We start from the raw sequence: 144179 nt of genomic DNA on the forward strand, positions 1-144179 counted from the left end.
TTTCTTAAGTTTTAATCCAAGTGATAGACACTGTTTTAAGTTTCGATAGTGAATCACATATTTCTCTTTATCATATAGAGTTGTTAATAGCTTTGATTGTTTTGAACCAGGTGGACATATATTTTGAGGAGCTAACGGATAATCTTTGTGATAGTCATGTAACTCTTTTGAATATTCAAGATCAACTTGTAATATGTAACCAGTATTACAATTATCAGGTATGCTTGCGAAATCGGTTTCATTTATCTCTTCTTCACTCAACCATCTAAATTCCTTATACGGTAGATACTGATTCATAGCCCATCCATATAGATTGTTTGCGTCTAAGTACATTAGGTAAGAATCATTTTTGTTCTCATTATATTCTTCCATGTATTTATTATTTGCTTTTACATATCTTTTGGAACATAGACTAATACCACCTCTTATACCTTTCTCTATCATCAATACCATATCATAATCAGTTAGTAACTCTAGTTTTATATTTGTCATCTTTAACATTGCATCCCAAGCTAAACCTGGTGCTGTCATATACCATGCTGGATCAAGACCATAAGCCTTAAGACATGTCCCTCTAAAGTTTTCAAACACATCTGCTAATAACAAGACATCAGTTTTTAGATATAGATCATGGTATTGTCCAAGGTTATTAATTTTAAATGTCTCCCATACTTTCTTTGCATGCTCATAATCCTCATCACTAATATGTGTGTTAGTTAGCTTGTTGAAGAATGCTTCCTTTGATGGTAACTTTCTCTGTCTAAACTTATTCCAGTCATTAACATAATCATACGGGTAAACACCTTTTCTTATTACAAGTCTGAATTGTTCTTCGCTAGTGTAGAAGTGTTGTGTATGAATCATTTGTTCTCTTGTTAGGTTTGACGATAGTTTATCTAAACTGCAAGCCATAAATCTAAATGAGTCTATGAATTTTAATTTGATGGTTCCAACATTTTTACTGAATGATATATATCGTTCTTCGTTATTAGGAATTAAATCTATTTGCTCTTTATTACATCCTAGCTCTTTAATAAAAAAAATGGGAATCATATCCTGTTAGATTATGTATAATCACTGGTACAAACTTAGGTACTTTCACTTTTAGATTACAATTATTAAATAATGCAGCTACAAACTTTCCAGTTATGTGATCGTGATGTTTAACTTTATGATTATTTGTAGTATACATTATTTTACAGTAAGAACAGTGTGTAGACTTATTGAATTCTTTTCTCTCCTTACTTGTTAAAGGTACTTCGTTATTCTGTTTATATATATTCGATATCTTTTTGGCTTCTTTCTTTAACATACTTATGAACTTCTTAGCTGCATCTTTACCTCTATACACAACAGGATTTGTTTTAGTTCCATCGCTCTTTACAATATAGTAACAGAATCCAGATGGTTTATGTTCTTGATATTTCTTAGTATATGATTTATTTTGTGGATAGCATTCATTACAACCCATAACCTTGTGTAGTAGACACTCAAAGTCAGCATAAATCACAAATGGCATCTTCATCGTATATTGGTAGTTCTTAAATTCAACGTATGTATTTTTTGGTGGCATTTCTATTTTAACAGCTTCATGACTAGAACAATCTTTCTCATGTCTATCTAATGCACCTTGTGAGTAGAAATATAACAAACATCTATCACATAAATATTTTCGGGCTCTCCACTTAGTCATTTGACTGCTAACTAACCTACTCAAGTCTTTTATCCAACAGTAGTGTGTTTTATTTTCTTCTTTTACATATAATAAATTAACATGTGTTTCTATTTTGTTTTGAGTGTGATACAAAATGTAGACTATGTATTGCTCGTTGTAGGTATAAACGTTAATGGATATATCAAGTAATCTTTCAATTTTTGGAATATCACTTAGTTTTACTGGAAAATGAATATCTTTTAGTTTAGATTCTAAATCTATGAACACGTGCTTATAATTTGATGGTCTTTGGGGGTCTTTCTCAACAGGATGTAATGCAGAAGAAATCGCATATAAGAAACATTTTTCATCCATGTTCTTTACATTGATAACAGGTTTTTTCGTTTTAATTGTATCTGGTAGTTCTATGTATGATGATCCTTTATATGGTGTGTATTTATTAAGTGCTAATTCTAAAAAGTTAATATTGATAAGAGCCCAACCAGAACCCCTAGCTTGGAACTCATCCATTCTTGTTCTTAATATTTGTTTTGCAGTAGTTATAAATTCTTTTAAGTTGGTTGATTGATGCACTTCTCTATTATTGGTGTTGAAATAGAAGGTCTGTATTTCTTTTCCTTTCTTATATTCACAGTTTATCAAAAGATTAACTTTCAATGAATTATGTTTCTCTAAGCTGATGTTTATTCTATTTATTAAAGCTTTCGATGTTGAGGTGATATATTGTTCTAGAGGATTGTGTTCTTTATAAGTTGTTATAAATCTCCATGTTTCTAGTCTTGATTTGAATGCTGTGCTTTTAAGTTTTACATCGATTGGTACTGATTCAACTTTGATTCTTGGTTCTTCAATTACTTCTTGTTTAAATGGGAATATATCTCTAATCTGTCTCCTGCTTTGTTCATCGTCATATTGTTTAAGAAGGTCTATCAGTTCTGCTTTTCTTAATCGGGAATATCTTCTGATTCCCCTCTCTTTACATTGGCGTCTTAACTCTACTACAGTAAATTTACTATAATTACTTATCTTATTTATACTATAGAAAATCTTTATACTCTTCAATTTTTACCTACACCAAAATTTTTTACTTCATTTTCGTCCATTTTTTTTAACACGTCGTTCAAACATCTGCATGTTCCTACATATGTTTAAACTGCGTGTTAGTCTAGAACTTTCATGGGAAGACCCATCAAAGTTACTTATACACATTTAAAACTGAATCATTTTTGTAAACTTACTCATCATCATCATCATCATCATAATCATCACTACCATATTTATATTCATCATCACTACTCAAATCAGATGTTTTTTGTTGCATTATTAATAATTCTTTTTCCTTCAACAGCATTTGCTTCTCTAGTAGTGCTGCTAAAAGTTTAAGATCTTCATGAATAAGGTTAAGTCTATCATGTAATAAATCAAATTCTTTCTCCATATTTATTATATAGAAAACCAACAAAAAAATGAAATAAATTTAAAATCTAAGAATAAAAACAAACATGACTAGTGCTAAGGAAATATTATCTTACAAACCTGTATTTGATTGTGTATGTAAATATTTAGATATTGGTGGTTATAATGATGAAGACAAAATAAATTTTAGCGTGTCCATAGGTATGTTAGATCATTTGTTCAAGAAAGCCACTAAAGAAAACAACTCATTTCTTACACAAAACATTCTCTATGCAAACGTTATGGACTTGTCTGATGAGATATTAGATTCACTGACTGATGAACAATGGTTATCTATAGGTTATGATGATTATGAGGAGGAATATAACTATGATCACATTACAGAAGACTTCATACGCAAATATCTGCATAAAGTTAATTTGAGCGAAATATGTTTATGGAAAAATTTGTCGGAAGAGTTTATAAGAGAATTAGCTGATCAAGTTGATTGGGGGATTATTTCAGGAAGCCAAGACCTATCAGAAGACTTTATAAGAGAATTTGCAGATAAAGTTGATTGGAAAGAAGTATCGTATAATCAAAACCTATCTGAAGAATTTATTAGTGAGTTTATAGATAAAGTTGATTTTGATGCTATATCTTATGGAAACAAACTCTCTGAAGCCTTTATACGAGAACATGCAGATAAAGTTTCTTGGAGGTGCTTATCTGAAACTCAACAATTATCAGAAGACTTTATAAGAGATTACGCTGACAAAGTAGATTGGGAAGCAATTTCATTGTTTCAAAATTTAACAGAAGGATTTATTGCAGAGTTCAAAGACAGAGTTCATTGGCATAACATTTCAATTTATCAACACCTCTCTGTAGACTTTATATATTTATTTAGACATTACGTAGATTGGAGAGCTATAATAAGAAAATATCATAATAATCCCGATTTAGGTAGTATATTGAATTTAGCATTCGGTGTTATAACAGAGGGTAATGTATAACACTTAAATTGTACTTTGATGGGTTTACCCATAAAAGCAATGGTATATTTAGTTTCTCGTTTTTATGCTTAAATGTCTCTTAACTGAATAAACCTGTCAACAAGATCTATATCACTTAAATCTGTGTTCATATGCGAACCGTGCCAAGTTATTCTATCATCATATCTTTCTTTAGCTCTGTTGTATAAGTTGATAGAGTTTGGATCGTCGACGTTAAGCAGAATACTCATACTTGGATACTTAAGTTTGAGTTGTTTAATCCTACTTTCGCAATTGCATGTTTGTACTCTTCCAACCCAATACTTATATCGTTCTATTCTTTCTTTTTGATCTCGTTCTTCTTCGTCATAGTAAAAAAGTATATTTTCAAGTTGTTCTTTAGTAAGGTTTTTCTTGATAATGAATAGCATATGTATCTTTCCTGGATCTTCTGTATATGGTGCTGCAACTGTTTTAAGATAATCAACTTTGCTTTCTAGATCTTGATTGTACAATCGTAATTGCTCCATTTGGTGTTCTATCTCTTCTACTCTTGTTTGAAGCTGATCGTTGCTAGTAAGGTATAGCTGTTGAAAGTCTTTAACGAAGTAGTTAATAATGATTTGATTACATTTAAGATAAAACTCTGGAGATAACCACCGTGATATATCTAGAATCAATTCTTTACAAACATATGTTCCTCTTATTTCATTCCATGCTTCACCTTTACCTCCTGCTACTTTTTTGATAATTTCTACAGCTGGAATTCCAGCGCTGGAAATGTATGCTATTAGTTCTTTAGATTCTTTATTTTGAAACCAATTTTTAAACTCTTTACTACCATCTTGACAGAACTTAGTAGCATTGAAGTATCCTGTACTCTTATCTATAATCAACTTGAAATCACCAAAAATACCATACTTCCGGGACCTTGATTTGTTTGTTATTAACTTTGTTTTGGAGCGACCCCTAGAATTCTAGGAGTCGCTTATTTTTTGATAATTTCCACAGTCGGAATACTGACCCTGGAAATATGCTATGAGGGGTAACGTTTCGTTACCCCCTTATCTCGTTCAAACTATCCTTTTATGGCTATTATACCATAAAAGTTGTAACCTTTACAAATATCTAAACACACAACTTATTGTTAATTGTCTCTTATACTCAAAAACAAGTCAACAATAAACTCGTCGTCTTCTTCTTCAATATCTACATGGCAACCATACGAAACAACACAGCTGTATTTTTCTTTTACTTTGTTTAGGAGGTTGACCGAGTTTGGATCTTTGGTTTCTGATAACACTGACATGCTTGGGTACTTTTCTTGCTTTGATGTTTCGCTGCTGGACCCTTCCAACCCAATATTTGTATGACTCGTAACACCTAACCTGATCGTGTTCGTCTGTCTCGTACTTGTCTACTATGTCTTTAAGCTGACCAGCCGTGAGGTTCTTTTTAACAATAAATAGTTTGCGTACTTTCCCCGGATCATCTGTATGTTCGGCTGCTATGGTCTTGAGCTTTGTTATCTCCTTTGTTTGTTCTTCGTTGTGTATTTTGAGGTCAGCCATTAACTGTTCTACTTCTTCAACTCTTGCTTCTAGGGCGGTTGTGTTTTGATGGAGATGTTTAAAGTCTTGAATAAAAAAATCTTCAATAATAACACTGCATTTATCGTAAAAGTCAAACGACAACCATGAAGCAATGCTAAGGAAAATTCTCTTGTGTACATAAGTTCCGGATATAAGATTGGTGAGTTTGGATCTTCCTACGGGTTGAATGTAATAAGAAGGCTTTAGCTCCCCGACTCCCTGGGAAGCAAACTTTGTACTGTAATACTCAATAAGCTCCTTAGAGTGTTTGTTTTCTAACCAATGATCGAACCTCTTACCACCACTCTGACACAACTTAGTAGCATTGAAGTATCCTGTACTCTTATCTATAATCAACTTGAAGTCACCGAAGATACCATACCAATAGTTATCTTTGATCTGTTCATAGCAAATATCATTTAAACTAAGAGGACTATCCATAGTACCCATATTTATTATATAGAAAATCTTTATTTTTAACTTCATTTTCGTTACCAGCTAGTTTTACTGAGTAAGACGAGTTTCTTAAATTCCTAGCTTCGGAGGAACTTATTTTCCCATGTGCAAAATCCCACACAGCGAAACCAAACTTCTTTATACAAACACAAAACAAAAGAAGCAAGCAGATGGTACTAAATTTCAGAAAATTTTTAGCCCCTCTGTATTCGGAGGTCCAAAATGTCAAGTATTTTCTCGCTGAAAATTGTATGAGGTTGTATGTTTGAAAGGGGTCCAGTGCTGGTGGCCCCCTTGTTGTAACCTTAATTATCAGATAATAATCTATCATACAAGCGATCTACACTGTTAATCAATTCTTCTTCTGATAGTGATGTCCAAAACTCATTACCCTTACCTTTTTACACCTATTCATCTTTTAACTCCAATCCTTTTAATTTTTCGATTACTTCATCATCTCGAATTTCTTCTATAACTTCTTTGATTGTGTTGAGTTCACACTTGAAAAATTCACCTTTATATTTAAATTAATCTAATTGTTCATGCACAAGTGACTCTAACTTTTTAGCATCATTTGTCTTATACGTTTCTTCATAATAAAATAACTCGAAGTCAAGTCTACACTCATTAAACTGACTTAGGCGTTGTTCAAGGTTTTTTGTATAACCCACTTTATATATACTCTTCTCTTGGTGCTGTTTGGTAGTTGCTATATAAACAAAACCTGACTTATCATTATCTTTTTTCAATTGAGATCATCTTTTTATTTCTTGGAACAAGTCTGGATGAACATATGTACCCGTGATTATCCTTGGTCTTCCTCCTAAAATCATGTAATATATTTTTTTAGACTGATACTTTTCTTCTAATTTTTTATCAACTCCTTTGATTCTTTGTTCCTTAACCAGTGATCAAACCTTTTACCACCACTCTGACACAGTTTAGTAGCGTTAAAATATCCAGTGCTCTTATCTATAATCAACTTGAAATCACCAAAAATATCATACCAATAATTGTCTTTAATTTGTTCGTAGAAAATATCGTTTAAACTAGGAGAATTATCCATAGTACTCATATTTATTATATAGAAAATTTTTATTTTTAACTTCATTTTCGTATATTCCTATTAACTTCATATTTGTTTCTTGATTGTGTACATAGAGCGGTTGGTAGAATCGTCCCCACTTCTTGTTCTATGTTATCTTAAACCAACCTTTTATGGCATAATAACCATAAAAGACAAACATTTATATTTACACTACAACATTACTCTTATCTATCCAACTATTATGTGAATCATCAAACCCTAGCCATTTGACATATACTTTATCACCTTTCTTTCTCAACACCTTTTCTACCAAGTATTCATCTTTATGCCTCGTCTTTAATAGTTCTGGTTCGTAAAATCTACCTTGCACATTCTCTTCTTCTAAATCTTTAATTCTATATGTAGGCGGATTAGATGGAATAACTTCACTAATAACAAATACTTCTGTTGACCAATTAGGTGTATATCCTTTCTCAAATAACCCTTTCGACTTACTTATACGAACATGATCACCTAACTTGTACTTGGGCTTAACACGCTTATATTCTTTTTGATACACTTTCTCCAATATTGTTTGCTCATTCTTCTTATTAACTTCTATAGGCTTTAAACCAATTGTTCTATGAATTTGATGATTATACTCTTTAACTAGTGTTGGTAATATCTCTATCCATTTATAATTCCCTTGTGTTGTGAACCTTTTCCACATGTTCTGCTTAAGTGTTCGATTAAATCTCTCAACAACAGAAGCTTTCTTACCACTATAGGTTGAGTAGTGATTAATCTGATTTTCCTCCATTAACTTCTTAAACTCTTTATTGTAAAACTCTTTACCTTGATCTGTTTGTAAGTTACTAGGTTTTCTCGTTCTTAATATGGATTCGAATGCTTCTGTAACATTCTTCCCACTCTTATCTTTAACAGGAACAGCAAACGCATATTTCGAGAATACATCTATAATCGTTAGCAAATATTTATAACCTTTATTGATTTTGGAAACGCCTTTTAATACTCCACTATCCATTTCTACAAGATCAGCTTGCCAAAGATCATCGATACCTTTTATAACTACACTTAATCTGTCAAAGTTTTTTCTAGATGGTTTGTGAATTTCTTCTATAATGTCTTCTCTAACACCTTTACCTTCTTCTAGTCAATCAGGCTTTTTAACGAATTGAGTTTTAGTAACACCACATACAGAACAAATACCTTTCTTTAGATATCTTCCATTCTTTGTTCAATTCTAATGGTATCTTTCTTCGTATCTGTCGATTTCTTACACTTAACACAATACATCCTGTTTATTATATAGAAAATCAATAACTATCGCTGTTTAATATTATGCTATCAACATTCTCATCATCATCATCACTATCTTCGTCTTCTCTTTCTACATGCATATTAAGCAATAATAATTTGCCATGTTTCAGATCAGAATCTTTAGATGGTCTAAGTGTCAATTTATCAATTGTATTAAAGTGCAATGGAAAAGTTTCAACTAGAGAACCATTTAAATATATATCTATATAATACGTATTGTAAGATGACTCTATATGCATTATCCTACCTTTATAAAGAAATTTGTATGCGATAGATAGATTATGTATTAAAAAGAACGGAGTTTCAACATTTTCTGATATCAATCGACTATGAAGCTCTATAACATAACTCCGTTTGATGAAGTTAAGCTCTTCTTTCAACATAGCAATATCTTTTCTCACAACTGTATTATCTAACTCGGATGTCATTTTAACATTACCAAAGATATCCATATTTATTATATAGCAAACGTCTTTAGGAAAGCTCTCTTTCTATGTACATTACAACAAACAATAATTGTCCTTCTTGTATAGCAGAATTTTTATTTGGTTTAATCGTAATTATATCGTTCTTCTTAAAGTCAAAAGGTATCTCTTTAATCAAAGTATCACCCAAATATATATCTAGAAAGTATTTATCCAAACTTAAGTCCATGTGCATTATTTTCCCATTATAGAGAAATTTGTAACCGTTAGAGAGGTTAAATATTCTAAAGATTGGCTCCTTAACGTCTTTAGCTCTTAATCGATATAGTAGAGGCATGGTTTCTTTCTGCATAACCAATTTAGTAGTATCCATCCTAATCTTTTGAAAATCTTCTTTCTTTATGTATGTGTCTTGTAACGTTTCTAATGCATCTTCAAATCGTTTTCTATCGTTCTCTAATTGAGCTTCTATTGATCTAAGTTGACTTACGCTAACAAGATCATTTAAATTCTCCAACAATTTTAATTTTTCTTCACTAATATCAACATCACCTTTTCTATCTTTAACATTACCAAATATATCCATACTCATTTATTATACAGAAAATGCCCATCCTAGTTTTTCAAAACATTTCTCTAACATCTCTATTTGTCTAGGTGAGTGTTTAAAATCAATATCAACATGAACATCATGCTTTTTCAACAGATAGTACAATACACATTTCAAGTTAATAAACAATACTCTTTTCGGATACAGTTCTTTAAAGACCTCGTGTAAGTTTTCGAACTCATTTATAAGTGTTTCCTCCATATGTTGTAATCTTAATGGTTTTTGATCGGTAAGGTGATGGTGTATTAAATAGACATCATCATAATATTTTGTATATTTGTTTTTCTTTAGTACTTCTAGAACATCTTTTGTTGATATTAAATCTCTTGGTATATCTCTAAGTTCATCATTTAACACCTTGAGCACCTCTTCGGGAATAATTCTATCCTGTAAAGCTTGCAAACGAGATAACTGTAACTTCAATCTTTTTGTAGTATCGTACCATGGTTTTCTCGCACAAGCAGCTCTCATTCCTTCATTAGTATCGTAAACCCAACCACTCTCTACAAAACAATCGTCACAAATGTATCTACTCATACCTTTTGTTAATGACTTACTACCACAATTACTGCATTCTAATGGTCTAGAGCTATAATTCGACAACAACTCCTTTAACGTAATTATTGGACGTAACTTTTCCAACTCTTCTTCCTTGTACAAAAATTTTGGTATTAACCTTTTCCATAGATCAATAACATTATATACGTTGTTTTTATCTTTTAACTTCATCTCATTAACATCCTGAAAATACTGATAAAAATTATATCTATCTAGTGCATCTAGTTCATCTTCATGCTTCTCAAAATAATCTAAAAATCTATTGTGTATAGCTTCCATATTTATCTTAAACAAAACTTTTATGGATACAAACCATAAAAGCGCTTAATCATTTTTAATCATATACATAACGTCGCTAAAAGAATACCCTTTATTTAGAAGATTTAAAACCTTAACACAAAGATGACCACATATAACTGAGTTAAAGTCTTGTATTCGTTCGTCATTGTAAAGTAAGTTTTCGGTACCAAGATATTGTACTAGTTGTTTAGGAGGAACACCACCATAAGAATCGAACACGTACTTTATGTTGTTATCTTTCCAATAGCATATCCAATGAGTACCAATGTTTTCTGATTTATCGAAGTTAACTACACCACACTCATGTACATAGGGTTTTTGTGGAAGTTCATCACTCATAAATACACCTCTAAATCGTTTTATCTTTAATTCTTTAACCAACCTCTCTATATCGAAGTTAGTCAATGGTTTTAGTTTTTTGACTTCTTTGGTTTACCTGCTCCCTGGTTTTCTTCCATAGCCATATTGTGTCTTTTTTGTTCTTCAAGTTCTTGTTTATTCTTCTTAGCATCAAGTACAGTTTTAGTAATCGCTGCTGCACCACCTGCTAATGAGCCAACTGCCCCTAAAGCTGCTAAAATGGCTGGAATTGTAAAGATAAAACCGCCAATATGCTCTTTCTTAATCTTTTTCATTTGTGCAGTAGTTAAAGTTAAATCCATTCCTTTACCTTCTTTAATTTTCTTGGCTTTATCGTTAAGTTGTTTCTTTGTTAATACATGATAAATATTTAAATCCTTTAGTTCGTTATAAGGAACACTAAACATACAACCTTTAATAGAACACATCTTCCTATTTATGTAAGAGAAAATCTTAGTTTGTAAAAGTACAGTTGTTGTAGCTCCATCAAAATCAATTAAGGAATCATTCTCATCTGTTATCCTTATCTCAAAATTGTCAACCTTGTCTTTGGATATAGGGAAAAATAATGGATAAGTAGACTCATATATAATACTATGTTTGAAGTCGGTATCTGTTTTGAATGATGCTATGATCCCTGTTTCTCTATGTGTGTATTCTGTATCTTTAACAAACATGCCATCTGCTATATTACAGTGAACATTTATAGTATCAAACGGATGAAACTTTGGCAACTTACTTCCAATATGTGTTTTGTTCTTTTCTAAAACTTCAAAAACATTAAACCCGAGGACAGTGCCTATACTCCCAATTGTAACATCATTACTATCAGTTTCAATTTTAACTCTATTTCTTAAATGATCTTCTGATAATGTTATGTTGATGGATTGAGATTTTAAATACTCATTAAGACTGTTTAAGCTGTATTGCCCTTCTGGTATAAAAACTTGTCTATCACCATATGAGAAACTGTTTTTTGTTGTTGTTATGTTTGGAGTTAGATATGTACTGTAAAACCCAACTAGTCCTATACTTAAATAGTTGTTCCTGTTGTCTAATTCGTAATGGAGTTTCTTCTTTAAAACAGAAGTATCACTCGTTAGCTTAAATACCTTAGCCATTTATTATATAATAAATGAATGAGTTTGATTTATCTAGAGATATTCCAAGAGAGAAAGTAATCAAGTTAATAGAAGATGTCATTCAAAAGTTAGAATACAGTTTAAAGAAGAAAAAGAGAAAACTACGAATTGTTAAATATGCATACTACACTTTGATCGCGTTGTCGGTTATACTTTCTGCAACAACTGGGTTTATTAATATTTTTATACCTGTAACAATTTACTCGATATTAACAACGTCTCTTGCAACTGGAAGTGCTATAATAACAGGTTTGTCTTCGAAGTTAAACATAAGCAAAAGAAAAGACGAATATAAAACCATTGTCACTTGTATTAACTCATTTAAAGAACAGTTAGAGATGATAATAACATTGAATGGTGAAATGGATAGCGAATATATAAAAGATACGTTGCTTAAGATCAGAGAACAACTTAAAGATATAAGATCATAAAAGAGACGAGTAGATTTGAAGACCTGGAAACTACAAATGGCGTCCGCATTACGGACACCCTTCCAAATGAACAACCTCACACAAATTTCATCAACGAACCGGGTCTGTACTAGTACTATGAGCAGAAAATTAATCATCGGATTTTTAAAGGTGAGCAAAACGCTCACCCCCTGATTTTCTCTATAATAAATGAGTAAGAAAACTATTAATTGGGATGTAAAAGAGATGATAAAAGAAACAACAGCTAAGAAAAGAAATGGAGAACTTATACCTGATGATGTTCGATGTCTTATCGTGGGTCCGTCGGCGTGTGGAAAACTTTTTTGCTATTTAACTTCTTATTACAGCCAGGTTGGTTAAACAATAATTACTTCTACATATATTCTAAAAGCATGAATCAACCAAAGTATGAGCAGTTAAAAGATCGATTTGAAAAGGCAGAACTAAAGTTCAATAAACAAATAGCAACGTTCTTAAGCGGTAATGATTCTATTGTACCTATTGATGAATGTGAAAAATACTCTGTTGTTGTGTTTGACGATTACATTTTGGAGAATCAAGATACTGTTAGAAATTACTTTACAAGAGGTAGGCATAGACATTTAGACTGTTTCTATCTTGCACAAACATATTCAAAAGTACCTAAACAGCTTATAAGAGATAACGTCAACTTCCTATGCATATTCAGACAAGATGATACTAATCTTAAACATGTGTATAATGAGTTTGTTGGGGGAGATATGTCTTATGATAAATTTAAAGAGATATGTTCAAAATGTTGGCAAGAAGATTATGGTTTTATAGTAATTGATATGACAAGGAAGGTAAACAATGGTAAGTATAGGAACAAGATAAAACACTTCTTGAACGTTTGATGTTTATTGACGTTTTACGTTTTAACGTTTGACGTTCTTTGACGTTTATTGACGTTTGTTCGTTTTCTATACAATAAATGGATGAGAAAGAAATTGATAAGAATATTAAGTTGAAGGAGTTCTTGATAAAGGGCTTCAAATCTTGGAAGAAAGAAAGAGCAGGTATATACGATAAATTTAAAACACAAGAGCAACCTGTAATTGATGCTATTCAAAACTTGGGAAGTGAAATCAAAGAAGTAGCAGAACAAAATAAAAATCTAATAACTGAACTTGTTCCAGTTGCACATAAGACGGCTTCAATAGATCCTAGTCTACTAGAAACACCTAAAAAGATAGCTTATGATAGTTCCCCAAGTAGTAGTGATACGCCTATAACGGGAGAAATAAAATAAATGAGGAAACAAATTAAAGACAAAGTGGAAGGAGTAGAACCTTTAACAACAGCACAGTCATTTGGTAAGATTGCAACGAAATATTATAGTAAAAGAAATGATACTGTGTTTGGGATAAGAACTGTAGAAGAAGATGGAAAAATAATAAACAAGATAGGAAATTTGGAAGTTAAAGTGAATGGTGATGATTTGATAATTAATGGTAAAACTTATAAAGGAACAGAAGGTCTATGGGAATTGTTAACGACGAATACTAGTAAAACCATTGAAGATTATGATGATGTTGATGTTGAACAGTACAAGGAAATAATAATAGACTCAGATGCTGCCTTCCAAAAATATAATCGAGAGAAAAAGGTAGCATCTAGTAGAGGTTCAAAGTACATTAATATTATCAAGCCTATTTGGGATAATTATATTAAACCAACTTTACCCCCAACTCCTAAAAAGAACACGACACCTAAAAGGACTGGTGAAGGAATTAAACAATATACAGAGATACCTAAAGAATATATATGGATGGATGATGTGAGAAAGTTAATTGATCGGTTAATAGTTATAAATGGAGAATAAAAGGCTGGAAATGATAACTTTTACAATGAGAAAGTAGGTATAGTGAGTATGATTAATAATAAGCTTTCACAACTTATTCCTAATGATCCAAAAGGTATAGGTTATTTGATTAAGATCTTAAATACATTACCACCACGATTCTGGAATGATAAGAAGCTTGGAAAAGGATTAGTAAATGATTTGATTAATAAACTCCCATTTGAATTACATATTCCAGGATTTCAATATTGTGGTCCGGGTACAAAACTTCAAGAAAGATTAGAAAGAGGTGATAAAGGTATTAATCCATTAGATGAGGCTTGTAAAGAACATGATATATACTATAGGGATAATAAAGATACAGAGTCAAGACATATTGCAGATAAGGAACTAGAAACTAAAGCATGGAAAAGAGCATTTAGTAGTGATGCGTCAATTGGTGAACGATTAGCTGCTTTTGGGGTTGGTACTGCTATGAATGCTAAGGTTAAGTTAGGATGGGGATTATAAGTTTTTTTAATTGTTATTATGTATGATTCTTTTATGGGTATGTCCCATAAAAGCGTTGTTACGGCAACGGGTTCATGAACCAACTAAACTTTGTAAAGATAGGGGGAAGGATTATTTAACTGGAAAAAATTACAAGATGCGAAGGAAACAGTTGAAACGTTTACAAGACTTTCAGGCCCTTCACATGTGAAGGGCCAAGGATTAGAGTTCTTTAACAAATCAAAAGGCACAAACATGTATATTTTTTGGTAGCACCGATCGGAGCTCCCTATCTGTTAAGTATTTTCTCACATCTAAAGGCACAAATCCATCAGACCTCTTAATCTCAAAAGCGTTGTTTCAAGATTTTCTTTATAATAAATGGATAGTGTTGAGAGTTACGAGTTACAGAGTTTTAAAGCTAACACAAGAACATTTAATAATTTGAATGAAGCTAGCAAAGATATTGAGTTTGATTTCAATGTGGTTGATATGTTCATACATCCACACAAAGCAGATTGTCATATGACTTTTGAAGTTGTTGGTGCATCAGTTGAAGGAACATTTGGTGCAAATGGTACTATAAAACTTGTAGATAACTTCTTCCCATTCTTCTTTTCTCAAATTGAGGTTAGAAAGCATGGAGATGTTATAGATAAGATTGAACTACCTGGAATAACATCTACAGCTGCCGGAACATTAAAGATTTCCACACCAGAAGTTGAACATCTAAAACAAGCAGGATTTGAAACGGATGATAAACTTGGTCTAAGAAAGGACTTTAGCGTTTTGTACCCATTAAGATTAATTCCGGGCTTCTTAAGTGATTATAAAGAGGTTATGTGGAAAGGTGGATTGAAAATAACATTTACAAAAGCTAACAACAATAACGATGTTTTGTACAAATGGACTGGATCGGGAGCAGCCCCTCATGATGGAAAAATAACAATAAAAAGTATGGAGATAAGAATGCCTATTGTTGAATACGAATCTAATTATGAAAACAAGTTAAAGTTGAATATTCTTAAAGAGCCTAAAATCATGTTTTCATTCCATACTTATCAATGTGTTCAGAAGACTGTTGTAGGTTCTTTCTTGGAGTTTGATGTTACTACTCAATTTAATTCTAGACAATTTGATATGCCTGATTTCGTAGTTGTAATGTTCCAAACTGATAGAAGTGGCAAACAAACAGCAGATGCAAGTAAGTTTGATCATTGTAAGGTAAAGAATATCTATCTTAAGAATGGAAGGAATGAGGTATTTCCAAAAGAATCAAGAAACTTAGATATTGCTAACAAGGATTATTTTAAGATGTACGAAGACTATACTGCATTTAAGAGAATAACATGTGGTAACACTGAAATGTACTATGACCCTAAAGAGTTTATAGATAACAGACCAATGTATGTGATTAATTGTAGTAAGAGGAAGAATGTATCGGTAAATGAGAGAACAAACATAAAGATCGTGGTAGACTTTGCAGAAGCTGTTGCTGCTAATACTATATGCTATGCGATTTTAATTGGGCGAAAGAACTTTACATATGATCCCAAGAATGAGAAAGTGGTAGAAGAGTTTTAGAAAGTTAACAAAATATCAAAAACAATTCAAGGATCTAAGGGCCAGTATCACTGGCCTTTTATCAGTTAGCCATAGGCGACTTTAAAGGGTATCGAAAAGATACCCTTGCATCCTCAAACTGTTTTCATTAACGATTGTTTTATGGAAGTTTTCCCATAAAACGAAATTGACAAAAATGATTAATTTTTTTTGGTGAGGATAAAAATTGAAGAGTGTTCATTGATTTTCTATATAATAAATACGATGGCAAAACACGTTGATTTTTTAAACAAGCTTGGAAGTCTTGAACAAAAACAGGTTATTGGATTAAGAGAATTAGAATTAAATACAGAATATAAGATTGTGAAAATGGAAAAGATTAAAACTAAGTTTGGAAAGAGCATATTAGTTGAGTGTGAGAAGTTCAAGGTTTTTCTTCCACCTAGATTTACAAAACAATTAACAGATAAAATGATTGATGAGATCGTTAAAGATGGAATAAAAATCAAATACACTGGTCTAAAAGGTAACTATCCAACTGTTGAGTTCTGTATGTAAATTTCAAATGATGATCGGTTTTGCGAATACAAAAAAATAACAAAAATGAACAAAAATATGTCGTCAGAAGTAAAAAAATGGAATGGTTAGAAATGGATCCCCAAAAGAAGTTCATTCTTACTAATAATTTCAATGTAATTGTGAAAAATGTGCAGACCGAAGTTCAAGTTGTTTTTGATATTAACGGTTGTCTATTCAGCTTGAATTATGATCAGTGAACAGAGTTTAAGAAGTCATTGTTTCCTATTGAGAACGAGGTTAGCAGAAGATTCCATTATCAATATCCGAACTTGTAATTTTAAGTATCTTCTAAGTGTTTTATGGTTATAAATCCATAAAACTGAGATCTTTAAACATACACAATGCATAAGGAGAAGCAGTACTTTTGAATGTCATTCGAATTTTAAATATCCATACATAAATAAGAGATTTATTTGAGTTTTTAAATAATATCCTTAAAGTTATGCAACCTACAATACATTCAAAAAATTTAAATTTATTTCTTTATTGATTGACGTTTGAATTTTGAAAATCGGTTAATATTTGACGATGTTATAGCCCATTCAAAATTTCGGGAATTTTTTACGGGTTTATTTTTGAGTTTTCGGGAAAATGTTATTCTTTAAGAAAGTCTTAGAATTTTATGTAGATTATGCTAGTATTTTTTATTTTTCAAATTTATGAATTTTTTTTGCAGTGTTGCAAACTTAGAATCGAATTTGTTACTAAACTTAGTGATTTTTTAATTTTATAGGTTGGCAACACTTATGGACCGGCTAGGGACTAATTGCCAAAAATTAAATATCAGCCCTCTATCTCTTATAGGAACCAAGATATCTACTATTTTCATATTTTTTGTTTTGAATTTGCCGGCTAGTGAACATATTCAAGCAGTTACTCACCTACTCAATAGATAGCATTACTTACATACCATTTAGTTTATCACTTTGCTAAAAGATGGCGTTACTTGTAGAAGTATTTGTTCATATATAAGGACCGATTTTCTCTCCTATATACAGCGTTAACCCGTAGCTCAGTTGGTTAGCGCGCAGTTCCATAAAGCTTGTGGTTTGTAAACTGATAACGTAGGTTCGAATCCTCGCCATGGAATTGCAAATTTATATCTACGGCCGGGGTATAAATTTGTAATTTCTCAAGGAACTGTAAAGTGAACTGAGCTATACGGTTGTCTTTCATCACAGATGGCTACAGTGTCCTCACCTCTGACTCATGTGTGGGATAAGGCTGGGCGTCTCTGTTACTTGGGACAGCAAAAAGGGAAGGGGAAGGGAGGGGAACCTGGCGCCAGGAATGGGACGGGATGGATGCAATAAGATTGTGAGCTGTGTGGGTGAATGTTGTGACTCGTATTCAGATAGGTAGCTATACTGAGGCTGGGTGGAAAGCCACAAGTTCGCTTACAGACCTCAAAGGAAGGAAGGAAAGAAAGAAAGAAGAAAGGCATATAGAAATTGAACAAAAAATCCTAGGATCTATCTGGGGGGAAAACAACAACAACATCAGCGCTGACCTCTCAGATGGATCCTAGGATTTCTGCGACGGCAGTTTTGCTGAAATAAACTCTGATTTTTTTTAAACATATTTCTTATGATCTCGTGTTGTGGTGTTCCAATGTTAGAACTAGAATCGTTCAAAATGAATCAGTGACAGATCACCTGTTCCGGAGCTGTATGTATTCCTTCTCATTGAGTTTTTAAAGCTAATTATTAACGGATTTTCATGATTCAAGTGTCAAATGAATGCTTATAAACTGGAGATTAAGATGCGATAAATAGGATTGTAGGATTGTAAGTTTTTATGATTTTAAATGTCATAAAAGCATATTCAATCTCACTTTGGGTTATCCCTCTTTGTTAAAGTGCACAGTGGCGGCTTCATAGTTTTTGTTAGTTAGGAGGCGGAGGGGAAATGCGCTAGAAGTTAGGTATACATACTACTCACCTATACATACATCCAAGTCTGAATAAAATCGATGGAGCCATTCTTGAGAAACAAATTAATCCCACTTTTCCGATTTTGCACCATTTCTCATGAACCAATGAGAGTTGAGGATTGAAAAGTGAGGGATTAATGCATCTTGGAGGTAACTACATACCACCCACTTCTCGTCCCAAGATTCATAAGGGGCCGTTTCACTAATCCAGCCATGCCCTTTTGCTGAAATTTCCAAAAAATCTTTATTACTTGGTAGTCTTGGCCCCTCCCGAAATAAAATCCTGGTCTGCCCCACTGTCAGTAATGAACGCAACACAACACAACACACAATGACATTTGATAAGCTCATGGCCCGAAGCAAAATTCCACCGCGAATAAAGACTTAGACTTAGGCTATTTAAGAAAGCGTTACCCCCTGTAGCGAACGCGGCCAAGGTGGCTATTCACTAATTTTACTTTCACCAGAGTTGTAAATCATACTGTGAGCCAGTCAGGGTTTCCGTGTGTTTTTGCCAGGTCCAGGTCTAATAGCAGAGTTCCAATACTCTTCACATACCATCTTCCAAACAGCTGATTCTTGCTACAATCCCTTTGCCTGCCAACACGTCTTTCCTTTTTTTCCTTCCTTTTGAAATCTTTTAAACAGCAGGCGGTCTATTGTTCCGAAATGCACCAAATACGCTCGAGCTGACGTTTTCTCCGCGTCTTTATTGCTTTCGCGTTTGTGATTAGCCATCTACATTTAAATACAGGGTCAGTGTATTCCAAACGTACGCATGAGCAATAAATACGCTTTGCGATTGCCTCAAATAGTCGGGTATTTTCTGCCGGGTAATGCATTTTTCTCCCGGCCAGTACGGGTTGCCAGCAATTATTTTTTATTTTTATTTTATTATTTATTTATTTTTGCAAAAAATCCATTTATTATTTTATTGATAAATCACATTGTCCAAAATGTGCGAGGATGATTTACACCTGTTCTATTTCTTTTGCTCGAACATTGTTGTATGTTGTTATTTTTAAAATGTGTTCTTTTTCTGAATACGTAAAAATAGCCTTTACGACTGTCAACGCTGAAAACCAACATGTAGTTTTTGCCCTTTCTGATAAATATTGATGCGTACTAAACATTTACATTAAGAATTACCGCGATTAATTATTTTTCTGTTCCTCTCCATTGATTATAAGCAATTTGCAATTAAAAAAATACTTCCAGTTATTTAAACAATTGTGTGAACTTACAAGTACTAGGAATGTCCTCAAGTAAGTGTAATATGCGTCATATGTATAAAAAATTTACATGAGTAAAATAAAGTAATATTACCTTGTCATTATATTTACGTTCTCCTCAATCGTATAACAAGAATTTTCTAATAGAAATGATTTTAACTTTTGTCTGAACCTTTTCATATTTTCTTCATACTTTATATCAATAGGCAACATGTTGTACAACTTAACACCACCATAACTTACACATTTTTGATACATTGCTGAGCGGTGATTACACAAATGAAAATCATTCTTATTTCGCGTATTATGATTCTGTACATCCTTATTTGCTACGAATGCCGATAAGTGTTCTTTCAAATACAAAAAGAGACGATACAAATATAAACTATCCAGAGGAAGTATATTGACCTCCTTAAACAAATGTCTACAAGAAAAATTCGGCTTCTTATTACAAAGTATTCTTATGGCTTTCTTCTGAATTTTGAAAACATTAAATCTCTGACTTGAATTTCCCCAGAACATGATACCATATTGCAAGATAGAGTTAAAACACGAATGGCTCATTTTAAATTTACCTTCTTTCTAATAATCCTTAGTGGATAACATATTTTATTTAATTTATTAATAACTGACTCTGTATGAAATTCCCATGTCAGGTTATGATTTATAGTGAGACCTAAAAACAAACAGTGTGTTGTATAGTTAATTTTTTTTTTTTGGTTCAGATATAGGTTAGGGTATATTGGTTTACTGCACTTGTTATGAAAATTTATAGCAATGGATTTTTCAACATTAACAAAAATATTATTGTTCTTCATCCAAAGAGATACTTCATTTAGTGTTTGCCTAGTACTCTGTTCCAATAATTTTTCATTTTTTCCACTCACTAGCAGAGTGGTATCGTCAGCGAAAAGGGTAAGATCTGCCGAAGATGTGCTTTTTTCAAAATCATTAATATATAAAAGGAAGAGCAATGGCCCTAGAATAGATCCTTGTGGAATTCCGTGTTTTATATATAATTCATCTGATAAATAGCTTTCTACAATGGTATTATTCTTATGCATTATTTCTACGACCTGCCTACGATTTTTTAAGTACGAATCAAACCAGTCCCTTGCTTTACCATGTGTTCCACAGTTCTCCAGTTTGTTCAAAAGTAAACTGTGTTACACTGTATCGAAAGCTTTAAAGAAATCAAGAAAGATTCCTATACAGTTTTCTTTCTTATCTACAATATTTCTTACTTACTTAATGATATTAAATATCGCCGTGTTTGCAGATCGACCTTTAAGGAAGCCATGTTGTTTTGTTGAAATAACATTTTCTTTCAATAAAAAGTTAATTACCCTGTTATACATATTTTTTTCCAAAACTTTTCGAACGACAGGTAGGAGAGATATTGGTCTGTAGTTATTTATGTTTTGTTTTTCACCTTTTTTAAACAAGGGGTTAACTTTCGCAATTTTTAACTTTTCTGGATACTCGCCATTTGTAAGCGATATATTTGCTAAATGACAAAGTGGCTTTCCTACCTGATTGAAACATCTTTTCAATAAATTATCTGAGATTTCATCAATTCCAACTGTATTTTTGTTTTTGAGAGATTTTATTATATTTGCTATTTCCTCTTCTGACATTGGCTGTAGAAAGATTGTTTTTTCACATTTATTTGAACTTTGTTTAAAATTATTTACAGTAACTACTTTGTAGCCATTATGTTTACATTTATTTACTTTATCACCATCCATAATTTTTGCGACAACATTTATAAAAAAAATATTAAATATTTTTGCTTTTTCCCTTGGGTTTGTTACATTGTTCCCTTCATATATTATTGTATCTACATATGATGTCTCTTTGCCACCATTTAGTTCTTCATTTATAATGTTCCATATATTTTTTAAGATGTTATTCCCCAATGTGGATTTTGTATAGAATCTTGCAACTACCTTAGAAAAACAATTGAGTACTTAACAGCAATAATTTTGTGTCGGTGCAGTTCACTCCCCCTCCACAGATATAACTAAAAGGATCAAATGAAAAAAATCCTTAAGTTGAATAATCAACTAATTTTATTGTAAAGTCAGCTCCATTTATTCTATTCATTAGCTTTCCCCGCCTTCATCCAATTGGCCCTTGCAGCGTAGTGTGTTGCCATTCTCTTTCAAGCAGAGAGTGTCCCATAATGCCACTCTTTCGTTGAGAAGTCCCCCGCACTCAACTTTTATCTTCGGCCCGATGTTCAGATAGCATCGACCTTCTGCTGTGTAATCAGGCCAATCTGCCGCTGGTTTCCTAACAAAAATGAAATGCAGTCATCATTAATTAATAGACCTGAAAATATAGCAAAGCAATCTGTAAAGAACAATATAAGAAACAGGACTGACTATATTTATAGATGAACGTGCAAAAGGCACCATCACATTTGAGCACTTTCCTCGATTGCAGCGACGCCATCTTCATACATTATAAAATCCCATTTTACCTCTGAATTTCCCACGTTATATATTGATTACGAATATGATATAATATGAAAAATGAAACTTTTGTCTGCTGCTCACTTTTTACAATATCACAGTGAAACATCCGTAAATTTTTATCTTTTATCTTTTTATAATAGTTTATGAAGACACAGGGCCGGATCCAGGATTTCTTGAAGGAGGTGCACCAATACATATCACTACATTTGATTTAAATTTTTTAGTTTTAAAATACCTTTAGGCATCTGTGGTGTGAATAAGGAACAACTTTCTTTTAAGCCTCAAACGGACACATGACAGCAGAAAGTTTCGGAAAATGTTGCTTTTTCACTGCTAGGTTCTCATCTTAGTGTATATTTACAGTGAAAAGGGGTGCATGTGCTCCGGTGCATCTCCCTAAATCCGGCTTAATCCCAAACCAATATATTTTGAAGTTAGGAATACAGTGTTATATCATGACTTCGTGCCATCACCTTGTGTTTGAGAGTAACGATACTGAAATAAAATAAAAAATTAAAATTAAAAAAAGAAACTTATTTTTCCACATATTTTGTGTAAAACGTCTTGAAACTTGTTTCTCGTTTGCTATTTAACTTTCTTCTTCCATCCATTCTCTTTTATTTTTCATTTCTTAAATATCCAAGCCTTAGCTGGTGATTCCGACAACTAATTGCGTTCCTTGGCGCTGAGCAAAGGAAAAACTTCAAGTTTAAGAATCAACATTGATTCCTCGTTTATTGATGATTCATTACACCTAATTCCCGTCCATAGCGAATTTTGTTAATGTCGATTCTATGTGTATGCATATCTGAAAATTCTCAAGTAGGCTATCTTACCCTTTATCCGTTATCGAAAACTTAACAAAAAAAGAAGAAGAAGAAGAAGAAAGAAAAAAGAAAAGAAAGAAAAGAAAAGGAAAAAGAAATCATGAATTAGATTTTTTTACCACACCTTGGCATCACTGCGATTGAGAAGTAAGCGTTGTTTTCACGGGTCGTGAGCACTGTTGCCAGATTTGATGATTAAAAAGTAGCGAGGTTGAGCTCGAAAAGTAACGGATTTGAATTGCTTGTAGCCCAAACATAAAAATAACTATTAGTATATACTTTTACTAATTATTAACACACAGAGTAAGTAGAGTAAGTAGAATAAAAAACTTATAAAATTAATGGCTCGCGGATAAAGAATTGCAGAAGTAAGAAATAACAGTGAAAAAGCGATTTGTAAACTTTGTAAAGTATGGCTCAGAGCCCACAAAACTGATTTAGGCACACATGCATCTCTTCGGAAATCAGAAAGGTCGCCATTTTACGCTATCACCGTCAACTCAATTCACTGCACACTACAAATTTACTACTCCTCACATAGAATAGAGTTTGCCCTAACACACCACCGCTGTGCTTGGTGCCTGAACGTTGCCACCCAGGTGTCTGGTGTATTCCAACTGTGATCTTAGAATACTTGTCTTTCACAGCTGGCTGTAACAAGTTGCCTGAGCAAATTTGGCTCAATGAACTGTCTGGTGGGGTATTTCTGACGCACTTCTCATGGTAGTTTCTTTCTAATACATCTGTGTTCACGAAAATTGTATCTTATGCCACAAAATAAGGTATCTAACCAGTATTTTATTTTAGGATAGTTGATTCTTGACTATAGTTACATTTCAAAATATATAGATGCCTGTTTCAAAATTCCAAATTTAACTGGCTTAGATGAAATTGTACCTATTGTTGCAAAAAGTACAACATTCTTTCTTCAAACCCATGCAAAAGATAATACATTAGAGGGAATTCTTGAATTTCTACGTTTGAAGTGGACAAAATGGCATTTAAGGTCTCTCTAATGAGAGGTGGTGTTTTTAAGGAAATAACACTTCAACCACTTATCCATATATATGGATTTTCTGGAATCAATCATGAACTTTGTCATCTTTTAAAAAGGTCTTTTTAATCTGCAGTACTCGTCTGTAAACTGAATTATTACTAACTTACACAAGAAAAAAATAATAGAAATGCTCAAGATACATATACAACACAGGCGCGTATACAGGTTTCAAAACTAGTAAATTATAATCGGGAACAATTCCAACGAATTTCATGAAATAGCGTTGGATAGACACTTAGGCCTGCTAAATCCTAGGAAATATCTATGAGATAAATCCTAGGAGATCTCTTACGATTTTTCCTAGTGTCAAAATCTGAACGTGTATGACACCAGATTGCATGTCATTTCGTATATTCTGAACGATCCTATGAGATTTCTCTTGTTTAGAGCACACTCTATTTTGAAAAGAAAATTCCTAAGATTTCAATTTAAGCAACATCAGGTGAGAGAAAGTGAAAACAAAACATTGCTGTCCGAGTAATGGATGTGAAACAGAAGTTTAATCATCTTCTGCAATCGTATCTGGGTGAAAAGGCAAAAAGACTCGAGAAAATGAAGAGTGGTGCAGGGACTGATAACGTATGGTTTGTTAATTTATCTTCCGATTTTTAGTTTTATTTATTTATTTATTTATTTATTTTAGAGAGATGTGCAATTTACCGATATAGAGCTTGGTATAAATTATAGTAGGATGTGCAACGTCATTCGGTCAGATAGGAAAATTTTTCACGTGTATGGCACAAAATGGTAGGATTTCCTACGAGATATGTCTCATAACATTTTCCCTAAGATAAATCGTAAGATATTTCCTAGTATTTATCTCATAGTGTACAGCAGACCTTATTTCCTGGATGAGATTTAGTTGGGTTTCGGTTCCTGAAGAACTAAGTTAGTGACAACTTCTATAAATGAGAGTTGTAACTCTGTCAGAAGAACTCAAGAACTCTGTCTCAAGAAGAACTCTGTTGTCCAGTTAATAGAAAACCAGTAAAAGCACATACCCAGTTCTTCCAAAACTTGTCCAGAGATCCAGCATTACGTCTACCATTTTGTCATCATGCGATCCAGGCTCAGCAGGTGGGAAAATCTCAGGAGAGGTAAACAAATACAGAAGGTCATCTTGATGGCACACCCCTGAAATATACGAAACCAAAGTATCTCTGGTTAGATAATTTTCATTAGAATTGAAATTCTGGATACTTGCTTTCTTTATATTTGCTACGAGATGCGTGATTAATCTCGTATTAAAAATTGCTTATATGTTATATTAATATTTTATACGCATAAAACAAATGCATTCTTCTTACAGTGGTCATAGTGTGTTGTGGCATGACATTCAAGATTGTTACGTGCCAATTCGCTTGAAATTTTCACGGTACCTTGACGGTACTTTGATGAGACGATAGCACGTGCAGAAGAATTTGTAGTGAATCTCTACACCGACTCACAAAAATTCTCAATCAATGCTGTCTATTCTGATATGGTCAGTCACAAAAACTCAGACGAGCTTCCACCAACGAAGGATGCTCTAATGCTCAACATCAAACGAACACACCTTCAAACATATATTTGGCGGCACACCAGCGACTCGAATATTGACTTCCTTCAACTCGAACATTTTGGTTGGCAAACTACGAATGGAAAATTGGTGCCCAAATGGACCATTCAGGAATCTATGCCTAAAAGTTGCCCAGAATTGTCTTGTATATGTCAACATGTGGGACCAAAACAATTGCATGTGTGTGCGGGCTTCAGTGGAGTGCATTAGAACCTGTAGTTGTAATGGTAACAAGTGTTATAACTTACTTATAAACACTTATGTACCAGAAAATGATTCATCTGATGAGGATTCAAAAGAGTAAAGCAATGTGTAATTTTGCAAATATTTTGCGCAGATTTGATATGATAATGAAGAATATTATTATAGGTTTGCTTGTTTCCAGTAATTAGTGAGTATTTAATGAAGTTCGATGCAGGGCCGTCGCGTGGGTTGTAAGCGCCCGGGATGAGAATTGCAAGGCGCCTCTTCTCAGTGTGTTATGAGAAACAACCAGAGTTTATTCTGTACTCGTAGATTGAAATATGGAATGTAAGATAAAAGAAGATGGTATTACGTCATTTTTTAAAGTGAATGGCTTTTGTAGTTAAAACATAAAAGTTAATGAAAAAAGATTTTGAATTATTGAATCAAGTGTTATTCTTGTTTACTTTGAACTTGATACACATCAACATAGTAATAGCACAGAATACACAAATAACGATACAAATATTAAATCCCAAGATTAATAAAATCTCACAGACGGCTGGAAGAGTTCCACTTGAATAATCTTACCTGTAATTTTCAAGTTCAATACTCTATCGAGAGTCCCTCAAGGATCTAATCTAGGTCCCCTGTTATTTCTTCTTGCTATTAATGATTCCTGTGTATCAAAACTTCTTGTATTAAGTATTAATTCTGTGTATTAAGTTATTTTTGCCGCAGTCTCAAACTATATTCCTAAGTAAGTTCAGTTGATGACTGCGGGAAAGTTCAATAGGATCAACAAAGAATTTAAATATGATGTAATAAGAACAAATTAGTCCTTAATGTGTCCAAATGTAAAGCTGTATGTTTAACGAGGAAAGAAAATCCAATTAACTTTACCTGTACAATAAGTGGTACTTCCTTGTCTATCCCAAATACTATCAAAGATCTAAGAATTATATTTGATAGCAAATTAACCTTTGCCCAACACGTTGACGCAATAACGAGTACTGCATATAGAAACCTAGGTTTATATATTTTCGTATGTGAGGTCAAAATTAGAATTCTGTTGTACTGTTTGGACACCACACGTAACTAAATACTCTGATGCAATAGAAAATATATAGTTTATTTTTTTTAATGCTTGCATACAATAAAACCGGTCCAAACCGGTTTCTACCCAAATTATGTCCCCTACGAAGACATAGTAACGAATTTTAGTTTCCAAACATTAGAAAAAAGGAGTTGGGTGTTTAATCTGTTGTTCTTACATAAATTATTAAACGCTAAAATTGACTGTTCAGAATTAGTTTCAGAAGTTACGTGTCCCAATAAGTAAGACTAGAACAGCAAACACTGTGACATTTTATTGTAGAAAAGCAAGAACTAACATGTTACATAAGTCTCCTCTGTGGAGAATGTGTGCTTCATATAACGAAACGATTAGATTTCATGTAGTAGATGTATTTAGTATGTCCGAAAACAAGTTCAAAACAATTATCAAGCAATAACTTCTGCATAACTAAACGACGTATAGTTGTGTTTGTATAATAGTGCATGATAGATAATTATCTACACGATACTATAACTGGGCATTAAGCCTGTTGTGTTGTCCTTATAAAGTAAATAAATAAATTTTGCTCAGCCGTGGCCTGATCATTACTAAAATATCTGATTTAACATTATTTTTTTTAAAAAAATGTATTTACCAACATAATCTGAATTCCTTGAATTTTGTTGATTTGTCGTCCCGGCGCCCACGCGACCGCCCTGGTTCTATGTAATATTCTCATAAATTATATACAAATATAGTTATTGCGATTTCTGCAAAAGAATTTTTTTAAGTGACCATTGAGAAAATACAGGCCCATTCTTGATTTTAGAAAAACTCTTCAAATGTACAACGATGCTATCAATCACCCTGTATATCACCTATAAATGGTGTTTGCCCTCACGTAAGACATCTTTACATATGTTCTTACATTATTTATATATTCTGCTTTGATAAACATTTTTGTTAAAGAAATAAGGAGTTATTTTCAACGACCGGTGGAAATACAGCTTACAAATAGAGTTGAAAAATCGGAATCACCCTGAATCACTTGTGATGTTGGAAACCCTGATGGAGTGAAGTGGTGAGCGACTTCGGCTCCATAATATTTATTAACCATAATGGAATTAAGGCTCCTAGTGAAAATTAAGTGGACTCGGGAAAAACAGTAAGTACTAGACTTGATCAGTGATATAAAACATTATATATTTCTGTAATATAAATGCTGAAATACATTATTTTTGCATAATATCTCGTTAGATAAGGAGCTATCGATGTAAACAAACAAAAGACGTTCGATAATAGAACTGTTGCCAGATACATATGTAAGGAGCATACCGAAGACGCTTTTTCTTTTTCTCCTTCTTCTTAATCTCTTGTTACAATTTTTTCCAGTGAAGTGTAATTATTTTTTTTTAGTGAACACAATTTAAAAAAAACATTGAAACTCGTGCAAAATATAAAAATAAAAATGAGCACCTGTGGAGAGTGTATGAAAAGTGTTCCGAGGCAAGATGTACTAAAGTTAAATCCGAGGACTGTAATAATTTCTGGCTTATAAAATGTGTACAATTAAAGGAAGAAGATATACAATTTCTGAAGGACTAAAATCAGATATGAAGGTGTAAAAACTGTTCGAAATCAAGGCGTAACAGTATGGCAGGTGAAAGTAGTTTAGGATATGGGGAAAATTGTCCTACTATATTAGATGTTTATAAACTCTTACAAGAATTGAAATTTGAGATCTCGGAAATAAAGAAAAAAAGTCTTGAGACTGAGCGTGAATTAGGAAAGTCACTAGACCTTGCACACGACAAACTGGAAGAGATTTCTAGATTAATAAAACAACAAGCTGATGTAATGAATGAGTGTGTTCATAAAGTAGAAGCTTTGAATGTAAAAGTGCAATTATTGGAAAAACAACTAAAGGATACTCAGTTACAACTGGACGAACTCGATCAGTATGGGCGTAGAAATACACTAGAAATTTATGGTGTTCCGGACAAATTGAATGAAGATCCGCGTGAAATTGTAAAAAATGTGGGAAAAGCGCTTGACGTTGAAGTGAAACTTGAACACATTGATGCGTGTCATAGATTAAAGAAACATCCAAACGAGACATATCCGGATATTATTGTAAAATTTGTAAATCTTGATATAAAAGACAAAATTATGCAAAGACGAAAGTTAAGAGAAATTTAAACACGAATGACATAGGATTTCAAAATAATCTCCCAGTCTATATTAATCATAGTTTAACAGCATATCGAAAGCGCTTATTTGGACGAGCCAGGAAACTACAGAAAGAAAAAAATTATGAATTTTTATGGGTAGATTACTTGGGAAATATTAAACTTAGAAAATTTGCAGAAGATAGAAAATTTTTTGTAATTAAAACAAATGAGGATATATCAACTCTGATGTAAAATGGATAGTTCTCATATTTTATCTATTTATTATCAAAATGTTAAGGGCCTAAATACGAAATGTGATGAATTTAGGGTTAATCTTATAGCTAGTTTACATGAATATGATGTAGTTATATTAACAGAAACATGGTTGAAGGATGGTGTATTTGACTCTGAACTATTTACTGCGCAATATAATGTGTATCGATGTGATAGACCTTGTATGAAAAGAGGAGGGGGAGTTATCATTGCAATAAATGCAAATATAATGTCAAAAGAGGAAAGACTTGTTGAAACGAATGACTGATCATTTATTGATAAAGTTAATAATTAATGGGAAAGTATATTGGTTTATTTGTGTATATTTTACTCCTTCGTCTAGTGTTAGTACCTATAACATTTTTTTCAGAATATTCGAAGATTTTGGTAATTTGTACCATGGCAATTTATTTATTGTAGGCGACTTCAATTTGCCGCTAATAACTAATTCAAATTATGACTTAATGAAAGGGGGTCCAAGCTATAGAGCACTGCAACACTTTATAAATTTAAACAATTTAAAATCTATAAATAATATTCAGAATTGTAACAATCGAACTCTTGACTTAATAATAACTAATTTACCATGTGTACAAGTGTCCAATGAAGAAAATTGTCTTGTTAATCCTGATGTTCATCACCCTGTTCTTCACATTAAAGTTATGAATACAATTGTTAAACAAAAATGTTAATAAAACTACAACTAGAATTTTAAATTTTAAGAAAGCTAATTTTTATGAAATTTATAAATTATTAAAAGATATTAATTGGTCAATGATAGAAAATATAGATGATGTAAACGAAGCAGTAGATTTTTTCAATACAACCATATATAATATTTTCGAAAAAGAAGTTCCAAAAAAGAATTGTAGTTCCTCAAATTTGTATCCATGCTGGTTTTCTAATGATATAATTAAGATGATAAAATTAAAGGAGTACCACAGAAAACACAAAAAGAATTCGGTCTATAACTCAAGCAAATTTAAAGAAATTAGGAAAAATTTGAAAGATATGATCTCTAAAGCATATAAAAAATTTGTAGAGAATTCAGAGATGTATATTAAAGGTGATGTTAGCACATTTTGGAACTTGATTAAATGCAATAAAAATAAAAAAATCATGCCCGCAACTTATGACTGTGAATGGAAAGGAATTAGCAGATAATAAGATAATAGCTAACGAATTTGCCAATTATTTTAAGTCTGTGTTTTCAAATGTTAAGCCTAGCTATAACTGTGATGACAATAGTAATTATATGCAAGCAAATAAGGTACTTACTTTAGAATTAATTACAGTAGATGAATACCAAGCAGCAATAAAGAAATTGAAACCAAGGAAATCCTGCGGTGTTGATGGTATTCCTCCTTATATACTTAAAGCATGTGCGGATATTCTTGGATATCCCTTATGTTACATATACAATTTGATTATTAAGAAAGAGTCATTTCCGAATATATGGAAGACATCGAGAGTTACACCCATATTTAAAAAAGGAAATGATAGGATGATTGAAAATTATAGACCTATTTCCATTATTTGTGCCCCAGCTAAAATATTGGAACATATAATATATGCAAGAATATTTAATCATGTGCAAAGTTATATAAGTGTAAATCAGCATGGTTTTATACCAGATAGGTCGACAATTACCAACCTTATAAATTTTACTCAAGATATATATGAGGCTTTAGATCTCAAAAAATGTATAGATAGCATATATTTTGATTTCACCAAAGCATTTGATAAAATAAATCATGATGTTTTATTAAACAAATTATCTAGCTTTGGACTTAATCGGTCTTTCCTACGTTTAATTGCCTCGTATCTCTCAGAAAGGAAACAATATGTTGCATATAGACAAGCTTCATCATTCTATTATAATATGAATTCAGGTGTACCGCAAGGGTCAAATTTAGGACCACTATTATTTATTATATATGTAAATGATCTTCCAGCAAAAATAAAATATTCTACATGTACAATGTATGCTGATGATATAAAATTATATAAAATAGCTTCAAAAGAAAGTGATATGAAAAATTTACAAGAAGATATAAATGCCATATTTGAATGGAGTAAAGATAATTATTTAGAACTAAATGTAAAGAAATGTCATTATGTAAGGTTTGGAACTTATAAAAACATACAGAACTACAAGTATTTTTTGAATAATGTTGAACTCGAAAAGAAACATCAAGTTAAAGACCTTGGTATTGTTTTTGATAGTAAGATGTCGTTTAATGATCATATTCAAATTATTATGGCAGAAGCATATAAAAAACTAGGTTTCGTTATTAGAAACACAAGAAACTTTACAAATTTAGAGGCTATTAAACTGTTGTATTATAATCTTCTTAGAACTAAACTGGAGTATGGGTCTATAATTTGGTCACCGAATTATACTTCTTATCAGAGACAAATAAAAAATATTCAGAAAAAAATTTTACGTTTCCTTTTTTATAACAAATATAATTTTTCATCGTATAGAATGGGAATTTCTTATAGTGAAATATTACAGGAATTTCGGTTTATCCCGTTACATAAAAGGCGCAGATTACATGAACAAATGTTTCTTTATAAACTTATGAATGGAAACATTGAAAGTAGGGACATTTTAAAACAGATTTACTTTAATGCAGGTCAATGAACTTAAGAACACGGAACTTTTTCGTAAATAAAATACCTAAGACGAACCGTTATAAAAATTCACCACTGTTCAGAATATTAAGCAACTACAATGACATGGTAAGAAATCATGATTTGGATTTCACTTTCAATGTTAACAAGTACATAGCTGCAAATTTCGAATGTATATGAAAGGTAAATATGTAAACAGTATAAATAAATATCAACTGTAAATGGATTTTAACACTATAAAAGATATCTCTACTTATCTCAAAATTTTGTGATCCTTAACGTACGGTCATATCAAGTGATAGGAGATCTAGAAATGATCATGATAGCTTAGGAGAGGTCAAGGGAGAAGGGTAATAACTGTTCTTCAAATATTGAAAAAAAATAAGCTTTTATCTCGAAAACAGAACCTTTATTGACTGACGTGAGCTGAAATTCAGTGATGCCATTCGGAGCATCAGCATTCGAATTAAAGTGTCCTTTCCTTCGAACTTATCTCGCTGTACGGCTACTTCTGAAAGTAAACCTAATAATATTGGTACCGTTGAAAAGATAATTTAATACTCTACAAATTTAATTAGAGATGTTCTTTCTATATCTCAACTCATTGGGAAGATACAGAGCAAAAAAGAAGATATGTCAGATTTTAATGTATAAGTCGGATTTTCGCAAAAAACTCGTGGGATCTATTCAAAGTATGAATGGACGAAATCATAAAGCACACCTTACAGATAAAACCGGAAAAAGAAATTCATTAATATCTTAATTAGTTTCGTAGATATGGCCTTTTATTTGAAACGCTCATTTTTTAGCTTCAGTAGAAGGGGGGGAGCGAAAGGGGAGAATTTCTGCTCGCATCAAACGACCTGTGGTCTAGAAATGATCAGGATAGTGGAATTGATGATTTAAGATCACCGGTTGCTTTTACTTTCTCGGATTGATCCAACTCCTTATTTTGGGGACTTTTCCAGATTTTGTCTATTATGGTATAAAAATATTTCACAGGTTTTTTTTCTGTAGCAATTTCTGAGAAATCAAAAAAGGTCACATTAAAGCTACGAAACATTAAAGAGAAGCAGTTTAGTTCGAGAAATTCGTCACTTGGTAACCATAATTTTATGCAAGAAGTATATAGTAGGCCTATAACATATAACTAGTGAGCTATTCAGATTACTTACCAAAGTTGTGGTCTGATTTGGAAAGTACTGTTGAGAACGAGTGTCTCCCTCTGTAGGAAAAGTAGTACAAATAAACAGGAGCTCTTCGATGGAAAACCATTGTGTTTATTGCTTCTACTAAACTAGCCAGCAACAACCTGTCTGTGTACATCTGAAATGTTAGAAAGTGTAATGCTTTTAATATTTGGGGGGGCGCGGTGGCTCAGTGGTAGAGCGTTCACCTCTGGTGCTTGGGGTCCCGGGTTCGATCCCAGCCCCCGCCAAGTGAACTTTGTGGTGGACAAACACCGTGCTCGTGGGTTTTCTCGGGGTTCTCCCGTTTCCTCCCACTTTCTTCATTCCACCATTTCACTCATCTCTCATTATCACCGTCTCCTTTAGCCTAACCGGCATAACCGTGGGACGTTAAACTTAAAGATTTCATTTCATTTTCATTTTAATATTTGGAATCACAAGTGAACGGTATGTAACTTTCTTACTTTCTACTTCATACGTTCGGAGTCTATTTGTTCTCCGTTCACATTTTTCAAAGGTTTGTCAAATTAAGAGTTTTCTACTATTTTCGTTGTGCAAGTAAACAAAACTTACTTTATTCTGAACCAAAGGTTGTTTGTTTTGAGAACAGTGAAGACCGTCGCTGGTTTAGTGGGTAGCGCGAGCGATTTTGGTGCACATGATGACGACTTAGATCTCGATGGAAGATTTTTGTCCGTATCACGCTGAATCGGGTTTCACTTTCAACTGTAGCTCCACATTTCATTTCACCTTGGTGTTGAAACGAACATCATGGTGGTATCCAGTGATTTCTGACTTTTACTTTGTATTCTTTTAAGGTGGAGTTGGTAGTTATTTGTTATTATCTTAGACTATTTGAAATAGTATTAGAACTTGTGTGTTTACTATTATATAAATCAGAAACCCTTAGTTGCAATATTGCGTTGGTTCTTTCTTTTCTTCATAGTATTATTTTTACAATCTTATAAATTTACATAAACATATATTGTATATACCCGGTTTACCATAAAGCTATACACGCCGAAAAAATCCAGACACACGATATTGTCCACCATAAACTTACTTGGCCTTGGATCGAACCATAGACCTCATGCACCAGAGGTAAGCGCTCTATCACTTTGTTCGTTCTTTTAAACAACAAATTTCTGATTCTTATTTTTCTTTCTGCCACTGAATTTGACAGGGACACGAACACACAAAGATCGAAGACAGTTGAAACTCTACAGGAGGATGGCCCCTAATCTTTAAAATTAATTTTGCAGTCACTCATAAATCGTTACTCTCAGCCAAGTCATTCTATTGGATATAATAGTCATATTCTAAATATCAAAAAAATGCTCTTATAAAATTTCCTCACTGCGTGTCCAGTGTTTCAAAGCAAACGTTTCATAATGATGGAATATCTTTTAATCACCCTTCTGAGTGGAATTTCTCAAAGTTCCGTTTCATCTTTAATCCAGGATATAACGATAACCACTCCCTTTTTTTAAATCAACTTCTTAAGTCAAACGAATTCGGAAATTTCGTGAAAAATCAAGACAACATTTAATCGCCCTCTCTACATTCTTAGTTATGATTTTTCACAAGATCTCGTCTTATCCATAATCTAAATTCAAAATTTCAATTTCCAGTGACCAGGAGATCTACAATTTCTCTAGTCTCAGAAGTCACATTCAGCAATAATTGATCTTACCTGAAGCCCAAGGGTCATGGAGAAGATTTGTATAAAATGAAAGTTTCTACGATCAATAGTTTCAGAAATCTGGTTCTGGTAAATCAGTGAATGACTAAATCAGTGGGTTCTCTTTTATGTAAGTCGAGATAAAGCAGTTCAGGTCTAATGTGAAGCGCGGCAATAAGTGACGTATCTTTCAACTCATCACTGTAAGTGTTAAATTTATGCAGGTAACGTATGTTGAAAGAAAACCTGGTTGTATTGAATTTCGTTGTAATAAGATTGAAATTTACTTACTATCAAATCTTGATACTGTCTAAATTCTTCTGGAATATCACGACCCTCGGAGTATGCAGTTTAGTTTCTGAAACGAATTTGGACTTATGTACGGGAAGATGCAATTCAGCTTCCCTCCCAAACAATTCAGAAAGATTAGGTGCCTTCGGCTTTAAAAGTACTAGATTATTAATTAATGACATCATTTGTAAACGGCGAGTAGTGTCCACAGCCTCTCTTATTTTTACAATGTGGACAGAGATTGTAACATTGTATATATATCATGTTAAATTATAAAGCCTTGTAAAATGTTAAAACCTTCTGGCCTTCCCACTTGCCCTTCCTCTCCTCATATTAAAGAATATTTTATACGAGGAAATTTCGTTTCAATTTCATCCGACTTAGCGTTCACCATCGTCGATGCAACTCTTGCTAATTTGTGAAGCAGAAATAGACCAGCAAAGTTCTTCACGATTTGGTATTGTTCATTTGGCATTATTGTATTGTGTATTGAAAGAAGTTGTCATAAGTAAAGAGGTATCTAGGTAAAGAGAGTCTAGGTAAAGTATCTGCAGCGATGCATCTAGGGAGTCCCGAACGGTTATTCCATGTCCGTCCTACACTCTATAAATCTAGTTTCTATATACATCATATCGAAAGAAGTGAACATTTTATATATCGCATGTAGCTGTGTTCCTGGCAACTTATACATCATTATACGATTTCCATATATGATGTTTACTCCCCGTACAAAATTATGTTTCTTTGTCCGCCCTTATGCGAAGGTTTCATTCAGCATTCTCAACATATTTGTCAATGATCAAAGTCCCATTTGCAAGAACTTCCCAATTTGTACCCTGAGAACATATTAACAAGCTTGAATGAGAGTGAACAATGATTTGGGACATTTTGGTCCAAACTGCAGTCCGAAGAAATCTTAACAGGTAAACGAAAAAAAAATACTTTTTCTTACTAAAACGACAACAAATGTGTTCAGCGACAGTTTTTAATTAAAAAAATGTCATTTTTATGGCTTCCTCACATAAATTTCATTGATTTCATTAACGTAAACGAATTAAGTACGAAGTCTTCTTGTTTACCTCAACCATAGGTTGGTGGGCAACATGGAAATTTTAAATCTTTTCTCTCACTTGGGAGAGCTGTTTTATACTTTGATAAGGCCTCTTCTTCGTAACTGCATCTAGATATTCTATCCTTGGTCTTCCTCTTTCTGGTTTTCCTTCTACCTTTCCCTCTATCAGCACAGTGACCCAATCGGAGTGCCGAATAAGATGGCCAAGCATGCTGTTTCTTCACTTTCCTATTATCTTCATGATCTGTCGTCCTTCATTAGCTTCCTTTAGTACGCCTTCATTCCTTTTTCTTTCTGTCCATGATATGCGCAGCATTCTGGGCCAACACTACATTTGAATATTTCAACTTTTCTCAATGTCCACGTCTCTGATCCTTACAGCGCCACGCTCCATACAAGTGTCTTAATGAATCGTTGACGAACGTCCAGCGACACCTTTCTTGATGTTAGTAGTCCTCTTTTCCTATTGAATGCTTGTTTAGCCTACGCTATTCTGGAACTTACGTCTTTTTCACTTCTTCCGTCCGAGGATATTAGACTTCCTAAATAGGGAAACTTTAACGTCTTCGATTTTCTCTCCATCTAGCCATACGTTTGCCCCTTCCTGTCCTGCTCTTGTGCACTTTATCATTTTGGTTTTCTTCTTATTTATCTTCATTTTACATGTTTTTTCCAGTTGGTCGTTCAAGTTTGAAAGTGGTTCCTGCAAGTCCTCATCGTTCTCCGTTATCAATGCTGTGTCATCAGCAAACCTTATTGTGCTGAAAACCTGACCATTTACTTTTACGCCTTTTTCGTTTATCTCAAAGAATTCTTTCATAACCTCTCCTATATAGACGTTGAACAGGAGAGGTGAAAGTCCACACTCTTGCCTCACTCCTTTACTTATTCTTGCTTCCTTCTGATCTCTTCCTATAACAGTTGTCTGGTTCCTGTAAAGTTTGTATATTATTCTTCTGTCTCTATAATCTACTCTCAGCTTTTCAACGCTCCGAACATGATATTCCAATCTACGTTGTGAAAGGCTTTCTCTATATCTACAAATGCTATCACAATTGGTTTGTTTATTCTGATGTGCTGTTCCATGATCAACCGTAGACTCAGTATTGCTTCCCTTATTTCTCTTTTCCTGAGTCCAAACTGGTCCTCCGATAACCGTTCTTCGATCTTCCCCTCTATTCGTTGTGCGATAATTTTGAACAGTATTTTTGATGCATGGGAAAGCAAACTTAACATTCTGTGTTCTTCGCATTTCCGTGCGCCTTTTCTCTTCGTGATAGTACCAATATGCTTTTCTCGAAGTCTCTTGGTATTTTTCCCGAGATGTACATTTCATTAATAAGATTAAATAGTTTCTTCTTTGTTGCTATTCCGAGATCCTTAATCACTTCCGTTGGTATTTAATCTATTCCTGGGGCTTTACCATATTGCATTTTCTCCAAAGCATTGTCAAATTCGCACTGTAAAATTGATGGTCCTAATTCATTCTTATCGACATCTTCCTTCTCTATCTCTTCTTCGTTCACTCTGTCTCGTTTGTAGTTCTTCAATGTATTCCTTCCATCTTCTTGTTATTTGCTCCTCTTCTATTAGCATTGTCCCGACCTTGTCTATGATAATGCCTGTGCGTTTCTTTTTCTCACCGAACTGTTTTCTAACCTTTCTATATGCCGTTTCTGTATTGCCTTTGACTACATTTTCCTCAATTTTTTTGCATAAATTATTTATCCAGTTTTCTCTGACCTTCTTAACTTCTCTGTTGATGTGATTTCTGCACCTTCTATTTTCCTCTTCTTTGTTTGTTACCTTGAACTGTCTTCTTTTCTCTGTCGTTTCCAAGATATTTTTGCTTTTATCCAGAGTTTATATTGGGTTTTCGATTCTCTTCCTATGTGCTCGTCGGCTGCTTTTGTAATCCCTGCTTTCATGGCTTCCCATTTTGAGTCGATGTCATCACCTGTTAAAGCTACCGTAGATGTCTCTTTGTCTGTAGCATTTGCAAATTCCCTTTTCATGTTTTCATCTCTTCTTAGCTTGATTGTGTTCCATCTTTTGTTTGGTGCTATCACTTGTTTCTTCTTTAGTCAGAGTTCGCTCTTCATCAAAACTAAATTATGATCTGAGTCAACGTCTGCTCCTGGGTAACTCGTACTGTTCTTCACATGATTTCTAAATGCTTGTCGGGCCAGTATATAGTCTATTTGATATCTTTCTTTGTCTACTGGTCTTGTCCATGTGTACCTTCCTCTTAGTGGTTGTTCGAAGAGGGTGTTTGCTACAGTCAGATTATAGCGTTTGCAGAACTCAATTGATCATGTACCTCTCGCATTCCTTTCTCCTAGGCCGAAATTCCCAGTTACATTATCTTCTTTGCCTTCGCCGACTACTGCAGTCCAGTCACCCATGATGATTAAATTGTTCTGGTCTTCAACTTTCATCAATACTTCTTGTATTTGCTCATAGATTTCTTCTACTTCCTCATCTGTAGCTTGATGTACGCATATATACTTGGATTATCGTCATATTTCTCGGTTCGGTTTCTATCTTCAACATGATTATCCTGTCATTGTATTTGCAGCTGCCTATAACTTTCTGTCCTATCTTCTTATTCAAGACAAAACCGACTCCTGCAGTACCGTTTACAGCTCCTGAGTAAATCATTCTTGTCTCCGTTCCACATGTCTCCTCCATCACGCCACCTAACTTCGCTGATTCCCAAGATCTATCTTCGTGTGTTCCATTTCTTTCTTTAGGTTTTCCAGTTTTCCACACTGTAACAGCGATCGCACATTCCAGGTTCCTATCCTGCAGGAGTACGTAGTAGGCAAGTATGTAGTAGACAATTCATAATTGAGAGTTGCAGCATACATGGAGAGTAAGTTCTAGAAAATTAAAAACTATTTTTCTTCAAAGTATTCCCCCTGCTCAATAACTTATAATTGACCACTTCACTATGACAACTACCCGTGAAAATGACGATTTCAGACTAATTACCAATATAATATGTTTAATTTATGCATGGATAAACTTTTGAAAGTAAACAGGGAGGAGTAAAATACTTACGTCAGTTAAGAGTGGCTCTGTTTTCATCGAAATAGGTAAATCCCCAAAATAAAACTCTCGAATCCTTTTACTAACTTCGTATTCGTTGATGGCCGTCTCTTCGTAGCGCAGAGTGAGTGGAGCCAGGCGGTAGTAGTAGTCGTTCAATTCTTTGAACAGCGGTGGAGTCCTCCACATAACTGAAAAAACAACACTATTTTACAAGTGGTTACGATTCTTCATTTACTCATTATCAACATTGTTATGTACGCGTGATACGTAAAGTATAGGCCTTAACAATGATTAGACTTGATACAAGTTATTTTAATCATTCAGGAACAACATTTACAATATTTCAGAGTTCTCATACATCATAAAACCGTGTCCTTTGTTATTCCTTACTTTTTGAAGTAGCTGCCTGTTCCCTCCCTACACATCCAGTTTGGTTCGATTTACTTACTGCGATTAAATACACTCTATGGTTGTAAAATGGATTTAATACATGCCTGTTCTAAGTGAAACCGAAATTTCATTGTAAATGTTTTGTATAAACTTAATAGACAGTTGTAGTTGAAGCCTGTTGACAACCAAGTTCTGTTGAGCTGTAGTTCCTTAATGATGGAGTGAGTATACTAAAATTGTAGAAAAATATCAAAGATATTTGATATGTTCCGATGTTCAACATAATATTACAAATTGAATACGGATGTTACAAATTGGGCCGAACTTCCAATGAGGGCTACGCAAAATCAAATGGCCCTCTTCAACTACGGACATCAATAATATAGAAAGGTCCCTGGCAGGGTATACTGCTTTGTATACCGCCGACTCGTACTGAAGGTGTTCCTGAACTCATTTCTATTTTAATTCACAAATCCTTCACTCATCTTTGCACTTGCGCTTGCCTTGGTAAGTTACAGCATCCACATCTGATCCTCGAATCTATATAAATCTTTCCAAATTTTTCACTTATTTATCTCTTTTATTCTTAAAAACTAATGTGGACTGGACGCAAGTCACGATTTTGAGTTACAAACTGAACTTACAATGTGTTACTACCATATCTGTAATCAGATGAACCAAATGAGAGCCGTGTCAAGACCATTGACGTAACGAAAACATTTTGCTAGGGTAGCCATGGCTAATTACTTCTGACAATTGAAGAGATCTTACCGTAGTCCACGATATTCTAGGAGGGTCTCCCTCCATATAGTTACGCCTATGGTCAGAACGTGTGACTATTTGTTCCTGAAGCTGATTATCCCTGATGTGAGGGCAATGATACGATAAAAGAACGAGAAGCCAATCTTTACAGTGGGTCGGAGAATCTTTGATCTACAAACAAAAGCACGAATGAGTAATCCCTATATTAAAGTAATGTTGATTGTATTCCTTAACTGGAAGAGGAATGTTGGTCATCCACTTCGAGTTTCGGCTACACATCTCCCGTGAATGCAGCATTTCATGTTAACCTAATGCAATATTTGCAAAAAATATAAATTGCGACACAAGAGGACAAAGAGGCGCCAGAACATGTCCTAGATATTTCATCATGATATTGCTCGTGTTCACTTTTCACTCTTTATCCGGGAGTTTTAGACGCCTCACAAGCGGCCTCTTTCATCATTTAGTGTCAGACGACTTCTTCCTATTCGCAAAGTTGAAAACAATCCACAAATTTCGCAGATTTCACATCATAGAAGAGATGCTAGAATTCTAAGTGCTACAGAATCTTCAAGCTATTGCAAAACTGCAATTTCAACAGGCATTTCGGAAATAGAAGAAACGTTGGGAGCGGTATCCACAGTAGAAGAAATTGCTTTGGAGTTTACAGGTGCAAACTGATTATGAACTTCTGCAATTTACTTCCTTTATTAAAAGTTCTGTTTATTTGTGAACGACGCTTGAAATATTCCTTTAACTTTTGTCCAATGGATAAAATGTCCATAAATATTAAGTAGATACATACATTCTATATAAGATAATTTGTAGTAAAATTAGAACTATTTAAATATCAGTCGTATAGATGTTTTCGGGGATTAACGCACATCCCTTGCAAAATCCTTAATAAAACCTTTTTTGAAGAAATAACCAAGGAAAAGACAACAAAAACGCGTTTGGAAACTGTAGACTTTATATTTGTAAATTTCAAACACACACACACTGAAAGGGGTTCAGAAATCTTGAAATAAACACGAAAGTTTATAATTAAATATTCGTCCAGGAATAATTCATTTGTATTGCTAGTAAATGAAAGTAATAAGTCGCGTTTTTATTTCTAATTTAGTGTTTCTTGATTATGCATCGCAACTAAGGGAAATGAAATAATGGCATGGGGAAGAAAGTAAGATGAAGTGAGAGGGAGACCCCAAGTAAACCTTCGCAAATGCGTACCATTTCTGTCCAACACAAAACCCACTTGGCGCGAGCTGTGATCGAATGAGGGACTCTATTCGCCAGATGTAAGCCCCCAACCACTGAACTACCACAACCCTTTATCCTCAATTTTGAAGCTATATATAACAAACCTTTTTGCACCTTTCACGTTAAAATATCATTAACAATATGTTTTAGAACTAATATTCACTAAACGTTTCTAGATTATAAGTGCTAGAAAGAATAACATTCTTTTTTTTAAATAGAAAACTATGTTATTGAAAAGGAGAAAAGTTTTGCTTTTGATAAAAGTAATTTTCAATGAATTTTTACGTTAAGTATTGACTTACTTCCAGTTCTGAAAGTTCCATCTTCAGAAGTGACTCCAGTCATCACAGGAATTTGACTGTAATTTCCACTATGAAGGATGTTGAAGGGTTCGTCTGGTAGGAAGACCTCTTGACCGTCAGCCACGTTCTTTTCAGGAGTCACCACATAGATCAGCAGAGGATCCACATCCCATGTCTGAACAAACAATTACCAAGTCATTCTTAACACTTTTTAAAACGAATATTTTAAAGGAAATTTTATACTCTTAATGAGGAGGCCGCTGTTTCTACGCTAATTACCTTAGATTCATAGTTTATATACCATTGTCTTAATACCGTACCAAGTCTCTTCAGGTTTTCGAATGGTACAACACGTATACTTCATATATAAATTTGTGGAAATCCAGGAAGATTCAGGAAATGTCTCTGGAATATTCTAAAGCCTTGGTAATAATCGATGTCTTTACTTCCTTATCTCACTAACATAACCTCTACTTTTCTCCATTGTTCTTTTCACATTTCCCTGAATGCTTTTTTATATTTATTATACCTTGGGATGTGCAATCAAACAAGAACTACAACATAGAATCTCAGTTTCTCGCTAAAGTAACATCATAATGAGGCCGGAAGTATAAATCTGTTTTCTTCCTCTGAAAAGGAAAGTATGTTATTAGATTGGCAACACTGTATCAAACAATACTCTCTTCCTGCAAACGAATGAAAATAAAATGTGTAATGAATATTTGAATAAAATATTATCTTATTATCAAATGTTAATTTTCGGCGCCACACTGTAAATGAATACGTATGTTATTTACATTATACAATAACAATATTTGAATAACTAATCAGTGCGAAGAGCAAGAGTGGACGTATCACCTATAGATACAAGTTTAAGACATGAAAATATAAAAACAGAGCAGTTGATTACTTGGAAACGACTTATAAAATACGAAGATGATTCAAGAGATGTCTGACGGGCTCCTGTTGCAATTTCTCACCAGACCGCAGCAGGTTACGTCAGATGCTCTTAAGATCAGTTGAAAAATGGCTACCCGCACGGAAAGGTGAAGAGATTTTGCGTCTAAGCAGCAGAAGTTTATGGCCAGCTTGAATTCTATGGTCTTATATCATATCAGTGAAGCAGGTGTGCTTTTGATGCTTTGAGTTCGATAACGACGGGATAGATGAGCTACAAACTGGTTGGCCAAGCATGGAAACACATTGGGCCTTATGCAGAGTCGTTTTGACTCGTGATTAATGACATACTAAAGAGTTCGACTAACATATGTTTCCTGCAGTAGTCAGGCGTTTAGTATGACTCTAATCATACATCAAAACGACTCTGCATAAGGTGGATTGTCTCTATTAGGAATGGTCATCCGACCATTTAAGAATCACATAGGTAGTAGACGATTAACAACCAATATGGAAATTCACCAAGGCGTCATGACAAGCTCTATGAAAATTAATACAGATTTTTTAAAATACTGGCATTGATGGCTAAGTCTATCGTTGTAACAAATTGTAAAACAAGCGTGGTGAGTCACTATGTTGAAATGTAACGTGTTCCGGTGTTCTTCTACTTTATAGAAGAATATCTGCCTGTAGAAAAAAGTGTTTGCATGAGAGATCTTGTCTTTCTTTTTGAATCACCCTCGGAATTGCCACCTTCACATACCGTTAAATATCTGTAGGAATCCGTGATTTCTTCAGCACTTTTGGTCCTGAGACAGTCAACGAGAGCAAAAGTATTGTGAGTGGGACATCCAACTAATTCTCCCTGCCTTTTAGCAATGCCACTGGCGTTCCTGGCGATGGCCCAAGGAGCGAGGGAGTTCCCGCTGTGAAGAATGGCACGATGAAACAGACCTAAAATGAACGAAATAGGAAGATTTCTCTGAAGTTTAAGATCATAAATAAAAGTTTTTGATTTCTGTTATGGCAATTGTCAAGCACATAATTTGGGTATCATATGACACGTTCAGTGCACAAGGCAAACCACTTTTAGCCATTTTGGACTTATTTTAACTTTAAGATTGCCACCTGGAAATCCTTTCAGATCATAAAAGATTCGTGTCTGGGTATTGTTAATGACTGTTATGATATAAGAAACAGTGTCAACGTTCCCATGCACTTCAGTATACCGTTCCTTTCTCATAATTTTGCTCTTGGACTTGATCCCCTTGTGCTCTGAACACCCTATATGTTTCCGGTGATTTTAAAGAAATGTGCTCCTTATGGTTATTTTGCATTAACTTATAAACATTATAAGGAAAAAAAGAATCTTCACCTTTGTTTAAATTTACGAAACAAAACAAAACAAACCAAAATCCAACTAACTAAAACTTTACAAAATAAATAATTAATTCAAAATTAGAGGAAACTAGATCTATTGCATGAAAATAAATGAGATTTTCTATAGAATCTGCCAATCTTTTCTTTACTTACCAATGATGTAGTATTTAGAGTCGAAAACTTAATTATTAAAACCTTGCACTTTAGTTGTCACCGGAAATGACGAAAAGATTTGACTCATTAAATTAAATGGAATATCGTTACCTTTAGAGATTGGTGACATCATATGGAAGTGAACGCTGGAAGCTCCAGAGCTTTGTCCAAAGAGAGTGATTCGGTTGGGGTCTCCTCCGAATACTTCGATATTGTCTTTCACCCAACGAAGAGCGGCCAATTGATCTTTTATTCCATAGTTTCCAGGAGACGCAGGATCTTCTGTGCTTAGAAAGCCTGGAAAAATAAATGGAATAAATCCAAAAACTCCAAATGAGTATATTCGAAAGGAATATCTAATAGGTAAAAGACACACTTAAAAACTTTGACAATACAGTACACCGTGGATGCGGATGGACTATTTTCTCATTGATTTAGAATATGATAGGACACATACAAAGTATCTTTATCAAAACTCGTCTCCTGATGCTTAAGAATTCTTGTTATATTAACGCCTCTACATTTTTACTAGGAATTTTTGCACAAGAGAATTTATTACGTGATCCTCTCGAAATTGTAGAACCTGAACAACCGGAGGCGAGCGAGTACACAGGAGGAGCAAGGGAGGACGTTGTTGCAAATTATTTGGATTTTAAAATAGTTTTGTGAAGTGAATGCATGTGTATAGTCTGTAGGGTATTGCTCTTATGAAGAATTAATGGGAACGCCATTTACATTACTTATAATATGTCTACCTTCTTAGTTTATTTATATTATGAATGTCGCATGCATACATAAGTTCTTTACACATTACTCTTTCTTACCTCAAATTGTCAATTATAGCACATAGTTTTTGATATTCTATGTTAAATGGATTGTAAGTTAAAGCAACCTGATTTTCACTCAGTGCATCTTTGATAATGGTTAAGGAGTATGCACTTCGGCAAGTAAGCTCAGACACTCCAGTGTGAAATCTTAGTTCAGTTACCTAATAGAAACTGTCAAACTATCCAAAGGTGTTACTCCGGTTTTACAATATCCCATATCAGTGTGAACAAGTAGCAGTGTCAATGTGCACCACGTAAAAGAGTTTGATTTGGGTTCTCCTTGACAAGCAAAATTTTACTAATCTTGTGCTTAAAAATAGCATTCAATCTTAAATTAAATGAAGCATACTTTAATGTGGGTTAATAGTTGAATATATAAAATATTTAAATGTTTGGATGTGTCAAGTAGAACTTGAACTTTATCCTTAACCCATAAACCTTTAGTTTCATTTTATCATTGTGTCCCATGGACACATTAGTATTTTTTTCATCCTGACCATCTATACTACCCCGCTAATCTCAACAGCACTGCGGGCTAGCCTACCAAAGAAGGATGATATTCATAATTACTTCCACAGGAACCGTTTTCTGATTACTCATATTTTGCAATCAACTGAACGAACAAACTCGATTCGTAGCTTTTGCTCTTGTACACTCTGGTCAAAATTATTGGTCCATCAACTAAGTCTTGAGATTCTGTGTCTCCCGGACGAACACAGGGACAGACACAAGTAAATATTCAACAAAAAGGTTTAGTAAACCACACTTCTTAAAAATGGCTCTGTTGATTGGCAAATAGTTGGGCAATGGAAGAGCCGAGGAACTTCTGCAAATGATGACTTTCGAAAAATTTGCCAATGCTACGATAACCAACCAACATTAGGCCAAAAAATAACCAGTGTCGGCCTCTTATACGAATAATATAGACCTTACAAGTTGGGCACAGTTATTATTATTATTATTATTATTATTATTATTATTATTATTATTATTATTATTATTATTATTAAGCTATTAAAATTACTTGACTTCCAATGATACTACTTATTGAGTCATGTAACAAAATGCAGTAACATCACTCAAGCCACTAGGTGCTAGCACTCGTAGTTTGATATCATCCACAATATCAACATTTTCTTTATTCTTTAAATTTAGTTTGTTCTAAATCATAGTAGGACGCACCCGCATTAACCCGTGATAGTAAGAATTGAGAGCATGAAATTAAATCTTTAAATCCCACGGTTATGCCGGCTAGGCTAAATGAGATGGTGATCATGAGAAATGAATGAAATGGTGGAATGAAGAAAGTGGATGGAAATGGGACAACACTAAAATAACCCTCGCATACCGTGTTTGTCCACCCTAAAGTTCAAGTGGCGCGAGTAGGGATCGAACCAGGGACACCATGCACCAGAGGTGAACGCTCTACCACTGAGCCATCGCGGCCCCAACTGAGAGCATGAGTTAGGCTCGCTACGTCGTACATCTTCTCCGTCAATCTTACATTTTTGTAGCACGTTTTATAAGGAATGGAAAAAAGTAATGGCAACATTCATATAATTCGTACCTGGCTTTATGCACAGCGGAACACCTGTTACATTCCTTCAATGTGATCATCTCGCATCTCTATCACCTTCTGCCACGCATGTGGAAGGCGTAGTGCACCGTCAGAGCGTAACCTTTGTCGATGTACCCGCAAGAATCGCCATATGGCGCAATGACGGCTTCTCTTGTGTTTATAGTACTACTCACGAAATGGTTCCTTCATTTTGGCGAAAAGGTCGTCACGAAGTACACTCATGTCCAAATGATTGTCGCATATCTGTCTTCTTGTAAGAATATAATTTGATAATGATTTTGCAGGGTAGTTTTAATACTGATACTATATGTATAATCGGTTAATGTGTATTTGTGGTAAATTTCACAAGAAAAGAATTATAAATACGGAAATTAGAATGAGTAAAACAAAATGTTGCTAAATGGACAAGAAAGTTTCATTTTTTTTAGTTCTTATTTACTGCTCTTTTGACATCAAATTTTTCACTGCCGATTATACATATACTAACATTATAAGAAATACCGGAAGAATTCGTTATCAAATTATATTCCTAGAAAAACGTATATTTAGACATGCGACAATAATTTTAGACATGAGTGTACCTAAGAAGATTGTTGTGCATTGCGTCTACTTGCAACTTCAATCTTGATCAACACACGTTCTTCGTCTTTCCGATGATGTTTCAATTTTCGTTTTCTACTTTACAGCAGTGTGCGAATTAAAAAAAATTCCCAGGGGGGGGATGAATTTCACCCATATGCACACCATCATTCCACCCATATATATATATATATATATATATATATATATATATATATATATATATATATATATATATATATATATATATATATATATATACACTAACAAGTACAAAACAGTTGAGATGTGAGATGTTTCATAAATTTTCACTCAAGCAATATTTAGGTTAGCTACGCAAAGTAAGAATTGTTCCCTCTTTCTATCTTCATGTCCATTTAAAAATACTCCAGAGGGGGGAAAAGTTATTCCTGCCATAGTAGGATTGTAGCACATTGTCAGGAGGTGCCAGTATGTCTGGAGATGTTTTTTTATTCTTGGGACAGGTATACAGGTATATACGGGCTTCTGATACTTTTTATACGGTTAGAGGGACTTTTTTACCTGTTTGTGACCCGATAATGACGTAATTTTACCCATAATTCACCTGATTTTTCATTAAATAAACACCATTCATTTTTTATTTTCCCTATTTATTTTTATTAGGCATTAGAAACCCCTATTTATTTTTATTAGCCCACAGAAAGCCCTATTCATTTTTTACCAGTCCATAAAAAACTCCTATTCGTTTTTTATCAGTCCACAGAAACACCTATTTATTTTTTATTAGACCACAGAAAGCCCTGTTCATTTTTTATCAGTCCTGTTTATTTTTATCAGTCCTCAGAAGGCCCTGTTTATTTTTACCAGCCGTGTTTATTTTTTATCAGTCAACAGAAAGTCCTGTTTATTTTTAACACTGGTTTATGTTTATACGCATTTGAAAGCTTTATTTATTTTTTTATTAAGCAATAGGAAGTTTTATTCATTTTTTAACAGTGCTCAGAAGCACTGATTGTTTTTTATTTAATTTATCACGTATGTGTGACCTTTGCGCTGGCGCCATTACCGTCGCGAGTTTCCCACCCGCCCACTTTGTATATTTGCCGCCCGGCAGCCACGGACGCTAATGGTATTTTCCTTTATAGATAACGACACACTATGTATGTTTATTTAATACTTTAACTTAAGTAAGAAGACAAAGTTCTCTTACCTTTGATAACACCTCCGCTGCTGCCTATTTCCTAGTTGCGGTTGGTGGTTCATTGATGTTGACAATTTTCTTTATGACGTAGAAGAACTTGTTGCGCGAACCGAAAGCAAACAAATATTGCGATACCGCCATTGTATTTTCGGTTTTAGGTATATTCATAACCTCGGTTGACTATTTGATTCAGGCTATTTTTGAATTTAATAAAATAATAATTAATTGGGTGAATATATAAATTTGATATTGTAATTTTATGAAAAACATAATTATTGTGCACTTATGTATTGAAGAATATTTTTAAAAAAGTACGAGAAACTATATATTATAGGAATATGGATATTGTTATGGCGCTTACACGTACACTATCCGAAACTAACTATGTTTACAAGCTACCGTGTCGGGTTAAAATCTGTAATACTCTCTGACGTCACTCATCCTAACAATAGTGGAAACATTTCAATGCTCTTTGCGGAAACATAGTAAAACACCGTATCCACTATTAAATGATGTCTTCCCCCGCCAAGTGAACTTTGTGGTGGACATCATCATGTCCGTGGGTTTTCCTGGGTACTCCCATTTCCTCGCATACTCTCATTCCACCATTTCATTCATTACTCATCATCACTGTCTCCCTTAACCCAAAGGTCATAATATGGGACGTGAAACTGAAAGATTTCATTTTAAATAATGTCTTACCTATATAGACAGACTCCTCCAAAGCTGATGCTTTTGCTGATTTCCTTCAAGACATCTTCACACCACAAGTTCCACATATTCATATAGACATCCAGCCAACACAATCAATCCATCTTCACCTTCATTACAGCCTCATATCCTTCATACTCTTCCGCAAAATAAACCTCTAATAATAAAACAAATTGATTGGTATCATTTTCATTCAAATATCATAATACAGCTGAAACATTTGTCACTATACTGAAAAGATAGGCTCAACAAACGTAACATAAACATATCTTGCAAAAAAATAAAGGAATCATTATAATGAAAACAATAATATGCAATTGTTAAAGTCAATATAGTCTCAAAACTGTCACCTAAGATGAACAAGCGCTTATAGTTACTGATAACTAAATTATTCTTTGTATGTGTTGAAATTATGAACAAATCCTGCAATGTGTTGATCCCTGATTAATACGTTTATTAAAACATTTATAAATGGACATAACATTCATCTATTCACAAACATTGTTTTGGTAGGATTTCAAACCTTCAAAGCACTTAATACTGAAAATGTCATAATCTATAATACAATTAAATTATCATGTAATTCATCAGTAGTAAAAATAGTGTATAGTTTGTGTCTATAAACAATCTGAAATAAAAAATACTTGATGTCACTATTAAACAAAAATACATAGTCTTCATAAGTAAAAATTGCTATTTTCTTATCCATCATATTCTCCTGATATATCTCCACATCATAAAGTCAGGTCTCATCGTTTTAGTTTTTTACCAATTACTTGTAAATATTCCTTATGATTCTTTAAACTTCGTGTATTTGAAAAATTTCTGTTCAATAAGAATACAGTGTTCTTCAGTACAAGAATTAGTCTATATTCATAGAAAGTTATCCTTAATATTATGCTTACTGATATACAAATATAAAACTCACAGTGTGTTTGTTCAACTTTCATAATCAACTCGTAAATCAAACCAGTATTTATTCAATATATAGGCTATAAATATATAATTTCAATTTACCTGTGTTTATACAATTATATTTATCTTATCAAATTTCTTTAACAAAGAAAATGTCTACAATAACAAGTTAATATAAGCAGCAAAATAAATTAAATATAAAGTTGTGTAAAAGAAAATATAATTCCTATCCATTAGTATTTATTAATTGAATGAATAAATATTCAAAATAATTAGTCTTTTAGTATAACAGCAAAACGTCCTAGTCTGTCATTCAAATCTAATAATTTAAATACGATGTAGTACATGGTAATGACGTATACTGAGTCGTATTTAACGTCAATATACGTTGTTACTGTACAGGCATTTAACGTCAATATACCTTGTTACTGTACAGGCAGTTTAAAAATATTTATGGTTTAATAAATGAATATTTGAAGTAAAACAATTCAATCTGACATTCATGCAATTAATAATTCAAATAAGTCAACAGATGTCGCTAGTTGTGCTACCTCCTATCTAACATGACTAATGTTGGTATTATACTAATCAATCCTTAAATGTAAACCTATTATATCTTATAATGAAAAGGAAACAAATCAAACTGGCATTCACACATTCTAATAATTCAAATAAGTTAATAAATGTCGCTAGTTGTATTGCCTTCTATCTAACATATATAAATTTCAGTATTGTAATAATCAAAATATCCAACTTTAATGTAAAACAAATACATCTTATGACAAAAGAGCAAATCACGCTAACATTCACGTATTTAATACTTCAAATAAAATAATAGCTGTCGCTAGTTGCGCTGCCTCATATCTAAAATAAGTGACTAATGCCAAAACAAAAGTGTCTCCATAAATGTAAACCAAATATATCTTATTATAAAAGCAAAACATACCCATCTGTCAATTATATTTAAATGGCTTTAAACAAAACAATAGTTGTCACTATTTGTGGGGGCCTGGCTATCTATTAATTAAATGTCAATAGTACACTCTTCAGTTAGCATTACATGTAATTGCAATGCATTTATGTTATAAAGTACTATGTGGCAATCTGTCAATTATATGTTTAGTACTTCAAGAGAATAATACTTGTCACTAGCTGTGGTGATTTGTATATAAATAAAGAAATAAATAACAATATTCCAGGAATCAATTAATTCTTATTATTAAAACAATACATATCAATATATCTCTCAAAATCATAATAATTCATAATCAAAGCATTTCTTAGTAAAAAGTATAATTCCAAGGATATAATAAGTCTCTACCGTACATTTTCACTGATATCAACTCAAAAACATTCTCCAGTGGATCTTAATATTGGTCATACTTAAGACTGTTACTTTAGTTGATTCCAGTTAAACAAATCTAAATGACATTAATAAACATACCATTAAAAAGTCGTTATCATCAATATTTATAAATAATGTACTTCTATCTGCTAATTGCAATACTAATAAATTAAAGTTATATAAATAGAGTATCTCCAATCCAGTATAATAGCTGTGACTATTGTACAAATCAATTGTCCTTGCTCTTAGAACATAGTAACCATCTACTTCTTAAAAGACTAGTAATTTCAAACCTACAAAGTATAGTCTGAACTTGTGTTCCTAGGAAACAGTAGTTAGTATATTTTATCAATAGTTCTACTTAATTTTGTGTCATATTTCAATATAAAATAAATTCTAATCCTACTGTAATATCTACAAATAGTCGTAAAAACCAATTTATCCTAAAATGTATGCAATATGTGAACAATAAAGTAGTAAATCAGTGGACACATAATTAAAGTTCTAACCAGTATAATAAGTAAATATTATTCATCGCTAAATTCAAGCATAGTTCTTTTTGTCTTCAATCTTATTTCAAATATAGTTACCAATTCTGATAAATAATTTCTAATATGGCCTAATGTGATATAACAAACTAATTTGTAGTTGTTTCTGGTAATGTTACATAAATATAATACATTAAACAGGTTTCAAGTTTAAATATTGTAATTATAATTGTAACAAATTTAAATCAACATCCATAAATAAACCAAATAACATCAAACAAAGTTCTATCTTGCAATCTGAAATTCCAAAAATCTTAATGCACACAAGTTTCCGTAAATTCTTTTCTAGAAACCATTAAGCCTTATATCTAATATCCAAACAATAAAGTATCAATCATTTTTCACCATCATACAGTAATAGCGTGTAGTTAATCTGTATCTCTATACAAAACTAATCTCCTAAAGGACCTGGTTCAGCAAAATACAAAGTGTAATCAGCCAAATCTTCATATGCTTGTTCTGTAGGGTACCACAATGCAATTCATGTCAAATTCTAATGTTATCGTGCATTGTAAATTTAAATATATCTACACTATACTAAATATCAATGTGCCATATATGCATCACATGTCAATTTGTGAATCTCTGATTCCCAACTTCAATTAAACCTATGTCAAATACTCTGTCAATAACAATATATTCTAGTCTTAGATATAATCAAATTCACATATACTCCATAAAAATATTTTTACGGTAAACAACCAAGACACTTAACATAAAATTTCAAGACAAAAAACAATTTTTACCTATAATAATTCCGTTAGTAATTTAAATATATATAAATTAAGTCAAATAAAGCACATACGTTAAAATAATGTTGTACAACATAAAAATAAATAATCAGCTAGCACATCCAAGTGTTAACCAAAAGGCTTGTGAATCAAGCCCAGTTGTGAGTACAAGATTAAATATTCGTAGTATATTTACTTCAAAGTATAATAATACACTCCTCGGCAAGCTTAAGCTAAAAAACTCCCTATAAAAGGCATCAACTATAATCTTCGCCTAAATCAATAGTCTCGGTACTGTATCCATTGTAAGTCTTAAGTCCACATAATATATAAATAGTTCTGCAACACTATCTATCACATAAATTAAATAACTTTTACCCTACAATTATCAACAATTTCCCATTAAAATCGCTTCCAACAATGGAATACCCTCTATTCTTACTTATAGTGAACACACTTCGTAGTTAGTATCGTCAATACTCTTGGTTCAATTCTGGACCATGTGTGTTTGTAATAGACAAATATCGTACATATGGAATTTTCTCGGGGTTCTCCCGTTTCCTCCTACATTCTCATTCCACCGTTTCATTTATCTTAAAAGGGAAAGTCACCACAAAGTGTTCTGATACAAGTTAGCTTAACACGCATAATCGTAGGACGATAAACTTATAATTATTTAGTGTACAATTGTAACCTCTGGAGCGTAAAATTTTTAGTTCAATTGCTCATAAGACTATCAAAAATAAAATATTTCTGTAATCATGTCTTCATTCAGTAAACAAATATTCATTTCACCTACAAAAACAACAACCATCATGCAATAAACGTATATACCATTCAAACGCTGTAACAAACTTTCTAAGTAAACTCAACTATAAAGTTTCCCGTTATAAAGAAAAAATTCTAATTTCAAAGCATAATTCAAATAAATTCAATATAAATCAAACCGTTAATGTTAATTTCATGCAAGTAAAACAGCTTAAAACCATTGTAGGTTCTAGTAAAATTAGTGTCATACGTAATAAATATAGTTTAATTAGTAAAATTCACGCTTGACTTGCCAATCCCTAATCTCACCATTATTTTGAATACAAGCTGTATTAATTAGTAATAAAATTATTAAATTCGTGTCTTATATCTTAAATGTCTATGCATTCATATTGTAAATAAAAAATGCAGCACCGTAAATAAAAAATAAGTATCTAATAAAACAATAAAATGGGTATCCTTAAAATCCACCCTCCAAATATCTAAAATACAATTTCAGTTTCAACCTATATATGGAATGACTATTCTTATGCATATATAATATGAAATTTAAACAGCGCAAAATTATGTTTGCAAACAAGACTTCTACGCATTTTTCAAATTAATTGTTCGTTGCTACCGATTACATAACTATTAAAATACACACACTAAACATTAAAATCTGAATATCACAATCCTAAAGTAAACTAAAATCATATGGTCTCCGCAATTAGTAACAAAATAATAATTCCATATCAAATAATTGTAACGTGCAATTTCACAATTAAATAATAGAAGCATGCAATAAAAACAATCGCATCTACATGTTATGTACTGTTATTTCTATATCCAATTTCATATACTAAAAACGCAATCATGTGCTTATAATAATTTCCTGCAACATACAAAACTAACTCTCTTCCAGTCATATATATCGTGACATAACAAAGTAGTAATTCAAAGAGCCCAAGTTCCAATTCTGTTTACTTACAATAATCATTATTTTCATAATTCTAATTCTAATAATAATAATAATAATAATAATAATAATAATAATAATAATAATAATAATAATAATAATAATAATAATAAACTCCAATTCAAGCTGTATTAACAATAACAAAAAAGTTGTCTATAAAGAACATGGTTCTAACTTGCAAGGTGCAACAAATATATTACAATCAAATGCTGTACCTGCAATCAGTGTCAAATAAGCCATGTTTCCGGAAAAAGGCAACATAAAAGTACCAACATACAACGTTAGCTTGTAAACATAGTTTCAGATAGTGTACGTGTAAGCGCCATAACAATATTCATATTCCTATAATATATAGTTTCTCGTACTTTTTTAAAAATATTCTTCAATACATAAGTGCACAATAATTATGTTTTTCATAAAATTACAATATCAAATTTATATATTCACCCAATTAATTATTATTTTATTAAATTCAAAAATAGCCTGAATCAAATAGTCAACCGAGGTTATAAATATACCTAAAACCGAAAATACAATGGCGGTATCGCAATATTTGTTTGCTTTCGGTTCGCGCAACAAGTTCTTCTACGTCATAAAGAAAATTGTCAACATCAATGAACCACCAACCGCAACTAGGAAATAGGCAGCAGCGGAGGTGTTATCAAAGGTAAGTGAACTTTGTCTTCTTACTTAAGTTAAAGTATTAAATAAACATACATAGTGTGTCGTTATCTATAAAGGAAAATACCATTAGCGTCCGTGGCTGCCGGGCGGCAAATATACAAAGTGGGCGGGTGGGAAACTCGCGACGGTAATGGCGCCAGCGCAAAGGTCACACATACGTGATAAATTAAATAAAAAACAATCAGTGCTTCTGAGCACTGTTAAAAAATGAATAAAACTTCCTATTGCTTAATAAAAAATAAATAAAGCTTTCAAATGCGTATAAACATAAACCAGTGTTAAAAATAAACAGGACTTTCTGTTGACTGATAAAAAATAAACACGGCTGGTAAAAAATAAACAGGGCCTTCTGAGGACTGATAAAAATAAACAGGACTGATAAAAAATGAACAGGGCTTTCTGTGGTCTAATAAAAAATAAATAGGTGTTTCTGTGGACTGATAAAAAACGAATAGGAGTTTTTATGGACTGGTAAAAAATGAATAGGGCTTTCTGTGGGCTAATAAAAATAAATAGGGGTTTCTAATGCCTAATAAAAATAAATAGGGAAAATAAAAAATGAATGGTGTTTATTTAATGAAAAATCAGGTGAATTATGGGTAAAATTACGTCATTATCGGGTCACAAACAGGTAAAAAAGTCCCTCTAACCGTATAAAAAGTATCAGAAGCCCGTATATACCTGTATACCTGTCCCAAGAATAAAAAAACATCTCCAGACATACTGGCACCTCCTGACAATGTGCTACAATCCTACTTCCCAGGGATAAAATTTTTCTTCTCCAGGGAGGGAAATCCCTGGCATCCCCCCGCCAATTCGCACCCTGCTTTACAGCACTGCAACAGAATAACATACAGTCGCTACCAATCTTCACACTTCATCGTCTCTCATTCTCTTATCAGCTACAGAATATTTGTACTGCTGAGACACAGCCCTCTGATATGAACCAGTGTTGAAACTACTCTTATCCAACACATGTATATTGAATATCAAATTCGTTTCCGTTTTTTTTTTCTTTCTCTGGAAAATCTGGCAACCCTAACACAAGTTGTCAATCATAAAATTAAATATAAATATTCGAGGACAACTTCTTGAATATAATTGGTAAGAAGCGTAAGATACTTTTCTTAAACTTCACTTCCATCATATCGAGTTTATTCAGAAACAATTGAATTTTTAGCACTTTTTTTTTGTAACGCAAGAAGCAGGTCCTTGTATGAACAATCTTAAGTTAATCAACAAACTGGAAGCTCTGTTGTTACAATTAAATGAGAACAAAGAAGTTATGAAATTTATAACTAATTAAACAGCTATACAAGAATTTCATTCAGTAATTTTCAACTCTAGTGAAAAACTTCATATAATTTTCCCTAATTCCTACCCATTAGGCCTCTCAGTTCTTAGAAATTCGTCTGCTGAAATGACAGTCCTTGTCCGAAGATCAAATTCTCTCATCACTCCCCACACACTCCGATCCCAGGCTGGACTAATCACCCTTATTGTCACATGAAGTGTTAGTATAATGTGCATAGTTTCGTGAATAACAAGCTTCCCAAAAATTTAGAACATTCTTAAGAAATATACCTAAGTTAGTGATAAAATCAGTGATTTTATTGTCTATAATAGAATACTATAATGCGTCTAGAGATCACATTCCAGTGGGACTAATTCTAGTAGTGCAAGTGTATTATTCCGCCACTTTTTCGGTACTAATAAAAATGACGTAGTGAATTTTGTGTCACTTGTGTTTGGAAGATACTGACCATATCACTCGTGCGTATAAACTATTAAACTGACAATACCTTTTGTTTATAGGAAACAAGAACTACAAGTAGTTAACTGTTGAAGTTATGATTATCAGAATCACGAAGTTGTAAAATCGAAAGTATACATTAAGTTGAATAAGTATATATAGCAATCAAATGAAATGATTGAAGATGTTATCGTAAGTTGGTGCTACTTCTGAAGCATGCAAAGTCGTCGAGATCGCTACTTTTCTCTTCTGGAATATCTTGGAAGCACAGTGGACTAGTACTTCAACAAGAATGGATACTCTTCCCCGATAATAACTAAACTTCCGTTGCGCGCGTGATATCGAATATTTTTCGCGTTGCGAAACCATCATCCCAGAATAACAAGTAGGGCCTAATCTATATATTAAAATGCTAGGTCTCCAAAGAGAAGTACATGTTTGTGTCCAATCCTTTCGAAAATGAGATCTTGAAAACCATAAACGCTAGAAACATGCCGTTTTCGCCGGCCGATTCCAAATTTTGTGTAGATCGTCCAGTTTTAATTGAATATTTAAAGAACGTGGCCATCATTTCATTATCACATTTTTAGAAGTACACTGGAAGTATTCTAATTTTAAAAAAGAAAGCGTCATATCCTACAAGTTATACATTCCAACATCACACATTTGTATACGGAGTTATATATATATATCTATATATATATATATATATATATATATATATATATATATATATATATATATGTGTGTGTGTGTGTGTGTGTGTGTGTGTGTGTGTTCGGCATTTCTTTAATGGCCAAATGATAATGAAAAACAAAAAGTAACAATTTCTCCAGTCTAAGATGAATCTTTATTCTTTAGTGTTTCGCCCAATGAGCACCATATATCACTGACATTATAATTAATTGTGTGTGTAATGTATTTCCTTATTACAAACTGCATGCAAGAAGAAAGAAAACACTGATTATACATGAATTAAAAACTCCAACCGGAAGTAAACAAATCTTGGCCGAATAAATCTTGCAAAAGTTGCGAGATATTGAAAAAATCTCCCCTTTATGATACCCTTTCCCGATTTTTATCAAGACGTCTTTCACTAGTGTCTGTAAAGGGACATGTAGAGATGTTGTGAAGAATAACAAGGAAATTCATGCTCGTATGTGAATGATGCACTGTGTAGAGAGAGAAGGTCCAGCTAGTTATTTTTTTTAATTATTTTACTTATATGAAATAAGTAATTTGTGAATTGTTGTTCTTGATTCTTTTCTTCTTTTTAACAATAAGTAAAAGCGAAATTAGAAAATAAATTCAATGTAATTTAAACTTTTTTTTTAATTTTCAAGATATAGTATCAGTATTGCTCATGTAATTTGTGTCTAGTGAAAGTATATTTTAAAGTGATTTTGATTTTTAGTTTCTAAGATGTTCTTTTGCACATTTTATTTTGTTGCAATGTCAAGATTATTTTGATTGTTCAACTAAACATCAATGCATCATATATTTTGTTTTTGTAGGTGTTATCAAAGGATATTATTTCTCCGAGAGCCCAAAGTTATTCTGAGACCACTCAAATAATCAAACCCAGCACTCACCAATATCGTTCGTTCTTTCTTTTGTCGCTGAGTGTGTATTAATAATTTCATACATCGACTAAGTGCCCGAACCTTGGCTAACAGTTCGATTTACATGCAGTATCTGTGTTCGAATACTGGAGCGAATCGTGGTAATATAATTTCTGTTTTAAAATTGCGCCTTTCTTAGTAGGGACAGTTTGGTTCGAATCTCAAACTGTTAAAAAAATAGCGGTATCGAACAGAAATAACTTAGAATCGAAACCCGAAAGATTGTAAAAATGGCGCCCGAATAGGGACAAACTAGAATCGAAACACGAAATGTTATAAAATTGGCGCCCGAGCGAGGCATGGAAGTTCGAAATTCGGAATGTTATAAAATTGTGCTCTTTTAAACAGGAACCAAAAGCGTCGAACTAAGATACTTATAAAGAGTTGCCCTCTAAGATATCGAAACCATATCTGTTATAAAATGATTCTCTATCGAGGATGGAAAACCTAGAATCAAACCATAAATTGTTATAAATCATGAAAATTACAACTTGAATCTCATTTTAAAAAATAGATATGGAAAGTAATCCACTTTAGAAAATTCAGAAGAGAATTGCGAAAATGCCGGTTTACCCATGGCATCAAACTGTCTACTAAAGTTTTGTCTCTAAAGAGCTCTGGAAATAGTTCTGTTAAGTATCGAATTTATTTAACGTATGTTAGCTAATAATATAAGTTTAATTTCCTAGTTTAACTCCTTTAATGTATCGCTATCGATTAGAAAATTTTGTTTACCCAGAGCTCCAAGACGATAGTTGATGGTGACTAAAACGATGTCTCTGTCCATGAAGTAGTGAGCGCCGAATAGTTTGCTGCTCCCCGAACCGGTCAGCAATCCTCCCCCATGGATGAAGAAAAAGACATCCTTGAGACGACTGTCTTCCTCAGGAAGCTACAACAAATAAATTGTACTTCAGTTTATCTTAACAACATAGAGTAGCTTTAGTCATAGATTGATCACTAAAAGTAGACCGTTATCCTAAGTCCGTGCAAAAGGACAAGAAATCTTTAAGTAGAGAAAACTTTTTTCTAAACACACGTCTCGTCAAATCAGAGGTTATGCGAATAAGACTCCCTTTTCACTCCAATACAGGGACAACCGAAAGATATTTTCCCCATATGTCAATTCTCCCAACAAATTATTAAGTTCATATCTAACAAAATAGGTTTTAAGTTCTTTCCGATTTAGTTAAATTGGCTTTCTTGTATCTGTAGACACTCGCTCTAACCAGATTATTCCTCTCGAGATACGATATTATTACAAGCTAAGTGCATCACGATAAATCGAAACCATCCCTTATCAGAGATACCAGGACAAAGCTCTTCCAATAGGAACAGATACACTTGGAGTGATACGAGACCTTAGTTTCTTTACGATATCTCTTGTGGATACGAGACAACTTTAATTCCAGTGTCGTAGGCAATATTGTTTATCAGAATTATAGTTTTACCTTTTTCATATATGTTAAACATACATAGAAAATGCTCTATATTCTTCAATTGGAACCATGAAGCAATTCTTTATCAAAAGAGTCACTGACCATTTTAATAACGACGCACAGATCAACTGTCAATCCAAATTGGAAACCTCTCGTTTATCGCATCAGCCAAAGAGGTCCCTGGGTAGAAATGCATCTTCCAAGGCGACCACATGCAGCTGTGTGTTCGTTCCCTGAAGCTTTACTCACAGTCACAAACTGAAAGATCTTACCAGAAGCAAATCTTGAAGTGATTAAGTTCTTTTTTAATTTAGGAATATTATGCAGCTATATTTAAAAAGTATAAATGATATCCAAAACACACATAAGTATGATGACTATGCGAGACAAGTCTTTAGTTTGATGAACATGTTCAGCGAAAGCAAACAAAAAAGTAGTGGATAATGGAACAACTTATGAAGAAACATGAATCCTCAAATACAGAAGTTGTCTAGTAGTAAAGGCGATAAATATTTGTAATCTTATCCTACACCAAACTGTAGAGTCGAAAAGTTGAGCACCGATAATTGTAGCTGATCACTTATTCAATGTATAGATATGTACTATGGCGTATTTTTTCTACAGCTTTTGCACTGTGAGCTTCCGGGACCCTACATCGTCACCACCACAAGTCACCATCTGTTTCATCGACAATTCATTAGGTGAATACATAACAAGTTCTTTAAATACCTGAACCACATCCAAAACTACGTTTTACGTGCAGTCCTGCTTTGATATGGCTTTCAAAATATTATCTTCCTTTTCTTTTTTTTCTTCGACAACTTAATCGAGCAAAGTTTGGTTGCATGCAACCAGAGATGATTTCATTAACAGCATTATCACTAAGAAGATTTCATCTAGTCTTTTCTAAAAATAAAAACACTCCCAACTATATACCATATACAAATTATAAGCAACACTGCACATATAAAGATATTAAATATTTAGGGTGCGTATTTCGAGAAAGAGAAACTGTTCTCGGAATCAAAAATGTAAAGTTTTGAGGTAAAGAAAATAAGCAATATGAAAATAAAATTACCTTTGGCGTATAGACGTTGAGAAATAAGCAGTCCTCGCTTCCCTTTGGTTGTGGATTTACTTCAAAAAATATATCAAGTTGTATGCATTGAGACTTATCATCTGTAGCTTCCAACACAGAGTCCCAAGGCTCCACAGGTACAGGTGGCTAGAAAAGAAAACGAATTCGAGTTTGTAACAAAAGTGAGTTGGTTTAAGACCTTCATTTCTATGCTATAAATTATAAACAACTTTTATACTCATAACATTAGTCATTAACCCACAACAATATTAAAATGTATTTTCAAAGAGCATTTTTTCGTATTCACTTTTACCCATGGGTCTACAATAAATTTTGTGACATTTAAGTTTTGAACCTGTATAGTGTAAACAGGTTTCTACATTTCTGGAAATGAGAGCAAGCAAGATCAGACAAATAATGGGTTTTGTTACGGAGAATGGGTATTACGTCAACAATGCCTGTGGTAGTACTTCAAGTATTGTTACCCATGGAGCCACTGCATTTAACAATTTTAAGAACAACAGCAAAATACTCGTTAAAAAGGTAGAAGCGAAAGAGCTTCAGATACTTTTACACATCACGCTGAAAGTCATGAAGACATTGAAAAATTTGTCTACAACAAACGAGACAATCTTATTGCGAAAAATCAAATAAGGCTAGAAGATTGTTTGCAATGTTTCTGAATACAAAGAAAGACTGGGCATTAATGAATATCTAACTGGGGAAGGATTATTTCAATACCTAACAGGGCATGAACCCTTAACCCTTAAATTTAAATCCACACATTATAAACTGGGATATAATTAAATGTGGATGCAATATCAGCCTCCTGAGCATCTAATATTTGAGTACAGAGAAACCATAGTCGATGAGGAAAACTCAAAGTATTCCCCCTATGCTTCAACACACTTCTTCATTCGACGCTGCCATTGTTTGTAACATCCCTGAAAGTTATCTTCTGTAAGGGTCTTTAATACGATTTCAGTTTTCCTCACCTTATTAGCAGAGGTAAAATGAGTTCTCTTTAGTAGAGATTTGATATTCGGGACAGAAAAGTCACAAGGTGAAAAAAGTCAGGATAGTATGGATAGTATGGTGGATGTTGTAACACTTCAATGTTTTTAGCCAAAAATTGCTGTATGGATAATGCCACGTGGTGGGTGCATTGCCTTGATGTAGGATCCATTCACTTACCCACAACTTGGAAATTTTAGTTTTCGAAAGTTTTAATGAAGCTTCCCTAACACCTAAAGATAACAATGTTATTTTGCAGTTGGTCCGCTAGAAACCCAATCAATCATCACAATTACATGAATGTCAAACAACACTAATAACATTGCTTTACATTTATACTTTGACATATGAGCATTTTGGGTCTAGGTTTCGGAGCTGGGACACTTCCACTGCATCGATTTGTTTCCGGGTCGTAAGTGAAAATCAGTTTCACCGACAGTTACAACCAAATTCAACAAATTTGGATCGTTGTCAAACCTTTCCAAGATGTTCATACCCAATTCCTTTCCCCCGTTTTGATCACCTGGCAACACTTTGGGAATCCCCTTCCAAACTTTTCTCCGTCTAACTGACTCCCGTGCCAAGTTCACGGCCTCAGTAATAGCTTAAACATTCAATCTGTATTCATTTCTTACAACACGACAAATGTTTTGAATGTTTGTTTCAGTCATAGAAGAACGTGGCCGACCTCGTCGTTCATTATCATTAAAATTCTCCCCAGTCTGCAGAAATATTTTGTACCTCTCGAAAACTTGTCTCCTTGGCATCACCATAAACTTCTCTCCACATTTGAAATATTTCAGTAGCAGATTTTCTAAGTTACACGATAAATTTAATACTCGTTCTTTATTCTACTTCCACATTCATTATATCCCGACAAAGCACTGACACAGTGGCACTAATCTCGCGACTAGCTGGGCCGGGTGAATCCAATTTACGGTGCTATAGCAGGGCCAAGAAGAGATAGTCTCTGACGTTTCTTACCACATGCGGAGAGACAATGCAACCACTACTTTAGTACTACTGTTACCAACCACGGTCACTCTGTCTAGTACCATTAATTAATTTGCCACTATAGATGCACCGAAAAAAGCCTTGACACGTCAGTAGTGTCAACATTACTCTGAGCTGTAAGAAACCTTCTCTTGCTGACCCTGCTATAGGGAGAACAGGTATTGCAGTTTCTCCCTGCAAAAGCAATACACATCAAGTTTATTATTTTTATAATTGAACTGTAATACGTTGTGTGTGTGTGTGTGTGTGTGTGTGTGTGTGTCACAAGTCGTATTTCGTTTAAAAATTACACACACACACACACACACACACACACACATATATATATATATATATATATATATATATATATATATATATATATATATATATATATATATATATATATATATATATATATATATATATATATATATATATATATACAGGTGAAAATAAAAAAAGAAAATAAAGTTCACAGGAGAGAAGCAAGATATAAATGTGTCAAAAATGTGTAAGAACAATTTAAAAGCTTTAAAAAATACTGTATATATGAAAAACTAGCGGATCCAGAAGGATCCTTTGGGGGAGCGGTTCGCTTCCTGGAAGATAGCATCAAGATGATCAGAATTTTAATTTGCAAGAATCGGACGCATATGAATGCGGGAGAGCTCCTTCGTGGCTAAGCGGTTAGCATACGCGCATTTGGCGCGGGAGACCCGGGTTCGATTCCCGGCGGGAGCTCAAGTGGTTCGGAGTCCACGTTAATCAGTAGGTCCCCGTCTCATATAGCCTCGCTGCTGAACGGGACATTAAACTCAAAATCATCATCATGAATGCGGTACTGGACTGGGGTGTAGCTATGGGACCCGAATTTGTAAGTTTTTTTAAAATGAAAGTGTAATCTTTCTGTAGATTTAAATAAAATACGCACTTTCATTTCGGAGCCATGATTCACTAGTCACCGCAATATATCAGATGCGCTGTCTTGCACAGTACTTGCACAAAAGAAAATATTGACGATGGCATTCATTTTAATGAAAGAGTGTACAATTTGCTCTAATCATTTATATTTTGAATAACAATTGCGGGACAGTAGTTGATAAAAAAAAGACAGACTCAGTCTACGCAAGAATAGATAACGAAAGTATACATGCATAAAGAATAATACAAAATGTCAACAAATAACAAAAGACATTATGATATTTCTATGTACATTTCTTGGTAGCTTAAAAATAATTAATTATAAAGTGATGTTTAATAGTATATGGCACAATGTTCCAAATGGGCCAAAATACAGAGTATAGGGAAGCCATCTTTACATATTGCTTTCATTTCTGTTTATATCAGGTATAGTTCAGCAAATTGAAAATTGAAAAGAAAAAATATAATATTTAAACTAAACTTTAAGGATGTTTAATGGCTCCGTGATTATTCCCCGTGGTAGTGATTGCCCGAACATGAATTTCGTCGCTTTCCCCCGGAATAAATGTTATGGTTTTCGCCTTAAAAGAACTGGCCTCCGCACTCAAGGGAATAGATCAAGTACAAGAGAATGAAATGGATACACTTTCTAATACATAATACTAATTATCACTGCATTTAAACCTTGTACTCTACTACTAACAGTAACCCAGAGCAACGGTTTGAAGTTAAACTTCAGCAGCAACTTAAAGAAATGAATTGTGAAAATAAAACCTATCTAAATATAATAAATCGCTACGAAGTTAAATGTACAATTTATTCAATAAAATACTGTACATAGTGTAATAACAAAAATATCAATACACAAACTCAACAGAAATTTTGTCGGATCTAGCACGAAATGTGTATAAATTTTACATGAATTAAAATTATATAGAATCACAACATAAGCCATTATATTGTATAACTAGTAAAAAAAACATAAAAACTCTGAAAGATTAGCAAAGCTTGCAACAAAATGAACGAAGGAAAATTAGAAATGTAAAACCAAAATGATGTTTCCGTTCACTACTGCATATAAACTATACTTCCTAAAACATACCGACTGGCGATGTTATTTGACAATATCAGATATTTTTAAAAAATGTAAATTAAAATTTAATTTTGAAAAATTCTCACTTTTAAACGAAATTACCAATGGAGAATAAAGTATCTATAACTTGTTGTTTTTCTTTCATCTCAGATATAATATGGACCCTAACATGCTTGGCTTTGGTGCGCGTGATCCCGGGTTCGATTCCCGGTTTGGATACAGTTGAACGAAAAAAGTGGTTCGGATTCCACCATAATCAGAAGGTCCAGGTCTCCTTTAAACGTTTTGGCACAAATGTGTGGGGCGCTAAACCAACAAATATCATGTGTATAATATATAACTGTTTATTAAAAATATAATATAGCCTATATACCGGTACACATTTTTTACGATAGTAGTTGTGCCCTTTTGTTTCAGTTAAAGATTTAAAAAAAGCAATTTCAAAAACTTTTTGGAGTTCGTTCATTTTTCTTTCTCTTTTTCTTTTTCTATTTAGATACATCCAAGGAGTTTAACTTTAGACTCAGACTCATTACTTTTGGGGAATACCCACGAGTTGAAAATAATTACTGGCAAAAACCACGATTGGCGGAAATCACTCAAAGACCTTAGTCAGCTGCAGTCAATCTCTGTGAAAGTTACAGCGCAAACTCAAATCTACGTCATTTCTTGTTCCTGACAAATCTGTCGATTACACGATCGTAATATACGTTTATCTCTGTGCATATATAGTAGTGCCAGGCCGCTAAGTCGATTTGCACCCATCCGGGTCCGTAGCCATGTCTTCAACATTTTTAGTGTTGAAAATTTTCTTTCGGCAGATGCTCTCTATGGGGTATTTTGTCCGAATACACCTCTTTTGCAGTGGTATAATTTAGTAGATAAAGAAAAAAAGCATTAGACCAGACTGGGAAAAGGGGATTGGAAATATTCTCTATTAGGTAATTTCTTAAATGCAGTTGTTAGAAACATAGTATAATTATAGCTATGCTTGTAACAACAATAAAATTACATTATACTAGCCTTCGCCCCCAGACCCCGAATTTGCTCTGCATACGGCCTCGCACGGTATAGCAAATGCTCCTACGTGCTACTGTGGCACAATATTTCGCGTTCTTCTTTCTGTCTCTTTCATATAGAATTGGATTGAACTAAAACTCTGTGACGAAATTCAAACACCTCGTAAGTCATTTTAGTGAACCACCCCAACCTCTTTTCCATCCCTTCTACTTTGTGGCATAAAAAAAACGCTCAAATACATGCTTAATTATTTTAAATAAAAAATTAAACTACCAACTTTCATTCTCTAACCGTAAGGGATCCCAAGATATGGGCTTCTTATAATAATAATAATAATAATAATAATAATAATAATAATAATAATAATAATAATAATAATAATAATAATAACTTTCATCGTGAACAGATCATTGGCAAAAATACAGCACTATGTTAAGACTATTATACAATCATTTAAAACAGACCAGAAAATTTGTGATATAGAATTATCCGGACCCCCCTCCAAGACCAGAATTGAAAAATTAAGCAAGGGTGGAACGAAAAGAAACGAGAAAAAAAAGAAGTAGCTTTAAAACTAAAAATCTACAGCAAACGTTTGTTTACTCTTTATTATGAGGAGCTTTGTGTGGAGGAAACGGGGGAGGGGGCCAAGTTAAAAATGGATATTGTTGTAACGGATCATTCCGAATTCCATCTAGCTCCATACCAATTCTATAAACTACAAATGATGATCGATAAACCAGTTCGATCAGATATACTCTCAGGTAGAACTTAAGAAATGTTCATAATCACCAATAATATGAGCATGGCAACGTAGATTTTAGTTACACTTGTTAAAGAAATTTTCGATTCGCGGCAAAACTAATCCATTTTATAGGATGTCTTTACTGCCGAGATCTCGTTGCTATCCTTGACGGCATTAAATAAAGATAAGAAAAAGAAGAAGAAAGAAGACAAGAAGAACCGAGTTCAAATGACCTCGGAAGACTATATTTTTCAATATTTTAAAAAATATTCTTTTACTCGAGATTTCTTCATAATTTATTATTAGAATACTTACTAACATATCCTCATTTTATTGTCTTAACCAATATGAGTATGTTGCTAGTAAAATAGATGGATCGAGTCCCTGGTGTGTAACCAGATTATTTCATGTAACCCCCCTACCCCGCCATTACGAAATCTTGGCTAAACGAACCAACATATGTTGCCAGTAAAATAGTTTAGAATGATCGAGACCCTGGTGTGATAACCACAGTATTTCGTCACGGCCCCCTTCTATTACGAAATCCTGGCTACGTGTCTGTTAGGGGTGACCGCCTCAAGGAACTAGGGACAGAAGTATTCACACTTCAAATATGTCTGTATTAAGTACTGTTAAATACCATACATTTTGATTAGTTTCTGCTAGGCTTGTCACACAGGTTGAGTTGGTCGGGAAAAAACCATATTTGTGTTTTCCAACGATAAATGCTGGAAGTAAAAAACAGACCTTTGGGGTGGTCTCCCCCCTTGGTTCCGCCAGTGATATGAACCCACTTTAAAAAGTTGCACTAAAAGATGGAAAGTAATAAAAGTGCTTAAAGGCTGAAAATAATTTATATCTGAAAGGTATTTCTGAAGTCATGTCAAACTCGAACAAATTAATTTCTTATATAAAATTATTTCCCTTGTAATTTTATGACACTAATATATCTGGACTTTCGAGAATTTTTATAGGAAATAATAATTAATATTTTCTGCTTTTAAGAGTTTTGTTATTATCGTTGTCTGCTTTTGGCAGTTTTATTATTTTCTGCTTTTAGTGCCTTTTTGAAAGTTATTTTTTAAAAAGTTTTTATTTGCTGCTTTTTAGTGCGTTTTTGAAGTCACTTATTTATCTTCTAAAATTTGTATTTAAATTTTTCATTTTTCCGTTATCCAGTAATTGAATTAGATACCTGAACTAAATTTAGGACACAAATGCCCTATAAAATTGGACTCCTATGTAGCATACGCAAAGAAATGAGCAATTATTAAATATCAAATTATGGAAAAGCTTTTTATTTAGATAACAGCCTTTCTTGAGAATCTGAGATAAACAGGAAGAAAATATCACTCATTTAAAATGTAGTTCGGTTTTCGCGAATGAGATGGCTAAGTGTACCAAATCGCAAGGTATATCAATCGCAGCGGGTCGAGCTTAACGTTATTTGACAGCTAATAGTTGAGGCTAGTAGATGTCGAAAACCTGTTGGAATTCTTAGAATCAGACATAAGGTATTGCACTGTGAAGATGAACAAACTTCCCGAAAAACTGCGCTACATTTTACAATTTTATTTCCATAAAGTTCTAAATTGTTTAAAGCGACCTTGTCTCATAGGTCACACTCAATGCTGTTGTGACGTAATATACTCCTTTCTATTCAGAAAAAAATTATCTTGGAGTCATTTCCTTACAAACTACTTAAAGAAACGAATGTTCTTCAGTGATTAATTTCTTTTCTTTCTCAGTAACTACATGCAAATGTTCATACAGTTCTTGAGTACTTTTGTTGTATGAATATGATGTGTCTATTTCCGCTATTTTATATCTCTATTTTTATTTCCTATTTTACGAATGTTTGCGTCTATGTTTCCTGTTGGAATTGCTTACACATCTGCAGCCTATTTTATACTAACAAACATGTAAGGGGTCACGAATGCACATTGGTTGAACGCTTGTATCTGGTAACAAGAGTAGAAGATTTGATCCTAGGTTATGTAAGTTCGTGGAGAACGACATTGAGGAGACAGATTCAAATCTGGAGACAGATAAGGATATATTTATATATGTAAAGACTGGAGAAACAAATCAGGATATCATCCACATTTTGCAGAAAATTGTGATTTTGAGGAGCAAAAGAACCAAACATTCTCAGTCGAACATATATAAATATCCTAGTTCCTTTTAACCGTACCTCTGGATTAACCGAGAAAGTCGAAACAAAATTGGAGACTCAGTTGCTGTAAGATATGGCACGCATACTGGCTGTCGCCAAACCAGTAAGTCACAATTCTTCGGGTTCAGTCGTCTGTCACCGTGTCTGACCTAACATTAAAGTGAGATCAAAAGATATCCCAGAAAACACTCACTAACATTTTCAAAAATATAATTTTGTACATAAAACATTGGGTTTTTATAAGTTTTAGAATACTGTAATAAACATTTTTTGTATAAAAATTGTTTTGTCATTTACAGTACGTACTAGTGGACCTCATAACAACTGATCTCCGTATTATACGAGCTATTGCGTATCCGAAGTAGGCTCATCCCAATTACTTCGGATAACCGTGAGTCTACTGCAGTAAAGATTTAAGAAATTAAGGTTTGTGGTCCTAGTTCCCACGATTATTTCTTATATGCTAAAAGAGACGTTGTTTAATAAAAATGAATGATTGTAAAACTAAATTCTTATACTCACGCAGTGGTAATCCAACCACGTATATCAAGGGCACACCAGCTAGCCTTGTACCAGCGAAGAGAGATTGTAGGAGATCGTGATTAATATGCAAATAAGATCTTTCATAAATTACAATGTTAGTTTTAGGCCCTTCTAACCCCTATACTATTTTATTAGATTCCGTATTAGGTTGGTAATTTACAAACAAGTAGTGTTTCTTCCAGACATGTTTTTTGGGGGCATTGCTCCCCCCCGAGCTCTGAGAGTGCCCCTCCGCAGGAGACCGAAATATTATGTCTATAATATGATAGTAAATAAAATACTACCAGCAGTGCCCCTCCAGAATAGGATACTAAGTGTCCCCCCCCCCAGAACATTTTGTCTGAAAGAACGACTGCTAACAAGTATACTATGTCTGGATCCCCGATTATTGGGTGAAAACGTTTACCTGTGAGGTCTTGTAGTACCTCAGACGCTTAGCTTTCTCATCTACCATGCACCTAAAATATTTTTTTCGACACAAAGTAATGCTTGTCTAAGTATTTTACAGAAATAAGTATAGGCCTATTTTTCTATTTTTTATGCTCTGAAAGTGTTGGCATTCTCGGGATAGGCGAGAAATACATAGTTCGTAAAGTAACATTCTCTGAGAGTAAATAGTTAACATCGTGCCTTCATAACAAAAGGTTTGGAGTTTGAAACCGTCTCTAAAAGCTATAATTTTTATAATTCTTTGTTCACCAGTGTTAAGATCTTTCTCTTCCTGTGCAACCATTTGAAGCTTCAAAAGTAGTTCTCAATGTTAATTCGACAACTGCGAGTGTGAAGCTCGCAAGTTAGATTGAGAAGCTTTGACTCCTATGTTTCACAAAATCGCATTTTTCCTCAGAATATCGATGTTGTCCGATCATTGGTTACTCGAATTCCAACCTTGTATAAGTGAATGTATTCTTCTGTCCCCATATTTGAATCTCCATCTGTTAACGTTGTCTGTTACGAACTCACATGGCTTAGCATCAAACCTCCAACACTTGAAATTAGAAGTAAACTCTACCAATGGGCCATAGTGAGTCCCTACAGGTTGGTTTTTAGTAGGCTGCGGATATTTAGACAATTCAAACAGGGAATATAGACATAAAAATCAGTAAAACAGTCCTGGAAATTTGGGTCTCCTAGATGCTTTTCGCACTGGGCGAACTGTCACAGAAAAAAAATGTATGATATTCTTGGAAAAGTTGAGCAAGACGGGCATGCAAACAGTACTATGATATCGCCAACGATCTAAACATCTATCACCAGCGTTAAATCACTACAAGGAAAGTATTTGGTCTCGAACCGGTGAATATGTACAGAAAGGAAAGCATGTGTAATGAGCACCCCTCAAGCAAACAATGAAGTCCGTTTTTCTGCAATATGGTGTAAACGTCCACAAGAGGAGGGCAAAGTAGAGCACGTGCCATAACTACAGGGTATCTAAAAAGTCTGGTCCCGAGCCATTTTTGAGGAAACGGTTGGGTGGATGGAAAAATGTATCCCATTATTTTAGGACCACACAATTTAAATGAAAAAGTTGTGTCCCAGAATCCCCTGAAGGGTCCCAGACAGGGTCCAAACCAAAATTGTAAAATGGTAAGGGGGTCAAGTAGGTATCCTTTGAAAGGTATTGTGAAAAGAAACAAGCTCTAACAAGTCCCGAGTCTGTATGCGCACCCTATGCAAAATGGCTATTACAGATTCTTTCATGACAAATGTGTTGACATTTTGACTCTTTATCATTTTGTACAGTGTGAGCGTAGAAACTCGGGAATTGCTTCATCTTATTACTTTTCACAACACCTTTCCAACGATATACTACTTGATCCCCTTACCATTTGAAAATTTTGGTTGGACCCTGTCTGGGTCCCTCTGGGAGACACTGGGACACAATTTTTTTCATTCACAATGTGTTCCCCTAAAATAATGGGATAGTGTTCGCCGATGGCACCCAAGCCTTTTCCGCAAAATGGCTCCTGGTCAGCTTTACAGACGCTCCATAGTTATGGCACGTGTTCTACTTTAACCTGCTCTTGCGGACATTTACACTATCTTGCAGAAAAATGGACATCATTGTTTGCTTCCGGGGTGATAGCATTACACATGTTTTCCTTTTTGTGCATATACAGCCATTCGAGCCCAAGTACTTTCCTTATGAGAGAAAGATGTCTGAAAAGGGTTCTTGCCCCGTCAATTGTATGCAGCCCGCCTTGCTTTGCTGAATTTCTGGTTGCAACATATTTTAGGATAAGATATTTTCAGATTATGCTGGAATTACTTTTAAAAATTATTATTGATTAACAGGGCCCGGATCTTGTTGACAAGTCAACTTTTTACTGTTACACATAGAACAAGGCAAGTTCAAATAAAAACGTTATCCGTCAACTCAAGCTTCTGAAAGTATATTTTTTAGAGTCAACTTTTGGTCACTTATTGCCGTTTTGAAGTTTCAGGTCATTTTTTAATACTTTAAGGTAACTTTCAAGTCATTTATGGTCTTTTTAGTCTTTTTCATCTACATAAGGAAATCGTAAAATGAACACTGTTTACAAATTTGAAAAATACAAAATTAGATTACCTCTTTTCCTGTTTCTGACTATCGAGATGGAAAACTGCATTCCTAAAAAGCTAATGAACACTAAGCTGTAGCTGGTTGACGAGGGGTAGGGGTTGGTAGGTGGCTAAACAGGTGATTTTGGGTTGTTCACCACAAAGAATGTGATCACGTGAATAACTAAAAATGGATTAGAAGAAGTACAAAAATTTTAAACAGGGTTTTTATCTATTATACTCGTGTACTGTCTACACTTGCGAAATTCTGTTCTTTAAGTGTGCTTCCTACTTTCAACTCGGGAGTGAATTGACACTTTCACAGCCGTGTGCACCAACGAAGTTTAAACGAGCGTTTACTCAAACGCGTTCAACATTAAACTTTCAAGTTTAAACGTGGTTGCAGGACTTTTGTTGCACCATTGAAAGTCGAAGTTTAAGTAAACTTTGGTCAATTTGTAAAATCGACTCTGATTGGTTGTCCCCTTTTGTCTCTAATCTTCGTTTAACAAAGTAACAAATGAAGAAAGCATACCGCGTGCCGGTCTTTTCGACTTTCGAGACTGTGTGCATATAGTTGTGTGCATAGTCTAATTTCAGTGATCGTAATTGTGATGGTAAAGTAATGAAACCACGAGCAAAACATTTTTCCGAACACGAGAAATGTATTGTAATTTTGTTAGTGGAAAAATACAAATACATTATTGAATGTAAACAGACTGACTTCGATCAAACGAAGTTTAAACCAACAAATTCGGCCGTTCTAGCTAAAACCAAGTTTATCCACCATTTGAATGAGACTTCACCTTGAACGTTGTTGGTGCATCAGACATTTTCACCAATCTTGGTTATGACTCTCGTTCAACAGTTGAACTTCGTTGGTGCACACGACCATCAGTATGTAGAATACCGTACAATGGACTGCAACTAACTGAAACAAAACTTTTGAAAATGAGTGACAAATGGTAATTAAAATCCAATAGATATTTAAAAAATGTCGATGTTTAACGAAATAAACTTTTTAAGAAAACGCAAGTTTTAAGGTCAATTTTTGTGAATTTTAGGGTCATTTTACAGGAATTTTAGTGTCATTTTATAGGTCACATTTTAGAACATTTTAGGTCAACAAGATCCGGGCCCTATTGATTAATTAATTTTTAAATACTTTAAACGTACAACCTTGCTTGGGAATTCTTATTCGAGTAGTTAAAACCGCATCGAAATTTGAGCAACATTTCTCAATATAATCGCATACAGCCTTACTAACATACATACATTTATACAGAATACATACATTAACACATACAGGGCAAACTGAGAACCTACTTTTTTAAGTCTTTTTAAAATTAGAGCAAAATCACAGTAAGGCTACGACTTTGGTGTAAAACAGGTGTAAAAAAAATTCTGGCTGCATATACTATAATTGTGTATGTTGTGTATTGATCGTGAAGATTACAAGATTCCTACATCGTGACATTCATAAATATACATGTAACTCACCAGACGCAAAAACACATAATCAAGTTGATCACGTTTCAATAGATAGAAGAAGACAGTTTAACCTATTTCAATGTTCGATCGTTCAGAGGAGCTAACACTGATTACTACCTGGTAGTAGCTATAACAAGAGAGATTATCGTTATATAAAACAAATATTGAACATCTGAAAACGGAGAGGTCTAATTTAAAGAAATTAAAACACTACACCCCAGAAAATTTTAAGTAACAAAACAAGGTATATTTATTAAGTAATAATGATAATTTATGATTAATTACTACAATTTATGTTATTGGTTATGCTATTGCTATGATATAAATTGTGCAGCAAGATAAAAGAAATGGAACTTGAAAGAAATGACAAACAAATCAGCCATTAATCCTCACATATTGCTGCCTGAGAAGACAGAATGTATGGTCACAGAGGGAGTAGTTCATAAATTAATTTTTCACAATACTTTGCATTGTGGTAAGTCATTAATTAACTGCGAGTTTCTTATTATAAATAGATTTAACACCGTGTAAGATATTCCCAGGCTATGTGCAAGTTCACTGAAATAATAATAATAATAATCTATCATCCAGTACATCTGTTTCCCAGAGAAATCAGAAATCGTACTATCTAACGTTTGCCTTAGTCGTCAAGAACTTCGCAGCATACAGGGTGTTTCAAAACAACATCGACAACGTTTGGGAGGTGATTCCTGACACCAAGATAAGACAAAAAATATAGACCCACCTGGGTACACAAATGCTTCCTTTCGGAGTTATAGGCTCCGAAATTTAAAGGTCCATAGCTCCAATTATTAGCTAACGAAATGAAATTTAAAGGTCCATAGCTCCGAAACTATGGGACCTACTGTAATCGGGTTAAGATTTCACTTAGGAACTAATATGTGCTCTATCCAAATATCCATGTTTCAGAATCCTGCGGTACTTCAAAAATTTTTATAGATGTAGGTGGTGAGTATTTCAAATTATATGTCCGTAGCCAAACTCCCTCTACAAAAATTGTTGTGGAAGTGCCTGATGATTGTGAAACTTGGATTTTAGGATAGGGCACATACTTGCTCCTAAATGAAGTTTTGACCCGACTACGGTAGACCCCATAGCTTTGGAGCTATGAACCTTTAAACTTCATTTTTTTTTCATATTTTCGGTAGCCTATAACTCCGAAAGGATGCATTTGTGCACCCAGGTTGCTCTGTACTGTTTGTCTTATCTTGGTGTCAGGAATCACCTCCCAAACGTTGTCGGTGTTGTTTTGAAACACCCTGTATAAACGAATATGTTCTCTGTTTCCTTGTGATTAACAGTTCAACATGAAAATGTTTGTTGTACACTACCACTTCCAATTTGTTTCTGATTATTTGATTGAACTATGAAACCGACCAAAATACACAATTAAAAATACATGGGAGAAAGAGAAAGCGGTCATTTCTCATCTCCCTTATAAAAAAATATTCTATCAACCCCCCTGATTCTCAGTTAAGGAATTTGAATTGTGATAATAACCTTTTGAAAAAATAAAACAGTAATTTTTTAAAAAAAAAGTTTGCTGAAATGGAGATTTTTATGGTGAAGTTGAGTGTCATTTCCTTATTAACAAAAGTTCTGAAGATACATTGAAAAGGAGATTTGTAGTGCGTTAAAATGGAGCAATGGAATTAAGACTAAAAGCATTTGGCACTCTGGGGTAACATGAAGACATAGGACTAAGACTAAAAGCATTGGAAGCTTCAGGATAAAATAAGGATATAGGACCAAGACTAAAAGCATTGGGATCTTTAAGATAAAATGAAGACATGGGACCAAGACTAAAAGCATTGGGACATTTAAGATAAAATGAAGACATAGGACCAAGACTAAAAGCATTTTGACATTTAAGATAAAATGAAGACATAGGACTAAGACTAAAAGCATTGGGACATTTAAGATAAAATGAAGACATAGGACTAAGACTAAAAGCATTGGGACATTTAAGATAAAATGAAAACATAGGACCAAGACTAAAAGCATTGGGACATTTAAGATAAAATGAAGACATAGGACCAAGACTAAAAGCATTGGGACATTTAAGATAAAATGAAGACATAGGACTAAGGCTAAAAGCATTGGGGGCTTTAGGATAAAATGAAGACATAGGACCAAGACTAAAAGCATTGGGACATTTAAGATAAAATGAAGACATAGGACTAAGACTAAAAGCATTGGGACATTTAAGATAAAATGAAGACATAGGACCAAGACTAAAAGCATTGGAGGCTTTAGGATAAAATGAAGACATAGGACCAAGACTAAAAGCATTGGGAGCTTTAAGATAAAATGAAGAAACTGGACTAAGACTAAAAGTATTGGATACTTTAGGGTAAAATTAAGAAATTGTGCTAAGACTGAAAGCATTGGACACTTTAGGGTAAAATTAAGAAATAGGACTGTGACTAAAAGCATTAGGTGCTCTGGGGTGAAATGAAAACATAGGACCAAGACTAGAAGCATTGGCCACTTAAGGGTAAAATGAAGAAATTGAACTGAGGCTAAAAGCATTGGACGCTCTTCTAAGGTAGCATATTAGGGAAGCGGGTCCCTCGCAGCGAATGGTTTTAGTCTTAATAGTCCGATATTTCAGTTTATGCCAATAAAAATTTCTTTTTAATGTATTTTATAAAAGCATTCTTTTTTAATTTCAATTTCCTTTAAATTTTCACTGTTGATTCGTTACTATTTGGTCTAATTACAAAATCAAAAGTTGTCAACAGTCCTATACAACCAGCATAACTTTTTATGAAGATTTGGGTTGCATAAGCAGCAGGCACTTGATAGTTATTTCGAAATAATTAATTTTATTAAGTTTATAATAAAACCATAAGCTAGAACGAAACGTGTAAGAAAGTATTGGGTTGACATCGGGTTAACTTATCTGTACAAAATGTCACAGCTGTAATTAGTATGGGGATGTATGAAATTTAAGTTGTAATATTTGACTGTAAGAAGTAAACGGAAAAATATAACCTAAGAGAAGCATTATAATAATAAGTATTATCCCAATCATAATAAACATTTCTCTTCAGTATACAAGCAACAAATAATACAGCTTGTGTTTATTTATATTAAAATTCACATGTTTACTGATAATTTCATTTTTGTTTTAAGCAGTAGCGTGTTTACGATTTTGTTTCGGGAGGGGCTTTGCCACCTTTCGGGGGGCTTTGCCTGAAAATGTGAAAATTCTGCAACATATTCCATATACTTTACTACTAAGTAAGTAGGTAGTACTAGTTAGTAAGTAAGATTTCGGGGGGGGGGGCCTTAAGCGCGGAAACCCCCCTTCCTAAATACGCTACTGGTTTTAAGATTACTTTATAAGTATGGCATTCCTTACAAGCAAAAGTCACATGTTAATGAACCATAATTCATAACTTTGAAATGAAACTCATTTTTATTACGAGGGGACCTACAACAAAATATTCGCGTTTAGAAGCTTATACTTGGCCACTGCCCTGTTTCTTTTAAACACTACGCTCATATTGAGGCCTCCAGTACATAGAGTTCCTTTATCATAAAGAAAAGTAAGCATTCTCTTCCTTATAACTAGAAATACATTTCAAACAAAGCAATAAATTGATTTAAATAGATTTCCAGAATGCAAATGCGGGAAGATAAAATAGAGGGAGCCACTTACTCTGAATCTAAGTTCCCCCACCGGAGGCTTTGCGTAAGGTATTCCTCGAAATGCATGGAACGGTGCCTGTTTCCGGGACACCATCATGGTCCCCCGAATTTTCCCGGACTTCGTGGTTACAACAACCCCCGAGACACCAGCCTGCCAGAACAGAAATCCGCACAGCAGTGCAATTGGAAACGCCATCGCTAAAAATCAAGAAAACAAATAAAATTCGTAGCTTAACTAAGCCTCGACGTCCTCTAGTTCGTATATCATGAAGGTCAGTATACTAACAATACCTTATTCTTGCAGCCACTTCCGAGAATCGTTAAAAGAATATGAAAATTACTACATAGAAAGGCAGTATGAAGCAGCGTGTTGCATGCAATCGCTGAACCGTTTCGATAACTTGGATAGTACACGCGTGTGACCTCTTTTATATCACCACTTTCTTAATTTGTACTTGCAATATGTATTTATCCTGACAAGGATAAAGAAAGAAGAAAAACTTAAGTTGTCAGTGAATCCATATTTTTTCTGAAGCGTGAAGGAACTTTGATAAATTGTCCATTATCACATAAGAATAAAAATAAAATAATCTAAATTTAGTTTCGCTTTTAAAACTAGAGTAAATTTTACTTTCACTCGAATGACGTAAGTTTTCAATTTGCATCCGTATTATCTAATGATATTAATCAACAATAGTTAGGTAATGATTAACATTAAATGTAAAACTCAAAACTCAGAGAAGCATTCTGCCGTGTCGCGACAAAACGCTGTAACTTTGGCGGAGCAGTTTTGCGAAAATGAGCCTTAAAGTTTTCATCCGAAAATGTGATCTGTATCGTGAAGAACCAGTGTATCTTGACTTTGGAAACACGTTTTTACATGTAATGTTATGTAAATGCATGTTGTGTGGTTAAATTTGGTGAAAATTGATTGGTTGACCATTATTGCCTATTTACATTGGTTTTACACGATACAGATCATATTTTCGGATGAAAACTTTACGGCTCTTTTTCGCAAAACTGCTCCGCCAAAGTTACAGCGTTTTGTCACGACACGGCAGCATTGCTAATCCTAAATTTTATCAACCGACGGAACAAAGTTCTTTCCTATTTCCAGAATCCTTCCTAAGACGAGAAGTTATAAGATTCAATGGGACTGTTAAGTTAGTATCATATAACGACTGTAAAAGGCCACTGGGAAGAATAAAACGAAAGCCCATGAAGTACGAAATAAGCATGAACGGAGAAAATTCAACTAAGAAAACCACACCATTATTTTTTACATCTTGAATAAGTTGAGGCAGCAGATGAAATGGCGCCTGTTGCGGAATTTGAAAACAAAATCAATAAGATGTTAGAAAACTTGAGGAAGAGCTGTAAAGAATATGGGATGAAAATAAATGTTAGAAAGACAAAAGTCATGATGATTGGAACGAAGCGGTCGGTGTCAACTATAGAAATAGAAGGGGAGAAAATAGAACAAGTGAATAGTTTTCGATATCTGGGTAGTATTCTTAGTAATGACATGAAGTGCGAACGTGAAATAAAAGCAAGGATAGGAATGGTGAAAGAAGTCTTTAGTAGGAAGAAAAGTCTGTTTTGTGGGACCTTGAATAAAGAGTTGAGAAAAAGACTCATAAAATACTTCATGTGGAGTGTTGTACTGTATGGGGCGGAAACGTGGACATTACGTAAAGGCGACGAAAATAGACTGGAAGCCTTCGAAATGTGGGTGTGGAGAAGAATGGAAAGAATTAGCTGGGTCGAGCGGAAAACAAATGAGAGGGTGTTAGAAATGTTGGGGGAGAAAAGAACAATTTTAGATATTGTTGAGAGATGTACCATAGGGTATGGGGCAGGAAAGAGAGAAGGGGCGAAGGAGGCTACAATTGATTGATAGTATTAAAACAGAAAAATCGAACGTGAAAACGAAGAGGTTAGCTGAAGATCGTGAAGTATGGAAGCTTCTAACGAGGGAAGGGCGAGATGTAATTGCACCAACTTTGGTGTAGGAGTAGTTAATGGAACAGAAAAGAACGTATGGAAGCATTCGTTTTGTAGGCGTTCGGAACTAGACTCAATTGACCCTACAGTTCAGGACAAATATGCCCTGTCGATCAGATATTGATGAGACGGAGCCTGAGCTCCTTCGTGGCTAAGCGGTTAGCATGCGCGCCTCTGGCGGGAGACCCGGGTTCGATTCCCGGCGGGAGCTCATGTGGTTCGGATTCCACGTTAATCAGTAGGTTCAAGTCTCATATAGCCTCGCTGCTGAACGGGACGTAAAACTCAAAAATCAATCAATCAATCAATGAGACGGAGCCTTTATACGCTGTTCGGTCAATGCAGAAGAAGGTAAATAAAGTAGAATGAAAACAGAAGAGATGAGCTGAACAGAAAATGCGCCAATGTCCGCCCTCAGTCCCACCAGGCGAATGCCGGGATACAGAATCATCAACTTCCCTTGCCATTACCCACCTTATCTTTATAAAGAGGAATTGATTTTTTTTTTTTTAAAAAAAAAAAGCAATCTCATCTGTTTCATACTGAACATGTGTTTGTTTTTCTTGGGATATTTATTTTTTTGAATATAGTTGCTGGTACTGTGTGTGCCTGTCTTTTTTTATGCTTCTGTTAACAACTGTTTCATTATTTAAAAAAATACATATATATAACTCACTGTACGGTATATTAAGGTTAGCTACGGTATTTTCTAATCTTGTTGAGACAAATTTGGAAACTAACTTTACGAACATGGCATGTGTGTAGACAGTGAAGACGTTCTGTCTCATGTGTGCTAGGCAACAGAAGTGAAACGCTCATGTTCATTTTGTGTTCACACTATTAAAGTGCAGTGTTTGTGAAACATGCGTGAGTTATATTTGGAGTCTTGAACCAATTGTTATGAGGTTGTTTTTGTCCAATACATTTTGCTGCTTTCTAGTGGTGAGTAGACCAAATTAAAATATTTCCTTTATCCTTTGCGTTACCATCGTTGTGTTAATGAACAGTCTTGTACACTATATGATCAAAAGTATCCGGACACCTGGCTGAAAATGACTTACAAGTTCGTGGCACCCTCCATCGGTACTGCTGGAATTCAATATGGTGTTGGCCCATCCTTAGCCTTGATGACAGCTTCCACTCTCGCAGGCATACTTTGAATCAGGTGCAGGAAGGTTTCTTGGGGAATGGCAGCCCATTCTTCACGGAGTGCTGAACTGAGGAGAGGTATTGATGTAGGTCGGTGAGGCCTGGCACTAAGTCGGCGTTCCAAAACATCCCAAAGGTGTTCTATAGGATTCAAGTCAGGACTCTGTGCAGGCCAGTCCATTACAGGGATGTTATGGTCGTGTAATCACTCCGCCACAGGCCGTGCAGTATGAACAGGTACTCGATGGTGTTGAAAGATGCAATCGCCATCCCCGAATTGCTCTTCAACAGTGAGAAGGAAGAAGGTGCTTAAAACATCAATGTAGGCCTGCGCTGTGAGAATGCCACGCAAAACATTAAGGGATGCAAGCCCCCTCCAAGAAAAACACGACCACACCATAACACCACCACTTCCGAATTTTACTGTTGGCACTACACACGCTGACAGATTACGTTCACCGGGCATTCGCCATACCCACACGCTGCCATCGAATTGCCACATTGTGTACCGTGATTCGTCACTCCACACAACGTTTTTCCACTGTTCAATCGTCAAATGTTTATGCTCCTTACACCAAGCGAGGCGTCGTTCGGCATTTACCTGCGTAATGTGTGGCTTATGAGCAGCAGCTCGAAAATGAAATTCAAGTTTTTCTCACCTCACGCCTAACTGTCATAGTACTTGGAGTGGATCCTGATGCAGTTTGGAATTCCTGTGTGTGGATAGATGGTGTGGATAGATGTCTGCCTATTACACTTTACGACCCTCTTCAACTGACGGCGGTCTCTGTCAGTCAACAGACGAGGTCAGCCTGTACGCTTTTGTGCTGAACGTGTCCGTTCACGTTTCCACTTCACTATCACATCAGACACAGTGGACCTAGGGATGTTTAGGAGTGTGGAAATCTCGCGTACAGACTTCTAACACAAGTGACATCCAATCACCTGACCACGTTTGAAGTCCGTGAGTTCCGCGGAAGGCCCCATTCTGCTTCCTCACGATGACTACTACTGAGGTCGCTGATAATGAGTACCTGGCAGTAGGTGGCAGCACAATGCACCTAATATGAAAAACGTATGTTTTTGGGGATGTCGAAAAGCATGTTTCTGGCACTTCTTTTTTGGGGGAGGAGGTTGTAGTCACAAATAAAAAGGCGTTCAATTCAATCCTTTTTTTGCAGTTGTACATTGTTTGCAATTATTGAATTTGTAAAATACATGTTTTTATTATATTTATGTGCCAAAGTGAATGAGACTAACTTCTCGCTGATATTCCAACTTAAAAAAGGAAATTTATTGCTAAATCTTTTCATTGAAATGGTGTTAGACAATAAATATTGTATTAAAAATAAATAAGAATAAGAGTTCTGTACTATACTTGTAGTGTAAGGAATACATTACATTCGTTGGACAAAATTCAAGACTTGGAATACTAAGGAGAGTGACAAAATTCTGCTGTATACCCCCCCCAAAAAAAGAAGACAAAACACTAACCATTTACAGTGTGTTCGTCACATAGATTAAACTGTTTCAAACACAAATACTCTTCCGGCCAGTCTTAACGTTACAGCTAAGGAGTATCTTTAGTATATTTTAACCAATCCATATTTATTATGTAAATATTACAATAAAGCAATCTCGAAATTTTACCTGCTAATCTGTATTTTTTTAAATTTTAGTTTATATACTTCTGAAAATCGTATATTCATAAATCCAGTACCTTGATTTTAAACTTATTTTAAAATCAGCTTGAACCTTGAAAACTTGAAAATTTTAAGCTCCTCACAATGTTTTAACTTGCATACTATACAATTATCTGATATTTCATTATATACCATCATATTGTTTCTGATCTATTGTGAATGATCGTATGTTGATATTTTACGAAGTGCTCTGTTTTTCCTAAGAGGTGTTCGGAACAATATAAATAAAGTTATTATTCCTTATTTAAACCGGCATAGGTTGGAAACACTAATGTGTAAATTATCACTTACACTGCATAGTTTTTCAAGGATAACGATGCGAACAAGTTAACGCAGATAAAACGAAACAAAAAAAAATAATTAAAAACTTGGTAATCTACTCAAAACAAAGCAAATGGTAGCTTGTAAACAGAGTTGTCATTGGATAAAAATGTATAATTGTTTGTATGGCTGCTAAAGGGAAGTAATTTTATTTATTTATTTATTTATTTTTAGTATTATGCGCTTGCCAATTTCAAAACGGATATATTATTCCTCTGTATATCAGTGGTGTATTTTGTACGCTACCGGACCTACCGGCGGTAGCCTTAGAATATTACAAAATAAAGTTATTATCATATAAACTGGTTTGCTTTGTACATTAATAATTTTATACTTCAGTATCTTCTTGCAATCATACAATTCTCTGAGAATTTTATAAATTTAGAAGCATCTACATACTTCTTTACACGCAGCTTGTTTCGCATTCTTTGAGATCTTCGACATCGCAACACAGCAGAAACCTCTCTGCAGTAAGAATCGTCTAGCTATGAGCGCATTCTACTTCAATCCACTAGACATGGGCACGAGTGGAGCTAAAACTTGACTCGACTCCAATTCGAGTCGAGTTTCGAGTCGAGTAAAAGATAATTTTCTCTAGTCGAGTTCCGAGTCGACTCATTGTTTTGAGGTCGAGTTTCGAGTCGAGTCGAGTTTGATAAATGGCTCGCTCGTTTAGCTCGTTTTAGCTCGTTTTGAAATCATGGCCTGATTATGGTGGAAATCGAAAGCTATAAGAAATGTAAGCAGTAATATGGAATAGTTTTAGTGTTTTCACGAGAAGGGACACTGCTCGCATCTCATCTCGTCTCGATAACGAGACGTTAATAGATTTTTATAATTAGATAGCCTCAAATGTCGTGAGCACAATAACAACATATTGTAGTTCTTACCATCAAGGCTGAATCTTGCACCATCGAATTTTTGAGCTCAAACAGAAGCCCAATCCGGGCAGTCGGTTCAACTGAATAAACAGCTCGGTTCGGCTCGGTTGGGGTGAGCAATCAGCTCGGTTCGGCTCGGCTCAGGTGAGCCATCGGCAAGACCTGGCTAGGTTGGAATGAGCCATCGGCTCGATAGAGTGACATGTGAGCGGTCATTCTAATCTCAGCTCTGTGGTGAACAAGACATGAGCTGACCCATTTAAACCAAATGCACCATTAGGGTCGGCACAAATCATACAACAGGATCAAATGGATCGAATTTTGTTCCCTAGAGATCATATAGATATCGCTTTTAGGAAATTACTGTATATCCGGGTCAATGGGTTTCTTATAGGTGGATTCTCGTTTAAAGAAATCCTTGGTTCTACTTGAAGAAGATTATTACAAAACTAAGTTCTTGTACAGTCAGGTGTAAATTTCGAACTCGATAAATTTCTTGAAAAATAAATGAATTCAACCAGTGTTTCGTAGTTTTCATTGGTTCAGGTGGGTGTGGCGATGGGTCATTTGCCCCTCCTTTGGGTATGATCCTGGTACTCTAAGTGACCTCCTTAACTTTAAAAGCTTTCTGTGCATACAGAAAATCAACTTTTAAAAAAAAATGCTCCTACCGCGTGTTGAAACTAAGGCAAGCAATCTCGCCGACCCGGGACTGCACATATAGAAGGCAAGTATATTCGCTATTTAGCAGCGAAGAGGTAGCATTACTTGAGTGTGAATTATATTAGTAACAACTGTCAACTTGTGTAACTTGCGTCATAATTGTACCTAGGTATATAAGGAAAAATTGATGACAAAGTAATGCGTTACATTTTAAAAGTAGCTTAACCGACATGGAAATTTAGACATTTCATGTTTCTGTCAAATTATGTTTTGATATCAATGAAATATTTTATCATTTTGTTTTTAATGTACCCATATTATTCAAAATTACCCAATTTGTAGTCAAATTCATTTATAATCATTTATGAATGTTCACGCTTACGCTATGAAGCCTCCGAGAACCTCAGTGTGTCGTTGTTTCCCAAATTGATACTGATTAAACGCTTTTACTGATATCTCCAACAGAACGGTAGAGTCCAATAACAGCAAAGAAAATTTGGATTATTTGTAATAATGAGCGCAAGAGTCTTGGTCTTGCAATTTTTGCAAGAGTCACCACTAAGTTTCCTAGACTTGACGGCATGACAAACTTGGGGTTACATGATGTAATAAGCTAATATTCAACAAGCGCAGACTCCGAAAACCTCTTGACTCGGAGGTCCGTGGAAGGGCTGGGACCTCTTGAATTCCCACACTTCAAATATTATGTTTGTAGCCTTCACGAATATTCCTATTGTACAGTACTTTAAAATACCTTTCAATAGTTTTATTTGCAATGCTATCGCATGCTTAGATTTGATTCTATAAGCGGACCAACAAAAGACAAAATTGCAAGATGTATTATACGATATTTCTATTTGTGTTTCAAACAGAAAAGTGTATTATAAAATTGGTGGAAAATTGCACTATCAACATTAATGTACTTTATTGTCACAACTACTCGTTGAAGTCATGCCATATATTTTATTTTTTTTTTCTTTTAATGAATTGTTGATAAATATGAGAGAAAGGCCGGACGAGTAAAACATGAGCTTTCTGAGCGTTGCAATACTTTTCCTGACACTATTCATTTGACATAGAGAAACGACGGTATACTGTTTTCATCTACTAAGCGATGTCAGGATGGTACCTACAGTGTGCGAATTAGATAATCTATATTGGGGGGGATAAAATTAGGCCAAAGGACATGGTCTGAAGGTTCAAATTTCAAAATGAGACAATAAATTCCTTACCCCCATATATATATATATATATATATATATATATATATATATATATATATATATATAATATGTCATATATATAATATATGACAATAACTATGTACATATATATTGTCTGGCATACACACTAGGGTGCATCGAATTTCCACTTTTTTTGAAATCAGCTTACCCTTAATGATATTTTTTTGCGAAATGGCCTCCATATAACGTGTAAAAAATTGCAAGTCGATTGGTCAATATCTTTAGGTGCCACCAACGGCCAAAAGTTTTAAAAGTTTGTTAAAAAATAAATGTTATTTTAAAAAATGTAAAATATCTAGTTTTATGAAATATGGTTATCCTATGTGGTTTTGTTTCTGTAAAAGGGCAATATTTTACGTGAAAAAAATTTCAGCTTGATGAGTCAAGTCATTCAGGTGCCACCTTTGGCTTAAAATATGGACAAATGTGTCCCTACTTTTTCATTTTTTAAAATTAAGTTGCATTGTTTGTGATTCATCTGTATTGTTAATTAGATAAGAAAGATTTTGTTTTACATCTGCAGCTATTTGCTTATTTCCAAACGTTAATGATGGAAATAACCCAGAACTCATCATGAGGAGGTGGCTGTAGTTCGAGTTCCGCCCACCCGTATATACTAATGTTGCATATGGTAGTGCAAGTCATATTGTTACTCTTTTACCTCAAACTGTTTCTCTTTTCTTTTTTGTATTACATTCTGGTATGTTTTTTTTTTTTGATTGTAGTGTTGATAGGACAAATCTATGTCGTGCTTCTTGCCCACATACCGTTGATGCCGCTTCTGTCCCCAACTTCACCATTCTTTCTACCGCGCGAGTGTGACAAGGTAAGAATGTAATATATTCATTAGCCATTGGAGCCGTCTTTACATTTTCTCTTAGCTTCTGCACGCTCAATGTTTTGTCAGTGGTGGCTCCGCCAGCCTCATGTTGACAATTAATCATATCACCAATTAATCATCATACACACGAATGAGCTCCCATTTCGACATTTGATTGAATTTATAGACGGCAAGTCTATTGGACCAAATACATTTAAAGGACCAATAGGATCAGCACTTCCAATCTGCTAAGAGTTGTCACTCCAGATTTTTCAGCCCGTTACAGTAGACTGGGATCTCAACTTCACTGAGGATTCATTAAACACGGATCAATTTCTGCCAAGCGGTTTCTTCAGAAGAATGGCCCATTGAGTTAGTTCACATGAAGCCTGGTAAAATTCATCAAGCCAGATGGGTAATTACAGCAAATAGAGTCTTAAGTTTGTGTGTAGGAACAAAAGAACCCACGAATGAACTTAAAACCATCGTCCAGTACATCATGATGGTCTACGCGCCACTCTGGTTTGCTGTGATCCGTAATACATCGTGTGCAGAAGAAGCTCGTCATTTGTGGCAACTCATCACGACTTCTCGCCATATGGAAGCGAAATACAGAAAAATAATTGATCCAGTGTCCCTAGAAATGTGTGGTACGGTCATCCTGAGAACCTACTTCTATCAATGTTAACTGACCAAGATGCTAACGTACGAGAGCTCAGCTGGAGGCGAGTCCTAAAAGCAAGACAAACGACCCAATCTGGTGATCGCGTACCGGTACGAGAATTCGTCATCCCTGAAATCAACTTAGAAGCGACAAACTATGTTGATATGATTAATTTGTCAACATGACGCTGACGGAGCCACCACTAACAAAACACTTGAGCGTGCAGAAGCTAAGAGAAAATGTAAAGACGGCTCCAATGGCTAATGAATATATTACATTCTTACCTTGTCACACTCGCGCGGTAGAAAGAATGGTGAAGTTGGGGACAGAAGCGGCATCAACGGTATGTGGGCAAGAAGCACGACATAGATTTGTCCTATCAACACTACAATCAAGAAAAAAACATACCAGAATGTAATACAAAAAAGAAAAGAGAAACAGTTTGAGGTAAAAGAGTAACAATATGACTTGCACTACCATATGCAACATTAGTATATACGGGTGGGAGGAACTCGAACTACAGCCACCTCCTCATGGTGAGTTCTGGGTTATTTCCATCATTAACGTTTGGAAATAAGCAAATAGCTGCAGATGTAAAACAAAATCTTTCTTATCTAATTAACAATACAGATGAATCACAAACAATGCAACTTAATTTTAAAAAATGAAAAAGTAGGGACACATTTGTCCATATTTTAAGCCAAAGGTGGCACCTGAATGACTTGACTCATCAAGCTGAAATTTTTTTCACGTAAAATATTGCCCTTTTACAGAAACAAAACCACATAGGATAACCATATTTCATAAAACTAGATATTTTACATTTTTTAAAATAACATTTATTTTTTAACAAACTTTTAAAACTTTTGGCCGTTGGTGGCACCTAAAGATATTGACCAATCGACTTGCATTTTTTTACACGTTATATGGAGGCCATTTCGCAAAGAAATATCACTAAGGGTAAGCTGATTTCAAAAAAAGTGGAAATTCGATGCACCCTAATATACACACCCCACTAAACCTTTCTGAACGTGTTTTAATGTTGTACTCACTCTTGTCCCCGTAGCTCTCTAAGGTTTATTTAGTTAATAATTTGGCTCCAGCGATAGCCATGATCACAAGCATATGTTAATTTTTCCACTCATATTGAAAGCTTCCATTTTGCATTAATACATACAGGTTGCGAAAAGAAACCTACTTCAGTCTTGTGAAAACCACTAAAATTATCAGTTAAACCGGACTTTTTTTTTTTTTAAAGAAAATCTAGATATTAGCCTATCAAATAAGAAATGGATTGTTGCTGTTCCCGATTTCTTACATCAAGGTCAAATCGAAGGCCAAATATTTAAAATCTCTCAATTCAAATTTCGAGCTTGTGCTTCTACTTCCCGCTAAAGCTGTGCTCATCACGACTTTTTTTCTCCAAATATCGATTCCGTGATGGGCACGGAAACTCAACACTTAAAAATTACTTTACTGTTAGGTTGAAGATGAGTTGATTCACTATGGGCTACGTTATTCAAATAAAGTAAAACATTACACTGAAGTTTTTCAGACAACATTAATTGCGTGGACAGCAAACTGTACAGCGAAAACATGGAAAAATGAAGAGTTAATTAAAAAAAAAAAAAAACCGTTCCAGTTGAAATGCTTATACAGACACGGACAATGATACGGAAAACCAGTCGCAATAACAAATGCTGAAACAAATCTTGAATTATTCGCTTATTCACCTAAAAAAATCACCTTCATTAACATGTCTGCTCACTAGGAGCGTATCCCCCAGCGTGTACGTTAACATATACAGCTCATGCAAATAGACGTGAACAGTAAGCTGCGCGAGAAAGGAACGTAGGAGGAGCGAACAGCATAGTGGTGTGGGTCACGTTCGAAGGGAAAGACCAAGTAGCGAGAGCAATAAGATTGTTTCAAGAAGGAAGGCTGCAGTGGTACCAGCTCTGTTAAGGCAGAATTTGTCAAAAAATTGTGCACTGAAATAACAGACGACAAAGTACGAACGACATAAAAAAAATACTTGAAATGTTTACTTGTATAGGAAGACGGAAGAGAAAAAAATCGAAATTTATGGAGTGGGTTAATTTAGAGTGGACTTTTTTAAGGATTGGCCTTTGCTTTTCTGTTACATAAAAATCATTTACTGTCGGACGCACAACAGATTCATTGAAGTCATCTAGTTCCGCCTTCCTTGATCTTCTGGGCCTTTCTTTATGCGGTGTTGTGAATGACGCAGATGCACCCGACTCGATACTTGCCAGTTCATCTTTTATCCGACGTACTGAACTTAGGGACACGCCAGTTGCTGTGGAAACTCTCTCTAAAACAGAACTTAATAGCAAGAGCTCCCCGCTCAACTTCCGTTTTCATGAACTTATACACGTTCGCAACAACCTCCCGCGTTTGGCTGTGCAATACTTTACCCTTGAGTTTACTTTTTACTGGTGCCATCACTGTACGGTTGGCAACACCTGCCAAAACCGATCTACACGCGACACCGCACGATACGTACTGTTTCAATGCTTATAACCGACTGACCAACACACCCCTTTCTTTCTTATCCCTCCGTGATAGACTCTTCCAATTCTACTGCGCATATTGTTTACACTGTTCACGTCTAAATGCATGAGCTTGTACTTACGAGAGAATACCTATATCTCAGATTTTGAGTACAGTTTCAAGAGTTCATTTCCGTAAACTGTAAAAGCAGTGATTACTATGCTAATTATCACAAATTAAATGCAACTTTCGAGTTGCATACACACAACCTACTAGGGAATGAAGACCATGTGCTAACAAATAGTACACTGGAAAATGAAATAACATGTTATAACAAAAATTAAAATAAGATGATAATCGATACAAATATAGAGGATGAATATGACATATCCGAACTTCGCCAAGTATGGTAGAAGAAGCTATTTGTTTACTTCTTCTTGTCCAACCGCTAAGAACATTTATAAATCTATATGTGGCTTTGTTATACGCAATTAGTTCATTCAAATTCACAAACGATGACGAACTGAAGGGTACGAAGGTACAGTTGCAAGTTACAACCGTAGTCATAATAATATAGTTCTACTAAACAACGTTGAAAATAGTGGGTAATTAGGTGGTAAGTAGAAATGACCAAAACTGAACAGTTTACATCGATCATTTCGATACATTAAATTTATAAGAAATAACAAAAATCAGTGAAATTTGGAGTTACACTAAGCATAGTTTGAGGGGGAAAGCGAGCATCCCCGGTGGGGATACTTCAGCTAACTTCTTTGGGGGGGAACAAAATGTGATTGAGGGGGAAAATCCCCCTCATCCCCCCCGGTAATTCGCACCCTAGGTACCTATATTAAAATAGTCCTGACCTGGCAGCTAACTTCCACATCTCTTTCCAACGGCATAAGCCAAGATGCCAGTTTGTTGAAATTAAATTTAATTCAATTCCGTTTTGTACCTGTCACCTCGCCCTTGAAGATGACGTCAGCTCTGTAGAGGGTGGACATTGAATTGGCATGTGATCCTTAATTCTTCATATGCTCTTGTGTATTCTCTATATAGTAATTAAAACTACATACAGGATTCGCTTCGGAGCTTCTTCGTGGCTAAGCGATTAGCGTATGCGCCTATGGCGTGGGAGACCCGGGTGGACGTTAAACTTAAAATCAACTCAAGGATTTGATTCGGTTTGGGTATATGACGTAAAGTAATCATGAAAGTAAAATTAGTTTCTAAGCAAATTCATGTTTTAGTTAAATTCTCAAACACAGGTTACCACAATTCACAGTTCCAGGGGGTGAGAGAGGGTTCACACCTTGACCCCGTCTGGCAACGGATTTGATGCTCCTCCGAAATATAAAAACGGATCCTCGTGAACGGTGTCCTTGCCTCCTAGTCTTCACGACTACCGAGGTCAGTAATAATAATAGGCTAATAATAATAATAATAATAATAATAATAATAATAATAATAATAATAATAATAATAATAATAAGTTGTAGTACTAGTAGTAGTATCATTGATAATAATTATACTGTCTATGTATGATACTTGGTGAGAATATTTGAAACTACACACAGGATTTGGCTCAATTTGGCTCGTTTTGGCTCGACTCGACTCGAAACTCAACCAGAATTCGAGTCGAGTTTCGAGTCGAGTTCTCGAGTCGAGCTCAAAGATGTCTGTTTCGAGTCGAGTCGAGTTTCAAAAAAAAAACTCGCTAGAACTCGCTCGTGCCCATCCCTAACCCACACCCGCAGAGTAGGAACGGGCTGCCAGGTAGGACCAGTTGCTTCCAGAGAAATCGGTTTCTTGGGCGTGAGTGAAGAGTAAAGGAAAGTTATATGAGTAATGACAGGGCATTTTGGGTCTCTGGGAACGATTGACATATTGAGCCTCGTTCCGTAGTGGTTTGCGTCAATGCAACTCTTTTGTTGTTGTTTTACCGTATGTCGTTATCATAACGGCATAGCTGTATAATTGCTTGTTTCATTATTTGCGTTACAGACAGAGCCTTCTTCATTGGCTAATCGCATATTTTAGCGTTCTTTATTACTCACCAAGCCAAAATCCTTGACATAGCATATTGTTTACAAGAGGTGTTCAAGTTAAAAATATATATATACTATAACTGAGTACAAATATAATAGTTTTCCTTCTATTTGGAATGATTCTGAAACTTCTAGGTTTTTCGGACAGTATTGCAAAATCTCTATTAAAAAGGAAAGGAAATGATGAAGTTCACTACAAACAACTATATTACAGCATACTAGATTGAGTATATGTGGAAATTAGTGATAGGTTTCTTGATTATGCTTTAATTCTCACATCTTTTGGATTCCCAAAATTTCTTAGTTTGTAAAGAGAATTTCCCAAAAAAGGCCCCAATGATTTTGATCAAGTCCGACTGAAAACTAAGTTAAATATATTATATTCAGCAGAAGCATTTGATTTCTCGAACAAACCAGTTCATGGAATATTGTGAACTATTTACCACAAAAAGTTAAATCAAGTGATCCCTGAAGTTAAGTTAGCTGCATTAATTGTGACAATAATTGAGACAGCTACATCAGCATAAGTAGAAACAACGTTCCTTGCGCTGAAGAGGACAAAATCTTAACTGCCGATCAACTCAAACACAGGAACGTTTATCTGGTTTAGTGCTAATGCCAATTAAAAAATCATTTCTTCAGAAATTCAGAAACAGTCCAGCTATAACCTTAAGGATGAAGTAATCAAGGCATTTTCGTACCAAATAAAACCCCTAGAAATCGCATTAATAGGTAAGTAATTGATTTACAGCAGCATTGTTTGCAAATTGCTACGTATTTTTATGTATTATTATTTGTTTGTTTGTGTCCCTTTGCAGCGCTAAGGCCACATGAGACATGGACCGACAGGCTAAGGTAGATTATGAACAATTGTAATGAATTCAACACACTACCCAAAGAATTGAACCCGGGACCATGTCCATCAAATGCGCACGCGCTAGCAACTAGACCAGCAAGAAGGGCAGAGGCATAACTCCCTAGCAATTACTCGTGATTCCAAAATAAGAGAGCTATCCTATTATTATTATTATTATTATTATTATTATTATTATTATTATTATTATTATTATTATTATTATTATTATTATTATTATTATTAATGTTCAGGTGTTATAAAGGTTAGTGGTAGCCCAAGTCAAAATAGACTGTCCTGATCTTAACGAACAAATATGTATCCAAGGACCATCCACTAAATTGCGAAAAATACATTTTTTTGTACGACAGCGAAAACAAACGTCTTAAGTAGATCTCCTATATGGAGAGTTAGTGCAACCTACAACAGGTTAGTTCAAAGAAAATTTCAACGTTGACGTACTGGAAGTGGACATAAATAGTTTTAAGAAGTCTATTAATTCTGTAAGCCGAATGTAATTATTACCAATAGTTCTATTATTCTATATAATCTGTATAACATATATACAGGGTTTTCATAAAGTCTGTACGGATTTAATTCGCTTATAATTTACATAAAAATGATCATATTGAAATCAAATAAAGTGCAAACGGTAGCGGAAGGATTAAATTTTTACCTGTAATCTGCACCAGCTCAGTTCATTCACCGCCACACCTCCAACTGGGCGCCATTTAGCCATTTACCTCCACACATTCGCGTAGGCGGGGCTGGAATCCACTCACAGCGTTCCGCCATGGCGTCACAGAAGTTGAACCGGATGTCCAAATCTTCATCATGCAGATCCTGGACTATCTTGATTTTGTAACCTTTGGCCTTGATCGTCTTCTTGGCTATCTTAAACACGGTTGTCTGTGGAATTCCGAGTTCTATGGACCGTCTAGGAATCGACTTCTGTGGGCTGTTGATGATGCTTTCCCTTACCCTACTCACTGTTGCAGGCGATGTTGGCGGCCTCCCACTTCGAGGACGGTCCAGGACGCTTCCTGTCTCCAAGAACTTAGCATGCCACTTTCGGATTGCACTCTCAGTCGGTGCCGGCTTTTAGAACTCTTTTGTGAACTTTCGACACACCAGAATTGGTGATTTTAGCTCTGCGTACCACAGAACACATTGCGCTTTCTCTTTCACCGACGCCATGTTTGATACGGTAAAAAAATAGTCTTCTCAGAAGAGTTTTTCATTTATTTATTTTTTTAAAAGACACACACACCAATACAGCTTACAACTTACTTTTAACAGTCAACATTGAAACAACAATGAAAACAACAATGGATGGAATTTGGCAAGAAACTGACCCTTGCCCTCCCTCTCCCTCTCTCAACGTGTTCAGAGTTGCCGCTTATCTAACAGTGTTGCCAAGTAAAAATTTAATCCTTCCGCTACCGTTTGCACTTTATTTGATTTCATTATGAGCATTTTTATGAAAATTATAAGCAAATTAAATCCGTCCAGACTTTATGAAAACCCTGTACATCTGTGTAACACTAATTAGGCATGTGCCTATTGTGTTATATGTCAATAAATTAAATTAAATTAAACCAGTATACCTCACTGCTGTATACTTTTGTTGGCCTTTTAATGAGTTGTATTCTATAGTTAATAGCTTGTAGCACCTTTCCATATCAGGACTCAAGATATTTTATCTTTGCTTCAAAGGAGTCCCTCTGTATTCCACGGGTCCTTCCAAGTACTACCTGCAGTTTTCTTTCTTACTCCCAAAATTAACCTATTTCTTCTGGGCCATAAAATGATGGCAACAGTTCTCTTGAACAGTGCTAAATACGTACAGCGGGCTACGTAAAATCTTCAGATACAAAATCCGTGAGATAGGCAACCCAACTACACCTGGTAGTAGCTGGCACAGCAGCGTGAAGTTGCCCCCAACTGTTAAAAGCACAAAAAGTAAAGAGTGTTTTCGTGCAGAAGTGGAGCGAAACGCTGGCTGAAGAAATGACAAAAGGTAGTCTTTGTTTATTTGTATTCACAGTACTTCTTGTTTGTATGACATACACGTGAAACTATACACAGCCACTTGAAAAAAAATATACTGATATCAGAGGCGCTTATGAGAAGATAATAGTCAGGGGACTTAGTTAATCTTAAAATTAACTCAAATGAGGATTATATAAACAAGTTTACTTAGTTCAAATTACTATACATATCTGAGTATCAAATAATATACGGATAGACTATACGGTATATGAATTAGTTTATTTTTTTAACTAACTCAAAGCTTTGCGCTGAGTTTTGAAACTATTAACAGTAGGCCTACCTGCAAATCAATTAAAGTATTAATTGATCATTCAGAAGAACCCAGCCCCTAATGAAAATTTTGGGGGACTAACAGGGCGTGAGCTCCTAGGTTCCGGAGCTACTGATTCTTATAATACTACTTCGAAAGAAGATATTGTTGATTTCATTATTCGTTAAATAATTTTTCAAAATTCTAACTATTGGTAATTTATTTGTAAATATTAAAAATGCAAAATTCGATAACACTCAAACAGTTGGAGAACTTATCCGTATTAAAGTAGGCCTATTTCCCGTTACCTTGCAAATATAACTGAGGATTCATGATTTGTATAATATTTGTGATATTTTACACATTGAGACACAAAGAGAAAAGGGGAGAATATAGTGTCAATAAACAACAATTTAAAAATGCACGAAATTAACGGTTAATATCAAATAGAGAACCATTGATAGAATTAACTTTGTACCACGTTTTCTCCATTCATTTTCCTTCCTTTATTTTCAGGATTACATCATCACTGAATTTCTCTACTGGAGATTATCTTTCATTTAGCAGCATCCAACTGGAGCTTAGCCTTGTAAATGAAACATTTTAAAAAGTGTAAACGGCGAAAGCGGGAATCGAACACGGGTTGTCGGATTAGGTAGCTACACCGCTAACCACTCATCTAAAACGTTACTTCTTCCGGCTGGCCTAAATAAAGAACCTTTTCTGTTCGCTCAAAACAGTAGCTTGTTAATAGTCAGATTGAGTGGCAAAACACAGGAATATGTAATTGAGGACTCGAGGGCATTATATCATTGTATTCACTAAATTATCAACATTACAGATTTTTTAAAAACAAAATACAAAACTTCTTTATTTTGAATCAAATACGATGCGTGTATTATATTCGTAAACAAACTAAAGACAAATCAATTGCTGCGTAATAATCGTGCTTAAATGGTCAAGGCGCTCGCCGGCAAGGCAATCTGAAGGTAGTCGAATCGCATCGGATTCACGAACGACCAGTATTTTTTTTTTTTTTAATTTCGAGTTTTTGATGGCGATTGATCGGCGATGACACACATTTTATTTTCTTCTGATATTTGAATACTCGGATGTTTCAATACTTGAACTATCAAATCTTCAGGAATAATAATAATGATAAACTAATAATAATAATTATTATCTTATAAAAGATTAAAAGTTAGGAGCTTATTATCGCTCAGGGCATAACATTACAACCAGAAATGTAACATTTTCTCAAGAATGTTTCGGTTTTGTTTAGTGTTGCTCACGAGAAGAAGAATTTCTCATCTCGTTTCTGAAACAAAACAAACAAAATTGAGACGAGAGTGAACATGTTAATATCCCTGAGTAAGGCATATAATAAACTTACTTTTAGGATATGGAGAAGTAATTATAAAAGTTTTGCTACAAAAATATTTGCTGAATATCATAATAAATTCAATGAGCTCCGAAATACAAATGATAAAATAGCGTATAAGATTCAGTCTACAAAGCAATTGCTATTTAAAAAATGGATATACTCTATTTCGAGAATCGAGATAAAACGAGAAATGTTTACGATACTTTTCGTTTCGTCTCGATTTCCATCTTCAAGCGAGACGATAATTTGAGTTAGTCTTGTCCCGTTTTGAATGTAAAATGTTCACTTTCGTCTCAATTTTGTTTGTTTTGTTTCAGAAACGAGATGAGAAATTCTTCTTCTCGTGAGCAACACTAAACAAAACCGAAACATTCTTGAGAAAATGTTACATTTCTGGTTGTAATGTTATGCCCTGAGCGATAATAAGCTCCTAACTTTTAATCTTTTATAAGATAATAATTATTATTATTAGTTTATCATTATTATTATTCCTGAAGATTTGATAGTTCAAGTATTGAAACATCCGAGTATTCAAATATCAGAAGAAAATAAAACGTGTGTCATCGCCGATCAATCGCCATCAAAAACTCGAAATTAAAAAAAAAAAAAAAAAAAAAAAAAAAAAAAAAAAAAAAAAAAAAAAACTGGTCGTTCGTGAATCCGATGCGATTCGACTACCTTCAGATTGCCTTGCCGGCGAGCGCCTTGACCATTTAAGCACGATTATTACGCAGCAATTGATTTGTCTTTAGTTTGTTTACGAATATAATACACGCATCGTATTTGATTCAAAATAAAGAAGTTTTGTATTTTGTTTTTAAAAAATCTGTAATGTTGATAATTTAGTGAATACAATGATATAATGCCCTCGAGTCCTCAATTACATATTCCTGTGTTTTGCCACTCAATCTGACTATTAACAAGCTACTGTTTTGAGCGAACAGAAAAGGTTCTTTATTTAGGCCAGCCGGAAGAAGTAACGTTTTAGATGAGTGGTTAGCGGTGTAGCTACCTAATCCGACAACCCGTGTTCGATTCCCGCTTTCGCCGTTTACACTTTTTAAAATGTTTCATTTACAAGGCTAAGCTCCAGTTGGATGCTGCTAAATGAAAGATAAATGCAGTAGAGAAATTCAGTGATGATGTAATCCTGAAAATAAAGGAAGGAAAATGAATGGAGAAAACGTGGTACAAAGTTAATTCTATCAATGGTTCTCTATTTGATATTAACCGTTAATTTCGTGCATTTTTAAATTGTTGTTTATTGACACTATATTCTCCCCTTTTCTCTTTGTGTCTCAATGTGTAAAATATCACAAATATTATACAAATCATGAATCCTCAGTTATATTTGCAAGGTAACGGGAAATAGGCCTACTTTAATACGGATAAGTTCTCCAACTGTTTGAGTGTTATCGAATTTTGCATTTTTAATATTTACAAATAAATTACCAATAGTTAGAATTTTGAAAAATTATTTAACGAATAATGAAATCAACAATATCTTCTTTCGAAGTAGTATTATAAGAATCAGTAGCTCCGGAACCTAGGAGCTCACGCCCTGTTAGTCCCCCAAAATTTTCATTAGGGGCTGGGTTCTTCTGAATGATCAATTAATACTTTAATTGATTTGCAGGTAGGCCTACTGTTAATAGTTTCAAAACTCAGCGCAAAGCTTTGAGTTAGTTAAAAAAATAAACTAATTCATATACCGCAGAATCTATCCGTATATTATTTGATATGCATATATGTATAGTCATTCGAAGTAAGTTAACTTGTTTATATAATCCCTCATTTTAGTTAATTATAAGATTATTTAAGTCTCCTGACTGTTATCTTCTCATCGGCGCCTCTGGTGTCCGTATATTGTTCTGGTATTGTGCTGTTTACTGTGAGTACAAGTATCCAAAGACTCCCTTTTGTCATTTCGTCAGCCAGCGTTTCTCTTCACTCCTGCACAAAATCACACTTTACGATATGTTCTTTTAACAGGTGGGGCAACTTCATGTTGCTGCTCTAGGTACTCTATCAGGCGTAATTAATATTGTACCAAATTTCACAAAATTAAATCCCCACGTTAAGCGGGTTTGCATACCCAGGCTCCTAACTATGAAAACATTTACGCTCAGTCCAACCTCAATCATTTCACGAATTCAACCTGTTTTACGTATGTTATTAGGACATAATATCGATTGTGATTTATTCTAAAAACACTTTTATACATTGCAAGAGCTGTAACGTCCAAATATTTACTGAGAACTCATAGTCGTATCGGAATAAACAAAAGCGAGTATGGAACAGTAAACTGCTATAACAAAAGGCAAAAGAAGATGTGCAAAGGCATACAAACTGGTCGAGTGGTTTGGGTCGATACGCTATCAATCACATGTTTGTGTGTTCAAACCCGGTAGCAAGTTGTTTCTTTTTAAATGTCTTGCTATTTTCATCCGGAGGCTGAAAATATTTCTTTGAGTAAGTCATTGAAAACTTCTTTTGTTTCAAATTCGATTAGAACGGAACATTATATAAATTGCGAATCTTAAATCCATAGCTAAAAAAAAAATGAAGTATACTCACTACTCTATTATCCTCTGATTTGTAACGAAAAACTATTTATAAACAGTGGTAACTTCAGAAAATTATCCTCGGGGGGAATTTCAATATGCGGGTGGAGGACAAACATTGGTAGTCCACATTGAGCACGATCGAATATATGGTCCTGAAGGCGGAAATTTCTTAGCTCGAGAGGGGTCTCAAATTCTCCCTCAGATCACGTCCTGAAAGCATCATTGCTTAAAAGCTTTTCGTAACAAATATAATATTACACTTGTTTCTCGTTCTACATTTAGAATTGGTAAAATCATAACTTATAGAGAATTATAATAAAAGCATAAAAATTACAATACTAATCATGTATAAATTATCCTGTAAGTTACCAACTTTGGGTCAGATTAAAATTCAAATATTTGTTTTCGGATTGCACTTAGAAGTAAGTCCTCTCTATATAATCCTGATTGGAAAGCCATGTTTAACACTAATTAATTAATCAATATTTATACGAATATTTTTTTATTTTACTATTTTTACTATTCAATAGTATATATACTTCATTTCCAAAATTAAAATCTCGAAAATGTATATTGCAGAGTGCAGACTAGCAAATAAATGATTATTTATCATCAATATTGGTCTCTATTCGAAATTCTATTTAATCGAATCCGACAGGAACACAGACAGAAATATCGAGAACAGGTGAAAACAAAAAAGAGAGAAAAGCGTTGTACCCGGCGGGGACTCAAAGTAAGTTCGAGTGGTGCTTTACAAGCCGAACGCCTTAGACCACTCGGCTATGGTAACAACTAGCGGTTGTAGCAAAGGCTTCGAGTAGTAGTTCTTATTACAGAATAACATTTTCTATTGCCTAAAATTTAAACCTAATTTACTTTAATATAATATATCTATTAATTTGTTTCATGAACGTTTTCGTTACTTTGATGAATGATGTATGTTGTTGATACTGATTCTATTACACGTTCTTTCGTAAATATTATAGAAAGTATCAGGGTTATTGATGATCTTTTATGGAAATTGACTGGCGCATGCGCAGTACACAGACAGTTCAATTGGAAGGCGAGGAAGGAAACGCTAACACACTGTTAGAATGTTTCCCTCGCAAACAGTAGCTCCCAACCGAGGGACGGCGGGACGCACTTCGTCCTCCTGGGGTGGCGTGAAGGGTTTACGAAGTCCCTTCGTTGTGTTATATTTCTTGAATGATTATACACAATATCCAGTCACATCTTCAACACATTTGGAAGTGATAAATCGTAGTATAAATAAACCGTCCTCCACACACAGTGATTGTTGCTTTTCCAAGATTATAAACTGAAACACTTTTTTATTTCAATAGAATGTAAAAGTTTCAATGGGAGGGGTTACAACCCCCTCAACCCCCTGGGTCTTCGATATGTCACCGCCTAAACTGTAACTTTCAAGTTAGAATCGAAAAATGGAGACATGTGACCCACTAAATATATTTTTAGTTCATTATACGTTTTCATAAATAAAATATTTACAATTACAGTGACAGTAAATGCTAAGTAATTATTGTAAATCTTTGTACTTTCAGTTTCCCTCTTTCTTCTCAATTGAGCTTGAAAAATGTAAAAACGGGAGTTTAAGAACTTCAAATATTACGTATATTTTAGCGTATTACGGAATTATATTTAATAGAATCCGACAGGATCACCAACAAAAAAGTCTAGAAGAGGTAAAACCAAATTGTACTGTGGCGGGATTCGAACTACTCTTGAATGGTGCCTCAGAATCTCTAGCCGAATGCCTTAGTCCACTCGGCTAATGTGACAAGTTGAAAATATAGTAAGCGTGTTTCATGTTCAATCTTTTATTACAGTATGAAATTTATTTTGTATTCTCTGAAGTTTTAGCCTATTTTGGTCTGATGTAATAGTCTGTTGAAATTGTTTTATGTTTACGGTATTCTTTACTTTGACGAATGATGTTGTTAGTATAGGTTCTATTGCGTATTCGTTCATAAATATTACAGCAATTGTCAGGATTATTTATGATCTTTCATGAAAATTGACTGGTGCCTGCGCAGTAGAAACAGAAAGATGCACTTTACCGACATTTGTCATACACGCCAGAACGCAAATTTCTAACAGGTTCTCAAAATGCCTCGTTCTAAAGGTTGTGGAGAACTGTCTGTTGCTCTGAGAGGAGAAATCATAGGCCGAGCAAAAATGGGACAAATTGTGCCTCAGATTGCTAGAGATCTGGGATGTGACAAGAAAACGGTCAAGAAATGGGTTCAGCGACATGAAGAAGGTGGTGAATGGTTCAGGTCTCGGTCAAGAAGTGGAAGGCCAAAAGTGACAACTGCAGCTCAACATCAAGCTTTAGTTACAGAAGTAATCAACAGACCTCTACGCCACACGTCAATCATCTTGGACAAAGCCAGAGAATATAATTGTTCTCACGAAACAATAAGAAGATTATTGGGGGCTGGTCTACACTGTTCAAGATCCGCTAGGAAGACTCTCCTGACTGAAACTCACAAGGCCAGACGAATGGAATGGGCACAGAATATCATAACCCAACCTCAATCATATTGGGACTTAGTCATCTGTACCGACGAGAAGGTTTTCAAGTCTAACCAACAAGGCAGAGTTATATTGTATAGACCGCGCGGAACCAGGTATGCTGAACAAAATATTATCAGAACTTCTTGTTCAGGACGAATATCAGCACACTTTTGGGGATACATGACGGCTGCTGGTCCTGGAGATTTGGTTGCGGTGCCTGAGAGAATGAACAGCAGTGTTTAGATTAATATCCTCGAAAATACGTTGTTACCGTCCTTAGAAAGAAACTTCCCCGAACAGGAAGAATATATATTTATGCATGACAACAGTGCTGTTCACACTTCCCGGCAAACACGAGAGTGGCTAAGTGAACATTCAGAGTTAATTTGTATTGAGTGGCCCCCTCTATCCCCAGATTTGAACCCAATTGAACATCTGTGGGCCTACATGGTGCAAGAATGGGAAGAGAGACGTGAAGACAGAGACCAAACGTTTCTTCAAAATCATGTTATGGAACTGTGGCAACATTTTCGTGACACACCGTCGTATTGCTCGAGACTTATATCTAGTATCCCCTCCAGACTTCAAGAAGTTACTGACTCTGTAGGTGACTACACGAAGTACTAGTGTGTTATTTTTTGTGTAAACATTTATTAAAGTTTCATTTATTTATTATATTTTTTTCAAGAACAATACTTTCGTTCTTCATTCTTTTCCTTTGCTTGTTTACTTATTAGTTCGTTAAAACGTTAAGGAAGAGTAGTATATCTTCAAAAAGTATTTGTGAATTTACTTTGAACGTTTCTAAGAATACATTTACTTTTTTTTCTTACTCTATATCATGCCCAATATTACTTTCATTTCAGTTAATTAATAACTTTATTTCACATCTCGGATAAAAGTATTATTGTCTTTTTAACGCTATATTTCCTTTTGATTGTGTAATTTCTGGTTTCATTAAATTATCTCAATTCGAATGAATAAATCACATTTTGTTTATTGTTCCTTCCCTAGCTAAGTTCGAATTCGAGAACAATGTGGTGTAATATACGTTCTTTATTCTTCATATTGTGCACTAATGACAATGTTAATTATTTTTCATGAGTGCAGTAGATTAGTGAGAACTTGGACAAACATTAAACCAGGAGCGGATCCAGGGGGGGCCGATCGGGGCGATCGCCCCCCCAGAAGAGGAAACTTTTTTATTTTATATATATAAATAAAACCCATCCCAAAGTTTAAAACCCTTGAAAGTAGCAATATGACAACCCGCCCCCCCCCCCAGAAGTGAGTCCTGCATCCGCCCCTGCATTAAACCTGATGATTCTTTACGTAATGACAAGTGTAAAATACATTTTAGCTGTTCTTTATACTTCACAGCGATGAAATATTCTAACAGTGTGTTAGCGTTCCCTTCCTCGCCTTCCAACTGAAATGTCTGTGTACTGCGCATGCGATAGTCAATTCTCATGAAAGATCATAAATAACCCTGATACTTTCTATAATATTTACGAAAGAACGTGTAATAGAATCTATATCAACAACATACATCATTCATCAAAGTAACGAAAACGTTCTTGAAACAAATTAATAGATATATTATATTAAAGTAAATTAGGTTTAAATTTTAGGCAATAGAAAATGTTATTCTGTAATAAGAACTACTACTCGAAGCCTTTGCTACAACCACTAGTTGTTACCATAGCCGAGTGGTCTAAGGCGTTCGGTTTGTAAAGCACCATTCGAACTTACTTCGAGTCCCCGCCGGGTACAACGCTTTTCTCTCTTTTTTGTTTTCACCTGTTCTCGATATTTCTGTCTGTGTTCCTGTCGGATTCGATTAAATAGAATTTCAAATTGAGACCAATATTGATGATAAATAATCATTTATTTGCGAGTCTGCACTCGTGCAATATACATTTTCGAGATTTTAATTTTGGAAATGAAGTATATATAATATTGAATAGTAAAAATAGTAAAATAAAAAAAAATATTCGTATAAATATTGATTAATTAATTAGTGTTAAACATGGCTTTCCAATCAGGATTATATAGAGAGGACTTACTTCTAAGTGCAATCCGAAAACAAATATTTGAATTTTAATCTGACCCAAAGTTGGTAACTTACAGGATAATTTATACATGATTAGTATTGTAATTTTTATGCTTTTATTATAATTCTCTATAAGTTATGATTTTACCAATTCTAAATGTAGAACGAGAAACAAGTGTAATATTATATTTGTTACGAAAAGCTTTTAAGCAATGATGCTTTCAGGACGTGATCTGAGGGAGAATTTGAGACCCCTCTCGAGCTAAGAAATTTCCGCCTTCAGGACCATATATTCGATCGTGCTCAATGTGGACTACCAATGTTTGTCCTCCACCCGCATATTGAAATTCCCCCCGAGGATAATTTTCTGAAGTTACCACTGTTTATAAATAGTTTTTCGTTACAAATCAGAGGATAATAGAGTAGTGAGTATACTTCATTTTTTTTTTAGCTATGGATTTAAGATTCGCAATTTATATAATGTTCCGTTCTAATCGAATTTGAAACAAAAGAAGTTTTCAATGACTTACTCAAAGAAATATTTTCAGCCTCCGGATGAAAATAGCAAGACATTTAAAAAGAAACAACTTGCTACCGGGTTTGAACACACAAACATGTGATTGATAGCGTATCGACCCAAACCACTCGACCAGTTTGTATGCCTTTGCACATCTTCTTTTGCCTTTTGTTATAGCAGTTTACTGTTCCATACTCGCTTTTGTTTATTCCGATACGACTATGAGTTCTCAGTAAATATTTGGACGTTACAGCTCTTGCAATGTATAAAAGTGTTTTTAGAATAAATCACAATCGATATTATGTCCTAATAACATACGTAAAACAGGTTGAATTCGTGAAATGATTGAGGTTGGACTGAGCGTAAATGTTTTCATAGTTAGGAGCCTGGGTATGCAAACCCGCTTAACGTGGGGATTTAATTTTGTGAAATTTGGTACATGGCGTTAGTTGGGTTACCTAACTCACGGACTTTGTACCTCAAGAATTTATGTGGCCCGCTGTACACCAAGTCTATTCTATGATATTTCTATGGGAAATTAGCTTCCTTATTTCACCGATATAAACTGGTATTTTAATGGCTTCTTGTTAAGATCTCCGTACTTCGGGAACCTTATATTATGTTCTATAGAATTTCAGTTGAACATACATGTGACGGACCACTCACTTCAATCTCGTAAAATAAATAATTTTATGTTGCACATATTACTGAAACATTCATTTGTGAAATACAAACCAACTTGTAAGGGTTTTCGAAAAACTTCGTTGGAAGAAAAATTCATCCTGTGGCTTGTCATTGTTTTTTCCACGAAAAATGAGACGCTATAAATGATTATGAAACATTTGTTTTTGAAATATGAACAGAATCGGAGTTGAAGAGAAACCGGATCAAAACTGCTCGGTTTTCTGTCCAAGATAATCAACTTCACCCAGAATTCAACGCGGGACGCAAGCTACTTACTTGGCTATAAAAGGGCGCAAATATTAGAGACTAGCCTAAAGGATTAATGTGTGAATAAAATTACTAAAACTGCACTCTTTCGTATAAGGCTCATATTAACGAAATAACTGTTACATGGCAAAAGTGGACAATTTATGTACTGTTAGTAAGAAAACGGAATAAACATTTTACTTTGAAATAATTTACCAATTTTTTCTTTCTGTCGGAAAAATCGCTTTCTTATCCCTTTTGCACGTGATCTACAACAACTGAGGAAGGCTTACAGGTACTCAAAATTAGTTATTAGTAATTACGTTAAAGTAAAAATCAAAAAGGTAAGAAAATTAAAATATTTTGAGGATAATTTATTTATTAAATACAATATTGTTAAAGTTGTATTCTTCGTTGTCCTCTGTACATTTCTTCATGCTCTGTTACACCAAAGTAATTGGTTATCGTTTTCTTGCAAATTCAGCGAATCCCAAAAAGCTACTCTTTTGCTGTGAATGCCACCACAGAAAGCCCTCCTTTCCAACCCTATGTCTAGGAAGCAGCGGTTGTCTGTCGTGTACGCTGGCCACTTCACTGCATCCATCGATGATGAAGGTTTCCTAACAAAATAAATTAAGCAAAGAATTAGAGGTGTGAAATAACAACAGGATAATGATTCCAGTAGTTGTAGTCTGAAAAATACAAATAAGGACTTTAAAACAGAGATTCTTAAATATATATTATGTATACAATTTAGTGTGTCTGTTCCGGACAATTCACATTGGACTTTTGGAGTCCTACGTTACGACTTCTCAATTGCCATGGCAATGGCCTCACTGTGACTCGGCCAACCTCTCAAGACTATGCAATCAAACTAAAGTTGCATAGTTTGCGGAGAGAAAACTGTCAATTAAAAGTAAATTTAAATTGAAAAATAATAAACCATTGTCTAAAAGTTAAGAGAGGCCAATACAAAGTAACAAGCAAATAAAGAGGGCAGACCGACGCCGATCTCCGGAATCAGAGGAGTAATAGAGGTACCTAAGGATCACATTGAATGTCGAATGACTCAGAAATAGCAAATGATAAGATACCTAACTTGTGTGCAATTATCCTATCGATTGCGTATCAGTCCCCTTTGTCATTGCCAGAAATGTACAGTATTAGATGAGATCACCCTGAATAGCTATACAGCTTACACATCGCTCTCCTATGCTGTGGATAAGACCATCCAGCAGATTCTGTGGTAATTTATGCCACTCTTGTACTGATATATGACGGAGCTTATTCAGAGTCCGGTTATGAATTACAATCCGACATTAAAGGGCAACCTTAACATGTTCAGTCGAATTAAGATTCTAGAACATGGTGGCCACATCAAATGCATGATATTCGCGTTTTCCAAGTATTCCTCCAGCACTTTTGCCCTATGCGGACAGGAATTGTCGTCCGTTAGACGAAAAAGACCTAGGTTAATATGAGCCATGAAAGGGTCGCACACATTGTTCCAAAACAACGTCCCGATAGATAACACCTGTCACACTATCCTGCGGAAATATGTACATAGAGGTCCGTGCCCCTAACACGATTCCACTCAGACTATAACCAAGACAAATACATAAATATCTCATGCCATAACATTATAACATGGCGGAATTATAACATAACCTTGGTCCCCGCCCCACATGTACAGTTGAACTGTCATTTGTTCTCGGGTCCACTGAAGTAAATCGTCCTAATAGTATCGTGATATGAGTAGAAATTATGTAGAGGGAAACCTTGATGAAGGAATGCTTGATGAAGTCGTCGATATACAGTTTGTTGAGATACATCAGACCCAGAGGTTGCTGTAAGGCAGCGTTTCCCAACCTTTTTCAACTTGCGGCACACTACTAGTGTTACTTGGATTCTCGCGGCACACTTATAAATATTATTTGTAAATATAAAACACAGTGGCATTTTTTCTGTGATTATTGATCTCCTTCTCACAGAGAAGAAAGTTCTATCACGGTTTTTTCCCTGTGGTGAATCATTATACTTATTTTTTTATTCTAATTTAAAAATAGAAAACAATTGCAATGAAATATTGGACTCAAGTTTTTAAAAATAGGCTTTCTTTTTAAAAACTGTATCCAAACTTTTACTAAGAAGGAAGATCACTAAATAACGAACGAACAAACAAACCTCTTTTACTTTTAAAACACAAATGTAGGTAATTTGTCGAAAGGATTGAATGATATTTTAAATTTTCAAGTTGCAAAATAGTCTGCAACAATAAAGAAGCAATAATGGTTATAAGAACGATAACAAATACTTTTTTCAACATTAGAAATGTACAGAGCAGTAACACGGTGTGAAACTTAAAATTGTAGATTCATAGTAGAGGTTCATAGTAATGTGAAATACAAATATAAATTTTTCCCTACGCTTTACAAATTGATTGCTATAAAATTAATAATTAAGGCCTACTCCGGAAGAAGGGCACATAGACCGTTTCCGTGAATGGAGAAAAAGAACCTTAAAGATTTTATCAGAATATATAACAATAACATACGCTTGCAAATACCTATAAGAGGTTTTTTTAAATATAAAAGACCTATTCGACTAATAAATAAATTGTACTAAATGAAAAATATATACTATTTTATCTATTTATAAACGTATTTGTATAAAATGTTATGTGCCCTTTTTTCCAAAATCCTGGTTGGTTGAAGAAACAGCATATTATTAATGAATCACATTAATGACTTTATTCTAAGTAAATTAAATATAAGCTATTACACATGGTAATAAATGTGTTATGGATTTAGTTAGTCCTGTTCGTACTCATTCAATATACATGAATCAGGTCGCTGTCTTCAGCTGGCAAAAACTTCATTAAGGATCGAACAACTTTCTGTTTATGTTCGCTCACTCCGACAAAAGGGTACTTTTTTAAAATGGAATATATGTTGGCATGTACGTGTTAGAACACAGCAGAACGCCTGATAGAGTGTACTTCATCATTACATACTGAATAATGGTATACTTTGGAGATTTTGCTGTTGGGTTTTAACGAAAGGAAGGGGCAAGAGCTGTGTCCAAATCCTTAATAAAATTTTTATCCGTTGTTAGTTCAAAAGGAGATGGATTCTGTCGACAGGTAATGATGGCTTCTAACCATGGATTTGATAGTTCTGACCATAGTCAAGCTCCAACACTAAAGGAGATGGACTTAGTTTACCTTCACTATTAGTTGTCTGTGATTTGGAAATAAACTCGTCCTTCAAAGTTTTGCGTCTATCATCTTTCCTTTTATGAACTTGATAATGAACTTTACATGGGTCACTAGGATAGCTCATCTGTTTTTCGTCACATTCAGCACAAAAGTCACACTTGTCAGTTTTAGATTTAATAAATCCATACCTAAACTGCTGCTTAAACATTTTAAAGTACTTCACATCCGATAGTTTCAATGCTTTATCGGTTTTATCCTTATACTACCCTTGAAACATTGTGTACAATGTCGTGATGTTAAGATGTAAGTTTTCAAAATATTTCAGTTTTGATTTATGTCCACTATAATGACTGTAATCACTTGGAAATAACTGCAGATGACTCTCCATCAGTTCTTAGATGTTTATTAATTTGTGAGGACGATTACTATATGTACCTCGTCTTTCTTGGAAATCAGCTCCATCCACATTTTGGACTGAATCACTCGCAAACGTTTTACTGAAATATTAAATAAACTAAGGATAAATTTCTGAAATAGCACAGTAGCCATTCCACCATCCCTAGCACAATACAGCCATGTATGGAGCCTTGGTTTCTTTTCCTCACGAATATATTTTGTGCTTTCCGACTTACTCGTACACCATGCCAGGAACGAATCTTGGAAAGACTTTTCTTTGGAACTATAAAAGGAATCATACAAATTAGACTGAGTTTGAAGGGAATATTTAGCATAGCACTTGTTTTTACAACACATAGTAACCAAGGAGAACACTTCAGCCGGTACTTCATTCTTACTCAAGTTAAATATTTTTCACCACGAACCCTTTTAGTTTTTGATTCTTCATGTTTCAAATTCATGTTACTATAAACTACACGCGTCTTATACAAGGTTTACTTTCAGTATCCATTTTAAATTACTGCCACATTTTTGGGTTAATAATCACATCAAGAATTACATTAATCACATTGCAAGGATCACATTGATAACCGCTGCTAAAGCCTGAATGTAAGCTGTGCGCCAAAACAGTGGTGCAAAGCCTTACAATATTGCCAGGCGGCCAAAAATAAAGATATCGAGATGAAATTTTCACAGCACCTACAGTATAACATGGCAGTTCGCTTTAAATGATTTGCGGGAAAAGGGCACATAGGCCTATGTGCCCTTCTTCCGTAATAGTCCTCAATTTTGTTTCGATTCCTCGCGGCACACCAGCGGTCCATTGGCGGCACACCAGTGTGCCGCGGCACACCGGTTGGGAAACGCTGCTGTAAGGTATCGAGCTAATACAGATCCAGTGCATTTAATGGCATATAACGGCTCTCGCTCTGGGATGACTTGCCCCATATTGTCTTCAAATTGTTTTGCCTTCCTGAAATCTTTTCCATAGTCGCAAAAGTACACTCAACTCCTTACTCAAAGTTCCTTGATTTTGCCCTATTTCTAGTCTTCCTACGATACGGCTACGTGTAATGTCGTCCAGATGTCTTCTTTGTGTCACTCCTCGTTTCCTATCCGTTTGACCCTATCGTTTCCTATCCTACCAAACGAATCATGCCAGTTGTTCCACTTCACTACTAAACTGGTCTTATGGCTGGTCCAAGGATAACATCCTTCGACTGGTCAATGATTATTCACTCTCGTAGATGGCACTTGTGTCGCTCACATGGTTACAATTTATCATAAATATTTTCTTTGAGGAATTATGTGGATTTTCTGGTATCCATAGAGTCAGATTTTTCGCCACTGTGCCTCGGGGCTTAGAAAGAAACGAACTCCTTAACTTCTGGAGATAAATGTATCGCAAGTTCTTACAGATAGTTATGTGTTTGGTTTGAGATTAAAAACATTAAAATGAGACAGATTGTTTTAAAAATTAACCGATTTTCTCTTATACCCTTAGCATATACGATTCAGCGCGGTTTACTATTTTTGTACCGCACATTAATTATTAATATGTGTTTTTAGAGCAAAACTTTACATTATTGGCTCATGTATATCAAGTTGAATACACTTGATATTGTCGAGCAAGAAATACTACTGAAGTTGTAGTGTCATTAAAAATGTTATTAAATTGTGATTGGTAATTTTGAAAATTTTGCCTCTCAATCAGAACTTGCACTTTGGTTTTTCTTGTTGACGCGGATTTGAATTTTCCCTGTAATATATATATAAATATATATATATATATATATATATATATATATATATATATATATATATATATATATATATATATATATATATATATATATATATATGTGTGTGTGTGTGTGTGTGTGTGTGTGTGTATGTGTGTGTGTGTATTACATCCAACTATAAACCGGGAAACATTGGGAGTTCGAATACCGGTGTTTCCCTCGTCTGCGTCTAAATTCTTTCCTAAATATTCTTCCTGCAAGCAACTGCGTTTCAGTTCTCCATACAAGTGGGTTAGACTTCAGCGCAGCGACCACCTTAAGAAAAGCCACAGGTGACGTCAACGGTTAAAGAGTGAATTTATGTACGAAATCAATCAAGTATCGACCAAATATTTATCATTCGACAAATATTCGAAAAGAAGTGGGAATACAATACCCCGTACAACTATTTATTGATTTTAGAAAGGAAATGAAATCTTTAACTTTTATGTCCCACAGTTATGCCGGTTAGGCTAAAGGAGACTGTGATGATGAGAAATTAATGAAATGTGGAATGAAGAAAGTGAGATTAAACGGGAGAACCCCGAGAAAACCCACGAGCACGGTGTTTGTGCACCACAAAGTCCACACGGCGCTATCTGGGATCGAACTAGGGACCCCAAGCACCGGAGGTAAACGTTGCACCACTGAGCCACCGCGCCCTCCTGATTTTAGAAAGACTTAGGACTCGGTTAGGAGAGAAACATTGTACAACATTCTTACAGAATTTGGAATACCGAAAAAGCTAATTAGATTAATTAAGGTATGTTTAAATGAATCCCAAAATATAGTCCGGGTAGGAAAATTTTTGTCCACAAGTTTCACGTCGAAAATGGAATGAAACAAGGAGATTCGTTGCCGCCATTATTATTTAACTTCGTTCTGGAATACGCTATAAGGAAAATAAAAGATAGCAACCAGGACCAAGAGTTGAACGGTATTCACCAGGTTATGGCATATGCTGATGATATAAATTTAATAGGTGATGATAGGAGAACAATAGAAACAAATGCAGAGATCTTATTAAACGCTTGCAGGGATATGAGTTTAGAAGTAAATGCAGATAAAACTAAATACATGGAAGTGCGTCGGGACCATACCAAATCATGGATGCGTTAAAATATTAAATAATACTTTTCATTAAGTGGATAGTTTCAAATATCTAGGATCAATATTAACAAACGAAAATCATATTCACGAAAAAATAAAAGCACGGATTTTATGTTATTATTCAGTTCAAAATCTCTTGTCGCCGCGAATTCTGTCGAGGGATTTGAAGCTTAAAATATATAAAACGATAATCATGTCTGTTGTTCTGTATGGTTACGAAACATGGTCGCTTACTCTGAGGAAAGAACATAGACTGAAAGTATTTGAGAACAAGATCCTGAGACGAATATTCGGACCCAAGAGGAACTGAAATGGAGAATGGCGGAAACTTCATAACGAAGAATTACATAAGTTTTACGGTTTACCCAACATTGTTAGGCCCATCAAGTCTAGGAGGCTTAGGTGGGCAGTTCGTGTAGCTAGGATGGAAGAAAGTAGAAACGCTTTCAAAGTCGTGACTGAAAGACCAAACGGGAAACGACCATTAGGAAGGCCTAGGCGCAGATGGGAGGACAATATTAAGCTGGATCTCGCAGAGATAGGAATACAAAGTAGAAACTATATGCAGTTAGCTAAGGATAGAAATCAGTGGAGAGATTTTGTGAATGCGGCATTGAACCTCCTCCAAAGGCCATAGATTTAGTTTTAACATAGTTAACATTAATAACAAATAAGATTATTGTTATGATTTATCTGGCAGCCCTAGTCTCATTAACAAGAATGGCAGACCTTATAAACTACTCACCCAGTTTTGATAAAACTCGTCCAGAAGTCCAACATCACATCAACCATTTTGTCGTCTTGTGTTCCTTGCTCAACTGGTGGGAAAATAGCAGCCGTCGGGAATAAATACAGAAGCTCATCTTGATGGCAAACACCTGAAGAGAATGCACACTAATCAGATTATTTAATGTCATTGTTAAATCAGTATTTGCAATAATATTTACACTTGATGAAATAGTATTTTAGTGAAGATTCATGACTACCCAACGTCAAACATAGTATATATTGGATATCATTATACCTTTCTCATTTCGCACTTTCTTCAAACCTTAAAGTGAGTGATGTAATGCTAGAGTTGTGGTAGGTATACGCTCGACTTTTCAAACAAATCAGCGTATATCTACGCACAAATACGCTCGTTCTTTCTATACATAAATTTAAAGTAAATTGCGCTAGACTATAGAATTTTCAAGGCGTATACACCCAGTTACATCTCTACAGTCATCAAACTTTGAAACCCTAATTTCTGTAACAAATAAAGGCTTTGACATCAGCCTCACCAGTAAAATGACAATATTAAATTACTAGTAATGTAGAACGACACAACACAATGAGTTTTGCCATTTTTAAAAGCTTATGTGTTACTGTTTGTTTAGTAATATTTAGAATATTTCGTTTTTATTAAATACATCGAAACTTATATTTTTCCTAGAAAATATATTTTTCGTTTTGGCACAGAAATTCGATATTTACTCTTTTTCTAGTTTTAAAATAGTGTTCTGTTCTTGTGATGATTTTATCTGTAGAGCAGGTTTTGAAAACAATGTTTCTTCAATTTATGTCTCATTTTATTATTATTATTTGTGTTTTCTATACATATAAAAAAGTCTTTCTTATTCAGATTATATACCTGTAGCCAAACCCCCTTTATAAAAATTGTTGCGTGAGTACCCTAGGATTCTGAAACATTTTTTTTTTTAAAGATGGGGACCTAAGTAAGGTCTTGACCCGATTACAGTAGGTACGATAGTTTCGGAGCTATGGACCTTTAAATTTCTTTTTTCTTTGTTTTCGGCAGCGTTTAACTCCGAAAGAAAGCATTTGTGCACCCAGATTTGTCTATACTTTTTGTCTTATCTTGGTGGCAGGAATCACCTCCTAAACGTTGTCGATGTTGTTTTGAAACACTCTGTATGGTGAAGATCAAAGCATTTCAAATTGTGAAGTCTATTAAATATTCTACAATATTGCTAACATTTGGCGGGGGAAATCTCTAAAGATGAGATATCTACTAATGATACCTATTAATGGGCTGAACAAAATGATTTGTGCCAGTTTAAAGCCCTCAAATAGTTTTTGAGGACATGGAGGGGGGAAAAATATATTGAAATACACCCTCATTCTGCTCTTCATTTTGTTATTATTAAATAACAATATATTCTACAGTTCATGAGAGATATATAGCTTACAATAGCTTTAAATTTTAGTTTCTGTGCATCTAAAATATTGTCCAAATACGTCAGTGGACAGGTAGATTTGATCCATACTCGAATATATCATATCGAGCTGAACAACATAAGATGTTTCAGGATATAAATTCTCATGTGTACTTTTTGAGAAAATAAAAAAATGAACTTTCCTAACGGTAATACGTAGATAATATGCTAATACGTAGCGCTATTATAATCAACAGTTTTCATTTTGCTGAAAAAATTGGTTATGAACTGTGTATGTAGGAAATTACAATGCTAATTGGAAGAATGATGTTTGTCTCTATCTAACGCTCATACCCATATTCTTTACGCACATAAATACAACTCCCACTTTCATACTTCTATAAAATAATGCTTAACAATGCAAAAAAAAATGTTAATAAGTAATTTTAAGGGGTGCATATTTTGTTTAGGCCTAACAAAGGGCTTGCGCGTTTAAGATTGGGTGGAATTTGTCAGTGATTCTACAGAACAGATGCAAAAGTGTAAAATTTCGGGAGCATGTTCCCCCGTCCCTCCTTGGCTATGTCTCTGATTAAGTACCTATATAAATAAAATGTTTATTGTCCTTATCGTAATATTAATTTTGATCTATAATATGTAAAGCAGCATAAGAGAAACATAAATTATTAATTTTATCACTTACCATAGGTAAAGTTCGATTTTGAAAGGGCCGTTGAGAAGGAGTGTGTCCCTCTGTAAGAGAAATGGTAGAAATAGACGGGAGCTACTCCATGGGAAGCCATAATGTTGCTCGACTCTACTATATGAACGAGCATCATCCTGTCTGTGTACATCTGCAAGAGATTAAGTCAGTTGTTCAAAAAAGATTAAATATAACCAGTCATGACGTTGGAGGCAAGTAATAATAATAATAATAATAATAATAATAATAATAATAATAATAATAATAATAATAATAATAATAATAATAATAATAATAATAATAATAATAATAATAATTATTATTATTATTATTATTATTATTATTATTATTATTATTATTATTAACTTGCTGAGAAGAGCTCCAAACAGTCTTACAGTTCAATATTATAACTGAATAACCACAGAAAGTTCTGACAATATAGAAAGCGTCAATTCCTATTCTTTCTAATATAAATAAAATAAAATAGTTTGTTTTTGTGCCTGTGTGTCTGTCTGTCTGTGTGCGGCCTGGGGACCAGACGAGTGGACTGAGTTACCAAATTTTGGTGACGGGTACTTTGGTTCAGGTCCCAGACCAAGACGAAGCGTCTTTTTTCTTCAAAATTCGAACAAGGGGTTTCTCAGGGGGGAACGTTTACCGGGACATGTAAATGTAGTAGAAATGACCGATATTACTATCCATTTCATAAAGATAGGCCCCTGACTTCGTGGTGCTGCCGTGACGTCCGGTCGAGCATTGTCGTACCTCGTTGGAATTGCTGGAATGTTGTCTTTTCAATACTTAAGACACAAAAATTTTCTTTGTACTATGTAGTGAGAAAAAAATAAAAATTAATGAAAAAGTGCGTATTTTTTCGTACTTTTTTGGTAGATCAATGTTTATAGAGCTATATCTCAGAAAATAGATCACGTGAAATAATTTCCTGTGTACAATATGTAGATGCATCCATTAACTGTAAGTTGTGAAAAGTTCAATTTTCATCACTTGATATTTTTTGTGTAATTAAAACAAATGTACGACGCTCTGATCTCCTTTACCATGGTAGGTAGAGAAACGTACAAAACACTGTTCGAAAATTTGGAAGTCTAGTGTTCCAAATATTTGGAACTATTAACAAAAAAGGGTTTAGTTGGTAGAGTATTTATTTTTTTAAAAAAGATGTTTACTTCAACATGTTCTCTGCGTTAAGCGGTGAGCCATGTTGCAGCCCAATCTTTAAATTCCCCGTGCTTATATGAAGAAACAGCATACAGTAAATGGAAGTGCGGCAACGCTGTCGTGCAGTGTTGTCGCGTTCAGGAAGCTTGTAGCGCGAAGCCTACTTCATAAGAATGTAATAGGAAAAAGTATTTATTATAACCTTTCACATCATAAAAATATTAATGCATGTACACTCATGTCTAAAATTATTGTCGCATGTCTATAAATATGTTATTGTAGGAATATAATTTGATAACGAATTCGCCTGGTATTTCTTATAATGTTAGTATGTGTATAATCGGCAAAGACATGTAGGCTATATGGAAAATTTCATGTCAAAAGAGCAGTAAATAAGAACAATAAAACGAAACTAAAATTTTCTTATTCATTTAGCAACATTTTGTTTTACTCATGCTAATTTTCGTATTCTTTTCCTATGAAATTTACCACAAATATACATTTCCCGACTCTACATATAGTATCAGTATTAAAATTACCCTGCAAAATTATTATCAAATTATATTCTTACAAGAAGACAGTTATAGATATGCGACAATAATTTTGGACATGAGTGTACACATCTCAATGTAATCGAAATAAAACGTTGAAGTAACACATCCAAAAACTCATCTCTTAATCTATTTACTTCATTCACTTTCGTCATGGCTTTGTTGACTCATCGCTGCTCCTGCTATCTTCCCTAATATTTATAAACAATGGCTCCATTTCTACCTCAAGATCTATCAGTATATACACTCTCCAGCTTACGAACATGTTAAAGGTTAAAAAGAAATGTACGTAGCCTTGGCAATCACGTGTTCACCCAAGTTCTGCGGTCCCCTGCCGAATGTACAGTAACACAGAATGGGTCCTTTGTTTTCTTTCATGCAATGAGTAGGTGACGAGGGCTGTATTTGCGTCTAATTACGTCGCACTGATTAAGTCTTGAACACTTCCCTTCGGTTCGTAGGCGTCAAAAACTTACACACATACTCACATCATATGGGTTCATTGCAATGAGACGAACGAACGGGCATTTATATTTTCGTGAGTATATCTTGTGCTTTTTGATTAAAAAAAAAAGTGGATATTCCTTCACGAGCGGCGGTATTACAAAAAGAAGAGGCAAAATGTTTAGCGATAATGAAATTGCAGAACTGATGAATGACTCCGACTCAGACGGTTATGAGTTAGTAATTAATAGTAAGGACATTGATTATTCTGTGCTCAGTGGCGTATCCGCGAGTGAACAAGATAGTAACTACGTTTCAAGTAAACCTGAGGTTGCGCCGAAAAAAAAAAACGCGTCATTCCTATTCAAAGGCAAATTCTAATGTAGCTTGGAGCTCTTAGATCTGAAAACAGATTTTCTGTGAATTCTAAACTCAATATTACATATCAACTAAGGTTGTATCATATAATAAACTTTGTGCGTGTTTTTGTTTCTGTGCAAGTGTATTTTGTACTGCGTGCAATAAGTGAAGAACTGACAAAAAGCAACAAATTTTCGAGGACCATCACATACAAATCCAAACAAGATAAAAGTTCGCTTTGGTATATTTACTGTATATCCTGTTAATTTCTAAGAAATTGGTTTAAAATCTGTGGAGACATTACATTTTAAAAATATCTCTAAAAAGTGCCGGACAGTGTGCGTGACAAATTTAAATACCCGTCCGGCTGAGAGTGTATACGCGTCAGGAAAATGTGGCAACGTAGCACTCCGTATAAACTGCGATAGCGAAGGGCGCAAAGAAGAGAAAATCATAATGTCATATTTATGATTGTTTATCTTTTAAAACAAGTCAAAACAGTTTGGTTGAAAAAGCTACTTTAAGATCTTTCTAAAGGTTTTTCAGACTGTTAATACACCGCCGCAATTCAGAGATAATGATGTCTCACTTTTTGCTGAATAACAAGAAAATTACTACGTGTTGAGTAATGAAATTTTCAGAACTTGCAGGTAATATATGCATCTACATATCTTGCACACGAAATTATTTCATGTTAACTCCTTTCCGAGATATAGTCCTATAAACATTGATTTACCAAAAAAATACGAAAAAATACGCACTTTTTCATTTATTTTTATTTTTTTCTCATTATACAGTACAAAGAAAATTTGTATGTCTTAAGTATTGAAAAGACAACATTCCAACAATTCCAACGAGATACGACAATGCAGTATAAGTTTTGACTGGACGTCACAGCAGCACCTCGAATTCAGGGGCCTATCTTTATGAAATGGATAGTAGTATCAAATTCATAGTTTTCGCGGTCGCTGAGATCAATAGTGACACTTCCATTAGTGATTACTTTCAAATTCAGTTACCATTGTGTGCAGGCCGGGGGTCACCAAGGGGATACCAAGACATGTAAAAATAATCCCAAATGACTGATATTCGTGCTAAATCCATTAGTCAAATAAGAGTTTTTTCCTTTAGTTGTTTATTTTGTTTACATAGATATTTTATCTGACCCGTGCGAAGTGCGGGCATTTCAGCTAGTAAGAAATAAAATCAAATATAATTCTGATATATACACTTATTATAAGTCTTGTAATTAAACCATATTTCTTGTCATTTGGCTGAAACAATATTCTAGACCTTGCACTAATTTTGGAACTTTTAATTCAGTATTTCTTTTTAACGTATAGTCTGAATTTAACAGTGACTGTCAAATATCTTTTACATATAATTCGAATCCAACAATATCTTCTTGTATGCTAATGGTTCAAGTTTAAAATATTTTCTCCAGTAGTCTGAAGAATTGGAATAATAATCAAAATCTAATTCAAAACAAAACATTCTTATAAAACATTATTGAATCATTTTGAGATTATTCACGAGTGTGTGTATTAAGCTATTCCAGACTATTGATGCATATTCGAATTTTCACCTTACCAACAATTTGTATAGAAATATATATATGTATCTGGTTAACAAAAAGCAGGCCATTATTTAAATAGATAGCCAATTATTTTCTTCACTTCGTTACATATGGTTTGCGTATGTTCATTAAAACGTAACCACTATCAAACTTGCACCTAGATTTCTTACTGTATTAAGATTTTTAAAATATTGCCTTGTATTTCATATTGGAAAACGTAATACTGAGATTCATTATTGTGTTATACACATAGTTTTTAAACAATTTATATTATGTCATTATTTTTACATCATACAACAGTTTCACTTAATTTATCTTGTACTATAATATTTACCTCAATGTTATTTACTATTCTTCAAAGTTTAATGTCGTCAGTGTAGAGTAAAATGTTAGAATATTTTAAAACTGTTCGCAAGTCATTAATAAAAATTACAAACAGTAATTATCCCAAACAGACATGTAGCCAGGATAATTAAATAAAATGTAATAATATTTATTTATGATCATAAATAAGCAGATTACTCACATCAACTATATTTGGGATTGTTTCAACTGCAATTGGCTGATCTCCGAAATAAAACTTCCGAATTCTTTTGGTAATTTCAGCTGGATTTAAAGCGGTTTCTTCGTAGCCCAGCGTAAGCGGAGCAAGTCGATCAAATTCACTATTTAATTGGTGAAACCGTGGTTGTGACCTCCACAAAACTAAAAGAGGAAAAAGATGTAAATAAGTCCTTTGGTGTTAGTAATACTGTTATTTGAAGCTCTTCCATCATCTGTAAAAATCATGAATTAAATATTATATACATGACAAAAATGCGATATTCAGTGGCAAATATTTAGAAATCTTAAGTAGAACAGATTGTATTTATTATGTTTCAAATTCTGAATGCAGGGAAGTAAGTAGATATGGGCAATACAAATACAGTGGAACTAGAATTTTTATCCGAACTCCAATTTAAATATCAGGAAATAATATTTAAAATATCTATGTTTGGAGAGCCGTAAGTCGCTATTTCACAAATTTCAGAGATATCGTATTTTTCTATTTCCATATTGGGTAGTTTCTGGAAATGTTCAAGTAATGTTTCTAAATGTTCGTAAGCAAGTACTATATACTGTGCTGTGTTATTATTATTATATATTTTTTAAAGTTTGTAGTAAAAGTAACATATTTCCAACATATATTACATCTACATCTTCTTAAACGAAAGAAATTTGATAGAAATTTTTATTTCAGAGCACGCCCACTTTTATGATTGCTCCAATCAGTGGCGTACGCAAAGGGGACTTTAGGCTTTTAACCCCTAAAGATATTATGAAGAACTGAACGTTTACTATATTAAGATTTATATACAAACATCTGAAATTACATGAACTTCGGAGCTTGAACCTGCCTCCTCCGCCTCAATAAATTTCCGGGTATTCAACTGGACCCAGTTATCCGGATTGCATCCAGAACTCATTAATCCGGATAAACATAGTTTCACTGTGCTGTTGCTTGCTTTTATGTGTGGTCTAAGGCCATTGAACATAGCTGTGCCATCTTGGTTTATGAACACATCTTGGTTCCAGCTTGGTTTAGTATGGGCAGAAATTTTCTTTAAATTGAAGTGGAACTTAATGGCCTCATTTTGCTAATATCTCCTCCAAATTAATTGAATCGTCCATTGCTTTCTAGAAATAAACTTATTATACATAGGGGTGACAATTACCTCCCCCCTTCCATGAGTTTGAGAAACAAATGCTTTTGAATGAGTTCTGTACTAGTATAGCCCTAGCCCTACTACTAAAAAACGTTTAAACTCGTATATTGGTGAAACAAATCTGAAATGATGCTACTGATTGTGCATAAACCCACTATTACATAAATAACATTTACAAAATTCAGTTTTAAAATTTAATGACAAAGAATTGATTTTCAGTAAGTAATGGAGATTTAAATACAGTTGAAAACGAAGTCATGAAAATCATCGTTTATTTCATTTAATTTTGAATTTAGCATCCCTTTCAGCAGTGAGGCTATATGAGGCGTGGGTCTAGAGCTTATTGTTGTGTTTACATGATCCAATCTAACCTAATAGAATGATTTTAACGTAAAATGTACAGCAGGCCGAAGACTCGAACGCTCCACAACGTTTCTCTCCTTTTAAAAAAATGTCCATCCATACACACTTTATTTTGAGAATAGAAGGCTTCCAGTTTATTCGCGCTCTAGGAAAAGCCTGATTTTTGTAATCATGAGTCAATGGGGATTTTTTTTTCATAGTACAGGGTGTCCAAATGAAACCTCCCTGATTACAAATATTAATTAGTCTACATGAAACTATTAGAACCAGAGAATAACGGTTTGCGGCATCTTGAAGAGCAACTCAAACAGTTTCTTTTTTTTTTCTATATATATGCACTTCTATATTGGTCCTGTTAGTGGCTCTCAGAATACCTAGTCGATATTCAATCTCCCGCCATGTGTTGTGCAGCATGTTCGGTGTGATCCAGTTGATAGCTTCTTAAATTTTGTGACGAACAGCACGAATATCACGTACAAGTGTGGCGTAGACTCTCTTTGACATAGCCCCATAGGATGAAATCCACAAGGGTTATGTCAGCAGATCACGGTCGCCAAAGAATGGATCCATCGCATCCAATCCATCTCTGTGGAATCGTTCGGTCTAAAGCCCTACGAACATCTAAACCCAGTGCAGTAAGGCACCATCCTGTTGGAATATCACGTTTGGTTGCAAAAGAAGTAGCTGTGGAAAAACAAAGTGTTCAAGTATGTCCAGATAAACGGGACCAGTTATTGTGTGCTCCATGAAGAAAAATGGTCCGATAATTCTGTCACATCCCAAAGCACACCACACATTCACTTTCTCGCTATCTCTGACATATTCACACTTGGGTCCCGTTGGTACTTTGGTCTGAATTTCCTTTGTATTGTAATTGGTGATTTAGTCTCAGCCAACCACATCACACATTGCGCTCTCTCTTGAGTTGTAGTCATCTTTATTCATGAACACCTGCAACAAATATAAAAAATTCATATATTCAATTTTGCTATTAAGAATAAATAGCAAAAAACTGTTTGAGTTGCTCTTCAAAATGCCGCAAACCGTTATTCTCTGGCACTAATAGTTTCCATGTAATTAATATTTGTGGTCAGGGAGGTTTCATGTGTTTTGAAGATTCTTTTGTAACTTGTAGCTTCCTTTCGTGTGTCATTGTCTAGAATTGATACTTTTAGTAAAATAAACTCGACTGATTACCATGAAAAATTGAAATAAAGGAAGACATACTCACTCGCGACTCTGAAAACCCCTTCTTCTGAAGTAATGCCTGTGACGACGGGTACGTGACTGTAATTTCCACTTCGAAGGATTCTGTAGGGTTCATCAGGGAGAAACACTTCGTCATCCAGACCGACGTTCCTTTCAGGGACGGCTGGGTAGATTATTAACGGATCAATGTCCCACTTCTGCAAAGCATTAAGATATTGCATGTGACAAATAAGTTCTCAAAGAATGAAAACTTTGTGAGACCAAAATATAATTTCATAATAGAGATCTTCTTACAAGCAATATGTACACTCATGTCAAAAATGATTGTCGCATATCTATAACTGTTTTCTTGTACGAATATAATTTGATAGTGATTTTGCAGGGTACTTTTAATACTGATACTATGTGTATAATCGGGAAATGCATATTTGTGGCAATTTTCATAGTAAAAGAATTATAAATACGAAAACTAGAACGAGTAAAGCAAAACATTGCTAAATGGACAAGGAAGTTTTATTTTTGTTTTACTGTTCTTATTTACTGCTCTTTTAACATGAAATTTGCCACATACATGTCTTTGCCGATTATACACATATTAACGTTATAAGAAATACCGAGCGAATTCGTTATCAAATTATATTCCTGCAACAACATATTTATAGACATGCGACAATAATTTTGGACGTGAGTGTACATCACAGTTAATATTATATTTGTCGCTGTTAGTATTATACTCGTTGCTGCTAGGATTGTATGTCAATATTAGGAGTATGTTTAGGTCATATAACACATATGTTGATAGGGACGCTACACTCCAAACAGAAAGCATTATGGAAAGATATTTATCGCAGACCAATTCTTTAGTATTTCACACAAGCTGAGGTGTTATTTGGGGAAAAGCAGAAGGTAAACTGACCCCCGAGTTTGATATGTATATACAGGGTGAACCTGAAAGTTGTGCGCAAACTCCGGGAGGTGATTCGTGATATCAAAAGAAGACAAAAAGTCCTGTTGCATGTTGTCCAACTCCGCGTCGTGTACGAGTGACAAGAGTGCTAACTTGGAATCGACAATCGAATTCTGGCAATTGGAACGGAACAGAAAGATGTGCACAAACTATCTCTGTCTGCGCAACTGGCTAATGTATCATTTTGCTGATGTTCATTGCCAAATTTAACTAGCTTTGCACTTAGAATTTCTACGTCTAAATGATTCTTGGGACTTGTGGGGCTTAAGATTTGTGCTGCTAGATTATTATTATTATTATTATTATTATTATTATTATTATTATTATTATTATTATTATTATTATTATTATTATTATTATTATTATTATTATTATTTAGAATTCGTGCATCTAGACAAGCGTTTTTCAAACGCTGTTTCGCGAATACATATCAGGTGTGTTGCGAGATTTTTAAAGTCTTCTAAGATCTTCCTCAAAGAAATTATCTTCAGAAGAAAATAAAAATTTATCGCCAATCGACTTGATTTCTCACTTGTCTTCCAAGTTTTAACCTGGAAAGTTTGCTTTCACCGTTGTTGATTTTTCTTTGGAAAGAAACATTGGACACAGAAAAGTAATTTCAATAACATGATTCTTAGCAGGTTTTTTCCCGATTAAAGTCACCTCACTAGCTTTACGTTTGATGTCTTCTTATATTTCTGATAGTAATGTTTCTTTCTCATATTCGTGCTTAAGAGTCATAAGTTTCTTTTACATTAATATGCTTCTATTCAAAAGTCTAACGTAATTTGTTTGTGAGATTTGTATATCATAGCAGTTCCATAATTTAAAAAATGTATGCATATTGTATGTGTTTTTACGTGTTTGCTTTTTTGCATCTAGGAAAAAATCAAATGCAGCGGTGTGGATGAAAGTTTGAAAGGCACTTTGGTGTGCCCCAAAAGAAAAAAGGTTGTTGAGAAACGCTGATCTAGATATTCTTAGAATTCCTAGCATGTGCGGATAAGGCCACCGAGCTACTGGGCGGTGCCCGGTGCCCCTTCCTCCACAAGCGACCCCTAGATGCAGCATATACAAGAAAATATCGTACTGAACGGAACAAGCTTTAAATCCAGAAAATCGGAACAGTGAAAACCGAGAAACATATTTTGTCTCAAGTGAAGCACAAACGTACAAAACTCGGTTGAATTTCCGGTTTTCGGAAAGTTTAATCAGGCTCCCCCACCCAAACACTTCGACGTCTCTGTGTAAGCATAACTTGTTATACATTATTTTGCATTTGAAATTAAGGTTACGTTATTTTGAAAATTATTCCAGGAATCTTGAGTTTCTGATACCAGAGAACAGACAATGAACTAACGCATTCATCGTTTCTATAGGGTAGCTCGTAAGTTCCTTCACATTCATGTATCAATGAATGGAGATTTTTCTGCATGCTGTTGTGCATTGTCGTTCATAATATTATAGGATACCGCGTTCTGTGAGGTATTTCTTCCGACTTCCCTTCTACTTTCTTGAAATATACAGTACATTTTGAAGAAGGCCTGCTTAGCTTTCCTCATACATAGCCGTCTGCCCCCGAGACTTTAAACTTATTGGGCCTGGTGTGTACTGTCTGTAAAACTACTCAATCGACCATGTGTACATTACAAGGTAACCAAAAACAAAGTAATCAAACAGGGTAACCAAAACAAGGTAACCAAAGTATTTGCCGTTCAAGAGCAATGATAAACAAAGGACAATAGAATGGTCGATACGAACCTTTACTTTTGAAAGTAATATCCATCACCATCCAACACGTTTTGTCACTGGCGTCTCTGGCATGTAAAATTGGGAGGGGGGGGGGCATAAAAGAAATGATTTAAATGGTACTACCCAGCCCAACCTGTTTATTATCTTCGATTCCATTTGTTACTTTTCTGCTTACCTTCACGGACCCCCTGAGGTATACCAAGAACTCTGTTATAATCGTTTCACAGACTCAATATTATATTCCAAATAAATATAATTATTATTTATGTGTTATTCTGTCGTTACTAAATGAATTAAATTAAAATAAAATATTGAATATTTTTCACTTTAAAATACTAGGGGGCACGCATCAACCTCGTCCCCCCCCCCCGCCAGAGACGCCCGTGACTTTTGTCAACGTTCCTGCAAACTGCACAATGCCCTGGTAATAAAACTTGGCGGTCGCGGATAGTGTTGTAAAATTTCCGGAAATTGTGAACCCGTTGGTAAGAAAGTTTTTTTTTTAGTTTCTTTCCGGAAATATTGAAAAATTTGGGAATGAAATCTTCTTTTTTTTTCAATCTTGCGAATATTAGAAAAAAGCACTCGGGAATAAAATGTTGCAATTATTCTTGAAAATTAAAAGTCTGCACTCATTTCCTTTTATGTGCTTTTTCGTCGCTTATTCGTGGATGTGCATTAATTACAGAACTTTTACAGCTACAGACAAACCTACCAAAGTGAAGCGTTTCTGTTGCAACAAATCCCTGTAGGTCTCTTGAATGAAACTGTATTCTTAATATGCTCTTTGATGTGTTTGAGTTTTGTTAATTTTAACCAAATTACTTATTAAAAGAAAGAGCAGTAGGCAAATTCCACTAATACTCATGCACTGAAAAAAATAATTACTATTATTTAATATTCTAATATAGACTTATATAAATTTTATATGCAAAATCCTGTACGTAAACAAATATCTGTTTTCTAATTCGACAAATTATCTACATATATCAAAATAAAAATTACTATGTTCGTAACTTAATAACTTGAACCACCCGACCCACCTCGATAAAATTTTCAACATACAGTAGATGAGGTTTAGGATGTTTTTTATAATTTAACTTGAAAGGTGAAACTTGAGGGAAGGGAGGAGAGATATATATATAGTTTCGGAGGTTGCTGGGATGAACAGTGACACTTCTGATGCCGTTTAAATCCAAGTTTAGCCCCGCAAGTTGGAGGAGGAGAAATGGGGGAGACATACAAAAATGATCGAAACTGGCCGTTATTAGTGTCAAATTCATAGTTTTGGTTCTCCATAAGTTGATTGGTGACAGTTTTAGTGCCTTCATGTCCAAAATGAAACGTATTCTCCTCGTGTGAAGAACGGCTATTCCGCTAGTCTGTAATAATAACAAACGGAAGTTTCACATATCCAACCCTTTAACCTATTTCTCGTTGCCTCAAATTTACTCACTTTTGCGGTGTATATGTGTATGTGTAAATAAGATCATATCTGTTTTTGAATTATTTGAAAAATATACAAATAAAAAAGAGGGATTTTTTTTTTTAACCAGAATTCAGAAAAGTAAAATTTACAATTAACACCTGTTGCTTGAAGTATTCTTCCTGTTAACGTAAAACAGAGCATATATGTTGCAGACAGGTTACAGCAAGTAAGATTAGAGCCTTTCAATTTCAAGTATACCCTTGGAAAAAAAAAAGTGAAACATTGTTCGGTCTCGCCTCCACCGACCTCCTACGAAGAAAACCTTTCCTTTGCTTTGGGGAAAGAACCCTGTCCGCATCCAACTATTGAAGGATCTCGGCCACAGCAACTTCTTCCTCTTTCGAGGGAGGTATGGCAAAACATATATCGTCAGCAGGGGAACACTTAGAATAGAAAGGCAGTAGCACCAGGCGAAAAAATAGTTTTTAAATCATATATTTCCAGTTTTTGCCAATATTTCCGAACAAATGATTTTTTCTAATGGGTTCAAAATTTCCGGAAATTTTGCATAGCACAAGGAAGATATCTCTATAAAATATATGTTTGATTTAACATATCAACTAAAATGATTCTGGCCTCGTTATTTTAACACTTCCCTGCCATCAAGCGGGAACTTCATATAATTGATTAAGATAATTTAAATGCGTCTATATTAATTAAGCTAACTAGAACTATATTTTAGTTTCTTTTGTAGCCATAACTCCACTCTATCACGGTACTATAACTTTAAAGTGGTGCACATATATTTGTTGCCACAAAATTTCTCTATTCTAATACCAGAAACATAAGTACTCAATTATCTTAACTCTAAACTAGTAAATATAAAATAGTTTTCATCTTAAAAGCTTAATATAGTAAAATATTTGAAAATTTCAATTGTTTCCAAAATTTCCCTTTCTTTTCCTTTACAGCACTAGCCGTGGATGTAAGGAAGCCCCTGAGTGCGTTCCGCAAGTCTACCTTATTTGCGATGGATCTCCCACAGAAGTGATTGTCCGTAAGGTCCCATGAATATGGTGCATGTCACAACATCTCCCACCCAAGTTTCTGAAAGGTCTCCCGGGATCCCTTTGCCACATGTGGCTTGCATTGTTGTGCAGGAAGAGCACATCCTTGTGATTCACCAATGCCGGCTCCTTGTGCCTCAATGTATGTTATCCTTGTGCATCCTTTTCAACTGCTCAGAGTAGAAGTCAGCAGTGATGGTCTGACTCTTGAAATGAGCTCGTAATGCACTATTTGCCGATAATCCCACCATACAGAGAGTTTAACCTTTCATTGTTAAAGTAGGAATTGTTGCCATTGTAAAATGCATGTCTACCACAGACCCCTGCGATTTACTACTGGAAATTCTGCAGAAGTTAAACCTTAATATTAAGAAGTGTATTGGAAATTCAACTAATGGCGCAAGCAGCATACAAGGACAATATTCGGGTTTTTCAAAATACCTAAATACCGTGTGCGCTGATTAGTTACACGTGTGGTGTTACCCTCACATACTCAATCTTGTCATATGTGATGTGACAAAAAGTTGCACTGATTCTTTGTCATTGTTCTGCAGAATGCCTGTGGTGTGCGGTATTTATACGTGAGTCTTATCTGCGAATGAACATTTGGAAGATCAAATGTCAACAAAGGCGTCTTATAGTTATTGCGGAAACAAGATGGCGGCCCAAACACTCTGCTTTGCAGAAAGCGTTTGGTCATTTTTCGAAACCAGAAAATGCTTTATACATAGAGTTTATCATAGCAATGAAGGAGATTGCTTCTGTAGAAAATATCAAACCAGAAGTTAGATGCAAAGCGGAAGGATACATAGAAGGTCTTCTCAAGTTCAAAACAATTCTGGCAGCATTCAGGGATTCAAGTGTTCCTGGGAATATTTCAAGTAGCGACCCCTCTGCCAAACTATTTTCAAACACAGGGTGCTGATGTATTGCAGTCATATCAAATGGTGCAGACTACTCTGTCCCAACTAAAGGAGAAGAGAGCTGATTTTGAATCCGTTTAAAAAAAATGCAGCATTAAGATTTGCAGAATGGGTCAATAAGAGATTTAAAGAATTAGAACGTGATTTCTTTGTTTCTACTGACTTGCCGGCAACTCGCCTTCGCAGGTGGAAAAGAATGTTTTCGTATGAATATGAATATGAAGCTGGTTTTGATCCAGTGACCAAGTACAGCATCGAAGCATTCAACACAATATTGGATACTGTAATTTCGAGTATATCTTCAAGATTCAAGAAGCAAGATAGGTTATTTATGGACTGATTTGTTGTGTTTCGAGCCTTGAAACTTCAACCAAGTAACAGAACTTCCAGACACTACTTTCGATAAACTTAAACACCTTCTGAAAAAAAATCAGTAAAGAAGTTTCCAAGGATTCTATATAAGAAGATCTATTGGACTTGTCAAGGAAATGGGAATCCTTGAATGTCAGTCTTGCTGATAAGTACAACCGAGAAGAAACAACTGATTATGCTGATAGCGCAAGTGATTCAGGATTTAAAAACAAAAATCTTAACAAGGAATGCGAGTGCGACTGAATGTGTTACAAAAATTATTCAGCGTGCTGTCTTTTAATTTTGCAGAATTATAATTAGTACAGTAATACTTACCCATATTTGCTACTAGCATACACATTTCTGTTGACTTTGCCCGTAAGCCAGGTAACATGTGAAAGAAGTTTTTGAAAACTGAAATATATTAAAAATAGGTTAAGGAGTGCCATGTCTCAGGAACTTTGGAAATATTTATGTTGATATCTATTGAAAAGGACTTGTCAGAGAATGTTTCGAATGAAAAGGTGATTAGAATGCAGTACACTAAAACATCTGCTAATCTTGTAACATAGTATACGTATTCCTTGAACTTACAAGGAGAAAGCAGGCTTTGTTGGTAACTGAACTTCGGGGCCATTTAAAGTGTTCATATTACAAACTAAGAGAGCGCGATGACCTAATATAGCAGATAAAAAGCGTCTTAAAATTTTCGACTCGCCGCATATGTCGTATGTTGCGTAAATTTATTACGTGACAGCGTGGCAGAGTCAGTAGCATCTGTGACTCACGTGCCAGGGGTCCAGGGTTGGATTCCCGCTGAATTCAACTAATTTTTGTTTTTTGCTTCATCCAATAAAGTAGCCACTTGTAGCTACAAGTACAATGTTAATTCCCCATATGTTTACAATGAATTAAAACAATCGAAATATTTAAATCAGTTGTAAAATCCTTCAATGTTCCATGTTAACTAGCAACGAAATGTAATCTATTTCGTAAATAGTTTGATATGACGAGTTATTTTATGGTTACCACAGTCGTTGTGTAAAAAAATGTTCTTGACGCTTCGTGTCTACATCTGTGAGAAACACAAGGGAGATGAGAAGGAAATCCCCTTTGGTAATACTAGATGTTACTATAACCAAAGGAGATTTCCCCCTTATTCCTCTTATAATTAGCGGCGAAAATCTGTCTCCAACATTGTGGGGAGGACGGGTAAGACTGTTCTCATTTTTAAAAGCGATGTTCGAAATATTTATTAAGTTGAAAAACAATACTGTAGCGGATCAGGGAAGCAGAGTTGTCTTCAACATTGGGAGGCGGGCAGATTTTAGGCTTATACTGGGTGGATGTCAATTTCATCTCATTTTCCTTTGTGGCAATCGGACACAAATAATTACATTTCTCCCCAAAAAATACATTTCACATTATTGGGGGACAGTCCCTCAGTTCCAAGATTGGAGGGGACATGTCCCCCTCATCCCCCGTGCCATTAGCGCCAGTGCTTGTAATACACACACTGTCAACAGATGTATACACGAAGCGTCAAGAACATTTTTACACAACGACTATGGTAACCATAATATAACTAATATCAATATATTTACGAAATAGATTACATTTCGTTGCTATATAACATGGAACATTGAAATATTTTACAACTAATTTAAATCTTTTTATTGTTTTAATTCATTACAAACATATGGTGAATTAACATTTCACTTGTAGCTACAAATGGCTACTTTATAGGCTGTAGCAAAAAAAAAAAAAAAAAAGACCTCAGTCACTCAGTCAGTTGATAAATTTGCGCAACATACGACATATGCGGCGAGTCGAAAACGTTAAGACGCTTTTTCTCTGCTATATTAGGTCATTGCGCTCTCCCAGTTTGTAATGTGAACACTTTAAACGTGCACTTTCATCTTGCAAAACATGGCCCCGAAGTTCATTTACCAAAGTCTGCTTTCTCCTTGTTAGTGCAATACTTTGAACAATTCAGAATGATATGTTGATAACAGAATATAAAGTTTTTAATTGTTAAATTGTTAGCACTATTGACTTATTGTAGAAGAAAACTGTACAACTTGATTTATGACATTGAAATTCTAGTGGTATTTTGGGAAAAAGCGCCCGCGTTCCCCTAATGATGCCTATCCGCTCCTGATTCCTAGCTTAGATATTTAGCTATTAGTCTACCTTTTAGATTTACGTCTTAGCCCGAATCATTCCTTTCAATCAGTAATGTATAAGTAAATTACCAACGTCACAGAATGTTGGTGTATAGCCGGAATTCGAATTGAATAGTTTTTAAAATGATTTGTTCACTAAAATTAAATAAGTATTTAGTTTGTGAGGGTGCGTATCTCATTTGAGTTTTGTAACACAACTAAAGAAAGTAAAACGAAAATTATCATTGAAATATCAATAGAAATTTATGTCCTGGTCCTGGTTTTCGTTTTACCTGCTATTTTTTGTCCTGGTTTTCGTTTTATGATGCACCACCAGAATGAACTTTATTAAATGGTCTTATTACATAAAAGACCATTTGAGCCAACTCCCTTCCACTTATACTCTACAATCACGTTCTGTCTGAAGCAGTGCTCGAAGTGAGACGGTATGCAATGGTATATCATACCACCTCTGGTTTTTCACTGATGAAGGCATACCGTCTCTGATTTTCAATGATTAAACCATACCTTCACTGCAAAATAGATGCTAAATACCTTTAGTAAATCTATTTTTATATACAGTAATTGACGAATAGCTTTGCACGTAAAAAGACTTTATTTTTTAATAATTTCTAAGTTGACAACTCCGACATTTTTCTTACCTTTTGTTTTTAAAATGAGGTATCTTCAAAGAAGTTCATCTAGTTTATATTTTGATGTGCCATATTGAATTCTTTGTTACGTATGTATGGGTGTGTATCTTCTTACCTTAATGCATATAAATGCCATGTTTTGAGCTTGGACGGATTTAAGGTTGTCTGCTGTTGGGGCGGACCTTCCGGGTATTTGGAATACCCCACAGTCGAGTGGGAGACCGGGAGTTTTCCCGCAGCAAATTGTTAATATAAAAACTCTGCTTTTGAGAATGTTCACATATAATTCTTTATAATACAACATAAAGATTTAGTCCTATATTTTTTCAGAAAGTTGTTGGCGGGTATCAAAGTCCCTCCATGTTCCCCGCCCCCTCCGGTAACTGCAGAGAAACTCTCCAATGGCTTTCAGTCATTATGTAAATAGAAATGCAATCTTTTAGGCAACGTACTTTCACTGCATTTTAACATTTTGACTGCCAGTATGTAGTGTCGAAATCGTAATAAACTATATGGTTTCTGCTTTTTTTCTACTTCGAACACTGGTCTGAAGTACTGAATATAAAAGTATTGTATGCTAAAAATATGCACATTTACCATTATTTGAAGGAGTATAATAGGATGACGGATTCAAACAACGAGATTTATGAAACGTTATTGTAATGATAATAATAAATCCTAATAATATTAATTTCAGGTAAATAGTTCAGTAACATCTTCATTACTCCCCATTCCTAATATGGAAAGAGAAAATGATAAAGAGATGTAACTCACCATCAAATATTTATAGGAATCAATTATTTCCGCTGCGCTTTTCGTCCTCAGACAATCGACTAGTGCAAAAGAATTGTGGTTCGGGCAGCCCAATAACTCAGCTTGTCTTCTGGCGATTCCGCTAGCATTCTTCGCTGTTGCAAAAAATGCAAGGGAGGAACCACTGTTAAGAATTGCACGATGGAACAGCCCTGGAATGAAAGTATATGATATAACCTACAAGATCACAGACAAAACCATATTTATCCAATGCATTGTTTCAAGTATGGCTAAGGTTTATTTGAAACATGGATATAACGTGGTACTGCATTGACACCCTTAGATCAAATTATGGTTGATTTTTCGCATTGCAGTTTAATGTCCCTTTCAGCAGCGAGGCTATGCGAGACGTGAACTTATAGCATAATGTGGTATCCAAACCATATAAGTCCCCACTGGGAAAATCGAGCTGGTATACAGTGGGGCAAAAATGCAAAATGAAAATGCTTAAAACTGAAATTTTTTTGGGAAAATTGGGCTGGAAAGAAAAATTGGCCTAACTGATTTGATTATGTCAAACGGTTGAAAAATAAAATAGTGTGGAAAATAAATAGTATGTCTACCTGGCGAAACAGTTTCTTCGAAAAATATATCCACATGACAAAATAAATGTTAACTTATATAATTATGTTAAAAAATAAATCATATTTAAAAAAACACAAACACATACTCACAGATGTTTAAATTTTTACAACTAAATTACATGAGGCACACATACCTACTTCGTGATAAGTTGAAATGATCATTTCTCCACCGATAAAAGTAATAATTTTCGAAAACGAAATACAAGGTGTCAAAGTATCACTAGTGGATCTAGGCTGGGGCCGGGGAGGCTAGACCCCCAAGTTTTTTCAGCGACAAAATTAATTGAAGCTATTACTTACATATTTGTGAAATTGTATAGTAAGTGCTTTAACTCTTTATTGAACAATTTTTTAAACATTAGATATAGTTTTAGTTGCACTGTTTCTGTTATGCAATGTGTAAAACCATACTTGAAGTCTATACGACATAAAACCTAACTATAATATCCATCGGGAGGCAGTTAATTTGGAAAGTTCTGCAGGACCCATGAAAAAATGAAAACTCATGACATACCTATCACAGTTTGGGTTCTGAATGGCTCCTTCAGAGTTTACCTTCTAGATCCGTCACTGCGAAGTATATTATGAAATGAAAGTGACATTATCAAGGGGTGCTTTTAATTAAAACGTCAACTAAAACATTTAGTATTAAGCAATCTGTCTGAGATTAATCGCAGTTCTATTCACTTGTTCATCATCTACCAAATCTTCGGCGTCATCACCGTCATCTTCAACTGATCCATTGTTTTCTTATCCTCAGAAATAGTGCGCAGAACCTGAGCCTCATTTTCCAAGTCGCTTGAGGCTGATGATAGCCATGGAGGAAGCAAGGATGTTATCAAAGGCTCAGAAGACAGAAAGAGATTATGAATAACATCCTCGTTGCGTGAAATTCGACAACATCGGGTGTTGTTTAGTCTGAACCTAACGAGCTACAAGCGGACTTGCTCGTGTTTGCGGGAGATTTCGGGCTTTGTGTCCACAGTGTGTAAGTTTGCTCTCCTAACTATGGTAGGAGCTCTTTATGTACAGCTCTAGGGCATATTTAGCCCTAGAATGAACGAGAAACCAACGATGTACAAAAACTGCAGAATAAACAGGAATCTTGTAGCATAAACTTTGCAATTTTTCAGTTCTCACGTTTTTGTTTCTTGATTTTAAACGTTTAAACAACTATTTCTCGTATCATATGTTACCAGTCCGCCCGTACTAATTTAAGGAAATAACAAAGAATAACATTTTCTATATAAGATTTTTTTTTTTATAATTTCCTCCACGTTTTCATACTTCAACGACTTCCTACAGTCTTGCAGTCAATATAGCTTTCTGAAATTCGAGTTATGATGGTCCCAGATCATAACCAACATAAATTGACAGATAATCAACCCGCGAAAAATAATTTTAAAAAAATACATTTTCATCTTTTTTTTTTTTTTTTTTTTTTTTAGTTTTTGCCTCATTGTGCCGGGTGTCCGACACCAAAGGCACGTATGCTCATCACATTAGCCATGAAGAACCTAGAGACAAAGTTATGAGGACTCTTGAGATTATTATTATTATTATTATTATTAATAATAATAATAATAATAATAATAATAATCATAATAATAATAATAATAATAATAATAATAATAATAATGATAGGAAGTTGTTGAATTGTATCTTCTAATCAGAAATAATTTGTAAAGCATTTTGTTGATATGATATGCGGGACATTGTTCGACTTTCATTGCCATACAACCAGATTAACGGTGTTCCTAACAAACATAAAGTTTTACTTTTTCAAATGGCACTACATCAGGTAATTTGATATTTCAAATCTACATACTTACAATATGACACTCTTGTCATGGAATGTTGCAAACTAAGAACTCTACATTATCAAAAATATCGAAAATCAACCGAACTTGGATAACACACGTGAGACGGACGGAGTAATGCACATCAAAAGTACCTTAGTTTCCAAGCCTATGGTCAGTGTATGATATACTTCTGTATTTGGAGTCACTACAAAGTAACAAGCAGCTAAAAATTTGACTCCCTCAAAGAACTTTATTTAGAAAAAGTGTTTAGAAAAGCATCATATCCAATTACGCAGATGATTTTAAATAGTCACAAATATCATAATGGCGATTATAACAATATATCTTAACCCGTACCGGAGGTATAAGAAAAGGATAAAAATTGTTATATTGCTTAAAATTGCATATTTGTGGCATTTAAAAAAAAACTGTTGTTGTTTTCCTTTCTTGTATAGTATAACATCTTAAGAATACTTTTTTGGCAGGCGTGATTACAAGTTGTACAAGTGATCGGAACAGAATTTTAAGCAGATTGCAAACTATACAAATGTTTATTTATTACATCTTCAGAACGGTTTAAGATATTAAATTGCTGTAAACATCATCATGATCTTTACACTTTTGAAAATCATCTTGGCGATTGGATTAGGTAATTCTAAGCAGTTCTTTTTTAAATAAAGACTCTTGAAAAAAGTCAAATTTTCAATCTTTGTAACTTCGTTCCAATTCATTCGAAATCCATCATATCATGACCTAGTACTAGACATTAAGGCCTCGCCCCGTTCATCTCACTTATGTTCTTACTGCTGTAGAAGCCACCAAAATTTGAATGTATGTGATACTTTATCATTCTTAGTTTGCATGCAACAGTGAACAAAGAATATGAATTTGCAAATTTTCGTTAAACATGTAGATTTGAAATGTGTAGTAACTTGTTGTAGTGCTGTTTGAAAAATATAACTTTAGATTTGATTGACAATACTGTTAACCTAACAGTATTATAGAGTGTCATACAATGTCCCTCTGCCAATATTTGCATGGTATGAATTTTCAGCGTTTTCTTATTAGTTTAAAAGTTATCAGAGCATATCCAGATAAAAGGTCCGTCCTGTACAAAGTACCCAAAAGAATGTTCACCCTATGAACAGAAAGCAGAACAAAAATAACATGTCTGGTGGTTGAGCCAATGTATCACATACATCACTTCTATTGGTTTCAATAGCCACTTTGAATGCCTCGTTGTTATGGATTGTGGCAGTGGCGTCATTTTTAAAGGGCAATTGCTCCCTGAGTTCGAGTTAAGTGTATTTTAATTAATACTATGATAATATACTAATGGAAAACGTGATACACTACCTATATCGGTTAACCAGCTTGCCCCACTCCATCCACAGCAAAGGTGCTACTGATTTCTGGACGTCCAACACATTGTGCAATCCTGAAAGAATTCAACATCGTTCTCAAATTTGTTAAAGGGGTCTGTTCATTTACTCCATGGCGTTTGTCTTTCTATTTCTCTACCATTTGTTCCCAATTTAAATTTGTAAAGCATATCATGAGGTATGGATAACACTGTTTGAGGTTTTCTTACTTGATCTGCTCTCACTGACGTCCCTAGTTAAATGTGGCATCCACAACCAGCAGGATGTAACAGAAAATGCTTATTAACATGTTACATTTATTTTCACCTCTAAACGAAAAGTGTCAGAATAGAACATGATGCAAGATAAACATTTGTTCCTAATACGTATGGCCTTTTTCCACAATTACTATGATAGATACGCTTGTAAATCATCAATCTTTGAATGTTTTCTCAAGTTCAGAACGAAAATGTATTAAACTCATGGTTGGACTCATGTGCCGACACAGAATCTATTTCACAGACAGTCCCGGAAGAGCTGAGGTTCCCTTGTAGCAATTTAGTTAGCATGCGAATCTCGTGTAGAAGACCGTAGTTAAACTCATGATATGATCCCACTTTAAGCTGTACGTTCGTCAATTATAACTTTGGTGTAGAAAAGAGAAGATAAATTGCAAATCAGTCAACTAACCTGAGGAGGAGAGTAATCAAGGGAAACCAATTACCTCTGGACATAGGTGACATCATCATGAACTGAACGCTGACCGCTCCGACGCTCTGACCAAACAAGGTAATTTTTGTTGCGTCTCCTCCGAACGCTGCGATGTTGTTGATGACCCAGCGAAGGGCAGCCACTTGATCCTTCAGACCATAATTTCCTGGAGAAGCAGCGTCCTCGGTGCTCAGGAAACCTGAAACAAAATAACAACTATTTGCGTGAGGAATTTAAAGAGCTTAGAGAAAAACCAAAATTCCCTTCTGAAGGTGTTCATAAGGATCTTGCACTTGTGTGAAAAAAAATATTTGCTCGAAAAAAAATCAGCTTACGTATGCCTCTTGGACAGGTGACACTGTCCTAGAAGCCTACGAGCTGGCTACCTTGTTTACTGACTGAATCAGTGGATGGTGCTGCCATCTATGAACTTTCGTGGTTGTGCAACAAACCTCCCCTCTTCAGTTGGAAGAACAAGGTATGGAAGAAAAAGACTACCTTTATATTTTCTTAGTAGTCTAAGTATATAAGAGCATGTTTTTCTTTAAAATATTACTAATTTTGTGCTTCGTATTTAAGCAGGTTTATTCAGTGTGCTATAAGTTAAAAGAAAATGGAAAGTTATCTGTGTAATGAAGAATAAGTTAAATTTTGAAGTGAATCAATTTTCGACAAACCTGTTTGACCGCATATACGTATATTAGAATTGGACCAAGAAGATGTTAAGTTACCAGGACTTTTGGTATGTACTCTTTGTATTATTCTTTGCATGGAGAAGAATTTTGACAATTTATGTTGGGTATAAATTACTGCAAATGAGAACATGCTCCAAAGACAATCGAAATACTCATTATTATTTCTTCTTTGCGGATAGTCAAAATTATTTGAATCAGATACTGAATCTATACTATGTTATGTTATATATTTCAGAGAGAAATTATCTAGTTAAAATTTCTTGTTTTCTATTTTTGATTTATTTAAATAAAATTTGTTATATTTGTTTAGTTGAAAATTTAATTTTTGCTTTTGCTATTAATCCTGAGACTACACCACAAAACGTACTATCCGAGAGGTTCTATATTAGCTTTCATAAGAACCTGCAACACACTATAGCCTCGTGAGTCACAATTATCCCACAGAATATCCCTTTTCCCAATCTCTTCTAATTATCCCTAACTTGTTGAAAATATCTATAGAACATTCTCTGGACATTGTTGTTTGTATAGCGAATATGCAGGGAAGATTTAGAATAAAGAGAAAGGTTGAATAATGCTCACCCAACGCAGCTAGACGATAGTTGTGGGTGACGAGAACGACATCTCTATCCATGAAGTATTGTGGTCCATAAAGAGAGCTTGCTCCCGACCCAACGAACCAGCCTCCTCCGTGGATGTAAAACACTACGTCCTTGAGACGACCATCTTCCTCTGGAAGCTGACGGAATGAAAATACTTTCAGTCAGTAACTACATACTAATGTAAGATATAATAAGCTAATATGTTTAATATCATTTTGAGATAGATTAGAAATAAAAAATGTATATGAAGATATCCAGCTCTTTAGAAAGCTTTTGATTCAGTTTCCCATTAAAAAACAACTCTCGTTTAAATAAATAAAAATGATGTGAGAAGTGTAACACAAAACTGATTACGTTCATATGTTACAGATGAACCGCATCTGCAGGCCCGAAGTGATGAATGCTAAAGACAGTATTGCTTCCGTGATTGATCAATTTATCCGCTGAATAGTTTAGCGGAGATTATAAGGCCAAGCAAGGGAGTTCGTAACACTTATGAGGGGGTATCCAAATATTCAGTGTTCAGTAATCAGTGTCATTTCTATGCATACTTGCGCAAATATAAAATATGTGTCTAAAGTATTTTTTCTTTCCACAGCCTGTAGAAGACATCAACCTGCATGATGAACAAAATTGAAGCCCGAAGTATCATAAAGTTCCTCCATTTGAAGGGCAACAACGCACGCCAAATCCACGAGGAAATGAATGATGTCTATGAGGATGAAAGCTCATCATATGACACGGTTGTGAGGTGGAAGCGGAACTTCCAATGTGGTCACATGTCCCTCACACACGAGCCACGAGCGGGGAGACCCTCAGTCAAAGATGGTCTTGCCATGATGAAGAACGTGGTGGCCGCACAGTGGTCTGAAAGCGGAATTTAGCCGGATAAAAATATTTACTGTAGAACTGATGCTACGAGAGCATCGAAAATGTTACAAAAACATTGCCCGTAATATAGTATGCAGTTTGGACCAATATCTTTATGTGTAGCACTGTAATATATATAAAAGTAATTATTACTACCTGTGCTTCTTTATGACGGCGCAACTATATTTACCTTTTCTAATTATTGTGTGCTAACCGTGGCATGGGCAAATACAATGTTAAGAGAGAAATTATTAATTGAACTGACACATTTATTTTTAAATATTCATATTTAAGTGGCAAATGCTACAACATGCACTAATAACAACATCCAATATGATGCATGTCCTCCCATAATTATGATTACAGAAGCTTATTTCTGTTTGAAATGTTGTGGTTTATACCAAATAAACATAAAGATAATAAGCATAATACAACACAAAAATAAGTTCAATTTACATTTACGTAAATTTGAACAAAGAAAAACGAATAAAGTCTTTTTGAGTGGAAAATGTCCATTTAATTACGAAAAAAGCTATTCTTTTACTGTGAGTTAGAAATAGTATGAACGTCTACATGCATGTATCCCAATGATATCTGAGGCTTCATTCCGGATCATCATCGCTCTCATCAGTTTCGTCTTCTGCGTTATCTATGTCTACCCCTTCTTCTTCAGTTTCAAGAAGTCCAGGCCCAGGTGAAGAAGTTTCGTTGTAGGAATGTTCTTAGCTCATTGTTAAATAGTTTCCTCACTCTTACTACTCAAGATAGAAGCTTGAAATTTTGTACACACATTTAGTACACCCCTTAGTATTTCCCAGTTGATTTTGAGATCTGTGCATTAACACAGGGGAGTCCAGACGGGATCAAAATTTAAAAAAAAAAAATTAAAAAATCCGATAACTCTCAAAATTTTTCGCTTCAGAGACATGATAGGGAAATGTGAATGTTACCGTTTGAAAAACTGTTCTATTCTAAAGAGAGTGATGTATGTACCATGATCCTAGGATAAATAGGGATGATGCTGTAGCTGCTTGACTGAAAGTCTATAATTTGCCTTTAAAATGAGCCTTAATTTAAAAGGGTTAAAAACATTGTTAGGGATTGATATAGATTAACGATTGGGAATTATTCAAAATTCAATCCCAATACTTTCACTTAAATTGCGTAATTAGCATTTAATACTAATTCCTAATGCTTTTTCTTCAGTTCGCGACTTGTATTATACGAGGAGAAAGATTTGATTTAAATTGAAAAATCGATTTAAATTTTAAAAAAATCAACAAAAATGATTTTTAAAGAATCATGATTTTCCCCCCCTGCTAAGAAATAACATAAGAGTAATCTATTTCTCTATCTGGGGATTGATTTACCTAGCCTTAACTAGAAACAAGTCGAACTGACTCAAAATAGTTCTTAATTCCAGTCATACATTCAGAAATGAAATGAAATCTTTGAGTTTTACGTCCCACGTTTATGCCGGTTAGGCTAAAGGAGACGGTGATAATGAGAGATGAGTGAAATGGTGGAATGAAGGAAGTGGGAGGAAACGGGAGAACCCCGAGAAACCCACGAGCACGGTGTTTGTCCACCACAAGGTTCACTTGGCGGGGGCTGGGATCGAACCCGAGACCCCAAGCACCAGAGGTGAACGCTCTACCACTGAGCCACCGCCCCCCCCAGTCATACACTCAGAAATAACTTATTTGAACAGATATACTGCCTGCTTCAAAGCTTGTCATAGAGAATACTTCTCCAACTTGAGACTATATATCTGATATATAACAAAGAATCCATCTTTCTCGAAGCAAAACCTTTAAGTCAGGGTTTCTACACTTGAGACAATCAATGATGCCATACACGGGCCTGAATTACGATAGATTTTTCTAAATTATGCCAGATTCTTTACTTATCTTTCCACACTAATTTTAAAGACCAGCCACCACTTACTTTCATTAAGAGGAGCTAACTGTATTCATGTACTTGTATTAAAGAACTAACATGATTCTTACGCAAACGATAAAAATGAATTAGTAAATGGCACATCATATGTATACATTCAATTTTAGTTTAAAGATATTTGAATGTGACTTAAATTTATATTTGTAAGTTTTTAGTTTATATCCGTATCAAACACCCAGTTTATGATGGATCTAGTGCATAAAGTAGGATCCCAAAAAAGGTCATTGGAATTTGTACCATCCTTCAGTCGAACCAGGAACTGAAACATAAAGAGTGACATTTTCTTTTTAAAGATACTTTATTAAGCTGAGTATTGTGAAAATTTATGTTAGTATCTAGGTAGAGCTACTAACATCATACAAGCGCAATTCCACAATTTATGTACACATTACCAAATATTGAACCCTCTTGTGTCCCTATTGTTAGCGTACGCGTCTTTGTTACTCAAGACCCAGGTTTGATTTGCGGTGGGAACTCCTGTGGTTCTGATCCCACGTTAATTTGTAAGTTCACGTCTCATATAGCCTCGATGCTAAACAGTATACTAAACTCTAATCGAATACTAAATACAAGTATTTAAAGAAAAATGATGACGCACCAAGATAACGTATATTTGGCTATCAAATCCACCTTGTGTTGTCAGTTATTTTCCAGTAGTATTTTTTTCTAGACATCCTTTCAGAAGACAGTGATGCAAATTTCGTAACTGCGAATTCCTGTCCGAAGTCGTGAAATTTTCCGATTAGACGCAAAATTTCCCACCCAATAAGATAGATACCGTAAATTTACAATATCTAGCAAATAAATAAGTTTCAAAAATATCGCTTTAGAGGTGCTATGACGTACAGTTGAATTCATTCTCGGTGTATGAAAGGCATTATACATAATTATGCATGATAAGATCACAAACAAAATTTTAAAATATTAGGTGCACTTTCTTTTAACAAACATTATATTTTCTTTTATGGCGTGGAAGGGGATATTAAGTTCGGTAAGAAAAAAAAATTGGCCTTAACACGATTCTTGTGTTGCTGTGCTCCGCAGTACATTTTGCAATTCCTTTACATTAGATTGATGTTTCAAGTCTTTTCTGTGTTTCTGAAGTTCACTTTTACCACAAAAGAGCTCAATGTTAACAGGTATTACATAGATTTGGTTCGATTCTCAACACGGACTGCAACTGCACGTTAAACTGTAGATTCGAAAGCCACTCTTTGTTAAACCTCGCTTATTACCGCTCATCTTAATAATATATATAAGTTCAGCGAGAAGCAAATGTTGCATTTCTCCCTTTCATCCTAGCACGAAACAAAACTAAACACAGCTGTGACACGAAGGAGCTACTTCGAAAAGAAGTAAGCTATACTTATATGGAAAACAACTTCATAGAGATGTGCACCAAATGATAGAAGTATGAAGTATTGTTACCACGCGGTACCACGCGGAAAACTTGGTGTATTATTATATTTGCCTCCCTCTGTTTGCTTTTTCGTATCATGTGTATCGGATGGTTTTGATATTTCTTCTGATCATTAAAACATAGCAATAATGCCTGTGTGCGGGGAAAATACCCAAAAGCACCGGATAACTGTCTTTCCATTTGTTTTGGAAACAACAAACCCATTTCACGTGTGCGAGAGGAAATGAGCAGACCGAGAGCAGGTGTTTAGTCACGGTCAGTTCGCAGCAGAAGTCCATGGTTAAACATTTGGCTCGCTATCTTTTCATATTGATGTGGAAACATACTCGCAAAACCTTACAAACACAAACGACTGCACTTCAAAGAGAATTTTAAGACACAGATAGTTCAATTTTCTCTTAGCATCTTTCTTCAGCAAAAGAGTCGGTTTACTCTATTCGAATAAGGGAAGGGGAGAAAGGGTGAATTTATATTTTATAGGGAAGTAACATTGTAAGTAACATAAACAATACATACCGCTTCCGACACTGTACTGAAGCATTTCTTTCAGCGGTATATCACTAGATCTATCCTGACCCTCATCCCACCTCAAGTTGTAAAGTAAAAAGGGACAGAAATATCCAAGATAACTGCGCACTTGACTTTCAGTTCACAATAATAAAACTAGTGGGCAAGTAAACAGTCTTTTGTAAGCTAAAGAAAACGGTGATGTTGAGAATGAATGAAATGGTGGAATGAAGTAAGTGGAAGAAAACTAAAGAACTACAAGAAAGTCCACACACATACGATGTTTCTATGCCACAAAGCCCACTTGGTACCAGCTGGGATCGAATCAGAGTCTTCACACACCAAGGGTGAAAGCTGTGCCACTGAGTCACAGCGGCCCCGGGGCTAGGTCGAGTCACCTTTACCCTTATAGTTTCTGAGTAGTTAAAGTAATGAATGTTACGATTATGAAATAGATTTTTCTTAATGAGCTGCATAAAAACAAAACCCTTCGAAATGCATTAAACAATTAGCGCGATTTGATTGTGAACTTAATAGTTTCTGTAAATTTAAAACTGATTACAAAATGAACCCGTAATTTTATTAGGTGAATATAAAATATACTCCCAGCACAAAAAAAAAAAAACTATTTGGAATTGTCATGAAAAGAAAGAAAGAGAAAGCAAATAGCGTTGCAAAAAGATTAGTAAGTAAGTGAAATACATTTCAGACGCGAATTTCGGAAAATAAAAATTACTAAACCCATTTCTCCTTCAGCACTGCACAGCATCAATGTCTAGCGAATGAACACCTCCATGATAACAGAGAGAAGTCGGTGTTAAGTCAATAACAAAAGAAAGCTAAATAAATTCATATTAAAAGTTATATCAGTGTGTAAATACGTAGACGCAGCAAAGCTCGAAAACTTAATACACTAAGTTTATTACTCCTGTGTATCAAGCAATCGTTCAGCTGTCATTTGAGAGGATGGAAATCCCATGCTCCTGAACAACTATGTTACTAGAGTAAAGTAAGGAGTGTATTTATCTTACAGTGAACTGCTTTGATGCCAAGTGGCCTAACTCCAAAATTCAAATTTTCCAGGAGTGAAAGTTGAAGTTCAATATCTCTTGGACAATCCAAGTTTATTTTATGCTGGGAACCAAAAGCGTAACTATTGTATGTAGTTTATTATTTTATGATTAATGTTTACAAAAATCCTTTTAAAAAATAGCTATGCATAGAAGTGAAAGTACCTATCTCTACTAGTTCTTGGCATCCAAGCAGTCCATTTATTGTAATATATTAAGTAAAATAGTCTCGTATCATAATATGTGATGTACAACAAATGCTACATTATATATTATGGACATTACAAAAGTTAGAGAAGAAATATTTGGAGAGCTTCGAAATGTGGTGTTGGAGGAAGATGGAGAAGATAAAATGGACAGAGAGAGCAACAAACGGAGATGTTTTAAAACGGATAGGGGAGAAGAGGACTTCTAGCCACCATTCTTCGTAGAAACGCCAATTGGATTGGACACATCTTGCGAAGAAATTGTCTTCTTAACACCGCCATAGAAGGAAAGATTGAAAGGAAGCGAGGAATAGGAAGGAGAAGAACACAGCTGATCCAAGATTTGAAAGATAGGAGAAAATATTGGGAGTTAAAAGAGGAAGCTGAAGATCGAGAAAAGTGGAAGAAATATTTCCAGGCCAAAATCTAAAATTGAGTAAAAAAAATCTCATTAGTCCCAGGACCTGCCGAAAGGCAGAATACCTAATAATAATAATAATAATAATAATAATAATAGTAATAATAATAATAATAATAATAATAATAATATATTATTATTATTATTATTATTATTATTATTATTATTATTATTATTATTATTATTATTATTATTCGTAACTCGTGATATGCTGCAACGCATTAAAGCCTCAAAATAATTAGGAAAGCGAATAATTCAGAAGTTATGTAGTCCTATTGTGTTCATGGGAACGAAAACAATAATTATAAATATGCTAAATTACAATTTTTTAAAAAGTATAGACTGCCAATTGTTCATTCAGAGAATTTATGAAGTTCACTTTATTTCAATAGTTTTATACAAATTAC

General features: G+C 34.5%; 2 protein-coding genes across 2 annotated transcripts in view; both read right to left on the reverse strand.

Annotated features, from left to right (window-relative positions):
• Positions 1-22030: 22030 nt before the first annotated feature.
• Positions 22031-77755, reverse strand: LOC145667978 (carboxylic ester hydrolase-like). The gene is made up of 10 exons (XM_081735404.1): positions 77549-77755; positions 61321-61467; positions 59539-59695; positions 44712-44897; positions 43831-44021; positions 42171-42345; positions 39466-39644; positions 33344-33494; positions 25291-25423; positions 22031-22220 (listed from the first exon to the last, which is right to left on the reverse strand). Exons 1-10 carry the CDS (start codon positions 77732-77734, stop codon positions 22031-22033), a joined length of 1695 nt encoding a protein of 564 aa, XP_081591530.1. The 5' UTR covers positions 77735-77755.
• Positions 77756-127914: 50159 nt separating this feature from the next.
• Positions 127915-144179, reverse strand: part of LOC145667979 (esterase FE4-like) — a 16670-nt gene continuing 405 nt past the window's right edge. The window contains exons 2-5 of the mRNA XM_081735405.1: positions 137303-137459; positions 136039-136224; positions 131529-131719; positions 127915-128004 (exon numbers count right to left, since the gene is read on the reverse strand). Coding sequence (XP_081591531.1) covers positions 127915-128004; positions 131529-131719; positions 136039-136224; positions 137303-137459 — 624 coding nt within the window. The remainder of the gene's footprint in view (positions 128005-131528; positions 131720-136038; positions 136225-137302; positions 137460-144179) is intronic.

This window comes from Thermobia domestica, chromosome 13 (genome assembly GCF_964235325.1).
Source record: "Thermobia domestica chromosome 13, izTheDome1.hap1.1, whole genome shotgun sequence".
In the NCBI taxonomy this organism is placed as follows: Eukaryota; Metazoa; Arthropoda; class Insecta; order Zygentoma; family Lepismatidae; genus Thermobia; species Thermobia domestica.

Excerpts from the sequence above, each read along its gene's own strand:
- LOC145667978 (XM_081735404.1), bottom strand. The coding sequence starts at position 77,734 with ATGGCGTTTCCAATTGCACTGCTGTGCGGATTTCTGTTCTGGCAGGCT. Across the intron at positions 42,346-43,830 it reads ATTCCTACAGATATTTAACG|ACATGGGATGTGGATCCTCT; the intron begins GTATGTGAAGGT and ends TTGTTTGTTCAG. Across the intron at positions 33,495-39,465 it reads CAGAGCCACTCTTAACTGAC|ATGTACACAGACAGGTTGTT; the intron begins GTAAGTATTTTA and ends CTAACATTTCAG.